The 142,399-nt window shown below is 47.8% G+C and overlaps 5 protein-coding genes across 5 annotated transcripts; 2 read left to right on the top strand and 3 right to left on the bottom strand.

Moving 5' to 3' along the window:
• The first annotated feature begins 32,937 nt into the window (after nt 1-32,937).
• Nucleotides 32,938-48,092, top strand: TMPRSS5 (transmembrane serine protease 5). Its single transcript, XM_056860842.1, has 13 exons — nt 32,938-33,114; nt 33,972-34,095; nt 34,755-34,862; nt 36,264-36,413; nt 38,072-38,207; nt 40,027-40,140; nt 40,557-40,600; nt 41,892-42,039; nt 42,685-42,839; nt 44,862-44,960; nt 45,604-45,740; nt 46,761-46,913; nt 48,075-48,092. The coding sequence occupies exons 1-13, from the start codon at nt 32,938-32,940 to the stop codon at nt 48,090-48,092; spliced, it is 1,563 nt and encodes a 520-aa protein (XP_056716820.1).
• Nucleotides 48,093-57,374: 9,282 nt separating this feature from the next.
• Nucleotides 57,375-71,737, bottom strand: ZW10 (zw10 kinetochore protein). The gene is made up of 16 exons (XM_056860461.1): nt 71,600-71,737; nt 69,780-69,914; nt 69,197-69,298; nt 69,007-69,084; nt 67,559-67,718; nt 66,651-66,800; nt 65,093-65,284; nt 63,847-64,010; nt 62,842-63,024; nt 62,147-62,385; nt 61,813-61,884; nt 60,809-60,978; nt 60,450-60,580; nt 60,191-60,322; nt 58,470-58,672; nt 57,375-57,550 (listed from the first exon to the last, which is right to left on the bottom strand). The coding sequence occupies exons 1-16, from the start codon at nt 71,735-71,737 to the stop codon at nt 57,430-57,432; spliced, it is 2,370 nt and encodes a 789-aa protein (XP_056716439.1). The 3' UTR covers nt 57,375-57,429.
• Nucleotides 71,738-77,153: 5,416 nt separating this feature from the next.
• Nucleotides 77,154-82,066, bottom strand: LOC130487350 (G protein-activated inward rectifier potassium channel 4-like). Its single transcript, XM_056860841.1, has 3 exons — nt 81,848-82,066; nt 79,135-80,398; nt 77,154-77,527 (listed from the first exon to the last, which is right to left on the bottom strand). Exons 1-3 carry the CDS (start codon nt 82,064-82,066, stop codon nt 77,154-77,156), a joined length of 1,857 nt encoding a protein of 618 aa, XP_056716819.1.
• Nucleotides 82,067-98,840: 16,774 nt separating this feature from the next.
• On the top strand, nt 98,841-99,530 carry CLDN25 (claudin 25). Its single transcript, XM_056860815.1, has one exon. The coding sequence runs from the start codon at nt 98,841-98,843 to the stop codon at nt 99,528-99,530; it is 690 nt and encodes a 229-aa protein (XP_056716793.1).
• Nucleotides 99,531-103,553: 4,023 nt separating this feature from the next.
• On the bottom strand, nt 103,554-138,865 carry USP28 (ubiquitin specific peptidase 28). Its single transcript, XM_056860012.1, has 26 exons — nt 138,794-138,865; nt 134,558-134,635; nt 133,863-134,001; nt 133,039-133,156; nt 132,228-132,390; nt 131,056-131,142; nt 128,351-128,488; nt 127,580-127,653; nt 126,171-126,250; nt 124,444-124,592; nt 121,948-122,075; nt 121,627-121,722; nt 120,629-120,766; nt 120,113-120,318; nt 119,743-119,813; nt 117,764-117,992; nt 115,304-115,501; nt 115,018-115,156; nt 114,371-114,587; nt 113,757-113,852; nt 107,653-107,831; nt 106,406-106,484; nt 105,649-105,728; nt 105,253-105,376; nt 104,482-104,677; nt 103,554-103,726 (listed from the first exon to the last, which is right to left on the bottom strand). Exons 1-26 carry the CDS (start codon nt 138,863-138,865, stop codon nt 103,554-103,556), a joined length of 3,447 nt encoding a protein of 1,148 aa, XP_056715990.1.
• Nucleotides 138,866-142,399: the final 3,534 nt, after the last annotated feature.

Below are 142,399 nucleotides of genomic sequence, written 5' to 3'. Positions count from 1 at the left end.
AATCATTCTGTTGTGCGTGCACACGTTTGGTGTAGACCTTGCTTATGTAATTTCATGCCATAACCAAGAGCGCTTTGGAAAAATCGATGGGAAAAAAGTATTGACCCAGTTGTACTTGCAAGCCCCAGAGACTCCGTTCCCGCTTCTAAATTCAGTTGGCTGCATAGTGTTCGAAGCCAGCCAAGGGCATTGTCCTGACATAATCATGACTAATTGGATCTCAAACAACTTCAAGTGGCAAAAAAATTGGACTGAATATATGCTCATTAATACGGACTCGTTTGAGATGTGGACATTTCAGCGAGTCAAAAAATAGCTCTTTATTCCGATGAATAATTATCCCATTGGCTGGAAAATCAGACCAAGTAGATGAAACTTTGGGTCTCAGCTCTGGCGTATTTCAGTTCCCAAACACCTGAGGATATTCAGGAATCCAATGAATTTCTGTTCTTCGGGATATATCAAAATTCAAATACACACATACTCTCATTTCTAGAGGACATGATCCAAGTTAACTGCAGGATCTAGCAGAGACTAGATGGCCATCTGTCAGCAGTGTTGATTCTGTGAACTTAGGCAGATCATGAGAGGGAGGGCAGGAAGGGATGAGTCAGTGCTCGGCTCTCGTGGCCCTTTCTTACATGCCCAGGTAACGCCAATTGCCACTTGGGGTCAGGAAGCAATTTTCCTCCAGGCCAGATTTGCCAGGGGTCCTGGAGGATTTTTGTTGCCATCTTCTGGGCATGGAGTAGGGGGTCACTGGGGGGTGTGGCAGAAGGTAGTTGTTAATTTCCTGCATTGTGCAGGGGGTTGGACTAGATGACCCTGGTGGTCCCTTCCAACTCTATGATTCTATGAACACTTCTTCCCCTATGCTCCAACACAACAGCTTTGCTCATCTGAGCAGGGCCTTCTGCAAGTGGCACCCTTTCAACGGGCAAGAGCAACAACTGCTGGTATGCGGGCCTTCTCTTTTGCAGCCCCCACTGTGTGGAACAGCCTGCCTGAGGAGGTCAGGAAGGCTCCCCCTCTCCTGGCTTTCTGCAAACTATGTAGGGTTGCTAGCTCCCTTTTTGCCACTGGCGAGAGGTTTTTGGGGCGGAGCCTGAGAAGAAAGGGGTTTGGAGAGGGGAGGGACTTCAATGCCATAGAGTCCAATTGCCAAAACGGCCATTTTCTCCAGGGGAACTGATCTCCATCGGCTGGAGATCAGTTTTAATAGCGGGAGATCTCCAGCTAGTACCTGGAAGTTGGCAACCCTAAAACTATGCAAAAAAGCATTATTCAAGAGGGCTTTGTGCACAGGTAATAGGACTATGTAACAATGGTTCCGAAAATGGCGTTGCTAAAGGGACAGGAACTGTGGTCTATACTACTGTATCGCTGACCAGCATGCTCCAACTACACAGTTTTGACGCCATTTAACATGTCATGTTTCAATGCATTTGCCAGTTTCAGGTTTGTTTCAGGCTGCTTTTGATCTCGGCTTTCAGATTTCTTTCATCCAAACCCTCTTGCACTGATCACTGGATGTCCGATTGCATTTGACGTACACTATGTCATCCTCCTTGAGAAAGGAGGATGAGAAAGATCTCCGTGAGAAAGGTGGACTAAAAATAAGGTAAATAAATAAATAAACTGCATCAGATTTGCCAATGCCTTCACAATCCAGCCCACTGGAGGGGGAAAGAATGAACCCAACAACCTTCAACTGCCAGAAGGTCTTCTGCTTTCTCCAAAAAGTCTGTCCATTCTCCCATGGAAGACTGTCAGTTATTGAGGGTTTCCTGCCACGCTGGCCTTTTCCCTAGACAAGAGATGTTTTAATAGCTTCTTGTTTAAAAAACTGCCTGCATCTCCACAGTGACATTGATGTGACTCACATCACACTTTTTTGAATGTTGTCAATTTTTACGCTCTTAGAAATTATTACTCCCACCATCTCCTGGTTCAGGACAAAAACACTCCTCCAAATGTGGGACCCCACAGGCAATCTTTCTCTGCAGCATACAAGGCAACAACATCCTTCAGGGTTGCATCTAATCACTGGGAAAGGAAATGCGTCCATCAAATGTTTTGAATCGAAAAGATGAATTTAACAAACCACCACTCAGCATGACATTTTGCATGCTAACTTAGAAACATGGTTCCAAGGATGGCTCGAAAGGAACGGGAAAAGGAAACTGTGTGTGTGTGTTAAGTGCCTTCAAGTCGCTTCCGACTCATAGCGACCCTTATGAATGAAAGTCCTCCAAAATGTCCTATCTTTGACAGCCTAGCCATGGTTAAGAACATAAGGAAACTAGCCATGGTTAAGAACATACAAAATAAAAGAACGTAAGAAAAAGCCCTGCTGGATCACACCCAGGCCCATCAAGTCCAGCAGCCTGTTCACACAGCAGTCAACCAAGGGCCTCTAGGAAGCCCACAAACAAGACAGCTGCAGCAGCATTGCCCTGCCTGTGCTCCACACAACACCTCATATAATAGACATGCTCCTCTGATCCTGAAGAGAATAGGTGTGCATCATGATTTATTATGTGGTCTTTGGGCTCGCTTTTCTGAATTCCTCATACACGAAGGAGCATGTTTCCTGAACCAGCCACAGACCAAGTCAGAGCTTATCATGGTCTCTACTTATGGTTGCCAGCTCCGGGTTGGGAAATACCTGGAAATTTTGTGGGTAGAGCCTGAGGAAGGCAGGGTCTCTCTCTCTCTCTCTCTCTCTCTCTCTCTCTCTCTCTCTCTCTCTCTCTCTCTCCCCCCCCCCCTCTCCATTTGCACGCAGAGGCATCTGCAGGTTTATTACTGAATATGTTTTCCTTTGTTTCTTAATGAAACGACCCCTGGGATGGGTGAATTGTTTTTCATGTCTAACCAGCTGTGCCTGTTGTTTTTTTTTAAATGAACTCTGCAGTTCATAGTTAAAGAGACAGATGGGTCTTGAGTACAATTCCCCGCTCGTTTTAATGTCCATTAAGTGCATTGTCTCTGCATTCTCCCCACCCCCAGTTGCCTTTCCTTTAAGTTTTGTTTTGCATTTTGTTTCTCAGCATCTGCATGCAGCTCAGATCCACCCATAGCTGGGGCCCCAAGCTGAAGATATGGATGGCTGGAAAGGCTAATTTGATACCATGTAGGTTAGTAAACATTACTTGCTGTGTTTCTACCTTATTAGCCAGATAAGCTATCTACCTCTACCACATGCCGGATAAGTCTTCCTTCACACACCCATCTGCAGCAGCTTGGGATTCACTTCACCTTGACTTGATCCTGGTGTGGCTGCAGAATGTGTGAATATCGCAACCAGGTGGGCAGGGCCAACTAGGATTGCCAACCTCCAGGTGGGGGCAGGAGATCTCCTAGAATCACAACTCATCTCCAGACTACAGAGATTGGTAGTCACACCTGGAGTATTGTGTGCGGTTCTGGAGGCTTCAATTCAAAAAAGATGTGGACAGAATCGAGTGGGTGCAGAAGAGAGCGACGAGGATGATCAGGGGCCTGGAGACCAAGCCCTCCGAGGAAAGGCCGAGGGAGTTGGGATTGTTTAGTCTGGGGAAGAAGAGGTTGAGGGGGGGACAGGATTGCTCTCTTTAAGTATTTGAAAGGCTGCTCCTTAGAGGAGGTCAGGGAGCTGCTCCTGTTGGCAGCAGAGGATAGGACTCGCAATAATGAGTTTAAATTGAGGGCGGAAAGGTATCAACTGGATATTAGGAAAAAATGTTTTACAGTAAGAGTTGTTTAACAGTGGCTACCTAGGGAGGTGGTGAGCTCCCCCTCACTAGGTCTTTAAGCAGAGGCTGGACAAACACTTGTCAGGGATGCTGTAGCTGATCCTGCATTGAGCAGGTGGTTGGACTAGATGGCCTGTATGGCCCCTTCCAATTCTATATGGTTCCCCTAGAGGAAACAGCTGCTCCATAGGGTGGATTCTATGATATATTGTAGAGTCTAGGAAAGACAGAAGTCCTAGAATGGCATAATACCCTCACTGAGCTTCTTTGCCTCCCCAAATTTTGTCTGCTCCAGGCGCTGACCCAAATCTCCAAGAATTTCCCAAGCTGGTGTTGGCAACCCTACTTGTATTAAAATGACTGTCTAAGACAGCAGGGGACCCCTGTTGGGAGAGGAAACTTTGTTAGGTCAGTTCCATAACTATCATAGTTATGAGTAAGTAATTGCATTTTTGTAAGTGGTGCTGAATCTTGTTGCAGGAGAAAAGCAAGATAGAGATGGTTTTAACAGATAAAATTTCATTATGTACTATCAAAAGTGAATTTGACTTTAGAGAGCATTGCTAGATCAGACTGCATCAGGGTGTGTGTTATCTGAAGAATTCCTCAGCCACTTTATCACATTAATGATCCAAAAACAACAACAAGCAACTGGAAAGTTGTTCAGCTGCACAAACTGTTCAGACTTATATAGCCAGGAACCTCTTTGAAAATGCCTCTGGAAAGGAAGCCTGTCCTGCCTGCCTGATTGTATTGAAAGGATTCACTCCAGGCCATTTCTTGAATGTGCAGCGTGTATGCTTCTGAAGAAGGGAGTTCTGGCTCATGAAAGCTCACGATGGAATAAATGTTGGTTAGTTTGTAAGGTGCCACCAGACGTCCGTTTTATCATGCAAGAGTAAACGTTCCATGGCCTTAAGGAGCATGTACAGTACTAAGAACATAAGAAAAGCCGTGCTGGATCAGACCCAGGCCCATCAAGTCCAGCAGTGTGCTCACACAGTGGCCAACCAGGTGCCTCTAAGAAGCCCACAAGCAAGATGACTGAAGCAGCATTTATCCTGCCTGTGTTCCATAGCACCTGATATAATAGGCCTGCTCCTCTGATCCTGGAGAGAATAGGGAAGCATCATGACTAGTATCCATTTTGACTAGTAGCTGTGGGATAGCCCTCTCCTCCATGAACATGTCCACTCCCCTCTTAAAGCCTTTCCTTGGTGGTCTCCCATTCAAGTACTAACCAGGGCCAACCCTGCTTAGCTTTTGAGATCTGGCGACCCTGCTTAGCTTCTACTTAGCTCTGTGCCACAACCCTGGACTCCCTTGGTGTTGTCCTACCCAAGTACTAACTAGGGCAGACCCTGCTTAGTTTCCAAGATCTAATGAGATTGGGCTAGCCAGGGCCATCTAGGTCAGGGCAGGTATTCTTAGGGGCCTGTTTGCTGGCTCAAGTCGCCCCTCCTCCGGGTTGGGGATGCCAAGGAGGAAGAGCTGTTAAAAGCAACAGTAAATGATGGCTGTTTGAAAACCTGGAAGTAAGCTGGGGCTGCCAACCTCTAGTTGGTGCCTGGCGATCTCCTGGAATTGCAACTAATCTCCAGACTACAGAGATCAGTTCCTTTGGAGGAAATGGCAGTTTTGAAGGGTGGAGTCTATGGCATTATACCCCACTGAGGTCCATCCCCTCCCCAAACTCCATCCTCTCTAGGCTCCACCCCCAAATCTCAAGGAATTTCCCCACCTGGAGTTGGCAACCCTGACTATGCTAGACATGCCTTTGCCCTGATATTATGCTCTGTGGTTTGCTGAGCCCTGGGGATGAAGTGCTTATGCACACCCAAGAAATGCTAACGTGGGAACTCAAATGCACTCAGCTAGAGTTTTGAGAGGTGTGGAACAGGAGCAGAAGCCCCTGCAAGAGCAAACTGGTCTTTTTGTTTTTAATTTTCCAACCAACTGATCCCAGTCAAATGAAAGCTGTCTTCTGAGAGTCTGTCTGCCTCTGAAAGGTTGGAAGGGCAGCTGGGAATCTCGCCGATCTCTCCAATGCCATTGTGCAATGGTTCATTTTCAGTTCTGGCACTAGAGAGGGGTGTTTGCAGCAGCTGGTCTGCTACGGGCACTGATGCAAAATGATTTCTTGGGAATGTGCTGTGAAGTGATTCCCTGGGTGGCCAGATGGCACCTCCAATGAAGTTCCAGGAAGTTTGAGACCAGGACCACTCAAAATGCATAGAGTGTCTTGATCATTTTATTGTTACCTTAAATTCCAGAACATTTGGGGGGGGGGTGTGGAGCCTTGGGAGGTAGGGTTGCCAACCTCCAGGTACTAGCTGGAGATCTCCTGCTATTACAACTGATCTCCAGCCGATAGAGGTCAGTTCCCCCAGAGAAGATGGCCACTTTGGCAATTGGACTCTATGGCATTGAAGTCCCTCCCCTCCTCAAACCCCGCCCTCCTCAGGCTCCACCCCGAAAACCTCTTGCCGAGGGACCTGGCAACCCTATTGGGAGGGCAGCGTTTTGGAAGGGGCGGAACCTCATCAGGGTAGAATGCCACAGGAACCGATCTCTGTTGCCTGGAGATCAGTTGTGATTCTAGGAAATCTCCAGGCTCATCCTGGAGTTTGGCAACTGTACTCTGAACTAGTGCAAAGAAGGACACCTCTAGTGTAACTGGGACAACTTTCACTAGGAAATAATCTGGTTTGCTTGCCATCACTTGTCCTTGGAACGTTTGTGTGATTTTATACTCCATCTAGTTACTCATAGCCCAGTAATTCCCCAAAATCAGGATTTTATATTGCCATTTCAGTCAACCTGCGATTGCCAGCTTTGCCTTCTGTTAATTTTATATCTTCATTAAAATTAAAATTCCAGTACTGTCTCTGTCACTGTCTACTGTTCCGAGACCTTCCATGAGATATCACCCAAGTGAACATAAAGACGTCAGAAAGGCCCTGCTGGATCAGACCGAGGCCCATCAAGTCCAGCAGTCTGTTTCCCACAGTGGCTGACCAGGTGCCTCCAGGAAGCCCACAAGCAAGACGACTGCAGCAGCATTTATCTGCCTGTGTTTCAACGTAATAGGCATACTATAGTAGAAGAAGAAGAGTTGGTTTTTATATGCTGACTTTCTCTACCTCTTAAGGGAGAATCAAACCGGCTTACAATCATCTTCCCTCCCCCTCCCCACAACATGCACCTTGTGAGGTAGGTGAGGCTGAGAGAGCTGTGACTAGCCCAAGGTCACCCAGCTGGCTTCGTGTATAGGAGTGGGGAAACCAATGCAGTTCACCAGATTAGCCTCCGCCGCTCATGTGGAGAAGTGGGGAATCAAACCCGGTTCTCCAGATTAGAGTCCACCGCTCCAAACCACCGCTCTTAACCACTACACCAAGCTGGCTAGTGTGGGTTCATTTCAAGGCCAAACAGAAAATCCCTTGACACAGAGGTCTGTGTGAATCCCCTTTACGAGTGTGCTCTGAGCATATCTGGTAACAACCATCTGCTGGCCATTGATGCTGTGGGGGGGGCATTGCCTCCTGGCCCAGCGCCAATAGTGTCTCCCATGGCTTTGCATTACTGCAGGGGGAGGGGGGCTCAGCTCCAACCTTGTTAGGGGAGGGTGTGGGAGGAAGCAGTGGGTGTGACTTGCTTAGGATGATTACTAGGCAGACTCTGTTTATGGGGTGGTTTGCCATTGCCTTTCCCAGTCATCTACACTGGGTACACATTTTACCAACTCTGAAGGATGGAAGGCTGAGTCAATCTTGAGCTGGCTACCTGAAACCGACTTCCATTGGGATCGAACTCAGGTCATGAGCAGAGCTTCGACTGCACTACTGCAGTTTACCACTCTGCACCATGGGGTTCCTTAAAAAACCCAAAGTAGCGAGAACTGTTAATGGGGTGACCAGTAGAGGGCATAAGAATATAAGAAAGGCCCTGCTGGATCAGACCAAGGCCCATCAAGTCCAGCAGTCTGTTCACACAGTGGCCAAGCAGGTGCCTCTAGGAAGCCACAAACAAGACAACTGCAGCAGCATTGTCCTGCCTGCATTCCACAGCACCTAATATAATGGGCATGCTCCTCTGATACTAGAGAGAATAGGTATGCATCATGACTAGTATCCATTCTAACTAATAGCCATGAATACCCCTCTCCTCCATGAATATGTCCACTCCCCTCTTAAAGCCCTCCAAGCTGGCAGCCATCACCACATCCTGGGGCAGCTATACCATATACTATACCTGGGGCAGCTATACCATATGCTATACCATATACACCAATGCTATAGCCACCTACTCAAAAACCATCACCCAAAAGCACCACTAAATAGCAGTTAACATCTCTTTTGAAAGCTCATCTGTGAAGAAGACCGGATCCTCTCCCCCAGTGCCCCATTTCACAGTTGAGAAGACACAATGCACAGGTAGAGGAGGATCATATCCACTGGGCGACGGGGGGAAGGGGGACAACAATATCTGGTTGGAGCAACTTATTTCTAGTACATACAGGGAGAAATGGTCCTTCCACTGCTTTCACACCAGCTGTACAGTTTCTCAGTGTTCCATGATTGGCTTTTCCCTCTCTGAAATGCCATGACATCACAGCAGCTCAGCGAATGGCCAGTGACATTCACAGCAGGTACAGGGATATGGGGAAACAATTTGTCTCCCTGATCCAGCCAAAGAGAAAGACAGGCTCAAGTTTTCACTGTCTTTCTTCAGGACTTCTATCTCTTGGCACATGTGACCAAATGTGGGAGGGGCAGGAGCTACCTTCCATCTGCTTCGATTTAATCTTAGTTTTGCAATTTCATTTCATAATTGTGTAATTGCAGCCAGTGGGTTTATTTAGAGAAATGGGGCCTTTAATTACATTCTAATTAAAAGGTGTAATTAGATCATTAGGACAGGGGAATGTATGGCAGAGGATTCTCTTTCTTTAAATGCAGCACGCTCAGCTCCATGATAACGTTCCACCACAGTGGAGTTTTCCACTCAAATGGGTCTCACAACTGTCCCCCCATCCCGATTCTTATGCTTTTCAGCAGAACCAGAAGAACTTTTGCAGAATCAATACTTATATGTTTTAATTAATAAATGAGTTACATAGTCATCAGTATATGGGCCGGGACCAAGAAGCAAGAAACTGAGGTATCCCAAAGAACCAGGAACATCTGCACAGAAAGCTCCCACAGGGGGTGGATTTTCAAGGTACAAAAGGGTTTTATGTCCAGGGCTGGGTTTGTCATTTAGAGCAAAATTCAAAGCAAACCGGGAAGTTACTTCTCAGGAGAGGAGCCACCTGAGAAATATTGTAGTAAACCACAGGAGTTCTGATAGGCTCCCAGATTTCTCAAGGAGGTTCCGTACATCGTGAGTTAGTTCTCAGACTCTGCCTGAAATGAGGGGCTGTTGATATTTCTTCATGAGAACATAAGAACATAAGAAAGGCCCTGCTGGATCAGACCAAGACACATCAAGTCCAGCAGTCTGTTCACACAGTGGCCAACCAGGTGCCTCTAGGAAGCCCACAAACAAGACGACTGCAGCAGCACCATCCTGCCCGTGTTCCACAGCACCCAAAATAATAGGCATGCTCCTCTGATACTAGAGAGAATAGGTATGCAGCATGACCAGCATCCATTCCATCTAATAGCCATGAATACCCCTTTCCTCCATGAACATGTCCACTTCCCTCTTAAAGCCCTCCAAGCTGGCAGCCATCACCACGTCCTGGGTCAGGGAGTTCCACAATTTAACTATGCATTGTGTCAAAAAAAATACTTCCTTTTATCTGTTTTGAATCTCTCACCCTCCAGCTTTAGCAGATGACCCCGTGTTCTTGTATTATGGGAGAGGGAGAAAAACTTCTCCCTGTCCACTCTCTCCAAACCATGTATAATTTTATAGACCTCTATCATGTCTTCCCTCAGCCGCCTTCTTTCCAAGCTAAACAGCCCTAAGTGTCTTAACCGCTCCCCATAGGACAGTTGCTCTAGTCCCCTAATCATTTTGGTTGCTCTTTTCTGCACCTTCTCAAGCTCTGTAATATCCTTTTTTAGGTGTGGTGACCAGAACTGTACACAGTATTCCAAGTGTGGTCTCACCATAGATTTGTACAAGGGCAGTATGATATCAGCAGTTTTATTCTCTATTCCTCATCTAATTATGGCCAGCATGGAAATTGCCTTTTTTACAGCAGCAGCACACTGGGTTGACATCTTCATTGAGCTATCCACTACCACCCCAAGATCCCTTTCTTGGTCTGTCGCTGCCAGCACAGATCCCATCACTGTATATGTGAAGTTGGGATTTTTTGTCCCAATATGCATCACTTTACACTTACTCACATTGAATCTCATTTGCCATTTTAATGCCCATTCTTCCAGTATGCAGAGATCCTTCTGGAGCTCTTCACAGTCCGATTTTGTTTTAACCACCCTAAATAATTTGGTGTCATCTGCAAACTTGGCTACTTCACTGTTTAACCCCAACTCCAGGTCATTGATAAACAGGTTGAAAAGTACCGGTCCCAACACAGATCCCTGAGGCACCCCACTGCTCACATCCCACCATTGTGAGAACTGACCATTGATTCCTACTCTCTGCTTCCTATTTTTCAGCCAGCTCTCAATCCATAAGATTGATTTGACTGAGGTCAAACATCGAAAGAATTCTGAGGGAAACTAGAAAAGAGCTTTGATAAGGGAAAGCCAATCTGCCTCCCTATTCTGGGTTTAATGTCATTCAAAACATGACATGCAGTTGGTCCAATAACAGCTTTATGGTGCCAGCTTATGCAATTTTCAGGGTGATAGGAAAAGTCTAAATGATTCCGACACATACACATTCTTCACTGGATTAACATGAATGGATTCATTTTTGTTTGGGTTTTTTAGTGAATAGAAGATGGAAAATGAACACATTTCTGGTGACTGTTACGCCAAGCACAGAGGGTCTCCTTTTATTGGGGAAATTAGCTAGAGACTGATAGAGCTTTGCAAGAGGCTGGCGTGGGGATCTTTCTAAACCAATTCTGCCCCTAGGTGAGCAGACAGATGGAGAGCAACCCAATAATGAGGAGGCTTTTATTAATTTTAAGGGTTTTATTAAAAGTAATCAAATAGGGTAAAAACACACACACACAAACAAAACAATTCCCAACACACACAGAGCTAAGAAAGTAAAGGGTTGAGATTCCCAAGAGGTTCATAGTCACCCCTGCAGAACGAGGTTCCAGAATAGCAGCTGCACGAGGGAAGGGGGAAAAGGACTACATGCCAGGTGTAGGACTCACATCTTGTGTTCTGGATCCAAAATGAGAAGCCCCTGACATGTGCCAGGGCTCTCTGTTTTATAGTCAAATTTTGCTCCTGGGGCAGACTGACTCACAGGGCACGTGAGGAGTGGGGCACAAAGGTAAGATTGCTCGAGATTGGATTAGGAGGGTGCAGTGAGTAAGGTCATCAGAGATGATGGCTGAACACTTAAGAATTCAGTGTTTGAGCCTTGAGTAACAGAATTGGAAATCGAAGTGGGGTCTGGAAGGAGGAAGTCAGAGAGGGCTTGCCTGGCTCTGGGATGAGATTAGAAGTTAGTTAGAATGAGATTTGGCAGGGTGCTTGCCATCTATTGCCAGAAAAGTTTAGAAATGCTAAATGCTTATCCATTATCTCTTTGACTACTTCAGAAGGCTGCAACATTTCTTTCCTGGGCGGGTATGGCTCACCTTTTGCTGTTATCAACCCCTGTCAGCTTGCTTCAGCCTTGCACAAACAAGATGGATTCCAGGAGACCCCTTTTGTCTCTGGCTACACAGCAGTGTTTCCAAATGTCAAATGTCAAAGACCTTTAATGGCATAAAAAGAGCATAGAAAGAGCATGTTAAAATAGTACAATACTTCTCAAGTTCAATATAATACAATAGTAGAGTTCTACTATAGGCACCAAAGAACACAAGTAATTGGCACAGCTATTACTTGTCAGTGTTAAAATCAGTAGCTAAAATTTTTGCCAAATATTCGGCAACTGCTTCTGTAGAGTTGGGGGACTTATCGGCTAGTAATAGTTGGGTAGTCCTATTCGTTGGGCCAGGGAGATTCATAATGATTGGATCTATGAAACGATTTCTTAAACCGGAGAAAAAAGGGCAAATCAGTAAGATGTGATTTATGGAATCAGGTTTGAGGTGGCAACATTTACATAATCTGTCTCTAAATGGGATATTGTGAAATCTCCCAGAGAGAACTGCTGAGGGAAAGATGTTAAATATGGCAAGCATAAAAGCCCGCCGATGAAGGGGGTTAGTGAGGTTTTGTATGTAGGGGGCACCTCCGGGCATATAAGTCGTCAGTCCGTAGAAACAGGGGGAACATGTCATAGTGGGGCCTGCATTTATGATCTGTTTTTCAATGTCCCTAATTATTTGCCGGATGGTGAAGAAAATTTGAGACTCACCACAATTATTTAGTGAGTCTAAATTAATTCCTAAGGAATTAATTTTTTGCCGAATGAATTGGTATCATGAGGAGACGTAGGAATCCCTTAGCATGTCATGCATTAATGTGGAAAGATCAAAACGGAAGTGAATACAGAGCCACAGCTTAACGGTGGCAGTCCAGGCTCTTGTAGACAGAAGGTGGAGGCCAAACTCTTTGCAAAGAGTGCAGAGATAATCATGTTGGGCAACCCCAATGTTCGTCGTAGGAAAGAAGCCAAACTACGGTCGACATCCAAGGTAAGAGCCTAGATCCAAACGGGGATACCGTATAGTAATTGATTAGAAACTTTCGATGAGTAGATCTGAATAGCTGCAGGGATAAACTGATGTCTTTCTTGGTAGTGGAATCGTGTCACCGCTTGAGATTGGCTTCTTGCTGCAGTAATAGCTGCTTTCCGGTGGTGCAACCAATTGAGATTGTGGTGAAAAAAAGGCCCAAGTATCTAAAGGACTTAACTTGTTTGACTGGGTTGCCATCAATTTTCCATGTTTGGCCCTTCCAGGTTTTAGAAAAGATTTCTAAGAAAAGATTTCTTAGATTTCTCAGAGTTAATGATTTAGTCATTCTGGGAGGGTTTCAGAAGCCATCCTGGCCAAACCTCTGCTCCCCTTGGTAAGGCCTTCCGAGCTCCGGTAGTGTAACTTGAGTGGTCCCTGGTACATCCTGAAATTGGGTTTCAGAAGATGGGCAGTATGGTCCTTGTAATATATTAACTATATAAGGGAAAGAACATATGACAAGTTGCTTGCACAACAGCCAAGCCTAACTGATGGCTTCCCCTTAAATCCCTTCCCCTGCTGCTGTAGCAGAGCCAGCTGATGCTGATGAGGCTGAGTTCACAGGTGGTGCTTCAGCCCTGCTCTTCCTCATCACTGCTACTGGGGAGGTTCTTGTGTAAAGCCTTCAGTCTAGCACTCTGCCGTCTCTGCTGCATTGCCAGATGAACCTGTTTTCTTTTCTGCTCCCGTGGCCTTGGCGAGGCCTCTGGAGACACTGCATGTTGCAAGGTGTCAGGTCCAACTGGAGTCCTTGAGCTGGCAGGCTGCAGGCAAGGCGAGTCATCTCCTGACTTTGGCTTAGGGCTGTTGAATTAAAAAAAAATTCGGTATAGTTCGGATTCGGCTGAATTCGGCCCGTTTAGATTCGGGATATGCCGAAGTCTGAACTCCCCCGCTTCGGGTCCATGCAATTCGGCGGGAATTCAAAGTTCGGGAAAAAAATTCGGCCGAATAAAGCCATTAAAAACACAACCGCGCCTTTCCATGGCTCTGGGGGGGCATTTTTGGGGGTAAAGGTCCCAAACTTTCAGAGGAGCTTCAAAGGACGCTTCTTGAAAGACCCCCCAAGTTTTGTAAAGATTGGGTCAGGGGGGGCTGGGATATGGGCCCCGAAAGGGGTCCCCCCACCCTTAATGTGCATCTCCGAGCAGAGCTTGCCACCCACGCACAAAGCTCCCAGCCCCGACAAACAGCTGAGAGCAAGGGCAGGGCAGGTGTGAAAAAATTTGCAAAGCAACACAAGCATGCAATGCAACACCTTTGCAACAGTGCAAAGCAACACCTGACACCTGGGAGTTTGCAAACCATGGAAAGGGACAGAGGCAGCTAGCTATGCATAATGAGCAGGAAGGGGTGGAATTTCTCCTTTTGCATTGGACTTGGGACCAGGCAGATGCATTCTTTAAGTCACCATTTGAAAACCAGTTTTGAGCAAGCATCAAAATAACCTAACTGATCTTATGAATGAGGGAAAACCTGAAGACACAAAACTGAAGCCCCCCCTCAAACCAGGGAGAGAGAGACTGGAGAGGGAACACACACCCCAGGCAGAACCGGCAAAAGCCCCCTTTGGCTCCCCCCCACCCAAAGAAACTGCTCCCTCCCCACACACACACAGACTCTGCTTCCCCCCACACACACACACACAGAAAGGAAAAATTACAGATTAAAGCCCCCAAAGGGGTCTTACTGTGGCTGTCTTCTGTTCCATCAGGAGGGGCTGGGAGGCTGGGTAATCCAATATGATTCCATTTGTATCCAATATGAGATCCATATGTATGCATCTCTCGAGGGTGATCCATTCATCCCAATAGGGGAAAGGGGAAAGCCCATATCTCGGGGGGCCCTGACCCAATGTTTACAAAACTTGGGTGGTCTCTTAAGAAGCCTTGTCTGAAGCTCTGCTGAAAGTTTGGGGTCGGCACACCCAAAAATGAGCCCCCTGCAGCCACGGAAAGAGAAAAGGGGGGAGCCGATATTTCTGCCCCCACTGAACCCATCTTTACAAAACTTGGGTGGTCTCTTAAGAAGGATTGTCTGAAGCTATGCTGAAAGTTTGGGGGTTGCACCCCCAAAAAAGCGCCCCCTGCAGCCACGGAAATGGAAAAGGGGGGAGAGGAAAAAGGGGTGGAGCCCATATCTCAGGGCCCCCTGACCCAGGGTTTACAAAACTTGGGGGGTCTCTTAAGAAGGCTCATCTGAAGCTCCGTTGAAAGTTTGGGGTCTGTACCACCAAAAATGCGCCCCCTGCAGCCATGGAAAGAAAAAAGGGGGGAGCCCATATCTCGGGACCCCCTGACCCAATGTTTACAAAACTTGGGTGGTCTCTTAAGAAGGCTTGTCTGAATATCCGCTGAAAGTTTGGGGCCTGTACCCTCAAAAATGCACCCCCTGCAGCCACGGAAAGGAGCAAATGTGCACAAGCACCCCCACACACACACAGGAGGATTTCCCCCTCTCCCTCTCCCCCTCTCTCCCTCTCTCCCTCTCTCTCTCTCTCTCTCTCTCCCCCTCTCTCTCCCTCCCTCCCTCCCTCCCTCTCTCCCTCCCTCCCTCTCCCTCCCTCTCTCCCTCTCTCCCTCCCTCCCTCCCTCCCTCGCCGGGCTGCACATCAGCTGATTCCTCCAGTATTCAATCCTGACTGAATGGCCAGAAGGAGACCCAGCTTGGCCACCGATTGGCCGGGGGAGGAGAATGCTGCTTACTGACGGTTATGCTGCTTACTGACGCCCCGAATTTGCCGGATTTATTCGTGAACTCCCGAACTCGCTGAATTCGGCTCCCCGGTTGCCCGCCAGTTTTGAGTTCGGTTCGTCCCGAACTAAAAACCGCCGAATCAAGGGAAATTCGGCTGATGTTCAGTTCGGGCCGAACCGAATCAACAGCCCTACTTTGGCTGATCCTCTATTCTGGCCTCTACGTCCTCTTCGTCTCTGCAGGCTGACTCTCTGCAGGCTGACTCATGACAGGTTTCCTTTTGTGCAAGGAGGAGAAAGAAGGACTTTCCGGAGAGGGCTTTGGAGGCAGCATCTGCCGCTGGTTTTCAGCCACCCAAAAGGAATGCTGTGGCAACATACGGCTAAAGTGTGCTGCTGAACAGTTTCCTGAGGGAGCTCTGAAATCCCCCAATGCGTCAGCATCCACAGCAGCTTGTTGGCAGATGCCTGGGGCGAGAGACACACAAGCAGAGAAGTTGATCAAATTGTTCTCATTCCCCAAGATGGATGGCGCACTGCCAGCCTGTCAGTGAAACTGACGGGTTTTGACTCGGAGCAACTGAAACACATCGCGCCGAGCAGAGAAGAAGCGTTTAATAGAAACACATGTCTCAAAGAATAAAATTCCCAGGAGATGCTGCACAAACAAGATGCTTTTCTCCACACAGAAGCTCATCCTCTCGGCAGGTGGAATCCACCGGCTCATAGATCTGGGAGAGTTTTAGAAGCCATCCTGGCCAAACCTCTGCTCCCCTTGGTAAGGCCTTCTGAGCTCCGGTAGTGTAACTTGAGTGGTCCCTGGTACATCCTGAAATTGGGTTTCAGAAGATGGGCATTATGGTCCTTGTAATATATTAACTATATAAGGGAAAGAAAATGGGATCATGCTTCCCTTGTGTGAGAGAGCCAGCGTGGTATAGTAGTTAAGAGTGGTGGTTAGGAGCTGTGGACTCTAATCTGGAGAGCTGGGTTTGATTCCCCTCCACATGAGAGGCAGACGCTAATCTGGTGAACCAGGTTGGTTTCCCCACTCCTCCCCATGAAGCTAGTTGGGTGACCTTGGGCTAGTCATAGCTCTCTTAGAGCTCTCTCAGCCCCACCTACCTCACAGGGTGTCTGTTGTGGGGAGGGGAAGGGAAGGTGATTGTAACCGTTAAGTGGTTGAGAAAGTCAGCATATAAAAACCAACTCTTCTTCTTCCTCCTCTTCTTCCCAAGTTGCTTAGTGAGGACAGTCAGAGCTCCTCATTTGCTCTGTGCCTTCAACATAACACAATCAAACTTGTTCAGCCTTGAATACAGTTAGAAGAAGAAGAGAAGATAACTGCAGGCCGATTCCTGTTGTTTGCAAAAGAAACCTAACTGAACCTTAAGGATTTGGCATTTCAGCAGCATCACTCTTACTGTTGAGAAATATCAACTGGCTGGTCTTATCCCCATCGAAAAGGCAAACCAACTGTGCCCCCAGCCCCTCCTCCGTCTACAGCAATTCTTACACCTTGCTTGTTGGTTCATTTTTCTTTGACAATAACCCCATCATGTGAGCAAGAGGGAAGCACTTGACTGTTGCCCAGCAACCACTGGACACTCCATCCAAGAAAATTGCACCCCTGAACACCAAGATGCATTCTCAGTGACAAGCCACAGCAAGAGGGAGGATGGGTACCCGCCAAGATGCCAGTCACTCTGTGCTTCCTGCCAGTCGCTCTGCCCCAAGGTCACCCGTTCCAGCTCTGCTTTGTATTTCTGCCCTTACACTGAGCTGCAGTAGTAACATTGCAGAAGCCTGTGTCTTAAAAAACACACACACACACACACAACCTCTGCTAGTTAATGTTCCTCCACTAAAATGGTGATAACGGATGTCCCAAAGAGTGGTAAAAATGGTTTTTAATTAGAAGAATGTGCAGCACATTATGCAAAATGAGTCTTTAACAGCCCATTGCTCGGCCAACTGCAATTCTTCACCACGGCCAGCCCCTTTCCGTTTGGCACTGGGAGCATCGGCAGCTTACAGCTAGGAAAGGTAACTTGGGGGGGCTGACCAGGGCTCATTCAAATGTCACCTGTCCGAGGGCTAGACTCTCCTTCCTTCCCACTTCCGCCTTTCAGTCTCTCATTCACTTGGCCCTTTGGTTTGATCTTGCACAAGAACTTTGATGTTCCTCTGTGCTGGCAAAGGGGGGGGGTATTGCTCTGAACCAGCAATCATGCAGGAACTCAGGTGAATGTGCTCCTCTGCCGATGCGTGCCAAGAAGGGCCCAGGTATCAGAGGTAGAGCACCTGTTTTGCATGTCCAAGATCCCAGGTTCTCTCACAGGCATCTTTAGCTTAGGGATCCCAGGCGTGTGAAAACACCTCTCTTTGCAGGAGATCCTGGAGAACAGCTGCCAGCCGAAGAAGAAGAGTTGGTTTTTATATGCCGACTTTCTCTACCACTTAAGGAAGAATTAAACCAGCTTACACGCTCCTTCCCTCCCCCTCCCCATAACAGACACCTTGTGAGGTAGGTGGGGCTGAGAGAATTCGGAGACAACTGTGACTAGCCCAGATGGCTTCATGTGTAGGAATGGGGAAACAAATCTAGTTCACCAGATTAGCATCCGCCACTCATGTGGAGAAGTGGGGAGTCAAACCCAGTTCTCCAGATCAGAGTACACTGCTTTACAACTCCACTCTTAACAATACACCATGCTGACTTTATTTATTCACTTCATTTATATCCCATTTTTCTCCCCAACGGGGACCCAAGGCGGCTTACAACATTCTCCCCTCCTCACAACAACCCTGTGAGGTAGGCTAGGCTAAGAGTCTGTGACTGGCCCAAGATCACCCAACAAGCTTCCATGGCAGTATGGGGAATCAAACCTGGGTCTCCCAGATCCTAGTCTGACATGCTAACCAGTGCACCAACCTGGCTCTCCAGTGACCTGGAGAACTGTGACCTGACTTGGACAAAGACAGTTCCAGAGGTCCCATCTCCTTTGTTGCATCCTCTCAATTTATTGCCCAGGCTCGTCCCATCTTGCCATATCTTGGAAGCTAAGCAGCATCGGCTCTGGTTACTGCTTGGATGGGAGACCGCCAAGGAAGTCCGGGGTCACTACACAGAGCCAGGCAACAAAGAAACATCTCTGCTCACCTCTTGCCTTGAAAGCCCCAAGGGGTTACTCGCCATTAAGACAACCGTGACTTGCTGGCACTTTCTACCACCAGGCACAAAGCACCAGACCATTTTATGCAAAGTTCTGAAGTGGGGTGTATATACGTGGAGTGAAATGGGTCTTCTTTTTCCTGGGCAGACTCCAAAGCCTAATGGCGTCTCTTGGCATCGCTGCCTTTCTGATCAGGTCTTTTTGGGAGTGATTTTGCCAGACAGAGGGAGAGGCGGAAACCTTACATGGGTCTGAGGTTTTGTGTTTTTGCAAAACAACAATATTCATTAACTATGCAGTTCATTTTGTGGGCAATTAAAATGTGCAGCAGCAGGATTTAATTTCCATCTTTAATGATTTCTAAGGCGCTTCGTAGAGCAAACTGCAGGATGACATTTTCTAAAGGAGACTTCCCCTGCTCCCTGGCATGAGAGGGTTCTTTCCCCACAGTTTGAAGGACACATGATAATAAAAAGAATGCACATCTTCAAAGCATGCACTTTGTGAGCATCTGTTAATGGGAAGAAAGCTCTGCTGGCAGGAAAATATTTCTGGAAACAAGATAATGGCATTTTCAAAAGTTAAGGGGCTTTGCTTATCTTTTGATAACTTGGAAAGCTGCTGACTTTTGTGACAACTGGCTGCTTTTAATGGTATCTTAGTGCAAATGTAAATATACACAGATTGTGGAAGTTTTGGACACAAATAGACTGCATGTTCTGTTATTTTTGTTTGCATTTCTCTGTAAAGTTTTACGTCTATACAGATAGGACTTACAGAAACTGCTACAATAACATGCCAGCTATCTCTGACTGTGCCTGAGAGTCTGTCTATATCCCTTCCCTCAGAACCGCTTTCTTGGGGCAGGCAGGAGAGTAGGGCATCAAAGGTGCATCAATGCCCTGCCAATATGGTGCCAGGATAGTGTTGTGGGTAAGAGTGGTGCTCTAATCTGGTGAACCGGGTTTGATTCCCCACTCCTCCTCCACATGAAGCCTGCTGTGTGACCTTGAGCTAGTCACAGTTCTCTCTGAACTCTCTCAGCCTCACCTACTTCACAAGATGTCTGTTGTGGGGAGAGGAAGGGAAGGAGATGATAAGCAGGTTTGATTCTCCTTAAAGATAAAGTCAGCATATAAAAACCAACCTTCTTCTTCTCAAAAAGTGCACCAGCAAATGGGGCCAGCCTACCTGCCTGTGCTGGCATAGGCCAAGGGCCGGGCGATGTCCGCAGTCCTCAGACGTGCGGGAGGTATCTAGCCCCTTTCGGAGTAGGCGACAAAGATTATGCTGTCTACCGAGGTCAGAAGTCGGAGGCGTTGTCAAAGCAGGCAGGAGTCAACGGCCAGAGAGATCAATCATGAGCGGTAGCGGGAACACAGAGAAACTGCACGGTTGCTTCCGCAAAGTGAAAGCACACCTGCACTGCCTTTATCAGTCAGTGCACTTCCAAGCTAGGCTTCATCCTGAAATGACTCAGCACCAGTTCTCTGTCTCCTTAGCCTCTCCAAGCGAGCACTTCTCCTTCTACCTTGCAGAACCACACGCTGCCGAGTCCTGATACACCTATCAGGTTCAGGTGAGCTAGGAGGGCTGCCATTCTCAGCTTCCACTGCAGGGGTTGGGGGAAGAGTAGCTTCTGACTGCCCTTGTTCCATCTCTCTGCCTAGCTGTGGTTCCTGCTGAGTTGTTTCAGGCTCCTGTGCTACTGACTGCAATGGAGGTATTGAGGGCCCAGAGGCAACCTGTTCCTCCACTTCAGCTTCAGAGTCCTCCGAGTCCTCAGCTCCCGAGGCAGGGCCCATGACACTGCCATACTGGGTTTTCCTTTCCAGGGTCAGCCCTAGGGTTGCCAACCTCCAGGTACTAGCTGGAGCTCTCCTGCTATTATAACTGATCTCCAGCTGATAGAGATCAGTTCACCTGGAGAAAATGGCTGCTTGGGCAATTGGACTCTATGGCATTGAAGTCCCTCCCCTCCCCAAACCCCACCCTCCTCAGGCTCCACCCCAAAACCTCCCGCTGGTGGCAAAGAGGGACCCGGCAGACCCTAGTCAGCCCCACTCAGCAGGCAGATATCAAAACTTTTGCCCCACTTTGACTCTACTACCAAGGTAGAGAACATGGGAGAGAATCTCTTTTCCCTCGGCCTCTCTCGGCAATTGTTCTTGTGCCACTGGTGTCTGTACAGGAGGGATATTGTGCTGCAGACAGTCCCAGGGGATTGTGCCCGAATTCTATTCCTGGCCTGCCTTCACCCCCATTCAAATCCATTCCTGCCACTTTCACACAGTAACACTTTGAAGGATGCCGTTCTAAGTCCCCATTTCCACATCCATTCTCACAGGAGAACTGTCAGTCATGTGTGAAAAATGTACTTACTCAAGGAAGTCCCCTGGGGTGAATGGCTGAAAGTCCAGGAAGATGAGCTACTCATGTTCAGCAAATTGCCCTGACCTTCTGCATGTGATATACTCAAGAGAAACGCCTCTGTGTGGCTGCCACCAGTACCCCAGGTGCTCCGCTCAGATGCACCCATGACTGGATTAGAAATTGGCTAGCAAACAATGAGGGTGATTGACCTGGCTGGGATTGGGAGGGTTTGTCCTCTTGAGACTCCTCAATAATTAGGGGAGGGGCCATGGCTCATTGGTAGAGCATCTGCTTGGCATGCAGAAGGTCCCAGGTTCAATCCCCGGCATCTCCAGTTAAAGGGACTAGGCAGGTAGGTGATGTGAAAGACCTCTGCCTGAAATCATGGAGAGTCGCTGCCGGTCTGAGTAGACAGTACTGACTTTGATGGACCAATGGTCTGATTCAGTATAAGGCAGTTTCAAATGTTCAATAATCAGTACAAAAGATGCTGGAATATCTTAGCTGGGCTCTTTGTGTTGACTTGGCAAGGAACTGTGGAAGCTGAGGTCCTTGTAAGGTGCGGGAGATCACCCTATGAACCCTATGGTCAAGAAGATCCAGCTCTTTCCTATTTTTGTGCTCTTCCATTCCAGATATTCTGTGGAACATCAATGAAGCCAACAACCAGGAGATGTGTGCAGATTTTTTGAATGAAGATTGTTCATTTGAAATTAAAGTGATCCCCATCTCCAGTAGAAGTCTAACTTAGCTCTAGTAGTTACCTGGAGAAACTATGGACAGCTGTTCAAATCAGGGATACATGAAGGGTTGGTGTTGAAGACCCTTTAATGACAGCAGCTTCTGAAAGATAAATGGAAGGAGACAAAAAGTTCTTGTTGGGAGACCTTGTTGGGAGCCTGTCTGCCAGTTTTCCTAGAAGCTGGCTGGGAAGGAGAGCGAGAGGACAGATGACACCAGTGGGGTGGTAGACAGTGGGGTGGTAGAACTCCCTGCCCCAAGATGTGGCGACGGCTGCCAACTTGGAAGGCTTGAAGAGGGGAGTGGACATGTTCATGGGGGAGAGGGCTATTCAGGGCTACTAGTCAAAATGGATTCTAGTCATGATGCATACCCATTCTCGCTAGTATCAGAGGAGCATGCCTATTGTATTAGGTGCTGTGGAACACAGGCAGGATGGTGCTGCTGCAGTCGTCTTGTTTGTGGGCTTCCTAGAAGCCCCTGGTTGGCCACTGTGTGAACAGACTGCTAGACTTGCTGGGCCTGGGTGTGATCCAGCATGGCTTTTCTTATGTTCTTATGCCAAGTCCCCTGGCATCTCAGCATCTATGTAAAGCCGCTGGGAAAGGACATCTGGAGAGTTGCCATTAATAAGCAGATGACCCTCAGGTCTATCTTGCTCTTCCAATGGTGTGACTCAATATAAGGCAGCTTCATTCAGGAGAGGATTGTGGCTCACTGGAAGAGCACCTGCTTGGCATGCAGAAGATCCCTGATTCAAATCCCCACATATCTAGTGAAAAGGATCAGTGGGTGATATGAAAGACCTTTGAGACCCTGGAAAGCTGCTGCCAGTTACAGTGGGCAATAATGACCATGATAGGTCACCAAAGGTCTGCCTCAGTATGGCAGTTTTATGTGTTCATATGTCCACCCTTGCCTTACTCTGAACACGCAGCTGTTGGAGAGGGAAATGTGTAATAGACGGCGGGTGCAAGAAGCAAGTCCTGTCTTCCAGCTGATCTTCCTTCAAAACCAGCAATTCCATAAGGACATCCAGGGATGGAGGAAACATTCTTGGTTGGCTGAGATAATCATGACTGGAAAAGACATTTTGCCAATATTTTCATTTTCTCAAGCAAAGCAAGCCCCCCTCCCCCGGTGTAAGTTGCTCTAGTTTTTATTTTATTGAGAACTGTCTTTATTTATTTATTTAACTCTTTATTTTATTGAGTTAATGGTCTACGCTTTTTCTGAGAAATGTGCTTCTGCAGGACTAATTTAAAAGATTGGGGGGAACAAGCGGGGGGGGGGGTGTTTGAAGCTGTTTTGGAGTCTGGGGGTCAGTTTCCTCTTTCTGCACACAGAAGTACATTATATTCCTTGGAGAACTGCTGGATTCCACGTAATGCTGATTCCATCCTAGCTTTCTTTCTAACCAGGCTGCCTCATGAGGCAAGGAAAAGTAGGTGACCCAAGTGTGTATTTTTTTAAATCCCTCAATTCTTCTTTCTGCCATTTGCCAAGAACTTTTTATGCGTATAGGCTCCTTACTAAGCATGCTTTAGTGCAAGAGTTGTGCATTACTGCATTTTCCAGTTGTGTGCTGTATGGCAATTTTACTGCCATTTGTAGCACTGCTACTCATAAAACATGCCTTGCTTTTCAGCACCGCTGGCAGTTGCTGTTTGTTCTAAAGGACCCAGGAGGATCTATTTACACCATTTTCTGCCAGAGCTTCCAGACAACTTTTGCAAATAAGTAGTTAAGTTCAGAAGTGTTATTTCTCACAACCCTAGAGCTACCTCAGCAGATAACCCCCTCATGAACTTCCCTTGCCTTGAAAACCCTACGGGGTAGAGCTGCCAGCCTCCAGGTGAGACCTGGGGATCTCCTGGAATTACAGCTCATCTGCAGACTACAGAGATCAGTTCCCCTGGAGAAAATGAATGCTTGGGAGGGTGGACTCTATGGCATTGTACCCCACTGAGGTCCCTGTCCTCCCCAGGCTCCATCCCCAAATCTCCAGGAGTTTCCCAACCTGGATCTGTCAACTCTACCCCCCATCCCCCTGGCAAACCTACTTTGGGGTCATTGTAAGTTGGCTGTGACCTGACGGCATTTCCCACCCTTTTTTTGGACGCTGGGTCCACATGAGCTCCTTTCCTCCTGATCCCTAGCCTCCCACCCCAACCCTTTGCTTCAGTCCTCTCTAGCCTCAGCCCCTCTCTCTCGCTTCTCAGTTAGGAAACAACAGCATTAAAACACACTTTTAACTACACTGAAAGAAAGAATGTTTTAACAACTCCAAAGAATGGGTGGGGGAGTGTCGGTGTTCCAAATAAAGCCGGGTCTAGCAGTTTGCATTCCCAGGCAGGGGCTTTCTAATCCTGGCTCCCCACCTTCAGGAAGTCAATAGCTGAGGCCCTGGCAGGAGCCATCCAAAGCTCCTCTGGTTGGAGGAGGGTTAGGGTTGCCAGGTCCCTCTTCGCCACTGGTGGGAGGTTTTTGGGTGAAGCCTGAGGAGGGCAGGATTTGGGGAGGGGAGGGACTAGGGTTGCCAGGTCCCTCTTCGCCACTGGCAGGAGATTTTTGGGGTGGAGCCTGAGGAGGGAGGGGAGGGACTTCAATGCCATAGAGTCCAATTGCCAAAGCAACCATTTTTCTCCAGGTGATCGGATCTCTATCGGCTGGAGAGCAGTTGAATTAGCAGATCTCCTGCTACTACCTGGCAGTTGGCAACCCTAGGAGGGACTTCAGTGCCAGAGAGTCGAATTGCCAAAGCAACCATTTTTCTCCAGGTGATCGGATCTCCATCGGCTGGAGATCAGTTGAAATAGCAGGAGATCTCCAGCTAGTACCTGGAGGTTGGCAACCCTAAGGAGGATGGTCACACTTGGGGCATCTCTGTGGCCTTGAATCCTTTGCGAGCAAGGCCTGTGTTCCCTCAGCACTGCATGCAAGGCACCTGGTTGCTAATGCTCTTGGCACAGATGTCTCAGCTGCCTTAGACCGTGTCAGAACCTTAGTCCACCTAGCTGCCATCATTACCTGCTGTGACTGGCAGCATTTCTACAGGGCCTCCGGCAGAGAAAGCTGTCCTTCCCAACTTGTGAGAGTTAGTCATTGATTCATGGTATTTTTAGCTCACTTTTCTCCAAAAGGGAGTACAGGCATAGGGTTGCCAACTTGCAGGTGGGGCCTGGAGATCTCCTGCTATTACAACTGATCTCCAGATTACATAGATCCCCTGGAGAACATGGCAGCTTTGGAGGGTGGAGTCTATGGCATTATACCCCACTGAGATCCCTCCCCAGACCCACCCCCAAATCTCCAGCGTTTTCCCAAGCTGGAGCTGGTTCAGCATGCCAAGCAAGGGGCTTCAGCACTGAGTCACTGGCGGCCCCTCCCATCCCAAACGTCTTCTTGAGTTGGACCTAGCGTTGATAACCTCCAGGTACTAGCTGGAGATCTCCTGCTATTACAACTGATCTCCAGCCAATAGAGATCAGTTCCCCTGCAGAAAATGGCCACTTTGGCAATTGGACTCTATGGCACTGAAGTCCCTCCCCAAACCCTGCCCTCCTCAGGCTCCGCCCAAAAAATCTCCAGGTTTTTCCCAACCTGGAGCTGACAACCCTAGTTGGACCCTTAAATCTCTAGGAATTTCCCAAGGCGGAGCTGGCAGCAACCCTGTTTGATGCAGCCGACAGGGACAGAGCAATGAACCCCTAAGAATCTGGGATTCTTAAGAACCTTCCATTTGAATTTAAAAGAACACACACAAGCAAGCTTCTAGACCGTAAGGTTGTAAAAGAATCCATTAAAACCTATGGGTGAAACCTCATGAATGAGGAGAGATGCTGAGTTAGAACATCTGGGGGTCAGATGCAGGAGCTTCAAAAATCTCCACAGTTTCTTACTCAACCCCAGCCACAAACACCAGAAGTAGAATAAATTGTGCAAACCTGATAAATTCATACCACCTTCCTTTTCTGCAGAATTTTGCACAAGTCCAGGTTTTCAGTTTGGATGTACAATGCGCACGGGGGGTGGGTGGAGGGGTGCTCTTCTTCTGGCGTTGATGCCGAACTATTTTGGGACTATTCAGACCAAGAGTCAGCTCACATGCAAAAATCTCCACTGCCTGCGGCCCCCTTTGTCACTGCATGACATTAATGTGATTTTTAATACATTTTAAAAAAACAACTCTTCCCAGTGATTCTGCTACAGTAATGTGCTAATGGTCCCTTAGGCTCTGGGCTGTGCAGCAAATGGGGAAGAGAGAACTGTGTTCCTGAGATACTCTTTCATTTATTGAGATACAAGCTTTCATTTATTGGCAGGGGAGGACACGACCCCCAGCATGTTTCTTTCTAGCTCTCTGGGTTTTAGAGATACTTGTGTAAACACACCGGCCACATTTGTGCTCGGCCATTGGGGAACATGACTGTGTGCCTTTCTTTTCCTGATGCAGGAACTTTGACTTAGCAGTCACTTTCTCTAGGCAAAGGCAGTGCAGAGATGCGTATAAAAAGAGCTGGTTCTTGCAACTGAGTACAAAGGGCAGATTTCTTTCAGTCACATCATCTGGGGGTGGCATGAAGAATGGGGGCAAAGGACACGCCATGCGGAGAGCACAGCGCATGGAAGACCTGCAGCCTGATGCAGTCACATGCCTGGAGCCTGTGGTAAAAGGAAAAGGCTCACAAGATTCAGGGGCAATCAGGTTGCTGGTGGTGGAAAGTGCCGTCAAGTGGCAGCCAACTTACGGTGACCCTGTAGGGTTTGCAAAGCAAGAGGGGAACAGAGGGGCTTTGCTATTGCCCACCTCCACTTAGCAACCCTGGACTTCCTTGGTGGTCTCCCATGCAAGTATTAACCAGGGTCGACCCTGATAGCTTCTGAGATCTGACAGGATCGAGTTTAGGGCTGCCAGATCCCCTAGCCACCATCAGGGGATGGGGAGCCTGGATCATCCAGGTCAGGGCAAACAACATACAGAGGTGTCCAAATTGTACTGACATTCCCAGGCTGCTGGTCCCCAAATCTCAAGATGACTAATGCAAACAGAAAAACATTTAAAAATGTAAAGTGGGAAGAGAGGGTCTGGGTTAAACTAACAGATTCCTGAACCAGCCAACTCCAGTTGGCTTTTTGAAAGCAAGCATCAGCACTCCTAGGAAATCTGTTCCATGGAAATCTGTTCCGTGGTGTCGCTCTTGGGTTTACTTGGCTGCTTGGAAGTCCTATTAAAACATCTTGTGAAACTAAGACGAAGAACTTGGAGGAGCCTGGGGAAGTTGCACAGCAGTCAAAGACTTCAGCTTACAAATGGCAACATGCAGACCGTTGCCTAGTATAACCTCCTGATCCCTGACAGGCCCGGGAAAGAAAGTCAGCCAAGTAATTACAGGGAGGAATAACCCTCTGGCTCCTCACCAGGGCTGCGTCTGGACAAATCTGGACAAAGCTCTCCAACCCCCTGAAGGCTCTGACAGTATCTGAAATCCAGGGGAGGGATTCGGCAGCGGAGGCAGGCGAGATCTCTGTGTGCCAATCAAGGAGCTGTGGAAGCCACAACAGAGAACACTAAAGAGCCACTGAAAGGTAGGCAAACTGTAGACTAGGAGAGGTGAAAGCTGCTTGAAATGCCGGCCTCATACATGGAGGGGAACGTGCCCAAGACTGAGACACAGGAGAAAATAGTTTATAGGGTTGCCAACTCTGGGTTGGGAAATTCCAGGAAATTTGGGGGTGGAGCCTGGGAAGGGCAGAGTTTGGGGAGGGGAGGGATTTCAGCAGGGAAGTGATCTCATAGAGCCCACAATCCAAGCAGCCACTTTCTCCAGGGGAAGTAATCTCTGTAGTACGGTTCAGTTGCAATCCTGGGAGAACTTCAGGCCCCACCTGAAGGTTGGCAAACCCAGACACTGGAGTTTCTGGGGCTTCCACTGGCACAGCCAGAAGCTGGGTCCTTACTGAGGGAGATACCCAACAAAATATGTGATTTGCTTGCATGTGATGGTCTGAGTGGCATGGGGTGGGCAGAAGGTACCTTTGTCTGGCAGGTGGCAATTCTCTTGCTGTGCAACATTGGCCCCTGGCCCGGGATGAACACTCAGAGCATGGCCTTCTGTTCCAGCTTGGACCAGCTGTGGGTTGGGAAATACCTGGACATTTTGCACATGGAGCCTGGGGAGGGCAGGGTTTGGGGAGGGACCTCATCAGGGTATAATGCCATAGAGTCAACCCTCCAAAGCAGCCATTTTCTCCTGGGGGACTAATCTTGGTCATCTGGAGATCAATCATAATAGCAGAAAATCTCCAGGTGTCACCTGGTGGTTGGCAACTCTACCTTAAGCAATGGGATGAGGTCAGCTGCCTACAACCCTTGGCCAATTTCCCAAATTGGATCAAAGTTCTAGGTCACATTGTGTGTTATTTTGGACCTAACGAATCTTGCACACCACTAGCTCTTCTGAAGAACTGGAACTCCACAGAAGAGCATTTCCCTGCAAAGCTTGTCTGAATAACAACCAATTTAGGAGACCCAAGGACCCTGACAGGGTGCTTGGCCAAGCCGTCAAAAAGCTCTTGATTTGCTATTAGACAAGAAGACCAATTTGCAGCAAAGGGGAACAGAGGGCATTTGGTGTTTTGCCTTCTGTCGCGAAAAGGGTTTCTGATTTAAGTCCTTTCATCGGGTTCCTTCCGCTGCCAACCTCGCCACAGGAGGAAGGAGTCCCACTCATAAGTGCATAGTAAAGAAGCCACCGGGCGGCAGCTTCGGTGGAAACCGACGGCAGAGAAGGATCAAAGCCGCTGAGACAGATTTGTCTTTGATTGACCTGCTTAATTTGGGCTTCACTTTGATACTAGCAGTTAAGGATTACAGCTGTTGTATTTTCCAGGATTTTTCTTGGAAACAAACTGAGAGACGAATCTCTGCAACCGACGACTTCATCAACAGCAGCGGTGGGCTATATTACAGTCCAGCAATTTACTCCAAAACGCAGCCTGCGTCAGGCCTCTGGCGCAGAAGTTAATTCTGGCAGTTTGTGAGGAAGGGGCCTGACAATGTGTGGAGAGAGAAAATGGACTCCCGGAGGCGGCTGTTGACGGCCCGCGAGATGAACCTTAATAGTGTAAAAGAGCCACATTTGGCGATAGTGAAAGAATGCAACCGGCTCCATCTACTAACTTGGCCAAAAACATTTTAATGATCAAATGTTTTTATGTTTTTATGTCTGCTGCCTTGGGGACCCAATTTGGCGGAAAGGTGGCAATTTTTTTTTTTAAGGAAATGAAATAAAAGGAAATCCAAGCAAACAGCTGGCTGTAGCCACAGATACCAGCATGATGTCCCCATCAAAGTTACTCCGAGTCTTCTGCCAGGGAGGCTGGCTGGACGGATACTAAGTGGGTTCTGCCCAGTGCAGGAGAGACTGCGAAATCATTCATTTCAGGGAGCTCGGGGTGGTATAGGGTATATTATTGAGATTTAAAAAATTCCACCCCCCTATACCTAGCCAGGCAGTTATGGGCTTGGCCTCAAGCTAGCTGGATGGAAAACTGCCCCCCCCATATACACACACCCCTCACACAAAGAATCATAGAGTTGGAAGGGACCACCAGGGTCATCGAGTCCAGCCCCCTGCACAATGCAGGAAATTCACAATTTCCTACCCCCACACACCCCAGTGACCCCTACTCCATGCCCATAAGATGGCCAAGATGCCCTCCTTCTCATCATCTGCCTAAGGTCACAGAATCAGCACTGCTGACAGATGGCCATCTAGCCTCTTCTTAAAAACCTCCAGGGAAGGAGAGCTCACCACCTCCAGAGGAAGCCTGTTCCACTGAGGAACCGCTCTTTTAGAAATTTCTTCCTAAGGTCTAGACGGAAACTCTTTTGATTTAATTCCAACCCGTTGGTTCTGGTCCGACCTTCTGGGGCGGAAGAAAAAAGAGGGGAATGAAACCCATCCTAAAAACAAAAGCTGGGTACCCGAGGTTGGGTGAGAGGAAAATGTATGTAAGTTATGTAAAAATATTGCAGGTATAATTTATTAGAAGCGCTATACAAAATTTAAAACTCGTTAAAAGCATTAAAATAGCACAATGGCAAATCTTGAAGTTGATATCTGTAACCACAAACCAAACGCGTTTCAGCCTCTAGGGCCTTCATCAGTGGTTAGTTAAAACCTTTTCTTAAGTCTGCACACATATACAGAAATACAATGATGTAAACAAATGCAAATACAAACAAGTTGAAAACCCAACCAGGCAAGTGAATATGTTGTAAAGTTTATTCTCAATTATTCAAACAACTGGTACATTGGGTTCTTGTTGGAATACTGGTTAGTATAAGTCTCTCATATATTTTGTGTGCAGGTATCAACCTGGTGAAGCAGGCAACAGAAAACAACTCGGCACCCTCCTCCATATGACAGCCCTTCAAGTACTTGAAGATGGTCATCATATCACCTCTCAGTCTTCTCCTCTTCAGGGTAAACATACCCAGCTTCACCAGCTTTGACCTGCTCAGTTTCAAAAGAAAGATTCTTTTATTCAACGCTGCTTGGGGGCTTTTAAATTTTTAAATTCAAACTGAGACATTGGTCTACAATGATCGTTTGACATGCTGCATTCGCATCACTGTGCTACTTTCCTACTTCTGGGGGGGGCAGATATCCTTTGGGAGGGCCGTCGACTGCTCCCCCCCCCCCCGCCCCCACTTCCTGAGTTGCCTCTGGGCCACTGGCCCCGCCCCAGGCAGCCAAATGTAGGAGGATGGGTTGTTTTTTCCAAGGCTGGCACACTGAGGCATTTCTATGGGATGCCAAAAGGGTTGCCAGCTCCAGGTTGGGCAGTATCTGCAGATTTGGGGGTGGAGCTTGCAGAGGCAGGCTTTGGGGAGGGAGGGGAGGAGGGACTTCAATGGGGTATAATGCCATAGAGCCCACCTTTGAAAGTGGCCGTTTTCTCCAAGTGAACTGATCTCTGTTGCCTGGAGATCATTTGTAGAAGTGAGTGATCCCCAGCCACCACCTGGAGGTTGGAAACCCTAGATGGCAACTCTGGGTTGGGAAATTCCTGGAGATTTGGAGAGGCTGTTGAAGGCAAGGTTTGGGGAGGACAGTGACCTCAGTGGGTATAATGCCCTAGAGTCCAGCCTCCAGAATAGCCATTTTCTCCAGGGGAACTGATCTAGGTCATCTGGAGATGTTGTAATTCCAGTAGATCTCCAGGCCACACCTGGAGGTTAGCAACCCTTGGTCAAGCTGATAATTTACCATGTTCTTGATAAAACTATCTTGTATTGTTGCAAAACTGAAACCACCTTGCCAGCATAGATGGGAGATGTATTTTTGGAAAGGGAAGAGGAAAAGGGGAAATCATGGGCTGCTGTGGGATCATTTGGCTTATTTCTATTGTATCTGAAGAAAGGAACTGTTTCACAACAGCTTGTATTGAACACATGAACACATGAAGCTGCCTTATACTGAATCAGACCCTTGGTCCATCAGAGTCAGTACTGTCTTCTCAGACTGGCAGCGGCTCTACCAGGTCTCAGGCAGGGGTCTTTCACATCACCTACTTGCCCAGTCCTTTTAACTGGAGGTGCCAGGGATTGAACTTGGGACCTTCTGCATGCCAAGCAGATGCTCTGCCACTGAGCCATGCCCCCCCAATATGCTGTGAGTCTTTAAGGTGCCCCTGTGCTTCTGTTTTGTTTGATAAACCTGAAGCCTTTCCCCCTGGGACTCTGCACTCCAAATGCCCCAGCAATGGCACCGGGGAGCCAGTATGAAAAAGCCAGCATGGTATACTGGGGGCGGAGGGGGGAGATGTCAGATTAGTGCTGAGGAGACATAGGTTAAAATCCCCACTGAGCCAATCTCTCACTCTCTCCTCTTTCTCTCAGGCTAGCCTACCTCACAGGGTTGTTGTGAAGGTCAAAGGGAGAGCACGCTGGAGAAAAGGAGCCTTGGAGGCATCTGTGGCAATTCTAGCATTTCCCTTGCCAATCTCAAGATCTCTTTGCAGGCCTGGCAACCTCCTCACACTAAAGAAAACGGGCAAAGACGCCTGGGCTGAAGAGGCCGGGAAGCAATGCCTGCTCTCCTTCCTAAGCAACCCTTCAGCCTGCAAACAGACTGGGGGGGGGGGTGGAATCCCTGGAAGATCAACTCCTAAACTAAAGGGAAACTGAGGAGCAAATGTCCACAATACTTCCACCAAGAACTGAAGCTCTCTCGCCCCATCTACTGGCCACCTTGGAGAGGGACAAGGAAAGAGATCCTACCAATAAAATCATACTTTTAATGGATGGCAAAGTTTGTGTCAAGTGGGATTAAAAAGGTCAGCGGCAAAACCCGAGGAAGTTGTGACATCAGCATAAAGTTTTCTACTTAAAAATATAGTTTGCATTAAAAGCAGATCTCCGTACTCGGTACAGAAGGCCAAGGTTAACAGAATCAAATTAGTAGAAAAGAGCAAGAGTCCAGTAGCACCTTAAAGACTAACAAAAATATTTTCTGGCAGGGTATGAGCTTTCGTGAGCCTGTGGCTCACGAAAGCTCATACCCTGCCAGAAAATATTTTTGTTAGTCTTTAAGGTGCTACTGGACTCTTGCTCTTGTCTACTACTGCAGACAGACTAAGCTACCCACTGTGAAGAATCAAATTATGCTTTCTAAGTGACGTTGCGTTCGTTGCTGACTTGAAGGGTGGTTTTAAGAGTAAGCTGACTTGAATAATTAAAACCAAGGAAAAACAGGGGGGTCAGCTAGACTGTATTACCTGTTGAACCAACAATTCACTCCAATAGGACTACGTCATTTGTTAATTCCAAACTTACACCAATAGACCTGTTAACACAACCTGTTGGAAAACTACCTGGTGAAGACTACCTGTTGAACCAGCAATTTGAATTCATATTGAATTGTACCACCTGTTGAATATATTATTTCATATGCTGCTATATAAGTGGATTTTGTATGTTACATCCACTATGTATATTTTTGTATATTAGTTGTATTGCAATATTTTGATGAATATCTCATGGCGAGTTTTAACCTACTTATGTTGAACTTATTTAAAAGATTATATGTTTATAATCTATCAATGTTGTAATATTTTATTTTAGGAGGTACTGTCTGACTATAGTGAGTTTAATAATTAAAAGACAAGAAAGTCAACAGGTGCAGTTCTCCTTAGCATGGAAAGGCCAACATGGTTTCCCAGCCAAGCGCCAGACAAGGAGCCTGATTATTTTGCAAACTTCGACTGCATACCACAACACAGACACCCTTTTCACCTTACTAGAGGTGCCTCTTTTTCCTCTGTCAAGCACTGGATGGTTTGGCACGCAGACAAAGGAAACTCTTGGCAGGTGCATTCCTTTTGAGATGGCATTTGGTGTGACCTTTGGCGAGATGGCCAAGATGGAGCAGAGGGTCATTTCCTTTAATGGGTATCATGATCACCTGCTCATTAATTCTGGGACTCTGAGGCAAAGAGAAAAATTCCCCGGCTTCTGCAGCAACATTTCAATAACCGCAAATGTCACTTGGCTTTCCTATCTCAGCAGACTCCAGGAGTGTGGCCTGATGGTGTGAGTGGCATCTTTTTTGGGGAGGGGGGGAGGGAGTCAACAAGAGGGAGGGGTTGCTAAGCTACCACATACCTCTCCCTCTCGGGCATCCAATCGGCAGGCTGGAGATAAAGGGGAGGGGGAGGCCAGCAGATCTGGAAACAAGGGAGCCCCTGTCCTGCAGGCGCTCCAGAGGGGTGGAAGGTGGAGCCGACCCAGAGACCTATTTAATGAGGGGTCACCCTCTGTCCCATTCAGCCCTTGCTGCTTCTCCTGGGGACTATGAGCAAAGTCTACCTCCCCCCAAGCATCCTTCAGCCTGCTGGCATTTCCCATGATGGTAAGAGAGTAGGAACATCCTCTCTAGTGTGGCTCTCTGGGGTTGCCAGTTCCAGCTTGAGAAATCCCTGGAGAAAATGGCAGCTTTGGCAATTGGACTCTGTGCCATAAAAGTCCCTCCCCAAACCCTGCCCTCTTCAGGCTCCACCCCAAAAACCTCCTGCCGGTGGAGATGAGGGACCTGGCAACCCAAAGGTGAACTAATCTCTGTCACAAGGAGATCAGTAATAATAGAGGGAGATCTCCAGCCACCACCCTAGCATGGCTATATTTGAATCAGCGTGCAAAAAAGGCCCTCTGTAATTGCAACTGATTGCCAGATGTGATGTGGTGTGGTGTGGAGGAGAACACGCTAGGCTTGAGGAATAGACGCAGAGTCAAACCTCTGGTCAGACAGGAACTCTGAGAGGCCTTGGGTCAAACCTCCCCATCCGTAAAACATAAATTTCTTATACTCCTCAAGCTTTCAGGAGGGGTTTTTGTTTGCGGGGGCGGGGGAGAAAGAGAATTTATATTGATTATTGCTTTCCTTTACAGAATCTTGGATCAGCTTCACAATTCATTGTGGATTTCCCTGCTCCTGTGATTCAGGTTCAAACCCATGAGCTTGGCCCAATAGATTCAAAGGGCGGAGAGAGGTTACAGGAATCTGCAGGGCCAGGTAAGGAATTTAATGGGTTCCAGGGTTGCCTGCTTCCAAGTGGGGCCCGGACTTGTCCTGGAATTAAAACTTCTCTCCAGACAACGGAGATCAGTTCCCCTGGAGAAAATGGCAGCCTTGGAGGGTGAACCCTCTGGCCTCACATCCCTGCTGAGGTCCTTCCCCTCCCCTCCCGGGCTCCACCCCCAAATCTCCAGTAATTTCCTAAACCAGAGTTGGCAGTTCTAAAATCTGGGTTCCTTAAAAAAGGAGGAAAGAAATACAACATTCAACATAAGTCTTGCTATTTTTTTTTACCTTTCTCCCATTTGTTTCCCCTACTTCTTGTTCCCTGCGTGCACAAACTAGACTAGCACTTTTCAGAATCTGGGCTGAATCCCAGAGGACTACCATGACCATCATTTAGGGGTGCCTGCCTCCAGGTGGTGGCTGGAGAGATCTCCTGCTATTACAACTGATCTCCAGGCATCAGAGATCAGCTCACCTGGAGAAAATGGCAGCTTTGGAAGGGGACTCTATGGCATTATACTCTATTGAAGTCCCTCCCCTCCTCAAACCCTACCCTTCCCAGGTTCCACCCCCCAAATCTCCAGGTATTTTCCAACCCAGAGCTGGCAACCCTAACCATCATCCAACTCCTCTCTCCTTTTTGCACTCAGGGCCTCCCAAAAGAGTTCACACAAACCCCTGCACGGTCCAGAGGGGCCTCATGCTCCTTGCCACCTTCGGATTGCTGATCGGAACAGCTGTTGGGGTCTGGTTTCTAGGTAAGGACACCCTCCTGAAGGCGGAACTGCTATAGAAGCTGCCTTATTGATTTCTATTGGCTGGAGATCAGTTGTAATAGCAGGAGATCTCAAGCTAGTACCTGGAGGTTGGCAACCCTACCTTCCCCACCTGTTAGGGTTGCCAGGTTCCTCTTCGCCACCGGCGGGAGACTTTTGGGGTAGAGTCTGAGGCGGGCGAGGTTTGGGGAGTGGAGGGACTTCAATGCCATAGAGTCCAATTGCCAGTGCAGCCATTTTTCTCCAGGGGAACTGATCTCTGTCGGCTGGAGATCAGTTGTAATAGTGGGAGATCTCCAGCTAGTACCTTGAGGTGGGCAACATTAAGTACTGGGAAAGATCCTCCTTGGCCTAAGGCCTGGTTTATAGATGCAGCTGAGGGAGGTGATAGAATGAGAGACACATTGCTGGTGGGGAGAACCTCATTTTTAATGCTCCCCCAAGTAAAAACTTCTTGCTGAGAGAGAGAGAGAGAGGGGAGAGAGAGAGAGAGAGAGAGAGAGAGAGAGAGAGAGAGAGAGAGAGATTCCAACCCAGCCTTTGGGGTTCCCAGCCTCCAGATGGGGCTTGGAGATCTCCCAGAATTATAAATGATCCCCAGATGATCAGTTCCCCTAGAGAAAATGGCTGCTCTGGAGGGTGGACTCTCTGGCATTATACTCAGTGAGGTCCCTGCCCTCCCCAAACACCAGCCTTTCCAGGAATCTCCAGGAATCTCCCAACTCAGAGTTGGCAGCCCTACTTCACACACTGTACTTGTTTCCCATTTACTGATCTAGAGGAGCTTTGACAACGGTTATCTCTGACGTGAAACTCTCCATTCCACCCTCTCAGCACTGGGCCACCATTTGCCCACCTTGCCCTGTTGCATGTCTAGGGCAGGCCTAAGACACTAGAAAGCTGCTGCCTGTCAGAGTAGACAATACCCAGCTCTATGCATCACAAGACTGACTCAGTCAGCAGTTTGATGTGAAGCACCTCACCAGGCTCCAGAAGTGGTTATCCAGGCAGGCTTTACCAGCTCTGCAAGCTAAGGATCTTTTTGAGATCAAGTGCCAAAGACTGAGTATGGCACCTTCTATGCATTCTGCCACTGAGCAATGACTAACTCAGCTTAACAAACTTGCACATGGTTTAGGTTGGGTAAGCATAGTGGAGGTGCATCCACACACACACAAGAAAGCTCCTCCTTAGAAACCCAGATACTGACAATTGTGCATGGCTGCAGTGCACAGGCCCCTGTAGAATAGCAATATCGTAGCTGTGCTTACAAGCATATGGACTGGGTGTGACCTGGAGTCAGCCAGAAAACAACCCCACAAGCTTCACCTTTGGAACACTGCTGGATTTCTACACCCACACACACCATTCTTTCTCCCTTAGTGAAGCAACTGCTGAAGCCCCTTCCCCTTCCAGAGACACCCCCCTTCCAAGACACAGAGGCACTTCTAACCAGGTGCAGAGACGTTATGGAAGAGAAAGAGGAGGACGAAGAAGATGGAGCACCCTTTGGCACGGCTGGTGGCAAGAAAGGTTTGGGATCTCCACATTCTCTCCTCCAGTGTGGTGTAGTGGTTAAGAGCGGTGGTTTGGAGCAGTGGATTCTGATCTGGAGAACCGGGTTTGATTCCCCATTCCTCCACATGAGCTGCAGACACTACTCTGGTGAACCGGGTTGGTTTCCCCACTCCCCCACATGAAGCAGTGGTTTGGAGCAGTGGATGCTGATCTGGAGAACCGGGTTTGATTCCCCATTCCTCCACATGAGCTGCAGACACTACTCTGGTGAACCGGGTTGGTTTCCCCACTCCCCCACATGAAGCCAGCTGGGTGACCTTGGGTTAGTCACAGTTCTCTCCGAACTCTCTCAGCCCCCACCTTCCTCACAAGGTGTCTGTTGTGGGGAGGGGAAGGGAAGCCAACTGTAAACCGGTTCCTTAAATGGTAGAGAAAGTCGGCATATAAAAACTAACTCTTCATCATCATCTCTGGAGACTTTTCCTCATGTGTTATTTTCATCACTAGTGTACCCATACTGCATTGGAGTTTCTTCCCCTTTTCTGCGCATTTTGCTTCCTCTAGCAGTCACATCAATATTTCATTGCTATATTTTTAACTTATTTGCAAGCACTTTAATTGTGCTCATAAATAAGCTGGATATACAGCAATGAAATGCCAAAGTGACCACTAGAAGGAGCAAAACACATGTGGAAAAGGGAGGGAAGATGCATTGGTGCTTGCAGGCAAGGAAATAACATGTGGGGGAAAGCCCCTGGTCTCGAAGGTGCTGCTGCACTCGAATCTAACAGATTTGGAGATTCTCAAAGCCAGTGAATGCTGAGCTTCCATTTAACCCAAGGCATTTGGGAACAAGTACTCCAATGAGCAAGTGAAGCTGCCTTCTCCTGAGTCAGACCATCTGTTTTGTCTCCTGTGGCCCCTCCCCTAATATACAACCTTGGGAATACCACCGAATGGCTCACAGAGAGGGTCCCAAAGAAAATCCCTGGCAATTGGTAAGGCAAATACTTAGTAGGCCAACCTACTGGCAGACAGCCTTGGGAACCTTATTTCCCACACACACCTCTTGCTGTGTGTGTGTGTTAAGTGCCGTCACGTCGTTTCCGAATCATGGCGACCCTATGAATCAATGTCCTCCAAAATGTCCTGTCTTTAACAGCCTTGCTCAGGTCTTGCATATTGAGCACCATGGCTTCCTTTATAGAGTCCATTCATCTCTTGTTGGGTCTTCCTCTTTTCTAGCTTCCTTCAACTTTCCCTAGCATGATTGTCTTTTCCAGTGACTCGTCTTCTCACAATGTGACCAAAGTACGATAGCCTCGGTTTAGTCATTTTAGCTTCTAGGGTCAGTTCAGGCTTGATTTGATCTATAACCCACTGATTTGATTTTTTTTGGCAGTCCACAGTATCCGTAACACTCTCTTCCAACACTGCATTTCAAAGGAATCTACTTTCTTCCTTTCTGCTTTCTTCAATGTCCAGCTCTCACACCCATACATAGTAACAGGGAGTACAATGGCACATGCATTAAAGTGGAGAACCAGCAGATGGAATTGAAGGTTGTCCCAAACTGTTTAAACAGGAAAGTTACATAGGCCCCCCTACAATCGCAGAAGTAAAACAAGAACAGTCAGATCCCATAGGCTGAGTTCTTAACCCAATGGTTTCAGTCTCTTTCAGAGTAAACAGAGATACCTTCCTACTGGAAGTGCAGGCAGGGGACCTACCCAGCTGGCTCCCGGTGTGTCACGATGGTTGGGACTTGGCATTGGGGACGTGGATCTGCAGGCGGCTGGGTCATGTGCGGTAAGCTCGCCTGTCCCACTAGATGCTCGGACTTTGCACCAATCTTGGTTTTCTCCCAGAACATCAATAGTGCAAATCAGATTGTCCCACTCACACAAGGGAGCCACTGAAATCCAAATTGACATAGTTTGAGGGGCCCGCTTAAAACTCACCCCCCACCCAGGTGTTTCATTGATTTTTATGACTACTCCGTCTGACCAGTCTAGGTCTTATGTCATCTCCAGTTACTGCTGGTTTTTATGATCTTTGCAGCCTGATTTTTAGGCTGTTTTCTTTTAATTAATTTATTGTATTACTATACATTGTATTACTACGGTTGGCAACCTCAGGGGGTGGCTGGAGATCTCCCGCTATTACAGATGACAGAGATCAGTTCCCCCGGAGAAAATGGCCGCTTTAGCAATTGGATTCTATGGCACTGAATTCCCCCCCTCCCCAAACCTTGTCCTCCTCAGGCTCCGCCCCCAAAATCTCCAGTTATTTCCCAACCTGGAGCTGGCAATCCTATGTATTACTATAGTTTTCTCTTGATTCAGGTAGGTGTCTTGAGTGTTTTCTAAATTGAGAGTTGTGGAGTATAAATGTTTAAAATGAATGAATACCCCCCCCCCAAAAAGGGGATTTTGGTGAGAGAGCCAGCGAGGTGTAGTGGTTAAGAGCGGCAGACTCTAATCTGGAGAATCAGGTTTGATTCCCCATTCCTTCACATGAGCAATGGTTAGGGTTGCCAGGTCCCTCTTTGCCACTGGTGGGAGGTTTTTTGGTGAAGCCTGTGGAGGGCGGGATTTGGGGAGGGGAGGGACATCAGTGTCATAGTCTAATTGCCAAAGCAGCCATTTTCTCCAGGTGAACTGACCTCTATCGACTGAAGATCAGTTGTAATCCCAAGAGATCTCCAGCTAGTACCTGGAGGATGGGCAAGAAAAAAACAGTGCAGGCAATCGTATCAAAAACATATATTCAATAGTGCAAAATTACAAAAAACAGTGCTGGTACATTTTACAATGACAATTATATACAAAACTATTCACAGTGTGACAGCAATATCCGGGATAGCGTTCCCTCTGTCACCTATTTTGGAACAGCAAGAGGTGTTCCGATTTTGAAGCTTGGTACTTTATCACCCATCTTGGAACTGCAAGAGGTGTTCCAGTAGACGTTGTTTCTGCAGTTTGATATTGGATTTCGTTGGAAGAGAGCCATTGTGCTTTGTTTAATATTGCTGTCACATTGTGAATAGCTTTGTATATAATTGTCATTGTGATATGCACCAGCACTGTTTTTTGTAATTTTGCACTATTGAATATATGTTTTTGATACGATTGCCTGCACTGTTTTTTTCTTGCCAGTACTAATTAACAGTGATATTTTTTGATTAGTACCTGGAGGATGGCAACCCTAGCGATGGTCTCTAATCTGGTGAACCAGGTTGATTTCCCCGCTCCTCCACATGAAGCTTGCTGGGTGACCTTGAGCTAGTCACAGTTCTCTCCGAACTCTCTCAGCCCCCACCTTCCTCATAAGGTGTCTGTTGTGGGGAACGATTGTAAGCCGATTTGAGACTCCTTAAAGGTAGCAAAAAAGTGGGGTATAAAAACCAACTCTTCTTCTTCTAAGTGAAGCAAGAAGCAGCACTGGAGAGGCTTTTGGGGAAGGAGTTCCAGGCACAAGGGGCAGCTAGGGGAAGGGGGTAGAAGGGCTGGTTGGCATGGTTATGGCATTGTCTGGCTGGCGCGACTCACTCTGTGGGTCATTCTGGCCCCTCCATTTTGCTGAGCTAAAAAGAGGCCCTCTTGAACTGTGTCCATCACTCCCACAGGCTCACCCACCACAAAGGTGTGAACCTGACAGATGTGAAGGTGAACAACGCCCAGGCCTTTGCTCAGCTCACACCCAACTGGAAAGGAAATGTTGAGGATATGTTACAAATCAGGTGGGTGGCCGATGGAGCGGAAGGCGAGATCTCACAGGCTATGGGCTTCCCCCCAAAAAAGGATTCATTTCCCCGTTAGCTCTGGCCTTTTCCAGGTGGGTATCTTTAAGATACCATAAGTCCGAAGTGACTTGTTGGCACTTAACACACACATACCTTTAACGATGCATGTGTGAAAAAGGAGGTAGAAGACAAAAGTACATAAGCAGAGCCCTGCTGGATTAGGCCAAAGGTCCGTCTAGCCAAGCAGTCTGTTCACACAGTGGCCAACCAGGGGCCTCTAGGAAGCCCACAGACAGGAAGACTCCAGCAGTATCCTCCCCGTCATCCCCAGCAACTGATTTAAAGAGGCCTGCTGCCTCTAGATATCCTTTGTGCTTGGGGGTCTCTAACTGCAGGGTTTTGTTTTTCTTTAGGAACAGATGCCCTTCAGGACGAATTGTGGCCCTGAAATGTTCAGGTAAGAGCCCCGCCTCAGACTGCTCCAGAAACCGCCGTGCATTTTGCTTTCTGTGCTCACGTTTCCTCTTCTTTGGCTTCTGATGGTCCGCGCAGAGGGATTTTGCTTAATAGACAGGGATCTCTAGATATGACAGTTGCTGTTGACATCCCCCCATAACAAAATCTAAGGAAATGCAAAGTCCATGATTCCGCAATCTTCTGCAGAAATGGCTTCATGGCAGGAAGGCACACACATCATTCCCGATCAGGTATTGAGCATTAGTGGCCGTTTTGGGGCAAGGAACGGTGTGGAGCGGGGAGGGGGGAGAAGGAAGGCAAGAGACAGTTGAGGGGGGGTGCAGTGGAATGTGCTGGTGCATGGAGGAGAGAGGAGGCACAGAGTTGGCTCCTCTCGGGCCACTGCAGCCTGCAGCAGGCATTTCCTGCGTCTTGTTCAGAGGCTTTGCTACATCACATAGCTCTAGAAACTGGAACTTTCCAACAAGAAAGAACTTTGCCAGAATCTAAAACATCTCCACTGGATGGTCAGATTCTGAGTAATTCCGTGCTTGGTAGGAAGATGCATAGAATATCATGCTAAAGATTTTGATTGTAAGTTAGGACAAACAACCCCAAATTGGCTTCACCAGGAACAACTCAGAGGATACCAGGCGGTTGACAAAAGTCCCTGCTGGAAAGGTCTCTTTTGCTTTTGGATCAAGATTGTCCTGCTGGGGGGGAAGGGAGGTTGTTCTTCTGGATACGATTATTTTTAGGGGCAGCAGTGCGATTTGAGGGGAGAGCCCCCCAATGGCCACCCTTAACGGTGGTGGAAAGCGCTGTCCAGACACAGCCGATGATCCCAAAAGGCTTTCAAGGCAAGAGATGATAGGGTTGCCAACCTCCAGGTGTGGGTGTGTGTGGGGGGAGGTTGGAGATCTCCCGGAATTCCAACTGACCTCTGGACTACACAGACCAGTTCCCTTAGAGAAAAAGGCTGCTTTGGATGGTGGACTCAATTATTCTCTGTTGAGATCCCTTCCCTCCTCTATAAACCCCACCCCACCCCAGTCTTCACCCATTAATTTCCAGGAATTTCCCAGACTGGAGTTGGCAACTTTTGGTCCAGAGGGCGTTGTGGCAGTGCCTGCCTCTGCGTAGCAACCCTGGACTTCCCCGGTGGTCTCCCATCCAAGTTCTAACCAGGGCTGGCCCTGCTTGGCTTCCAAGAGCCAGAGCAGGGCAGGCCCTTAGCTGACACCACCCTCCTTACTCCAAGCAAAGGCTGACGCTTCCTCTTGACCCCACAGAGTGTAGCGCCCTCTCCAAGGGACACAGGGATCACCCTTTGGACCATTGGCTCTGGCTGGTCAGTCTCCACCTCGGATCCAAGCGTATCTGTGCCGGCTCGGTGCTGTCCCACGAATGGATTGTGACCGCTGCCCACTGCGTGCACAAGTAAGTTGGAGCAGGTCTACGTCCAAGCATGGGGGGGGGGCTGTTACTTGTGGCTGAGGAGATCTTTGCTGTCTTTTCTGATGATTTAATGAGGGTTTAGAGCAAAGTGCAATTGGTCCCTTAGTAGTAAGGTTGCCAACTCCAGGTTGGGAAACTCCTGGAGATTTGGGGGTGAAGGGATATCTTTAGGGTTGTCAGGTCCCTCTTCACCACCAGCGGGTTTTTGGGGCGGAGCCTGAGGAGGGCGGGGTTTGGGGAGGGGAGGGACTTCAATGCCATACAGTCCAATGGCCAAAGCGGCCATTTTCCCCAGGTGAACTGATCTCTATCAGCTGGAGATCGGTTGTAATAGCAGGAGATCTCCAGCTAGTACCTGGAGGTTGGCAACCCTAAGCCCAGGGAGGCAAGGTAGCTCAGCAGGGATATGAGGCAGCCCTTCCAGGGCAGCCCTTCATTAGGAAGAGGTGGGGTAGGCCAACCAAGCATCTTCTCTCACTTTCTGAACATCTTGGGGGAGGGGGTCCTTTGCTAGCCTTGAGGTCTTGGACCCCCAACCCCTAGCTGGCCCTGGATGGATTCCTTTGGAAGCCAAGGGTCCAGAAGAGCTGAAAGGTTCAGGGGCTGAGGCTGCCTCTTTGATCCTAGGCAAGCAGTCGGTGGCAGGACTGTGCCCCATGTTGAGGTTAAGGACCAGGTGGCCCCTGCCGTGGAAAAGGTCCTTATCCACCCCCACTATGGCTCCCAGAGCAGGGACTACGACATTGCAATGCTGAAGCTGAATGAACCCTTGAATTTCTCAGGTAAGATTTGTCTGCTGTGAAGGATTTATCATTGGGCCTCTCAGTAGGGTTGCCAGCTCTGGGTTGAGGAATTCCTGGAGATTTGGGGGAGGATCTAATGCCATATAGTATATTCCTTTGAAATGTGGTGTTGGAGGAGAGTGTTATGGATACCATGGACTGCCAAAAAAACAAATCAGTGGGTTGTAGATCAAATCAACCCGGAACTGACCATAGAAGCTAAAATGACTAAACTGAGGCTGTCGTACTTTGGTCACATTACGAGAAGACAAGAGTCACTGGAAAAGACAAACATGCTAGGAAATGCTGAAGGCAGCAGGAAAAGAGGAAGACCCAACAAGAGATGGATTGACTCTATATAGGAAGCCATAGCCCTCACTTTGCAAGACCTGAGCAAGGCTGTTAAAGATTGGACATTTTGGAGGACTTTCATTCATAGGGTCACCATGAGTCAGAAGCGACTTGACGGCAGTTAACACACACACACACACACAATGCCATACAGTCCACCCTCAAAAGCAGCCATTTTCTCCAGGGGAACTGATCGCTGCCATCTGGAGAATAGTAGTTTGAGCTAGCTGGGAAGATATACTGTGCTGAACTCTGTGTGCAAAGAAGGGAAAGGGGAGAGGAACCAGAGCAGGTGACAGTATAGCTAAAGCTACATGTGCAGAGAGCCTAAATGACAACCAATTTAAACAGCCACGGCGAAAGGAAGGTACAGGGAGGGTCTTCAGCCCCCAGCAAGCCTCAGCACAATGATTCCCAAACAAGGGGCATTCTGGAACTATGAACACATCTGCAAAGTGAATGTTTTTTTCTGAAATCTATTGCCCTTTACTTTAGGGCATCCCAGGAAAGTAAGGGTATCCATTCAGATATTAACTAATCAAAACCCAGAATGAAAAGACTGATGATCTTTAACATTGTTATTATAACTAAACAAAACTAGAAAATTGACAAGGGTAACATAAGTAAACCTTTTTGGGCTTGGCTATTGTTTTGGTGCTTAGGCACTCAGCAGGAAGGAAACTGATAGGGATGTTTACCAATCAGCAGTCACTTGCAGATCTTGCCACCAAAGAGGATTGCACCGATAGGTCTGTCTTTCCCAAGTGCTGTTTACATCAATCACTGGTTTTTAGGAGAGGGTTCTGATTTTTATCAAACAGCTCCTGTCCTGTTTGCTTGATATCCTGTTCTTTGTCAGGCCAGGCACAAGTTTAAACCATCTGTTGCCCAATCTGGCAACCTGGACCCTGGGCATACAAACTTTCTTTCTTTGCAAAGTGACACAGCTAAGCCCTTTTGGTACAAATGTGGCTTCTGCACAAAAACTAAGGTGGGACTTCTAAAGAATTCTTGCATAAGCTGTTCAGTAGAAGGAATAATCTCTTTTTTGTGACTCCCTGCCCCAGGATGTGGTGATGGCTGCCAACTTGGAAGGACTTAAAGAGGGGAGTGAACATGTTCATGGAGGAGAGCGCTATCCATGGCTACTAGTCAAAATGAATACTAGGCATGATGCATCCCTATTCTCTCCAGGATCAGAGGAACATTCCTATTACATTAGGTGCACTAGAACGCAGGATGCTGCTGCAGTCGTCTTGCTTGTGGGCTTCCTAGAGGCACCTGGTTGGCCACTGTGTGAACAGACTGCTGGACTTGATGGGCCTGGGTCTGATCCAGTATGGCTTTTCTTGCATTCTTATGTGTTGATGGCTGCCAGCTTGGGAGGCTGGGAGTAGACAAGTTCATGGAGGAGAGGGCTATCCATGGCTCCTAGTCAAAATGGATACTAGTCATGATGCATACCTCCTCTCTCCAGCATCAGAGGAGCAGGCCTATTATTTTGGGTGCGGTGGAACACAGGCAGGATGGTGCTGCTGCAGTCGTCTTGTTTGGGGGCTTCCTAGAGGCATCTGGTTGGCTACTGTGTGAACAGACTGCTGGACTTGATGGGCCTGGGTCTGATCCAGCATGGCTTTTCTTATGTTCTTATGTTTCTTCCCCCACCCTTAGAGACAACCCAGGCAATTTGCTTACCCAGGTACCATCAAACCATCCCCATTGGCAGCAAGTGCTGGATCCCAGGATGGGACTTCACACAGCCAGAGAATGGTAAGCATCTGCCAGGATGGCAAGGACAGACCCCACAAGACATACCCTGAGCCCCGTTTTGACACCCAAGTCCCTGTTTCCATCCCATTTCTCCACTATTAAACAGAGTCCCCCCAAACCCCCGGGTTTTGCTTTGGCACCATTTTCTGTCCCTTTGCACCAGTGTTTCCCTGTAAAATAAATAGGTGCATGTTTGGACAGTTTTTGTACATCAATCAACACTAAATGTTGAACTATAACTGAAGAATAAATAGCATAAGGAAACCAAAGAACATGTACAGGATACTGACTGACGAGACCAACAGCAAAGAATTGAGAGCCAAATCTGTTGACAAAGGCAGGCCTTCACTCATCCCTGAGACTTAGGGTTGCCAGCTTTGGGTTGGGAAATATCTGGAGATTTGGGGGGGTGGAGCCTGAGGAGGTCGTGGTTTGGAGAGGGGAGGGACTTCAATGCCATAGAGTCCAATTGCCAAAGTGGCCATTTTCTCCATGGGAACTGATCTCTGTCTGCTGGAGATCAGTTGTAAAAGTGGGAGATATCCAACCACCCCCTGGAGGTTGGCAACCCTACCTGGGGGGTTACTTCCCAGCAGTTCATTCAACCCCAATGTATGAGAGGGTGCCGCTGCTTGTTTTTCAGCCCAAGCAGTTGAGATGAACGTGCCAGCAAAGTTGATGGGTACGCAGAAATGCAACCGCTCATGCGCCTACGCGGGTGAGCTCACCACCCGGATGCTGTGTGCCGACTACCTGGATGAAAGCACCGATGCCTGCCAGGTAAAAGGCGGGAGAGGCCTTGATCTTTCAGAGGCATGAGCAGGGGGCAACTGTTTTGGTGTATCGCCTGAGAACTACAGCCTTGCCTGTTTATTTTATTGATTTATTGATTTGATTCCCGCCCTTTCCCGGCATAGCCATTCTGCCCCTACGCTCGCAACTCATGCTCAATGTTTAACTAAAAGTTCTCATGGTTGGGTCTTCTCCCCCTTTGTGCCTGTCCATGTGAGCAAGACGACTTCCCCAGGTCAAGCAGAGCCCTTTCTGGCTTGTGCTCCCAAGTCAAGAGTAAGATGCAAGAATAAGAGCGAGAGCGCTTCTTCTCTGTGTCCATAGAATTTATAATTATCTTGGGGGTAATTATAAATAAGTATATATATATGACCTGGTGGGGTCATTCAGATCTTCCTGTCCCACAAAGAAGAGAATACATTTGGCAATTTGTTCCTGGGTGTCACCTTCCAGCAAGGTGTGGGATTGGTAAACCTTAGGGTTGCCAACCACCAGGTACTAGCTGGAGATCTCCTGCTATTACAACTGATCTCCAGCCGTTAGAGATCAGTTCACCTGGAGAAAATGGCCACTTTGGCCATTGGACTCTATGGCATTGAAGTCCCTACTCTCCCTAAACCTCAGCCCCAAAAACCTCCCACTGGTTGCAAAGAGGGACCTGGTAACCCTAGTAAACCTGCTTCAGCCAGTCATTTGCATAACCCAAAGCTTGAGTTCTTGGTGTTTGGAGCTTAATGACTCCATCCTTCAACCCCTTCTTTGCTGCTGGCTATGAGTTAGCCACTAGGTTCCTCTTCGTGAGCAAAGTGCAGTCACAGTAATTGAAATACTGGAGTGAATTCTAGGATGGAGAACATTTGTCCACAGTCAGTGATAAAGCAGCTTGACAGGAACATAAAGAACATCAACTTTGCAAGAGCTAAACTGCTAGGGTCCCAGGAGATCCTGAGCAAGAGCCTGGTTTAGCAAGCAGCAGGGCAGATTCTCACCGTGCCCTTCTTTTCACAGAGTAACAGTGCAGGACCACTCATTTGCCAGCATGAGCAGACGTGGCACTTGGTTGGAATTGGGAGCTGGGGCTCTAGGTGTGCGATGCCAAGACGCCCTGGCATTTTCACCAAGGTGACGGAATTCCTGGACTGGATCCATCATGTCATGGAGGTAAGCGGGTAGAGGGGAGAGGAAGCTGGACTCTGCTCGAGAATTAGTGGTGGTGGAAAGTGCAGTCAAGTTGCAGCTGACTTATGGCTCTTCTGTAGGCAATAGGTGTTCAGAGGTGGTTTGCCATTGCCTGCCTCTGCATAGCAACCCTAGACTTCCTTGATGGTCTCCCATCCAAGTACTAACCACGGCCCAACCTTGCTTAGCTTCCGAGATCTGACAAGATTGGGGTAGCCTGGGCAATCCAGGTCAGGGTAATAATTAAGTGCCTTCAAGTCACAGTCAACTTACAGTGACCCTGTAGAGTTTTCAAGGCAAGAAACAAACAGAGGTGGTTTGCCATTGTCTGCCTCTGCTTAGCAACCATGGACATCTTTGGTGGTCTCCCATCCAAGTATTAGTAGGCAGGGCTGACTCTGCTTAGCTTTCCAGATCTGATGAGATAAAAGTAGCCCAGGCAATCCAGATCAGGGTGTGCCCTAGAGTTACTTGTCTTTTAACAGATAGCTGGAGCCAATTCAAACACACCCACTCCAATATCCACCCCAGATTTTAAAAAAAATCCTCCTGCAGAAAGAAAACACTGGCAAATCATGAGATTTTCACATTTGTCGCTTCTGAGCACACAGTGGACTTACCTTGCCCTGTGACAGCCCCTTGGCCATATAGTTACTAGGATTGCCAGGTCCCTCTTCGCCTCTGGTGGGAGGTTTTTGGGGTGGAGCCTGAGGAGGATGGGGAGGAACTTCAATACCATAGAGTCTAATTGCCAAAGCTGCCGTTTTCTCCAGGGGAACTGATCTCTATCGGCTGGAGATCAGTTGTAATAGCAGGAGATCTCCAGCTAGTACCTGGAGGTTGGAAACCTTATGTTTGAGTCACTCCAGGGTCAACATTGGGAAAACTGTCCTGTTGTCTTCCAGAGCTATTAATGGCCAAAGGGCGATCCCAGAAAGAGAACCTCTCCCTCAAAGGCAGGTGGGGAACAGACAGACGCACAGCCGAGGCTGGGATCTGGAACTGTGAAGAAGCCAGAGCTCAAAGAGGGAAGGTCGCCCGCCTCAGCATCTCCAGAGCCTCTTTCTCTTTGGTTGTCTCTAAGGTGCTCCTGGACTTATGTCTAACTGTTCGTTCCCTCCTGCAGCTGTTCTCATTCTACAGACCTACATCATCCACTAGGGATTCAGCATCACTCCTTCCCCGACCTCGAAGTCAATCCTGGTTTGTTATTAAATACGTTTTTCAAGTTTGGTCAGTTAAGTGGAAGAGCTCCCCCTCTTTTTCAAGGACCCAAAGCCCTTCTCTGCTCCAGCTGCTGACCTGCATGCGTGAATGAGAAATTTCCTTTGGCCATCACTCCTGCAAATGCCTTCCCTGTTGAAAGGTTAAGCAAATCACCCAACAGGTAATCTGCCTGCAATTGGCCTTCACAGGTGAGGTCATCCTTGCAACTCGTTTGCATTAGTAAGTTTCAAAACCTGAGCTGATGCACATGTCTTGCCATTTTAGGATTTAACCATTTTGCTTATTAGCTAAGGACCAGCCGGGGCAAAAACTCCCGAATGCAATTTTTCAATCCCTCCTAAAGTTGGAAAGGTGAATCTTTTTAGCAGGGGTTTTTTTCCTGAGGCTTGGAGCTTGGAGGTGGTTTACCCAAAAGGCAGGGTGTCCTTCTTCTCACTGGCCTTTCTTCACAAGGAGCACGTGACCAGCTCCACTGGTAGAAATGGCGTGGGCAGAGAGACTCCACTAACACAAATCAGCTTTTGTGCCCTGCCTGGCATCAAGACCTGACAAGCGTCAGTGGAAGAATCTTGTGCTTTGTTACTTCTCAATACCTGTCAGCCACTTTAGAAAAGCTGCCTTGTTTTTTTACTTGTAAATGTCATGTAAACGCTGCTTTCTTTTTACAACTGTTTCCTCGTTTTGATTATAATACTGCCTCTTGGGGATCTTTCACACCCGGGTCATGTTATTGTCAGCTTTACTGTACAGATAATTTCCTTTCGGGCGGGGGGGGGGGGTGATGGTTGGTGGTATAGGGGCTTAATTAAAACACCGTTTGGGCAGCTAGCCAGAAGATGGGAACATTATTATTAAGGTGTTTATAGAATTGACCCTATCCTGGATCAGGGGTGGGGCCAGGAGGCAGTAGGACTTCAAGTCGGGAAAAACTGCTAGCTTCTTGCTGTCCACTCTGCACCCCTCTTCTTTGGGGGGGGGGCATTGCCAGGAGCTTGCTAGGAACATCTGGGGGGGGGGCTTTATGGCAGAGTAGGGCAACGGCACCACCTGGTGGCTGTTGCTGTGTCCCGCATCTCCAGCGCCAAGAGTGGGGGCTCTCTTCCATTTTAACTTACTTTATGTATTTACTCACTTCACTTATATCCCGCCTTTCTCTCCAACGGGGAGCCAAAGCAACTGACATCGTTTTCCTCTCCTCCATTTTACTCCCCAGCAACCCTGGGAGAGAGGTTAGGCTGAGGGAGTGTGACTTATCCAAGGTCACCTGGCAACCTTGCACGGCAGAGCGGAGATTTGAATCTGGTTCTCCCAGATCCTAGCTCCACATTCTAACTACTACACCACACTAGCTCAGGTTTTTTCAGGCAAAAGCACCCTGAAATGCTGGCGATGGTCTCTCCAAGGCAAGGTTGCCAGGGCGGGGAAATACCTGGAGGTTTTGGGGGTGGAGCCTGGGGAGGGCAGGGTTTGGGTAGGGTCTCAGCAGGGTATAGTGCCATAGAGACCACCCTCTGGCAGCTTTCACTGTAGATCTGGGGAGGAGAGTGGGGTACGCATTGCTTCTGAGACCGCTTTGGGAGGAAACGGCCCATGAGTTTTCTCCCTAAAAGCAGCCATTTTCTCCAGGGGAACTCATCTCTGTCATCTGGAAATCACTTGTAATAGCAGGAAATCTCCAGGCAGAATCTGGAGGTTGGCAACCCTACTCCAAGGGCGTCACCAGGCTTCTGCCACAATGCCCACAGGGACAGGTGAGACAGAAGCCGTCCAACCCATGCAGCATCAAGACGCTCTCCGTGCTTGGGAGCTTCAGAGCAGGCTGGGAGAGGCATGCTGTGAGGCCGGAGTTGGTTTGCAAGTGGCAGGGGGGTGGGGTGGGGTAGAGGGGGCATATTTGGGGTGGGTGGCATTTAAGAAGTTCCTGTATTTCATATTCTCTAGTTTGGCTGCAGCCAAATGTCTTTCAAGTTACTCCAGGAAGAGGTAAGACAGAAAAGAGGCAAGAAATGCTGTGGAAGCCATCCAAGAGCTTTCCTGTTGCGAACGCCTTCTCGTGTTTCAATCCCTGCCCCCGCTTTCCAAGCCAGTCTTTTCCAACCTGCATATTTTACATCAGCTATGTCTCACCTGCCAGGCCCCACCCAGCTCTGTTTCAGAAACAAAGGTTTATTGGAGCTATGGTTGTCCCTCTCAGCTCTGTTTTTTTACCTTCGGGCAAGGTCTCAGTCCCACTGCATCCTACAACTCATGAACACATGAAGCTGCCTTATACTGAATCAGACCCTTGGTCCATCAAAGTCAGTATTGTCTACTCAGACTGGCAGCAGCTCTCCAAGGTCTCATGCAGAGGTCTTTCACATCACCTACTGCCTGGTCCTTTCTAACTGGAGATGCCGGGGATTGAACCTGGGACCTTCTGCATGCCAAGCAGACACTCTGCTAGTGAGCCTCTCCCACAGCCTCTCCCATTATAACACATGAAGCTGCCTTATACTGGGTCAGACCCTTGGTCCATCAAAGTCAGTATTGTCTACTCAGACTGGCAGCAGCTCTCCAGGGTCTCAGGCAGGGGTCTTTCACATCACCTACTTGCCTAGTGCCTGTGTGAAGTTGGGTTTTGCCCCAATATGCATCACTTTACACTTACTCACATTGAATCTCATTTGCCATTTTAATGCCCATTCTTCCAGTATGCAGAGATCCTTCTGGAGCTCTTCACAGTCCGATTTTGTTTTAACCACCCTAAATAATTTGGTGTCATCTGCAAACTTGGCTACTTCACTGTTTAACCCCAACTCCAGGTCATTGATGAACAGGTTGAAAAGCACTGGTCCCAACACAGATCCCTGAGGCACCCCACTGCTCACATCCCACCATTGTGAGAACTGACCATTGATTCCCTCCTCTGCTTCCTATTTTTCAGCCAGCTCTCAATCCAATCTGGAGGCAATGCCACCAGAGCCCCAACAAAGCCGCTACAGCAGAGGCACAGGAGACTCAGGGCACAGCTACATGAGCGAAGGAGTGATAGGCTACAGGCCCAGCGAGAAGCACTCCCTGCTGACAGTGATAAGATTAATGAGCTCCACCAGGCAGGGAATGCTGAGATGGGATAACAAACAACAGCTGGTTCCCCCCAGGCCTACTTCAGTCATCATAGGCTTGCCTGTTGTGCAAGCAACTCACCAATCTCCTTGGGCATCGGCCTTGTCTCCCTGCTATACCTTGGATTCCTGGTATCCTAACTTCTTGGACTGACCCTAACTCACGCCTTGAACTGCCCTTGTGTGTACTGGTATCTTGGACTCTACCTGAATCGTGTATGACCTTGGACTGCTTTCCAGACTATGCTTTGAGCCTCTGGCCCTCAATCTCTGCCTGCAGCATGGCATGGGATTTGCCCATTTTCTCATCCAGCTGCAGCCCAAGAATTTTGTCTCTGTGGGTCAGCAGGAACTGCACCGGGGGCGAGCAGATAAATTGTCTGAGATAATCACCCCCTCTTCTGCAAACAGAAATGCTGTTTGGTCAGAGAATCTACACATTTGCTGACATCCTCCTGTGCATATACAGCAAATAAAGGAAAACAGGGTTAGGAGACAAAGCAGTGTTTTCTTTTTCGGATCTTGAGATGATCAAGGAACAAGGAAGTGCTCAAGAAATCCTACTGTACACATAAAATGGAAGAGGCGAAAAATACCTCATGGGAAACTCAACAAGTTGTTATTGCAGCAAAGAATACTGGTTTGACGTGCCAAAGATCATAGGCTGGGAATCAAAGAGCGCCATGGGTAGGCTGGGGTTTCACAGGCCTGGAACAGCAAGCACCTGCCCCTGTGAGACAAACCAAGCTGTTTGTGGTGAGCCACAGGAAGGAGTCAGTGGTTGAAACCGAGGCGCCATAAATCCCAGGGGTTGGTGCATCTCTCTCATTCTTCACCACGGTTACAGAGAGAGGTCAGCTAAAATTCGTTTCAGAGTTTTTATGAGGCTTGGTCACTGATTCAACCTGGCACCCCAACTTTGACACAGAAAAACTAAACTTGCATCTCCCTACTACGACAGCCAGTGCGCTGGTCTGAGGCTGGGGAGATCTTGGTTCAAATCCCCACTCAGTTATACAAATCCTTGGGTGACCTTGGCCAGGTACACTTTTAACCTAGCAGGTCTCATGGGGTGGCCATGAGAATCAAACGGTGGGGGGGGGGAGGGAATCATGCACAGTAGTTGCATTCCTGAAGATTGCTGCATTATAGAAAATTGCAATGGCAATGTGGCTGCCCCATGAGGAATAATGGAACAGAAGCAAGAAATGTTCCTGACCCCGTGGTGTGGCTGGTGTTGTGCTGTCCTACGGACTCAGGGATTTCCATTCCTACTTGTATCTGAGGAAAGGAACTTTGACTCTCGAAAACTTAGACCCCGTAAATCTTGCTGGTCTACAAGCTCCTCCTGGCCTTGACTCTAGCTGTTCTACCACGGACTACCTTCTGAGACTTGCTGCAACTGCTAGCTTAAGGCTGCCCGTGTTTCTATCAAGGTTTTACAGAACTGGTATCAATCATGGTGCCATCCACATCCCGTGACAAAAGAATCCCATTTTAACAAAACAGCTCGCATTTGGTACACAAAAACGTATGCGGAGCCGGCCCCAAATGCAAGGTCCTTTTCGCGAGCAGCGCTGTGGCCGCAGAAGATGGCTGCTCTTGCGCCACCTTCCCCAGGGTTCCGCCAGGGAGAAATCATTTGTTTTTCAGTGCGCTTTGGGTGGTAGAGGAGAGGCTGTGTTGAACGGCCAACTAGTCTTATTGACCCTTGATCGGATTGGTATTCTGTCCAGTGTTTCACTGTTGAATTTATTTATTTCTGGCTGGTGTTTATTGTTTTGCTGTTTGTGCTGCGAGCCACACTGGGTTGGAGAACATGTTTCAAGTGAGATGAAATAAAATGGCTCACCTCTCAGAACCAGATGTCGCCATCAAAGCCATCGCATGAAGCTGCCTTATTCTGAATTAGACCACTGGCCCATTAAAGTCAGTACTGTCTATTCAGACTAGCAGCAGCAGCAGCGCTGAGGGGTCTTAGCGAGAGGACTTTCACATCACCTGCCGCCTGATCCTTCCAGTTGCAGATGCCGGAGACTGAACCTGGGACCTTCTGCATGCCGAGCAGATCCTCCGCCATTGAGCCATGGCCCTTCCTGAAGACCTGGAGGCTCATCGGGAAAAGCAACCCCCATGCAACCAACAGAAAGGGATAACCAGGCTTCACCCTTCGGTGACCCACAAACATGTGTTTCCTGTGTCCTTCGTCAAGAAGGTGACTCAACAGAAACAGTGGATTTAAACCCAAGAGGAAGTGATGTCATTGAACAAATTAGACAGCTGAGATATTTGGGTATAAATTTGCAATATAATACCAGATGGGCAGCTCAAAGGAAACATACACTGTCCTTCAGTGTTACTCCTCTGAAGATGCCTGCCACAGCTGCTGGCGAAACGTCAGGAAAGAAAATTCCTAGACCACGGTTACACAGTCCGGATAACCTACAAGAACCAATAAACATACACTTAATTTGGCCAGTTGCAGCGGGTTCAGGGTGGCCAAAATGTGCCTGCAGACATTTGTGTACCAAATGCTTCAACCCGTAGCTCAGCTATTCCATGGGATCCACACAGGGGTTAGCGCATTTAAGCCGCTTGTTGAGAAGATCCAAGCTTGCTTCTTGCGTCGCCATTTGGCTTGTTCCAAATGGTGTCAGATACGCAGCTGTGCGTTTAGAGACTGGGCTGCGTCTCTTGGAAACAAGAGCCTGGCTTCAGACCTTGAGATTTTGACTGTGCCTCAACTTTATATCTGAATGCCCTACTTTTGTGCATATTATGTTGTCTGACTCTTTTTCAAGGAATTGGTCACCTTGAATTCTGAAGAAAACCAAGTGAATTGGCATTTCAATTGACTCGCTTTTCACATTGGACAAACAACAAGCTTTTAAGAGTGTTGCACAGAGTTTGTTGGATATGAAGACATGAAGCTGCATTATACTGAATCAGACCCTCGGTCCATCAAAGTCAGTATTGTCTACTCAGACGCAGCGGCTCTCCAGGTCTCAGGCAGAGGTCTTTCACATCACCTACTTGCCTGGTCCCTTTAACTGGAGATGCTGAGGATTGAACCTGGGGCCTTGTGCATGCCAAGCAGATGCTCTACCACTGAGCCACAGCCCCTCCCCAAACTCTGTACTCTTAAATAAATAGGGCACGTTCCCCACTTGTGTATGGTATAGTGACTGATTATGGCTGCTTATTTCTTGCACTGCAAATCCCCGGAGCTTCTGTGCTCACAAGGTTCAATGTTCTACCTTCAGCAGTCCTTTATGGCAGATTCTTGATAACTCCTCATCAGGAAAGACTTTGCCCCTGTAGAGCTAGAGCTCCTGAATTTTTATCTCATGTTTTGCTTTACTGTAATTTTTACACTGTGTTGAGGAACTCTTTTACACAAGTTTAAGGCCATTCATCAGAATGGTGTAGTGGTTAAGAGCGGTGGTTTGGAGCGGTGCACTCTAATCTGGAGAACCAGGTTTGATTCCCCACTCCTCCATATGAGCTGCGGGTGCTAATCTGGTGAACCAGGTTGGTTCTCCACTTCTACACATAAAGCCAGCTGGGTGATCTTGGGCTAGTCACAGTTCTCTCAGCCCCACCTACCTCACAGGGTGTCTGTTGCAGGGAGGGAAAGTGATGGTAAGCCGGTTTGATTCTCCCTTACGTGCTAGAGAAAGTCGGCATATAAAAACCAACTCTTCTTCGTCTTCTTGTTTATAACTTGTATCTGACTGAAACCCTCATATCACTAACCAAGTAGCTAGGTATCTCCTATCTACCGTGAGACTCCAGGAATTGATTGTCAATAACTTTGGATAATTTCCCTTTTTCTCCTTCTTTTAAAGTTTATGATAATTCATTTGTTATTTCTTGATGTTGTCTGATCCAGTTATGTAACTTGCAATAATAAAGGTTTCTGATCTGATCTGAACCCAAGAGGAAGTCTTACCTCCACCTTATAAACTATCCTAAAAAAATGAAAGCATTGGACAAGGAAATGTTAACAAAACACCTCTCCAGTGTAGATAAACATGGTGGCGAGCCAAACATTTCATGGGAAGATGATCGTCCACAAAGCCCCACAGTGATAATCCTGATGTCTAGGCCACAGTACAGAACTGTGCCCGCTTCTGTGCTACTGGTTCCCTTCTCTTTCCCTCACCCCAGCCACGCCTTTCAGTGCAAAAGGAGCAAACACCTGAGGTTAGGGCAAGGCCTCCTTGACCCTGGGTTCAGAGAAACTGGCATGAGTGTGTATCAGCCAACTACCTTTTAGGCAGCAGCTCGCACCATCGATGCTTAAAGCTCTCTCATGTGCACATTAAAATTGCCTCCCCAGAAAAGCAGCAATAAGGAGACCCAACACAAAATCATATGGCGCGCAAGTCTGGTTATAAAGCTGCGTTCCCACACACCACACTGGGCCCCTTTTACAAGTGGAAATAAGACCTTCTGTTTAACCAACATGCTCTCTATGCACAAGCTGGCACCTGATTTTCAGCTGCTAGGAACGGAGGTTTATTTTTAAACACTACAAAACAGACTCTCTTTCTCTTTTCTGGGTGTTATTTAGATATCAGGCTGCTCTTGACATGTTCTATCAGGCTATCACCTTGTACCAGTATCAGTTAATTGTCACTTATGCTATTTGCTAATCTGTTTGAGCCTCTGACCTCACTCACCAGACAGTACATGTGACTGCTGATTCTCCCCTTTCCACACTGGGTTGCCAACAGGCCTGGAGGAAAATATCCTATTTCTTTAAGAGAGCCTTAATGCGGGAAAAGCAGCAGCTGAAGCTTTTCATGGCATGTTGAGAAGTAACATCACCTGGTATTTGCTGCAGACCAAACTGATGTTAAAGGGGCAGAGGGGCCAATTCAGAAATTGGCAACTCACTTCTCTTTTTTCCTCTTACACTGAGAATTTACATTTTAAAGACTTAATGTTTGTAAAAAAAAAAATTTGCCGTCGTGTCACAGCTGACTTATGGTGATCCCCACCCCCACCCCGCAAGGTTTTCAAGGTAAGAGACATTCAGAGGTGGTTTGCCACTTCCTGCCTTTGCATCACAACCCTGGTATTCAGATATTCCTTGGAGGTCTCCCATCCAAATACTTGCCAGGGTCAGGGCCCAGGGTCACCCAGCATTTTTCCACGGCGCGAGTAGGGATTTGAACCTGGGTTTCCCAGATCCTAGTCCAACGCCTTAACCACTACACCACGCCGGCTCTCTTCATAATTCATACCAAGCCTTGATTCCCCCATAAGTTTGCCCAGTATGATTTTCCCTTCACATATCTATCTGAAGAAGCAAGCTGTGACTCACAAATGCTGAGAGTGAAATAAATGTTTAAGGTGCCCTGGGGCTTTTGTTTTTATTATATAAAAATTGCCACCCACATTCCCAAAGACAAAAGATTCCCATGTTAACAAAACAGCTCGCATTCGGTACACAAAAAGTATGTGGCTGGTTTGGGAAGAGGGGCAGGGAGGGGCGGCCTGCCCAACCCGGCAGGTGAAAGTGGAGGGCTGTGGCCACTTCTGATGAATGACCCCGCCCAGATGGGAGACAGAACTGCTGCCTGGAAGCAGCAGGTCAGCTCTGACCGCTTGGCACTTCAGAAGCCTTCGAAAGGTCATTCGAGGGATTTTTCAAGTCTTGGGGGCTTTAGAAGCCTGTTGCAAAAGAGAGAGATGAGGTACGGAATGCAAAGGGTGCATCCCCTCAAAAGAAACTGCATAGATGCTTGTCTATCAGGACTCCCACCCCCGGCAGAGGGAGTGCCAGAGCCTCCTGACCAAGAGTCCTCCTGGACCCAAAGAAGTTCTTAAAATACCCAGAGCAGGAAACAAAAAGTGTCGGGAAGATCTGCAAACACTTCTGGTGCAAGGAACTAAAACAGGAATTAAAATGCAACAAGTCAGATTTCCCTCCGAGTAGCAAATGGATCCGGACCCTGTATTGTCAGGCATTTATCTTTGGGGAGCTACGGGGCATGCTGCCCTGGTCATGGCATTCGACGATGACCCCCCCCCCACTTGCTTTGGGTCTCTGTTCTTCAAGTGGAGGGGGGGAGGTCCAGTCCACGGAGGAGGCTGGTGGCCGAGGCTGGCTGCTGGGCTTCCTGGAAGACGCGTCAGGTACAGAAGCGATGTTAAAGCTATTTGATTTTTGCCAGGGCAGCTGCCCTCCGCTCTGTGTTCTGGAACAAGGCTCGGATTAGGTTCTTCACCTCGCTAGGGGAGAATTCAGCAGCGAGGGGCCCTTTGCCATCAGCCCACCTTGGAAGTGAAATAGAGAAAGGCAGTTATTCCAAAACGGAAGGAGAAGCGAGAAGAGGGCAGGGCTTGGAGCATGGGACGAGGCTTCAGAATCGTTCTTGTCCCCAGTGGGAGGGGGTTTCAATCTCTTGTCGTCCCCCCCCCCCAGTCTTGATCCACCTACCCTGCCCCCACCTCCCGGTTCTTGCTTTTTTTTCTAACACCCTTCTAAGAAGGGCACACACAGAGAAGGAACACCCAGAATCTGTCTCTGAAAGGAGAAATAGCAGAAACACCAATTTGCACTGTTTACTCTGTGCCCCATTTCAAAAGTAGTATTTTCACAAAGGACATCCACGGTTTGAACATGATCTCAGATGTGGCAAAGCACCCCCCCCCAAAGTCCCGCCTCCTCCAGGGCTCTGAAGCAACCCTTATGAATTCAGCCTCACGCAAATCCAACTGATTCTGCAGGCCCTGTAAAACGGAGCTATTCCGCCAGGCCTATAACTGAGGACAGCCGCAAGAAGATCCATCTTTGCTGGCCTCCCCATCCCGCCCCCACTCTTGAAATCTGTGGGGGCGTGATCTGCCGACATTTATTTGCTGTGGCACCTAAGTATAGTTATGGCCATCTGATTAGGGTTTTAATGATTAGTGTTTTAAGGATGTACATGATTTATATATTGGATATATGTATGTTTTAATTATTGTTATCCGCCCTGAGCATCGCTCACTGGGGATGAGGGTGAGCTATAAATTTGAAAAATAAGAATAAAAAAATAAATCTGTCAGCCAACCAGAGCCTGGAAACTCCACTGGAGGGGAAGGGCTGAGCCGGCCTCAGCTTAAGAGAAAAGTTTTCGTAAATTATTTTCCAGGTTATTCCTGTGTATTCTCTCTATTCCCGTTTGGCCACCCCAAATAGCGAGCCACTCACCGGTCCGTTATTTCCTGGAGGCTGGCCTGCAACACCAACATGAGCTCCCTGAACATCACCCATTTGGGTACGTAGAGTGGGATTTCTTCTTGGAAGGGCCTGTTCTGGTCTTGTGCAGGCAGAGGCACAAACACCTGGGGCCCTTCGTCCACCAGCATCTGGCACAGCGTGTACAACCTGTCCGCGCTCTCGGCAGAGATATCCTGCAACGTGGCACAGAACGAGCAAGTGAGACAGAGATCTGGGTGACACGGTTACTTAGGAGTTTGTTGAGAAGCTCTTTTGAAATTCATGCATGATCGGGCCCGTCAGTGGCTATTAGCCAGGATGACTCTATGCGACCATGGGACCAGGTCCTGATTGTGAGTGTTAGGAGGCAGCATCGGGGGGAGGCCTTGGCCTCTACACCCCATCTGCATGGTCTGATACAGGAGGGCCCCTCTGATGCACTTAAGCTCCCCTCCCAATCAGCTTCCCAGGAATCCATGTGGCTTTCCCCTTCAACCTGTCAACAGAGCAGATGCAAACTATCACATGGTCACATGAAGCTGCCCTATACAGAATCAGACCCTTGATCCATCAAAGTCAGTATTGTCTACTCAGACCGGCAGCAGCTCTCCAGGGTCTCAGGCAGAGGTCTTAAACATCACCTACTTGCCTAGTCCCTTTAACTGGAGATGCCGGGGACTGAACCTGGGACCTTCTGCAGACCAAGCAGAGGCTCTACCACTGAGCCACAGCCCCAGGCAATCTCCCTTCAGCCATTTTCTCAAGCGATGCAGAAGCTGAGCTGCAGCTGCATCTCACCAAGTGCCTGGACAACGTTTCCATATTCTTCATCTCTGCTACCAATATGTCTTATTTGGGGAGGTGTTACAGCCTGGAGAGTCTGCATGTGATCATGTACCTGTACCGAACGAGGCCTTTTCTGGCCAGCTGAGAAATTCCTGTCCCTCAAGAAATCCAAACGCCTGGTTCAGGTTTTACCTTTCATTTTTTACAAAAGGGACCACTGCCCACATGCAAATCAAATTCATAAGCAGACATCCAAACCCCAAGTATGCAAACTCTGTTTCCAAATAAGCACACCTGGTCTTACGAGCATCAGGACGGCACGTGACATAATGGGAGGGCCTTTCCAAGTGCCCTGGGGTTTTGCTCTTGCGTGCAAGGCGGGACCAAGGTGGCGAAAGACAAGCTGCTTGCTCTGAGAGAAGGAGCTGCTCTTGCAGAAGGAGTGTGTGACACGTGAAGCCACCTTCCACTGAGTTAGACCATCGGTCCATCAAGATCAGTCTTGCCTACTCCCACTGGCAGCAGCTCTCTAGAGGTCTTTCCCATCACCTACTACCTGATCCTTTTAACTGGAGATGCCGGAGATTGAACCTGGGACTTTCTCCATGCCAAGCAGATGGTCTACCACTGACAGGGTTGCCAGGTCCCCCTCTCCATCAGTGGGAGGTTTTAGGGGGTGGGGCTGGGGCGATTCTTCAAAATTGGGGCAGGTTTTGGGGGTTTGAGTGATAAGCAGCTCCAGCGATGCAGTGCTTCCAGGGGTAAACCTGTGACGTCATCGCATTGCACAATCGCCGCTTCGGTGCAGCTGGGTGGACTGGCAGGCAACTGCCTGCCAAAACCGCCTGCCTGGCAACTCTAACTGCTGAGTCGCATCCCCCCCCCCGCCACACGGAGCAGCCTCCTGTGAGCCGTACACCCCTCACCTCCAAGGTGAGGATTCTGCTGATGATCTCTGCCAGGGCGGTGTTCAGCAGAGTCCCCATGGCTCTGCAGTAGACGTTCACAGGAAGGATGCCCTGCCAGATCTTGCCAAGCCTCCTTAACTGATGCACGACCTGGAAGGGAACAGCATTGCCTCACAGTGAAACACGCACAGGTGTCTTGTGAGATCCATCCGGGACATCTGCCTTATGGAGGCCCGCAAGACCAGGCCCTCCCCCGCCCAGCTCTGCCCCTGCTCACCTGCCGAACAGCTCTGTTTGCCACAGCGTAGCTGTCCTCGTCGTCCACAGTGGAGAAATCCCTGGCGCTCGAGAGTCTCTCCAAGAGTTCTCCCTTTTGCACTTGAATCTGGGCCAGGAAACATTCTGCCCCTGGAGGGACGGAGAGGGGAGAAGGTTACCCTGGGAGCTCTGCCAGGACCCACAATACCAAGGGGAAAATTTCGGATCTGCCCCAAATTTACTTTCTGCAATGCAGCATGTCCCTGCAAATTTCCCCCACCCTGTAAAGGATTTTTTGTGTGCTTCAAAGTGGTCCCTCCACCCTCTGGGCGAGCCCTGGACCAAGATGCCATCGAAGCAAGCGGGCTTCACACTTACCGAGCCTCCTGAAGACCGGCACCATGTCTACAAAAGTGGCGGTCCCATCCCGCAGGAGGCCTCCGAGGCGGCCCTGGAACTGGTGGCCCAGGGTCAAGAGGTGGTGCGCCAGGTACAAGCAGTTGTTGTGATGAATCGCGGCCAGCTGGGGAAGCTTCTGGAGTTTCTCCCTGGCCAGGAAAGAAGAGGAGGAGCGGCCATTCCAGCCCATTCAGAAGGTCACAAAAACAGTGTCTGCATTTCCCTTGGCATCAAACAAGCACAAAAAAGGACCCACGCACAGGCAGGTGGAGGCACATGGAAGGCACGCCAGCCAGATCTTTTAGAGGTGGTGGAGTCTAATTATTCTAGTTCATTTTCATCCTGCCCTCCAAGGACATCAAGGTGGAATGCATCGTTCTCCCCTCTGCCATTTTACCCTCACAACCACCCTCTGAGGTGGGATTATTTGATTTACTTCATTTATTTACTTCTCCTCTTCTCCAAGTCATCCTCACAACAACCCTGTGAGGTAGATTAGGCTGAGAATACGCGAATGGCCCAAAGTCACTGAACAAGTTTCCATGGCAGAGTGGGAATTTGACCCCGGTTCTCCCAGACCCTGGTCCGACACTCTTTAACTACGACACCACACTGGGACAGGCTGAAAGGCTGGCCCAGGGTAAACCAGTGAGCTTCATGGTGCTGTGGGAATGCCTTGACTCTCAAAAGCTCGTGCCCCACCAAATCTTGTTGTCCTCTAAGGTGCTACTGGACTGGAATCGGTCTCGTCTAGTGCAGACCAACCCGGCTACCCTTTGAAACCACCCCGTACTGGTTCAAATTTCACCTTGGCCATATGTTTAACCAGGGGCCTTTGGCAAGTCCCTCTCCCATGCCCCAAATGTTTTGCCCTGCTCCTGCAGTACACAGGAGAACCTGAGGAGGCCAAAGCAGACGAGGGAAGAAACTCAAGGCAGATAAAGGAACCCCAAACACCTGGAGCAGAAGCGCAATACACTCACTTATGGTACATCGGCACAACATCCCAGAACATATAGAAGATGTCCCGCACCAAGTAGAAGAGCTGAGCGCTGCTGCAAGAGGAAAGCAGAGAGAAGTCGTTGGCATCGTTCCTCGACAGAATTCACTGGCTGCACGTCAATCCTATCATCCAATGAGCTTCCATGGTAGAAGTGGAAATTCGAAGACAGGTTGCCCAGGGTTTTCGTCTGCCACTCCGCCCACCCACACCAGCTCTGCCTTCTGCATCTGTCTAAGTCCTCCCCCTTCAGGACTCGGCAGCCCCCAGAAATAAACCTTTTGCCCCCCACAGCCAAAAATATCCAGCGGCCTTACTACTGATCGGTGCTGGCCGAAGCCTCCTCGAGCGTCTGGTAAGCCAGCGCCACCAGCTTCTGTATGGACTCGCTGATGCAGCAGGCAGGAAAGGAAAGGGTGTGCGGGCTCAGCCTGGCCTTGGTCTCCAGGTCCCCCACCTGGACAGGAAGCACTTTGGATGATACCAGCGCCCCAGGGTGGTCGCCAGCTGCAGGGTCAGGCAGTTTGGGAAGGGCAACCGAGGACTCTGGGGTGACCTGAGAGGGTGAAGGGAAGGGACATTGTTGCACTATTCAGCACCTCCACACCAGAACAACAGAGAACAAGAGATTTCAGTATGTGCATATTCACCGTAGCAACAAATGCCAGAGGGGAGAAAAAGAATTTTCTTTGGTATTACAAAGACTAACAAACCACAGAATCATAGAGTTGGAAGGGGCTAGACAAGTCATCTAGTCCAACCCCCTGCTGAATGCAGGAACAGCCTGGAGCATCCCTGACAAGTGCTTGTCCACCCTCTGCTTAAAGACTGCCAGATGGACTCTCACTGGTCTGATCCAGCAGGGCTCTTCTGATGTACTTGTCACCTGCCGTTCAGCACTGACCCTCGCAGGCACGCAAAGCCTCCCTGCACAAAAGGACGCCACCTTTTGCCAGGGTGTCTGGGGAGACCGAGCATCTGGAAAGAGCGAGAAGTTCCACCGCTCACCCACCTTGACGGTGTCATGTATTTCCGCCATCATCAAATGCCTCGCTGTCGTTATCACGTCCTGGCACTTCTTATCGGCGAAGTGGCGGTTGACATTGCGAGCATACGTCAGCAGGTCGGTGGAATCCTCCTTTAAAAACTGCATTTCTCTCACGGCTTGCTCAAACTGCTCCGTGGCATTAATCACCTGGAGGAGGAGACACAGTCAGCCAAGGAGCACTGCTGACGGGGGTGGGGGTGAGTAATGGAGGGAGGGCTTAGAGGGGCTGGGGGCGACCTGAGCCTTTGGGTCTGGGATGCAGGTATGAGGTCTCTCAGCAACTTGGGACACACAAATGTGACGCTGAACATGCACATATGGAGCTGCGCCTTATCCCAAATCAGACCCTTGCTTCATTAAAGTCAATATTGCCTACTCTGACTGGAAGCAGCTCTCCAAAGTCTCAGGCAGAGGTCTTTAACATCACTTACTACCTGATCCTTTCAACTGGAGAAGCTAAGGATTGAACCCAGCGCCTTCTGAATGCAAAGCAGAGGCTCTTCCACTGAGCCACAACTCCTTCCCAACTTCAACCAAGGATTCCATTTCCTGGACTGTCAAAGGCTTGCCAATACCCTAATGCAGCTTTTGGAACTCCAGGATAGCAGGAATCCCTGCCCGAGACAGAAGCAGAGGGGCTCACCCCGCAACAGCCTTGACTGACTTTCAGCTCAGTGCATCTGCTTGGCATGCAGAAGGCCCCAGTTTCAATCCCTGGCTTCTCCAGTTAAAGGGACTAAGCAAGTAGTTGATGTGAAAGACCCCTGCCTCAGACCATGAAGAGCCACTGTAGGCATGTAGGTGATGGGAAAGACCTCTGCCAGAGATCCTGGAGAGCTGCTGCCAGCCTGAGTAGACAACACTGACTTTGATGGACCAAGGGTCTGATTCAGTACAAGGCAGCTTCATGTGTTCATGTGATCCAACCACCGAGCATGGGGCAATACGGGAAGAAGTCGCCGCACTCACCTCGATGTACTGCCCCAGTTTGCTGCTGCTGCTGGGAATCGAGTGCACCAAGCAGTCGGATGTGAGGCAGTCAGAAAGCTCCTTCCAAATCACTTCGCCCAGCGCCTCGGCCAAGATGGGCCCAGCCCTGCTCTCATCTTCGGCACAGTGGTCGAGAGGAACAGCTGGGTCCGGCAGAGAAGTACTCATGTCAGGCAAGGGAGAACACTCAGCCTCAAATCCCCTAGGCAGGAGGGAGGCCGCCATCCCCCAAAGATAACCAAAGATAACTACAGTCCACAATAGCCATGCGGATTAGCCTTGAATTCCACATGTTAACAGATCACTTCAGGATACAATGGTTCCACAATAACATACCGCACCCTCATTAGCACATTATCTTGATACTTACAGGACAATGATTTGCACATTACCTTTAATACTTTGCAGGACAATGACTCAGCTCAGACCCAACCCCCTTCTGACTATATATTACTCTTCCTACACACTTGACACTGAGAGACACTGTCCTTCAGTGTTACTCCTCTGAAGATGCCTGCCACAGCTGCTGGCGAAACGTCAGGAAAGAAAATACCAAGACCACGGTCACACAGCCTGGATAACCTACAAGAACCAATGAACTCTGACCGTGAAAGCCTTCGACAATATTTTTTATAACCCCCCCTCGTTTGTTAGGCAGAGGTGAAGGGGAATTACCCAGAATGCTATGCATGAACCAAAGTAGTTAGAGCAGCGATATTGTAACAACATCCTTGTTGAAATAAGAAACAATAGCTGGGTACCGTTGTGGGAAGTGAACTTTCCCTGTTACAGTGGTTTGCCAAAGGGTCAACTTGACATCTACGCCACTGACCAGCTATGTTTCTGACTATCTCTAATTATGCCACTAGGGAAATTCGGAATAGTTCTGGTTTGGGTTTTAAGGGTTTTTTTTTTACAACAATGGAAGCTGTTTACATACGTCTACAAAATGCCAAGTTGTCTACTAACGGATTGAGAGAGTCTCAAGTGATGACGTCTGGGTCACTGCCATCTCTCTCCCATCTGCGCAGATGCTTATTTGTTTATGAATACTGTTTCCCTGTTGTATGCATTGTTTTCCTAATTAAAGCTATACCTCAAGATTTCAAGGTTTCTCTGAGTCCAGACCACTCCGTTTTAGAAGCCTCCAGCGCATCTCCTGCACCGGCTGCTCTCACGGCCCGCCACCTACCGCCACAGCTCCAAGCCGCGTGATGCTCCGTACTCAACAGGTGTTTGTGGAGAACCTCCAGCACCAGCCGGAGCTTCGCGAACACCTCTATGGGGGACGGGGGGCCTGGCGGAGCGCCCACAGACTCCAACCGCAGCACGACAACATCAGACCGTTCCTCCAGCAAGGACTGCAACGACGGGTGGCAGATCAATGGCTTGAGGATGTAGCTCAGCAGGAGCTGTCCTGGCACAAGAAGGGGGAGGGGAGACAGTGGTCAGAACCCAGGGATAAGAAGGGCAGGCAGGAGGCCGGTGGACGGCATCGCCCCTCAGGCTGGCTGCTGCTGCTGCTGGGTGCTCTTCCTGGTGTTGTCCTGGCCTGGCTCGATTCCATTTGTATTGTCCTGGCCTGGCCCAGTGGTTGGACCTTTATTTATTTAAAACATTAGTTAGCCACTGTTCTACCTTGTGGAGCACAAGGCAGCTTATGAGGTGAATAAAAAAACAATTATAAAAAATACATAAAAAGCCACAACTTAAAAACTCCAATTAGGGCTGCCAAGAAATAAAAGTTCCATTAGTGAAAGGCAGCCCTAAATAAAACTATCTTCAACTGCTTCCTAAAGATCGAAAGTGAGGGGGCCAGGCGCACCTCCCTGGGGGGGTGTTTCATAATTGTGGGGCTGCCACCGAAAAGGCCCTCCCTCATGTGCCCACCAGATGAGCTTCTCCGACGAATGGGACAGTCAGGAGGGCCTCTCTCTGCGATCTTACTTCACAGGCAAGAACGGTTCCTCCGATTCCCTACTCCCACACATTGGCAGGATTTTCCCCAACTGAGGCAGCAGGGAATTCAGCCACCGGGTGGCCTCCATCCACCTTCCCACACCCTTCAGAGCAGAAAGGCCATGCAGAATTGGTTTCTCTCCCCTATCCAACCCGTTTATCTGGTTGATACTGGTAGGCACACTTTGTATGGAAGGCTAACACAGCCCAGAAAACAACAAAGCAGAAAGTATTTCAGGGCAGGGGGCTCTTTAATTTTATAAATTTTATAAAATATATTGGGCAGAAATAGGAATACGTCCCTACATACATACCTGGGTTGTGGTTATTATTCTGTTACAATACCATTATACATGTTGTAATATGTATTGGGGTGCATTATAAGTGATGTTATTAGACCAATGATGAAGGCCAGGGGGCTGAAACGCATCTGAATTGTGGTTTTAGTTTATCAACCTGTATTAATTGCTGTTGCGTTCTTTTAATATAATATTTTAATGTTTTTAACATAGAGATCAGCGCCTTAAAATAAATATATTTCTATACATAATTGAGTCTTTTTCCACCCAACCTTTGGGTACCCAACCAAAAAGCGTGGCGCCAGCCCTGACCAACAGGGCAAAAAGGGGAGGGGGCAATGCCCATCAGACACCTTGCAAGGAGGGCCCCCACCCGATACTTTCAGAGCTGGTCAAGAAATCGCCAACAGCTAAGCGAGGCACTGCTCTGCAGAAAACATTGCGGGTTTAAAGGTCCGGCCCTTTCCAAAAAACAGCCGCAAACCTACAGCCCAGAAGCCACCACCGAGACCAAAAACGACTTACCAAAGACCTTAAATCTGTGGTGGAGCTCGCCCAAGATTGCAAACCCCCGCAGCACCGATGTAGCGGAGGGGCTGGTCCCTGCGTCCTCCCCAGGGAGGGCTTTGCACAGCCGCAGCTCCGTCTGCAAGGCCGACTCCACGCTGCCAGGTTCTAAGCAAGGAAAGACACAAACCAGCTGTCACAGGAAGGCTTTCGAGAGAGTGAACACAGCTGAATCACAGCCGACTCCTCGGCCCCCGCGGGCCTCTGCAAGCACAAAGGCAACCCACACGCAGTTTCAAGGAAGAAACCTTCAGAGTCTGTCAAACAGCAGCAGACCGGAGGCAAGGTACATACCTCAACAGCTCTTCCCTGTCACCTGCTCTGACCTCTCAAGAAAGGCTGGATAAAATCAGCGTAAAATCTGAACCAGGCAAGGTAAAACCCCTCCTTCCTGAAACCAATTTGACAGTCTTCTTCCAAGTTATGCTCCGCTACTGTAGCGTTAAGACAGCTCAATGGCCTGCAAGGGCAGAAAACACCACTGGGGGGAGGGGAGAGGAGGAGAAGAAGACCTGGTTTTTATATATCGACTTTCTCTACCACTTAAGGAAGAATCAAATCAGCTGGTGTTCCAAAGCACCTAATAGAATGGCCATGCCCCTCTGATCCTGGAGAGAATGGGTATGCATCATGACTAGTAGCCATTTTGACTAGTAGCCATGAATAACCCTCTCCTCCATGAACATGCCCACTCCCCTCTTAAAGCCTTCCAAGTTGGCAGCATTGGGGACTTAATCCTGAAAAGATATACATGCCAAAATAGCAGTATGAAGAAATGGCATTCGCAATTCTACCATTTCCATTATGGAATCCAAAGTTTTCCCCCAAACTAGACACACACATTTAAGCACAAAAAGCCCCCAAACCTTTTGACTGAGGAAGCTTCCACACAGCCAGCTGCTGCCACTCCTGTCCCAAAACACCAAGAAGGTTCTCGGTCTGCGCTACAAGTTCAACATGGAGCGCTCTCAGAATCTTCAGCTCAAAGCCCCGACGGGACTCCATCAGCTTGAGACACCTCTGAGCCTGGCAGAAAGAGAGACAGCGAGAGCTCAATAACTCAGGGGGATACAAGACTCTACCTCACCAGAGCTTTTCCAGCAAACGCTGGACAACTGCCTGTTTATTATGCATTTACTTCACCTCTCTCCCCAGTGGGGACCCAAAAGCAGCCTTTGTTTTATCCTCACAACAACCCTGGGAGGTTGCTTAGGCTACCCGAAGGACTGTCTCCTCCTTCCATTTGTCCCTGGGTGCCAATGACAGTCATCAGGCAGCCATCTGTTGGCTAACCTGCCACCCAGGGTAGCCCTTCTGGCACCAACCAGAGCCTGGGCATTTTCCATCATGGATCCGACTCTGTGTAATGGGCTCTGTTTTCCAGGGCTTGGGGTGTGTGTGTGTGAATAGCATAGAATTATAGAGTTGGAAGGGACCATCAGGGTCATTTAGTCCAACCCCCTGCACAATGCAGGAAATTCACAACTACCTCCCCCCCCCACACACACACACACAGTGACCTCTACTCCATGCCCAGAAGATGGCCAAGATGCCCTCCCTCTCATGATATTTTTTAGGGAGGGAGGGATTTGGGGTCTGGTATTTTATCTTTGGTTTTAGCTGGGGGTATTTTAACTATTGCTGTCAGCCGCCTTGAACCAAGAATACAGGCAAGACATAAATGTTTGAATGAACAAATGAATATAAGAGTTTGTGACGGGCCCAAAGTACCCAGTGAATTTCCACGGCAGAGAGGGAACTGGAACCTGGGTCTCCCAGATGCTAGTCCGATGCTCTGACCACTACACCAGACCTGTGAGGAATGCTTTAAATTTGGATTCCCTGCACCAAGCAAGAGCTGGATGAGATGGTCCCTTCCAACTCTAGGATACTCTCTATGAAAACTCACATGGGATGTCAAGCAAACCCATTCCAAGAGTTGCCAGATCCCACCAGGAAAACACACAGAGGTCATTTATGCATGGGAGTTTTACCTGAGGTTCATTGCTGGCTGGACCCACACTTTCCTGTTGGGAATCTATGTACCAGCAGTCTCCAAGCTCAAATCAAGTCCCGCCCCTTTAAATGCTGCTTTGTAATTGGCTTACTTCGCAGGGCTTACTGTGAGAGAAAATTCTCCCTCCCCACCCCAAACCCAACTGCCGCATAAAAAAGCAATTTAAGAACAAAAACAAATAACGGAGCAATCTGAAATGCATAACTCCAAGGAGCAACCGAGACAGACTGGGGGCGAACGTGAGTGAAAGTACCCATGCCTAAATGACCACACAGACTCCAAGGATCCCAGACTTACCTTTTTCAAGTGGCAAGCTGCAGGGACGTACTTCTTCTCTGGCAACATGGCACTGGACTGCTTCAGGGCAGAATCAAACTTTTCAAAGGAAAAGAAAAGGTATTATGGACGAATAAAAAAGGAATTTATCTCAAAGTGGGCAGAAAGAACAAAGGAAAGAGGGAAAGAGGCAAGCGCCCGTTTCTCTCACCTCCTGAAGCTGCTTTAGCACACCCAGAATTAAGGAGTCTCTCTCCAGCTGTTGCTTCAGTTCTGTAAATTCTGCAATGGCCACATTAAGGTCCTGCTGAACCTGGGGAAGAGTCACAAAACCAAGTATGAACCACCATGGCAAGCAAACACTAGACTTTTAATACACAATTCAAACTCGGAGGGGGAAGGCACAGAAACCTGCCCACCCACTTCTAATTGCCACTTGTCAAACCAAGTCAGGGCAGCTGCTAGGTATCTTCTATTAAGTTCAAAGTTATTCAGTTATTTAATATTTCGAGCACATTTTGTGTTCATAAACATAGCAAATGAATAAGTGGACACCTGTGGATTTTTCTTGGAGACTAGGATTTTAAAAAGCAAAGCAAAAACATATTTTTTGGCAAAGAAACAAAAGTCACGTGGTGTGAAGCTTAGAAGCCAAGAGGACAAGTCTTGTTTTTGAAAATCTCATGATTTCCAAAGCCCATCTCATTATTTTACTGGGTCTATTTTGTTGAGTACTTCCGTAACCCATCTCAAATGTCCTATAGCCACTTCCACGTCTACGATAACGTTATCACCTCTGTTTCGATCACAGACTTCAACTGGCCCACGCTGCTGGACAGCTCCTCTGCTTTGGACTCTAACTCCTCGGCGTTCTGCATGCTGGGCAGGAACTCTACATATCGTTCGTTGATCATGCGGCAAACCTCATCCTGGAACAACAGGAAGGAGAGTCACCATAAACCCCCCTGGAATCCCACAGCTACCTCCAAAGTCACCTTGGCAGGGGAGAGACGCAGATTGGGCTAATGGTCTACCTCCAAATACCATCACAATCCCCTAGAAAGAAGAGTTGGTTTCTATATGCCAACTTTCTCTACCACTTAAGGGAGAATCAAACCGGCTTACAATCACCTTTCCCTCCCCACAACAGACACCCTGTGAGGTAGGAGAGGCGGAGAGAGCTCTAAGAGAGCTGTGACTAGACCAAGGTCACCCAGCTGGCTTCATGTGTAGGAGTGGGGAAACCAAGCCAGTTCATCAGATTAGAGTCTGCCGCTCATGTGGAGGAGTGGAGAATCAAACCCAGTTCTCCAGATTAGAGTCCACCGCTCTTAACCACTACACCACTCTGGCTGGAAGGACACGTGAGGCCACCCTGAACCCTCTCTCTCCTTCCCAGAGCCTCAGAGAAAGTGGGGAACAAACCATGGCCAGGGCTGAGAATATTCAGAGTTTCAGAATCTCAAATTGTCCTTCCACAGAGCTCAATCTCTACAGACAGATTGGGGAGAGGGTGCTGGAGAAGGCTGGGTGGCTGAAACGGCACCCGACCCCATCCCATTCCTCAGGTGCTCCTGCACTAAGCCAGTTGAGGACTTCAGCTCTCACCCAGGCAGCTCAGCCCAGTAACAATAGAGCTGGCCCCTGGGCACAGCACCCTCTGCACATGCTCAGAGGCAATCTTGCCTCCAGGGAGAACATGCTCTCTGATTTTGACAGCTGCCTTCCACCAAATGTGGGAACTTTGTACATGCTCAGAAGCACCATTAACTAACACATGTCCGAGCTCTGCTCTGCCCGCTAAACCCCACAGCTCTGGTTGCCAGCCTCCAGGTGTGGCCTGGAGATCTCCCAGAATTACAACTGATTTCCAGACAACAGGGATCAATTCTCCCTGGAGAATAATGGCTTGGAGGGTGGGCCCTATGGCTCTGCACCCTGCTGAGGTCCCTCCCCAAACTCCACCCCAGGAATTTGCCAAAGTGGAGATGGCAAAAAAAAAAAAAACACCCAGCCCCCAGGATGACACTCTGCACATACTCAGAAACACTTCTTTTAGAATTATGCTGTTCTTCGACCATAATAAAGGGTTTAGTTTGACTTCTTTCAGAATAAGGACAGGATTGGGAAACATTAAGGGATATGTTTTGATCTAATTCAAAATTTTTGAAGTAATTAAGATACTAATGTTAAAAAGTAGAGTTTAAGATAACGATAAAGGTGGTTTATTATTATGAATCAGACACTAAATACAAAGAGAGAAATAAGAATATCAAATGGACAGAGGGGGGAGAGAGGGGAAGTCAACTATGTATATTTGTTTAATGATAAGATATAAATTGTTTATGGTATATCTACTATATGAATGGAATGATATAATAGAATGTGAACTAGTTTGAAAAATTATAATATTTTTTTTTAAAAAAGAGAGAATAAGAGCAAGGCTGAAGGTCGCTGGGTGTGTGTGAGGGAGGGAGTTGTGAATTTCCTGCATTGTGCAGGGGGCTCGACTAGATGACCCCGGTGGTCCCTTCCGACTCTAGGATTCCAGGGGGAAAGGGGCGTGGCACGACTAAGCCCCGCCCACCCGCCCGAGGCCCCGCCCACCGGGCACCTTGAGCTCCTCCACGCGGTCGGAGAGGCGGGATATGTGTCCGCCGAGGCCCTCCTTCTCCAGGCGGCCCGAGGAGCCCTGCGCGGCCTCCAGCACGGACGCCACCAGCGAGGACCCGCCCGCCTCGGCCTGCGCCATGGCCGCCGCCGCGGAAGGCCCTCCGTCAACCGCGCAAGGCACCACGGGAAGAGAGCGTAGAGCGAGGAGACTGGCGGCAGGAACGCCCACCGCACTTCCGCTCTGAGGCGGAACTGGCTTCCCAGGGGGTTCCACTATCAGCCGTGCGGAGACCAGAGCGGCGACGCTCCGGAACTACAGCCCCCACAAGGCCTAGCGCGACAGGTCCGGCCGTGGGCGTGGATGGGAGGAGGAGGCTTTAGAGCGCGTGTTAACCCATGAAGAACCGGGCGGAATTAAGCGAGCTGCCTTCTCCCCGCTCCCTTTGCTAGACGTTAGAAGAAGTTTAGGCTATTCATGAAACGGAAGGGTTTCCAGTTGGCAAAGGTGTCAGACAAGGGTGCATTTTATCTCCCTATCTCTTCCATCTATATGCAGAACATATCATTAGGAAAGCTGGATTAGATTTGGATGAAGGTGGAGTGAAAATTGGAGGGAGGAACATTAATAATTTGAGATAGGCTGATGACACTACATTATTGGCAGAAAATAGTGAAGATTTGAAACGACTAGTGCTGAAAGTTAAAGGAGAAAGTGCCCAAGCAGGACTACAGCTGAACATCAAGAAAACAAAAGTAATGACTACAGGAGAATTACACAACTTTAAGGTTGACAATGAGGAAATTGAAATTGTTCAAGACTTTCTATTCCTTGGCTCAGTCATCAACCAAAAGGGAGACTGCAGCCAAGAAATCAGAAGGAGATTGAGACTGGGAAGGGCAGCCATGAAGGAGCTAGAAAATATTTTGAAGTGTAAGGATGTGACTCTGGCCACCAAGACTAGATTAATTCATGCCATCGTATTCCCTATTACCATGTACGGGTGTGAAAGCTGGACAGTGAAGAAAGCTGATAGGAAGAAAATAGATTCCTTTGAAATGTGGTGTTGGAGGAGAGCGTTACGGATTCCGCAGACTGCCAAAAAACAAATCAGTGGGTTCTAGATCAAATCGAGCCTGAACTGACCCTAGAAGCTAAAATGACTCAACTGAGGCTATCGTATTTTGGTCCTATCATGAGACAACAAGAGTCACTGGAAAAGGCAGTCATGCTAGGAAAAGTTGAGGGCAGCAGGAAAAGAGGAAGACCCAACAAGAGATGGATTGACTCAATAAAGGAAGCCACAGCCTTCAATTTGCAAGATCTGAGCAAGGCTGTCAAAGATAGGACATTTTGGAGGACTTTCATTCATAGGGTCGCCATGAGTCGGAAGCGACTTGACGGCACTTAACACATACACAACACACAGAGAGAGAAGTTTAGGAGCCCCCCTGTTTCAGAAGTGCCCTTAGGTAAACCACTCCCCTCTTCAGTTGCCCAAACTGCACTTTAAGTATAATACTGGACTACCTTACAAGGAAATGGGTGTGCCACAACATCTGATTGTTTTGCTGCGCAACCTGGCAAGAGGCCACATTTAGGACAGAATGAGGAGAAACGGAATGGTTTCCAATTGGCAAAGGTGTTAGACAAGGATGTATTTTACCTCCCTACCTCTTCAATCTGTATGCAGAACATATCATTAGGAAAGCTGGATTAGATTTAGGTGATGGTGGAGTGAAAATTGGGGGGAGGAACATTAAAAATTTGAGATAGGCTGATGATACTACATTACTGGCAGAAAATAGCGAAGACTTGAAACAACTACTGCTGAAAGTTAAAGGAGAAAGTGCCAAAGCAGGACTACAGCTGAACATCAAGAAGACAAAAGTAATGACTACAGGAGAATTACTCAACTTTACATTGACAATGAGGAAATTGAAATTGTTCAAAACTTTCTATCCCTTGGCTCCATCAAGCAAAAGGGAGACTGCAGCCAAGAAATCAGAAGGAGCTAGTAAAGGCAGCCATGAAGGAGCTAGAAAAGATTAAGTGTAACGATGTGTCACTGGCAACCAAGATCAAGTTAATTCATGCCATCGTATTCCCTGTTACTATGTATGGGTGAGAAAACTGGACAATGAAGAAACTGATAGGAAGTAGATTCCTTTGAAATGTGGTGTCGGAGGAGAGGGTTACGGGTACCGCGGACCGCCAAAAAAACAAAGTGGGTTATAGATCAAATTAAGCCTGAACAGACCCTAGAAGCTAAAATTACTAAACTGAGGCAGTCGTACTTTGGTCACGTTATGAGAAGACAAGAGTCACTGGAAAAGACAATCATGCTAGGAAAAGTTGAAGGCAGCAGGAAAAGAGGAAGACCCAGCAAGATTGATTCTATAAAGGAAGCCACGGCCTTCAGTTTGCAAGATCTGAGCAAGGCTGTTAAAGATAGGATGTTTTGGAGGACATTGATTCATAGGGTTTCCATGAGTCGGAAGCGACTTGACGGCACTTCACACACACCTTACAAGGCTGTTGTAAGGGCTGGTGGTGGAAAGTACAAAAGGTTGCTATCGTCTTTCCTATGAGGAAAGGTTGCAGCGTCTGGGACTTTTTAGCTTTGGGGGGGAAAAGAAGGCTAAAAGTGGACATGGCAGAGGCTTACGTCTGGGGTACAGAAAGTGGATGAGAGAGAGGTTTTTCTCCCTGTCCAGTAATGCAGGAGAAAAGAGAAAGGGTCTTAATAGCACCTTCAGGACTAACAAAATTTCTGGCAGGGGATGAGCTTTCGTGAGCCACAGCTTGCTTCTTCGGATGCTTCAGTAACACAGGGGTTCCCAGAGGTTCTTTTAAGAAATGCAAACTGTAAAAAACACACACCCAGATCTTATTTCCTTACAGTAGATAATTGCTCCAGTGCGACGCTTCTCAGATTTTCTTTTGTCTAGTGTGTTCAGGCCTTGTCCTGTACTTCCTAAAGCCAAGCCCTATGGCATTCTTTCCTTTAGCAGAGCTTTAGGTGGTTAGAACACATCTTCATGGGCTGGCAAAGGCTCTCTTCTGTCCAAGTCTGTTGTAAAATTAATTCTAAAAATAATTCACACTCAATCCAAGATGAGTGAATGAGGATTCTTAGGGGGTTGGCTGCACATCTGAGATCATCTTCCCGAGGAACCCAACAGTAGCTGCATTCCAGCCTTATAAATAACAGCTTCCCACCTGCTCCAACTTCTCGGTGCCTTCTTGCATCCCGCTGCGATGTCAGCTTCCCTGCCTTCTGGAACGGGGAACAATCTGAAAGAGCTGTGTGCAGAGCCTCCGTGGCACAACCATGAATTAAAATCAGGTGGCCATTTGGAGCCGGCGTGGAAAGATACCAGGGGCTTCTGGCAAGGCTTAGATTAACTGGCACACGCTAGATGGAAGCACTAACAATGTGTCTAGCTTTTGTAGGGCTTCTTATGGAAGAGCAGACCTGCAAAATCTGATGGGCTTAAGATGGCTTTAAAGCCCCCTCTGTTCGCACAGGCTGTAGGTATATGGATTAGGGAATGATAGATTAGCAGCCTGAATAGCCCAGACTAGCCGGAGCTCATCAGAGAATCATAGAGTTGGAAGGGACCACCAGAGCCATCTAGTCCAACTCGCTGCACAATGCAGGAAATTCACACCCCCAGTGACCCCTACTCCATGCCCAGAAGATGGCAACAAAAACTCTCCAGGGTCCCTAGCCAATCTGGCCTGGAGGAAAATTGCTTCCGGACCCAAAATGGCGATTGGCGTTACCCTGGGCATGTAAGAAAGGGTTATGAGAGCCAAGCACTGACACAACCCTTTCTCCCCTCCCTCTCATGATGTGCCTAAGTTCTCAGAAGCTAAGGAGGATTGGCCCTGGTTAGTACTTGGATGGGAGACCAAGGAAGTCCAGGGTTACTATTCAGAGCTGGGCGATTGCAAACCACCTCTGTTTGTCTCTTGCCTTGGAAACCCCATAAGGAGTTGCCATAAGTTGGTTGTGACTAGATGGCACTTAATTTAAACAATACCTTAAAAATCTTAAGATTTTAAACTGCAGATTTGCACTGTTATTGTTTAATGTGTGATTGTTTCAGTATCTTTCTTGTACCTCGCTTTGGAGATATTGGATTGGATACCAGAGATCCGTTCCACTTATGACAACAGAGGATCTTCTGCTAAAACTGCAAACCTATTCTGTGTATGCCTGTTAATAGAAAAATAATGGAAACAGTCCAGCTTTTCTCCATATTTCCAGTTTTTCTTCTCCTTCCTCCCATTCTAGGAAAAAATCCTACTGGCACCAGGCGAACACACGAAGCTGCCTCCTATTGAATCAGACCCTTGGTCTGTAAAACTCAGTATTGTTTGCTGTGACGGGCAGCAGCTCTTCAGGGTCTCAGGCAGAGGTCTACAACCTGAACCATTTATAACCAGAGATTAAGCCTGGGAACTTCTTCAGGCAAAGCAGGCACTCTACGACTGAGCCACCACCCCTCATCCACGCTTTCAAAAAGCTTTGTCTGGACAAAACTCAGTGCGTCTTTGGCCCCTTGCCAAAGTGAAATCCTTGCAAGAAAGCACACCTAGGGCTATTCCAGAAGAATCTTTATTTGCGTGTGGGTGCCCTCCCCTCCCCCCATGCCCTTGCTACATGGCTTTGTGTAGACATAATTCCACTTAGCTGCAACCACAGCACAGACACCAGAAGATGAATTCAGGAGCTAAAGGCAAACGGGAAGGACAGAGTCAGCTACACATGGAAGTGGGGGGGGGAGACAGGGAGCAACATTCACCCAGAGTTCTGTATGGCACTGTAAGAAGACGAGACACTTTCACGTTTGTGCCGGAATCTACGATGGGGGTGGGGGGCACAGAGGCTCCAGGCACCTACAGTAAATGGCAGAGTAACGGGGGCAGCCTGTGGACTCCAGAGTATTTCACATAATCTGCTACCTGATCCTATAAACCAGATATGCTGGGTATCGCCCATTTGGGCCGCCCATTTGTCTTCCACCAGCTTCTTGCAAAGCAAATGTCTCAGATCAATCCACAAGATCCCAGTCCTGGTACGCGCTTGGGAAACAGCGAAGGTTTTTGAATGGCGTGACAAATGGCATATCCAGCTCTTGTCTCCAGAAATCTGGGCATTTCGTCAGCCATCCACTTGTGTGGTTCCCGGTGAGGATTCCGCCCTCCAAAGACAGCTCTCTTACTAGAGCGGTGGCTGGCTTTTGTTTACAATGGACAGCATGTTAACTCAGCAAGCAAGGAAAGAGGTGATGTGATCTCCCAAAATCTTCAGTAGTAGGACAAGGGAATTTTTGTCCTTTGGTTTCCTGCGTCCCACGTGAACAACATAACTTGTTAGCCACCTTACCTTTCCACACAGCGCCAACAGGGAGCCTAATACACCCGCTGCCTGAAGGAGGAGGATGTTTCGAGAGGAGGTGCACCTTGTCACCAACCTCGCGGTTATCTGGCTCTTCCTTATTGCTGCTGAGTTGGGTAGAACCCTGCAGCCTTTGCTTGAGGTGGCTTAAATGTTGGACTCCTGGTTCTGGTACTCGTAGCTTCTCTCCTCCTCGGTTATGTTGGGGAAGTAGAGCTTGGAGAGGCCCTCCTCGCTGGGACCATCCCCGTGCCGGGTGTCATTGTTGAGTTCCGTCGAAAGGCAAGGGTGCATCAGATGGTCCCAGTACAAGCTGAGCGTCGATTGGTCCTGGGTCTCCATCGCCGTTATCTCGTGCATTTCTCGTGCACTGGCTGCCGGAGTTTGGACTTCGAAGGTCTTCTCAAATCGACTGTAATCTACACGGAAGGCGCCTTTCTCCAGAGACATGCAGGGCTCAAAGCGATGGCCCCAGAGGATCTCATCTTCGGTGTATGACGTACGGGCTTGACACGTCATCCCTGCAAGAAGAGAACATGGGTGGCTCACAGGAAATGGGACAAACACCAGACAGGCTTAAATCCACCTAGGATTCAGTGTTGACTCCTAGAGGAGCTCTGGTGGGTTTCTATTGTGGCCTGTTCACATTTCTTTTTTAACCTCTCTCATACTGTGAACTTCATCTCCCAGAGTGACATGTCTCAGAGAAATATGACGGACTGTGATTTATGTCATCTTGTGTTTATTTAGCTGGTCCTAATAAAAGATGTCCTGACCTGGATGGCCCAGGCCAACCCTATCTCATTGGATCTCAGAGGCTAAGCAGGGTCGGCCCTAGTTAATAGAATCACAGGACTCGCTATTCTATCCCCATTATTAGTTAATTTACCTGGCCGTTCCAACAAATATAAATTTGAAAAATTATTGACACACGAAAACCCTTTAATGACAAGACAGGTTGCTAAATACTGTGCCACGGTACAAAAATCATGGTGTTCCATCCCCAATACAAAGGCCCAGCAGAATCCAGCCCAATCTTCAGGTAGAGAACTGGCAAAGACCTGCATGGAACCCGGGTTTTAAGGATATGACAACAGCTTGTCTTTGGAATATTGTGGGCCATTCTGGAAACGGTTTCAGTGGTGTAGGCTCTGGGTTTTTTAAAAAGATGTTTAGACTCTCCAAGTTGCCCAAACCACCTGCAATGAATTAAGTCATTCAGGCTGCTGTGCAAGCAGATTAACTTTTCCCTCTTCCAACAATTTCAGACTGACAGAAGGTCTGGATCAGAGACCACCAGATGGCACCAAACCTCCTTGACTGGATTTGTTGTGGTCCCTGAGCATTTGCAATAAATATTCCCATCTTCCTCTTGGGGCTCTGGGTCATTTTTTCCATGCCAACAGATGAGCACAGGGATAGCTGTGAATACTCTCACACGCAGAGTACTTGGTTGTTGACTAGATTTGCTAGGGAAGCATTTATATTATGTTTTCCCACAGCAAATATATTATCTTTCCTTTAAAAAGGTCCTCTTTTATCAGGCAAAAAGATAAAAGAAGAAGAGTTGTTTTTTATATGCTGACTTTACCACTTAAGGAAGACTCAACCCGGCTTCCCTTCCCCTCCCCACAACAGCCTTCTCCCCACAAAAGCCTTCTCATGGCACTTGAAATGCGCAACATCCACAGGAACATAAGAGGAAAGATCTGCACAGTCATTCCTATTGGTTGTACCCAAATCGCCAAGACCCACATCCCCCTTGAATATAAGTAGTGGCCATGACTGGATTTGGGGCCCAGAGTTAAATCTGAGATCATTTGTGTTACAAAGACACTCCCAAGAGTGCTGGGGTTAAAGTTTCTGACTAGGATCTGGGAGACCCAGGTTTGAACTTCCACCATTCCATGGAAGCTTACTGGGTAACCTTGGGCTGATCACTAGGCTAGCCTGCCTGAATGGTGAGATTACAGTGGAAGACAGAAGAACATTGTGTGCCACCCAGAGCTTCTTGAAAGAACAGGATAAAAATGGACCAAATAAATAAGTAGGAAAATACTGCACAAACTGGTCTAACCCTGACAAAGGGTTGCTCCAGCCCCTCCCTGGCGCCGGACAGTTCACTCACCTGTGGCTTCCACAATGCCTTCAAGAATGACGATGATCTCAAACTGCTCCCTCTTCAGGGCTTCTGCGGACATCTCCCAGAAGGGGCTGAGGTCGTTGATGACATGGGAAATTATCTGTGGCTCCACGAGGAAGAGGCGGTCCTCTCCGGTGTCATAGCCCAGGTTCAGCTCCGACTGCTCCAGCGGGATGAATTCTCCTTCCTTGGTTTGCCTGGACTTAATCAGCTTGGCTCTTATTTTTGCATCCACCATGTGACTGTCCCGCAGGTCACCAATGCGGAACATCAGGCAGAGTTTCTCATCCCGGTGGGAGATGACGCATTTCTTGCTGAATATTAAGGTCTGGGCACGCTTCTTGGGTCTGGAGATCTTCACGAACATGCATCCCACCATGAGGGCATCGATCATGGAACCGATGATGGACTGCGCCATGAGCAAGAGGACCCCCTCTGTGCAATTGGGTGTCACGATCCGAGAGCCATAGCCAATAGTCCGTTGACTTTCCACAGAAAATAGTAAGGCAGAAATGAAGCTGTCGATGTTCTCGATGCATGCCTTCCACTCGGTGTCACCTATGTGGCTGACGTCGTCCCTTACCCAGGCATCAAAGTAATATATAATACCAAAGACCACCCAGGTGGTGATGTAGCACATGCTGAAGACAAAGAGGAACCAGCGGTACTTGAGATCCACAATGGTGGTGAAGATGTCCGACAGGAACCTCTTCTTTTCCTGGATATTGACCAAATTCACCTGGCACTTGCCCACTTTGGTTACATACCGCTGCCGCTGCTGCCTGTTACCCAAATTAAATTGCCGATCATCATCCATGAGTTTGCAGCGCCGGCTTGGCCCTTTGTCCGAGTTGGGTACCGAAACAACACTGCGGGTCGGGGTTTTGCTCCGTGCAGAGCTAATAATGTTGGGTGCGCTGAGAGCATGCTGTGGATAAAACCGGGTATTGAGGTCCCGCCACAGCGTAGATGGCGACGGTTCAGTTTTGGAGGCCCGGTGGTATTTGGGCAACTCGTCTGTATTGATGGAGACGCTGGGCCGGTGTTTGGATGGCAAGACTGTACCGTAAGTGGTTGGCTCCACTGTGCTGTGTGCCCTCTGGAAAAGCACTGACCTGTCATTGGGTATGTTTGAGCTGCAGGATACAGAAACGTAGTTGCATGTTAGGGCACTTTTCTTTGCAGTTGTGCTTTCTGTTTTCTGGTGGCTGTCATCTGGGGGGCCCACAGGAATGGCCACCATTTCAGGCTGCAAGTGAAAATAAATATATCAACCTGCGTGCAGTCCTCCTCCTGTTCCCCAAAAAACTGTTGAGTCATCTGAATGGAGACAATCATGTTTTATGCATGGTTGTTTCACTCGCCGTCACCCCACCAGCTACTCTGGGTCTTTGTTGGATTATGCATGCCGTTTCCAACCGTCAGAGGTCGCTTCACTCTCCCCCTGCATTTCCCCGCGTTTTGTGGGACCTGTTTTATTGAGAATTGGGAAATGCGGGGAAATGCAGGGGGAGAGCGAGGCCATCTCTGACGGTCGGAAACGGCATGCATAATCCAAACAAAGACCCAAAGTCGTCGGAGGGGTGACAGCGAGTGAAATGTTTAATGGGGGTGGGGGAACAGAAGGGCTCACCTTGGCCCCAGACTACCTTTGAGGTAAATACCCTTCAAGGAGGAGAGGAGAGGCAGGAACTTGGCTTAGCCAGAAGGAGACCAGAGCATGTGACAGCTCAGTGGGATTCCAGAAAGGAGACACGGAAGGAGAGGAAACTTCTACCATCGTTGCCTGAGAGCAGCATTTAATTCAGTGCATTTATTTGATTAGTGGGGGTTGCGGGGGTTGCTGTTGCATTCAAGGCAGTTTGCAGTTCACCCTAAGGAAGTAGATAGTGAGGCAAAGATGTGGACTAGACATGGAAGTTTCTCTGATGTCTGGGGCAGAAATTTGGCCCATTTAAAAACTTCTCTTGTTGAAATCTGCAGCAGATGGATAACATAACGCCTAGTGGTGATGGAAAGTGCCATCAAGTTGCAGCCAGCTTATGGCGACCCAGTACGGTTTTCAAGGCAAGAGATGTTCAGATGCGGTTTGCCTCCTTCTGCATTGCAAACTTGGACTTCCTTGGTGGTCTCCCATCCAAGTTCTAACCAGGGTAGACCCTGCTTGACTTCCAAGATCTGACGAGATCAGACTAGCCTGGGCCATCCGGGTCAGGGCAAGAGACGTTCAGAGGTGGTTGGCCAGTGCCTGCCTCTGCGTAGCAACCATGGACTTCCTTGGTGGTCTCCCATCCAAGTTCTAACCAGGCCTGACCCTGCTTAGCTTCCAAGATCTGACAAGATCAGGCTAGCCTGGGCCATCCAGGTCAGGGCAAGAGACGTTCAGAGGTGGTTGGCCAGTGCCTGCCTCTGCGTAGCAACCATAGACTTCTTTGGTGGTCTCCCATCCAAGTTCTAATCAGGGCTGACCCTGCTTAGCTTCCGAGATCTGATCAGACTGGGCTATCCTGAGCTATGTGGTTCAGGGCAACATACCGATAGCATAAGTATTTGATTTCTCCTGGAGAGGGGAACAGTTTTGATCCACTACAGCAAACAGATAAAACAGCTATTGTCTCCCCACCCCCCAAAAAAAGATATTCCTGCTCGGGCAGCCACAGCCACGAGGCAACCAGTCCAAATGGCCCAATGCACCCACCTTCTGAGGAAAGGTCCCGTATCTGCTTGTGTCCGTGGGGGGGCGAGGGAGGTAAGCCAGCATGTGCTTGGCTGTGGGAGTCTTTGCTGGGGGGATGGAGTTTCTACGGCTGCGCGAGTCTTCGCACATCAGCCACCAGTCGCCAGAGTTGTTGTGGGCACAGATCCCGTCGTCTGGCTGCGAGTCCTCCATGTCGCCGCTGGAGGCGGGCGATGCCATGGCTGCCGTAAGCCAGAGCAGGGCCTAGCTCCGAGCTTTACACCTCCTCCGGTGGGGGGACCTTCCATGGAAGACAACAAGAGAACATGGGATTATTTCACCAATGAACAAAAGGGTACTGTGAGAAAGCTGGTTGGATCTGAAATATCCCAAAATGTGCCAGTCTCTTTTCAGCCATGATAGGGTTGCCAACTCCAGGTTGGGAAATTCCTGGAAATGTGGAGGGGGGGAGCCTGAGGAGAGTGGGGTTTGTGGAGAGGAGGGAGCTCAGGGGGGTTATAATACCATAGAGACCACCCTCCAAAGCTGCTGTTTTCTCCAGGGTAACTGATCTCTGTCATCTGGAAACCAGCGGTAATTCTGGGAGATTTCCAGGCCCCACCTGGAGAATGTAATTAAGCTGACCTGGTGGTCTTCACCGTGCATGGTGGGGAGAAATTCAGATAAAAGGTCCATCTTTGCACTGACAGCCAGTGTGGTAGAGCGGGTAGAGTCTTTTACTAGGATCTGAGAGGGCAAGGTTCAAATCTTCACTCCTACCATGGAAACTTGCTGGGAGACCTTGGGCAGTGGTCACACCCTGTCAGCCTAACCTCACAGGGTCATTGTGAAGATAAAAGGGAGGAGAGGGGAATGATGCAAGTCATTTTGCATCTGCGCTATGGAGAAAGGCAGGGCTGTAAATGAAGAAATTAAATCATTTTTCTCCCACCCTTCCTGGAAGGCACATACAGGGATCTCCCTTCCTTGTTTTAAACTCACAACCACCCTGTGAGGGAGGTAACTTCAAGAGTGTGTGACCAGCCCTTGGTTACCTAGCAAGCTTCATGGTGGGGGACGGGAGGGGCACGGGTTTCCCAGATCCCAAACTACACTACACCACACCAGCTTTCAAGTTCTGACGCACTGCCAAGTTCAAAAGCTGTGGGTCTCCTGATGCCAGTTTCTGGGTGTGAAATAACCGGGAGGGATTTTTTAAGCGTGGTTTGGGGTGTTGGATTTTGCTTTGGACCCCTATAGCTACCTAGAGCCTCTTATAGCCAGCATGGTGTAGTGGTTAAGAGCGGTGGACTCTAATCTGAAGAACCGGGTTTGATTCTCCACTCCTCCACATGAGCAGCGGACTCTAATCTGATGAACCGGGTTCGTTTCCCCACTCCTCCACATAAAGCCAGCTGGGTGTCCTTGGGCTAGTCACAGTTCTCTCTGAACTCTCTCAGCCCCACCAACCTCACAAGGTGTCTGTTGTGGGGAGTGGAAGGGAAGGAGGTTGTAAGTGTGTTTGATTCTCCTTAAAAGGTAGAGAAATCGGCATATAAAAACCAACTCTTCTTTTTCTTGATTAACACTCTGATCCTGAACAAGGCAATGTTGTCAGATCGCCATTCAAAGCTAGTTGTAGCTGTACCCAGACCTCTAAGAACACAGGTTTTGTCGTGGCTTTTCCAGGGGAGGAGAGGAACTCGAATCTGGAGTTGAAAGCACCCAGTGGCAATCACAAAGGAACATATTGAAACCTAGAGGCAATCTGTGACTCAGTGGTACAGCATCTGTTTTGCATGCAAAAGGTCCCAGGTCCAATCCAGTCTTTAAAAGGCTCTGATAGTCAGTGAAGTGAAAGTCAACAGACCCTAAAAACCGCTGCTAGTCAGAGCAGATGGGACTGGCCAAGGGTCAGACATTAAGGCAGCAACACACATTCATTGTAGATTAATTTAAAATTAGCGCGCCCTGTATATTCTCAGCTCAAAGCTTCCAAGGCAATTTAACCAAGAGTTACAAAAATCAATAATAAAACCACAGTGCAATCAGGTGAAACATCAAAATTGTAATGGGCAGTTAAAATGATTAAAAGGATAATTAGCCACTGAATATCTCAGAAGAAACTCCAAGTACTGAATGTAAGATTATAAAAAAGTGTTCACTGGTGGGGGTGGGGGGAGGGTTGCCAGATCCAGGTTGGGAAACTCCTGGAGATTTGGGGGTGGAGCCTGGGGAGGACTAGTCCAACCCTCTGCACAATGCAGGAAATTCCCAACTATCTCCCCCCCCACTTCCCCTGTAACCCCTACTCCATGCCCAGAAGATGGCCAAAAAAACAACAACCCAGGATCCCTGGCCAAACTGGCCTGGAGGAAAATTGCTTCCTGACCCCAAAGTGGCAATCAGCATTTCCCTAGGCATGTAAGAAAGGACCAGGAGAGCCAAATCATTTATAAAGATGTTGAACAACACAGGGCCCAGGACAGATCCTGGAGGCACTCTACTTGTCATTCCTTTCCAAGAAGATGAGGAACCATGAACAAGCACTCTTTGGGTGCAATTGGTCAACCAGTGACAGATCTACCTAACAGTAATAGGATCCAAACCACATTTTATCAACTTATCAACAAGAATATTATGTGGAACCTTATCAAAAGCCTTACTGAAATCAAGATAAACTATTTCTACAGCGTTTCCCTGATCCAGCAAGGTAGTTTTCTCCCCCCACCCCACCCCAAAAAAAGATAAGGTCTGACATGACTTGTTCTTGAGAAACAATGGTATAAAGTCCACCTTCTAAAGCATCAGTTCTCCAGGGGGAACTGATCTCTGTAGTCTGGAAATGAGTTGTAATTCCAGGGGATCCCTGGAGGTCACACCTGGAGCTTGGCATCCCTACCAAGGCAGGTGAGCAGCCATGGTGGAGACAACTCCTTGCATGAGGTGCCACAACAGAGAAGGACAAACAAACACCTAACTTTTGTAGAGCAAGGCCTCTGTTGAAGATTGCAGCTGATGGGCAGCTACACACAGGTTTCCCCAATCCTTGCATCCATGTTCAAACTACACATGGAGGGTCTTGAACAAGCTTTCTCTATTAAAATGAACAGGTATACAGTTTTGCACATGCCAAGTTTCTGTGGGTTTCCTAATAAGACCCTATCAAATTGCCTGTAAATATGCCGTTCCTGTGTCGACAAACAGATCAGTCCCTACACAAAAGAATAAATGGACACAAAACTGACATTACAAACCGCAATATTCAGAAACCAGGGGGTGAACATTCTAAACTTCTGTGGTGTTCTGTTGCTGATCTGAAAGTCACTATTCCCCTACAGAAGAACTTCAGATCAAATGCAACATTTCTGAATTAGGATTCACCACTAAATTTGATGTGATCTCCCCACATGTAAATGAAGTCTTAGCAGGGAATTTGGATTTCTTGGTCACTGCAGGTGCTAATATCTCACATATCCCATCCCTTACAGATGTTTGTTCAACTACACTTCTGTAACTTCCGTTTGGATCTGCTTATCTTGTTTCATCCTGCACTTTCCTAGATTAGATTTTACGTTAATCCTACTTTGCCCATCTAACAACTGTCGGGGATGGCCGTTACCCACTCCGACTGAATTGATTACTCTTTGGATTGGATTTGGTTTTAAACCAGCCTCTCTTTGTAACTCTCTCTACACACACACACCGCACAACTTTCTGTGCTGTATGTAAATGCATTATCTAAATGAATGTCCACATCATGCATTTGACGAAGTCATCTTTGACTCACAAAAGATTCTGCTGAAATAAATTCTGTTAGTCTGTAAAGTGCCGCGGGGCTTCTGTATCCTATTGCCACTACCAACTAACACAGCTGCTGCTGGTGGAAAGTGAAAGAGATGATTCAGGGGTGGTTTGCCAGTGCCTGCTTCTGCATAGTAACCCTGGCCTTCCTTGGTGATCTCCCATCCAAATACTAACCAGGGCCGACCCTGCTTAGCTTCTGAGATATAATGAGATCGGACTAGCCTGGCCCAACCAGGCCTAGGCAAAAGACATACAGAGGTGGTTTGGCATTGCCTGCCTCTGCATAGCAGCCCTGGCCTTCCTTGGTGGTCTCCCATCCAAGTATTAACCAGGGCCGTCCCTGCTTAGCTTCTGAGATCTGATCAAGTCAGGCTAGCCTGGGCCATCCAGGTCAGGGCTCACACAGCCACCCACCTGGAATGAAAATAATGGATCTGCAGCCTTTGAACCTGTTGGAAGTGCAAATATGAATGCTAAGGACCATGATATTTATTTCTCAAAACGTTTCTACCCCACCGTTCCTCGTTGTTCAAGGCAGCTTACAATAATAGTTAAAAACCTTTCTAATTAAACCAGAATAAAATAACAAACCCCCAAATCTCCCCCTTTTAAAAGACATCTGCTGTGGCTCAGTGGTAGAGCATCTGCTTGGCATGCAGAAAGACCCAGGTTCAATCCCCGGCATCTCCATTTAAAGGGACTAGGCAAGTAGGTGATGTGAAAGACCCCTGCCTGAGACCCTGGAGAGCCACTGCCGGTCAGAGTAGACAATAATGACTTTGATGGACCAAGGGTCTAATTCAGTATAAGGCAGCTTCATGTGTTCATGCGTTTATGGGAACCCCAGTCGAGAAACTCTGCTGGTTCTTTAATAGGAAAAGAACAGAAGAAAATGGGAAGAATATTTGTGGTGCTGTCTAAAGCCACTTTATGATAGCAGATGTCCTGTGAGCGGTTCCCTCTGACTCTGCCTTTCCTACCACATGTCAATGGGGGAGGGGGCTGGGCCAAGTCGCAGGTCCCCCACCACGTGCAGAACAGGCAGGTTCAGGAAGTATGCAGCCAATTCTGCTGCAAAGGACTGCGACGTCAGCAGAACCATCCTTACATCTAGGAAACCTGTCACTCAAATTGGGAACGTTTGCAAGAGAAATGTGTTTCAGAGGATAGCCGTGTTGGTCTGCAGTAGAACAGCTAGGTCGGAGTCCAGGAGCACCTGAGAGACCAACAAGATTTTTTGGATATAGGTTTTTGAGACTCAAAGCTCCCTTCATCAGATACAAGTCAGAGTGGAGATTTTGGAGTCCTTATCTCCCAGTCAGAAGGTGGGAGGGGTGTTGCAAAGAAGGGACTCAGGATGCAGAGGTAGAATGCACATTGTAATCATCTGGATTACAGCAGAGGAGAAAGGCTTTGAGCCAGAAAATTATCATCTGCAGTGAGATAAGCTAGTTTCAACCAAGAGAGTCAAAGCTCCCTTCATCAGATATGAGCAGGAATGGAGACCTGAGTCCTTAAGTAGTGAGATAGCAAGATAAGACCCCAATGTCTCTGTTCAACCCTGGAGTCCCTTGTTCTGAATTCCTGAATGAAAAGGAAATGTGGACGCTGTTCTCAGCATTCACAGTTCTCAGCAGTTAGCAGCAAAGATCCCCATTTCCAGTCAAGGTGAACCAACTCTAGAGATCTGCTCTAGTAAGCTACCTCTATGCCTTGCCTTGACATCTAGGGCTGCCAACCTCCAGGTGGTGATTGGAGATCTCCTACTATTACAACTGATCTCCAGGTGACAGAGATCAGTTCCACTGGAGAAAATGGCTGCTTTGGACATTGGACTCTATGGCATTATACCCTGCTGGGGTCCCTCCCCTCACCAAACCCCGCCCTCCTCAGGCTCCACCCCCAATTGTCCAGGTCTTTCCCAACCCATAGCTGGCAACCCTAATGACGTCCCCTAAGAATTGTTAGCTTGATGAGGGTCTTCAGCATTCTGCTCCAGGTCTCGGGTGCTTCCTCCACATTGCAGTCAAAGAGAATGACCATTGAACCAGTTAAATTTGTTGCATGCCCCTACCTCTATTCTTATAGCTCCCTACTGGGAAACTGTTCTGTTGCCAGCTGGAACCAGCCAGGCCAGCAGAGGCTAAAAGCTAAGCAGACTGACGTCTGGGGAGGGCAAGAAAACAGTATTTTCCTGGTGTGGTTATTTCCCCCCACATTCATACCAGATGGAAGGCCGGGGGGCTTTTGCCTTTCCTGGTAGGAGATCTTGCATTCATCTAGACTATGTTTAAATAATGGGCTTACAGCCAAGCCCACGCATCCATGTTTGGTCAGGGTTTGTGCTTGTGTGGGGGTGTGTGACTGCGTAATAGCAGATGGCTAAGCTAATTGTGTGACAAAATAGCATTGCCCAGGTGTGAGGGCAAGAGAGATGTCTTTCGGCCCGTCCCTGCAGGTTCACGGCAGGCCAGGTGGATGTCTGCAGGCAGAGGGATGCATAGGAGGGTTGCCAACCTCCAGGTGGGTCCTGGAGTTCTCCTAGAATTGTGACTGATCGCCTGCAAATGTACACACAGTTCCAACTAGGGTTGCCAACCTCCAGGTGGTGGCTGGAGATCTCCCACTATTATACGTGATCTCCAGGTGACAGAGATAAATTCACCTGGAGAAAATGGCCACTTTGGAAGGTGGACCCTATGGCATTGAAACCCCTCCTCTCCCCAAATCACACCCTCTTTAGGCTCCAGGTATTTCCCAACCCAGAGCTAGCGGCCCTACCTAGACACCAGCCCTATAATTCTGGGGGATCTCCAGGCCCCACCTGGAGGCTGGCATCCCTAGTCTGCACAGGTGATATAAAAATAAAATAAACATGTTCCAGGCACCCCACTTTGGGGTAGGGGGCAGGCATGCTGGATCTGATCCGTGGTCCCTTTAGGCCAGCATCCAGTTTCCAAGAGTCCAGTGAGATGCTACAGGAAAGCCCACCAAGGGGGTCTTGCTGGCCACAGGCCTCTCACCGACTGTCCCTAACATCTGCTGTGAGCATGAAGGCCTCGTTTGATTGTCACGGCTCATAGTTAGCAATAGACCAAAAATCTGTCCATCCCCAAGATGGCAAGAAAGAGAGAGAGAGAGATGTCCCTTTCCCCAACTGCAGTTTGGATAGGGTTGCCAACCTCCGGGTAGTAGCTGGAGATCTCCTGCTATTACAACTGATCTCCAGCTGATAGAGATCAGTTCACCTGGAGAAAATGGCTGCTTTGGCAATTGGACTCTATGGCATTGAAGTCTCTCTCCTCCCCAAACCCTGCCCTCCTCAGACTCCACCCCAAAACCTCCCGCTGGTGGTGAAGAGGGACCTGGCAACCCTACAGCCAGGGCAAGTCTGGGCTGTGAAGGGAGCAGCCCAAAAGCCCCCAGGAGAATCCCCTTTTCACTCCTGTCTGCATCTCCCAAAGGACTTTTTTTCTTCCCTCCCCTCAACTCTGATTCTGGCAAAATACGAGCCACTTACCATAGTTTTCTACTTGCACAAAGGTGTATAATTTTTAATGTCAGGGGTGCACCTTCCAAGTTCTGTTTTGTTTTTTTAAAGGAGAGAATGAGAAGTATGCGCGCTGAAGATTTCCTTTCACTTTGCGGTTTCACAAGCTAGTAGAACACAATGAGTTCTCAGGCCACTTTAGCTCAGGAAACTCAGCACCCACCCACCCCACATACACACACACACACACACACACACCAGGGACACCATGTCGTGATTCCATCCAAAGGGAGAAAAGGACAGAACTCACAGCAAGCCGTTCCTTCGCCTCTCTCCGTGATTAAAATGAAAAAATGGCAGCTCATTCCCAGAGCGTTTGTGGCAGGGTTTTCTCATCCCTCATAAGAACAAGCGATAAGGAAAGCCTCAGGAATAACTTCACATGGGCTGAAATATGGAGGGAGGGAAGCCTGGCTCCTTAACCTTCCTCAGTGGTAGCAGGCAGGGGATCAGACCTGGGGATCCCCCCGAATTACAGTTCATCTCCAGACGAAAGAGATCGATTCCCTTGGAGAAAATGGATGGTTTGGAGGGTGGACTCTATGGCACTGTACCTAGAATTGCCAGGTCCCCCTTGGCCACCAGCAGGGGATGGGGGGCAGGGTTGCCAGATCCAGGTTGGGAAACTCCTGGTTATTTGGGGATGGAGCCTGAGGAGGACAGGGACCTCACTGGGGTACAATGCCACAGAGTTCACCCTCCAAAGCATTCATTTTCTCCAGGGGAACTGATCTCTGTAGTCTGCAGATGAGCTGTAATTCCAGGGGATCTCCAGGTCCCACTTGGAAGCTGGCATCCCTAATTGTGCCCCACTGAGGTCCCTGTCCTCCCCCAAATCTCCAGGAATCTCCCAACCTGGATCTGGCAACCCTACCCCCACCTGGGGGCCAAGAGGGATCTGGCAACACCAGGCATGCTAAGAGAATGGGGAGCTGGAAAACTCCACCTGTCCCGCAGTGTTCCCACGGCTGGACTTTTGCTTTGGATTGAGACCACTCCTCTGCTGGCTTCAGCCCAGGCCAAAGACTCCACGGCCAGCTTGGTGGTGGAAAGCGCCTTCAAGCTGTAGCCAACTCATGGAAACCCCATAGGGTTTTCAAGGTGAGAGACGTTCAGAGTTGGTTTTCCATTGCCTACCTCCGCATCAGGACCCTGGTATTCCTTGGCGGTCCCCCATCCAAATACTTGCCAGGGCCGACCCTGCTTAGCCTCCAAGACCTGATGAGACTGGGCTAGCCTGGGCCATCCAGGTCAGGGCATGGCCAACATAGCCTTGCATTTTTGGCAGAAAGAAGCATTGCGCTTACCTCATCTCTCCGATGGAGCGTGCTGCCAGGGCCAAACCCGGTGAGCAGCAGCAGCAAATCCCTCTCCTTCCCCCTGTGGTTGCTGCCTGCTGGCCTTCCACAGTGGCAATGGAGAGTCAGTCCCCTCGAAGGCTCAGGGCCGGGCCCACGGCTTGCAATTCATCGTGCTCCCAGGAAGGTTCCCATCCGTTTGGGAGGAGGCAAAATTCCCCTTTCCCAGGTTGCGCCTTCAAAGCCGGCGGGGGAGCCCCAGGGAGCTCGGCGGCTGCCTTCCAATCCTGCTCTGAGAGAAGAAGGTCACCCGTTAATCTGTCTCAATGACAGGCAGAATTACCTCAAGATGATTTAATCAGGCCCGGGCAAGGAGGAGAGAGGCCAGCCGGGAGACTCCGGGGCTCACAGGGTTAATCTGCCAGTTCCAGAGTTTCGGCTGCCCCAAATAGCACCTTGGTTGGGGAGGGGGTCCCTGGAAGCCCCCCCGCCCCTGCATCGGCCAGCATTCCCTATAAGCTTCCAAGAAATCCAGGGACACTGTATGCTGGGGGAGGGGGGTGTCACAGAAATGCCGACAGTCCAACTGAATCCTAAGGCAATAGAAATACTTGTGTGTGTGTGTGTGGGGGATGCTCTGGGGTTGCTGCTCCAAGGAAGGACCAAGAGCCGACTGCCCTCCTCGCTCGCCTTCATTTCCTCCATCCAGACAAGGGCTGAGGCTGCACCAGAAGCACCTGCCTGGCAGAGAGATTAAGAGGCTAAATTTACAGCTGCTTTATAACAAACCTGAAGAGAAGCCAGGCACATGGAACAGGTGAGGAGGAAGCGGAGGCAGGTTGCTTCCGGGAGGGGAGGCCCATGGCAAGGGGTCGCTTAGGGTTGCCGGCTCCAGGTTTGGAACTTCCTGGAGATTTGGGGACCTTGGGAGTGCAAGGGTTGGGGAAGGGATAGGGTTGCCAGGTGCCTCTTCACCACCGGCGGGAGGTTTTGGGGGTGGAGCCTGAGGAGGGTGGGGTTTGGGGAGGGGAAGGACTTCATTGCCATAGAGTCCAATTGCCAAAGCGGCCATTTTCTCCAGGGGAACTGATCTCTATCTGCTGGAAATCAGTTGTAATAGCAGGAGATCTCCAGCTAGTACCTGGAGGTTGGCAACCCTAGGAAGGGAGGGACCTAGGGTTGCCACCTCTGAGTTGGGAAATACCTGGAGATTTGGGGGATGGAGCCGGAGGAGGGCAGGGTTTGGGGAGGGACTTAAGTGGGGTATAATGCTATAGAGTCCACCCTCCAAAGCAGCTGTTTCTCCAGGTGAACTGATCTGTCGCCTGGAGATCAGTTGTAACAACAGGAGATCTCCAGCCACCACCTGGAGGTCGGCAACCTGAGAGGGACCTCATAATGCCATAGAGTCCCCCCGCCAAAGCAGCCATTTTCCAGGTGAATTGCTCTCTGTAGTCTGGAGATCAGCTGCATTTCTAGGAGATCTCCAGACCCCTCCTGGAAACTGGCAACCCCACAGTGGAGGTGGTAGAGAAAGCTGCGTGAACGGGGAGCATCGCCAGAAGACATCCTGCTCCCAGCAGTGCAGCAGGAGATTGGACCGTTGACACTTACCTACATTCTGGGCAGGTAGAGATTCAGGGCCTCTGTGCTCTCTGCATACGCATAAGGTTGCCAACCTCCAGGTGGTGACAGGCGATCTCCTGCTATTACAACTGATCTCCAGCCGACAGAGATCAGTTCACCTGGAGAAACTGGCCGCTTTGGAAATTGGACTCTATAGCATGGAAGTCCCTCCCCTCCCCAACCCCCGCCCTCCTCAGGCTCTGCCCCAAAAACCTCCTGCTGGTGGCAAGGAGGGACCTGGTAACCCTACTTATGAGTGGAAAAAAGCCTCTGAGCTTAAAAATCACCACTCTTATTCAGATGGTTTCTGGCATTAGACAATTTTTTTACTGAAAACATTTTATTAGCTACTTGTCTACCTTGTGAAACTCAAGGTGGCTTACAATGCAACGAACACAACAATAATAAAAAGGCATGAAACACCATTTAAAGTCACAGGACTGTCAATAATGTTTTAAAAATTAACTTAGCCAAATGCAGTCCTAAATAAAACTGTCTTCACCTGCCTCCTGAAGGTTGAATGTGAGGGGGCCAGAGGTTGTTCCAAAATTGTCGGGCAGTCACTAAAAAGGCCCTCTCTCGTGTGCCCACCAAACGAGCTTCTTTGAAGGCCTCTCCTTATGGTCATAATTCCTGGGCAGGCAATTCACAGACCTTTATATGTAGCAGAGGAGCTCTCCAGATTCCTCTGGGTTCTGCCCTTGTATACCTTTCTCAAAAGCCCCCGCTGGAAACGTTGCAGCCACACATTGCATCAAGGCCGGTTACAGCCTTAATCTGCTGGATATAAATCCCCGCGTGCGCGCGCACACACAAAATGCTGGAGGCAAGTGAACAGGACCGTCTCGAGGGTCCTCAGCTTGGGTCCTCCTCCCTCAACTGAGCTCCACTAGGGGGTTGGGGCCAGCCCTGCCATGAGGCAGGCTGAGGCCACACAGGGAAACATTTGTGGCACACCAATGCCAATTTAAATGTAGCACCAGGGTGCAGGAAAGGGGTGAAATTTTGTCACCTGTCTGGAAAAGGCACAGAGAAAGAAAGCAAGAGAGGGGGTCGATTGACCCAGACAGCCCCCTCCCAGGCTGAGAATGGAAGGGGCAGATGAAGTCTTGGCCCCGGTATCTTTTGGCACTGCAGCCCCCCCCCTGTGTCTGCCTCTTTTTCAGCCAATAGGATGCCATGAGAAAAGCAACACCCAATGCTCTTCTGCATGGCCAGGTGTCAAAAACAGCAGTGGTTGCCAACCTCCAGGTGAGGCCTGGAGATCTCCCAGAATCACAACCGATCACCAAACTACAGAGATCAGTTGTTCAGGAGAAAATGTCAGCTTTGGAGGGTGGAAGCTATGGCATTATACCCTGCTGAGGTCCCTTCCCTGCCCAAACCCTCCCCTCCGGCTCTGCCCTCAAAATCTCCAGGAATTTCCCAACCCTAAAGAACAGCCTAAGAGAGAATGCTTTCGACTTAACGCCACCCAGGGCCTTTCCTGGCCTGAGCAGGAGTTGAGCTGCCCCCCCCTCGATTGTGACACGTCAGTCCACCGGAACTCTACAGTGACCCTATGAAGACCCCACATTAAAGCCGTCCGGTAGCACACATGCTTACCTTCTGGACAGGGACTGGAAGGGATTTCCCAGCTCTAATTGGGATTTCCGTTGCCCGGGGATTTCCTCATCCCTAACAGCAGCCACTGGGGCTGCCCATCTCTTTCCAGAGAAGAGCATCTTTTATCGCTAGGAAGCTAACCGGCACCAGGACCCCGTATGTCAACGTCTGCCCAAACCCTGAGCATTCAGAACAGTGGTGCAAAATCCCCCACCTAGCCAGGAGATTCAGGTGGGTTTGGTGTGAACCTTCAAGGGCTTTGAGGGCTCAAAAGGTACAGCAATATCGGAGCACAGGCAGAGGATGGTGGCTGGGGAAAGTGGCATTTAACTGAGCTTCATACCAATGAAGGGGGGGGGAATGTAAAAATAGCCACAGTTAACCTGTGCTTTATAAATAGCTGCTCAGCCTGACTCTTAAACAGCTCGAGGTTTATTAATACACATAGGAGCCTTTAAGCGCTTAGACAAGTGTTGCTGCCAGAATTCAGGTAAACTGAAGGAGGGATATACACAAAGAGGTCCTTTTCCCTTTGTCACTGTGACACCCCCCCCCCCAATTTTTGTTGCAGAGTTCCCAGTTTGTTTGTTTCTTTCATTCTTTTTCTAAGCAATTGGGCTCCCCTCAAAATCAGCTTGGAAACGAGGAGGAGGAGTTGGATTTATATGCCAGCTTTCTCTACCACTTAAGGGAGAATCAAACCGGCTTATAATCACCTTCACCTCCACACAACAGACACCCTGAGAGGTAGGTGGGGTTGAGAGAGTTCAGAGCAAACTGTGACTAGCCCAAGATCACCCAGCTGGTTTCATGTGGAGGAGTGGGGAAACCTACCGGGTTCACCAGATTAGCGTCCGCTGCTCATGTGGAGGAGTGGGGAATCAAACCTGGTGCTGCAGATCAGAGTCCACCTCTCCAAGCCACCACTCTAAACCTCTACACCACTACACCAACTGGTCTAGAATGCCACAGAAAGGCAAGAATGGGCATTCAAACCTGGATCTCCCACACCCTAGTCCGACACAATTAACCACGACACCACACTGGCCACTCAATTAAAATGTGAATAAATTAATGTGAGCGTAGGGGATGCTTGACTCAAAAGAAAACAATAATTGTGAGCAGAGTTCTGATTTCGAACACATTATTTGCAAAGGCTGAAGCGCTACTGGGCTGTTGTTGTTTTTAAATCTCCCCAGGCCATTTCAGAGTTATCTCTCAGGGGTTTTAAGCCCAGTCAAATTGCTAACTCCTCCTTACCTCACTGTAGTTGAGCTGCAAATTCCATGGGCAATTGAAGAGCCCTCTCACTCCGACAACCAGAGGGTTCATTGCTGCAAATACAATAAATAGGGTTGCCAGTTCTGGGAAATACCTGGAGATTTTGGGCTGGAGCCTGAGGAGGGGTGGGAACTCATCAGGGTATAAGGTCCTAAAGTCCATCCATCAAAGCAGCAATTTTCTCCAGGGGAACTTATCTTCATTATCGGGAGATCAATTGTAATAGCTGGAGATCTCCACGTTCCACCTGGAGGTTGACAACTCTATTATTTGGCCCTTGAAGAAAAGTCTGGTGCCTTTGCCCCAAGTCCCCTCTGGACTACCAGGTCAGGACCCAAGCATACTAGGCAGGTGTGAGGGGTTAGGCCGATGCCCCAGGTAGAACACCTGCTTTGCATGCCAAAAGTACAAACCCGAGGATCTCTAGTGAAAGGATCTCAGGCATCTTCAGGTAAAGGGATCAGGTAACAGGCGATGTGAAAGACCCCCACTGGAGATTCCAGCGAGCCACTGCCTGTCAGAGCAGAAAAAACAGAGCTAGACTGATGGGGGGTTGACTCAGCAGAAGGCAGCTTTAGACCGACAACAGCAGAGAAGAAGATTTGGTACAGATGTGCTTGCCCATGTCTTTATGCAACACAGGGCAGAGCCCAGAAGCACACACTTGAACACACACATGAAGCTGCCTTATGCTGAAGCAGACCCTCGGTCCATCAAAGTCAGTCTTGTCTCCTCAGACCGGCAGCAGCTCTCTAGGGTCTCAGGCAGAGGTTTTTCACATCACCTGCTTGCCTGGTCCCTTTAACTGGAGATGCTGGGGATTGAACCTGGGACCTTCTGCATACCATACAGATGCTCTACCGCTGAGCTATGCAGCCCTTCCCCACATGGGAAAGACACTGGGAGATGCAGAGATGTGCCAACTGCTTGTGGGGGGGGGGAGTCACACACAAAGTGAGCTATTTTCTTCTTCTTGGCAAATCTGGGTAGGGGGGATAGAAAGGGGCCACTGAAGACCCATCCACTAGGAAGTCCATCATCCTTCTGCAGCAGTGCTAATTTGGGGGGGGGGGCAAAACATGTTAGTGGCTGCAAAGAAACGTTTCTCCTTTTTGCATTGGTGAGAGGACATCAGATTAGGATCTGAAAGACCCAAGCTGGAACCCGCCCCCCTCCCCCCCCCCCTCTGCCATGGAAGCTTGAAGGGACACCTGGGGCCAGTCACACACTCTCAGCCTAGCCAACCTCTTGGCTTGTTGTGAGGATAAAATGGAGGAGGGGAAAGCTATGTTTTTTCTGTTGGGGAGAAAAGCAGGTATAAGTAAATAAATAAATGAGCAAATTATACTGGTTTATGGCCCATCAAAAAGAAAGCAATCATGGGGGAGGGGAGAGAATTCTGTTATTTGGAAAAAAAAACATTCTGTAATTTTTTAATGTATTGCACAGAGTAACCTTTGTGATCTTCCTCCATTCACCACCACCACCCGGCCCCAAGTAAAGGCAGAAAGGCTATCAGGGCTAGATGGTGGCCCCTGCTAATAACCGGCTGCTCCCCACCTGGAGAACTCTCTCGCATTCCTTAACTACCACCAAGCTCTGAAAGCTACTTGAGAGGGTAGCATGCGACTCAGAGCCTTGGCATCGACCCACACATTATGCCAATTGCACAAGCCGACCTCCACTGAGCAGCCTCCACCAGCCACACCTTGAGCAAACTGGGCGCATCCCCTCTGATCTTCAAATGGTCGCCCGGACACTTGAGCAATAACAGCAGGTGAAGCAACTCTTTCTAGGCGACCTGGATAATGCAGTGCTTGGCTAACAGCCAGTAACTTGGAAGCCCTCTGGGAGCTGATAAAGACCAGTCCTGGGATCAGAGTGGGGGATGGAAACGTCTGGATGAAGTAAGTTACCCCTTGGTTGTATATTTAGAGAAAGCTCAATATACCATAGAATCTTGGGCCATTTATGCAGGGTCAATTTTGATGCTCGCTCAAAGCTCTTTTTTAAATTGTGACCATTAAAATGCTTATTCACAGTCCGACACAAAAGGAAAAATTCCACTCTCCCCCCACTCGTCTGCTCCTTTATTCCTTCCATTAGCCAATCACGATTTGCATAGCTAACACACGGCTGCCATTTTGCATGGTTCCTTGAGGGGATTCTTCGGTGTAGGGCTGGAGCAAACACAAAAGGTCGCGTTAAAGGGGCTCTTAAGAAATGCAAAGTAGGTATGCGCCGGCTTCACAGTCACTTTCTGAATGACGATTCAGCGTAAAAACTAAAAAATAAATAAATATGCGGGGCACTTCAGCCCGGAATGCGCTGCTAATTACCAAGCATAAATGGCCTTGCGCTTGATCATTACTCCAGACTTTCATAGCACGTCGTAACTGTGGGATTTAGACGTTTAGTTAAGGACAGGCTATAATTTTCATTTATAGGAAAGCCTGTAACAGATATAGAAGCTCTGCAGTTTTAGATTTATTGACACCCTGCTAATACTACATCCAGGAGTCACACAGATTTGTAGACATTTTATACATAATTTATAGTCTGGTGTGCTAATTTCTTTTAGACCACTGAAGAAGGCAAGTACTCTGAAATGCATTTGGTCTTTATATGATTGTATGTCTATGGTTTGCATATGATTGTATGTCTAAATGTATTAAAATAACACAATTGGCATCATATACATGTATTTGGAAGGCTTTTTGCAAGGCCTTATAGGAATCATCAGCATTATTTGGTTTTAACTTGTATTAAACTTATGCGCACTTAGATTACTTTTTAATGGTTTAGCTTTTAATTGTACCCTTCTTGGCCTTGTGTGTGTGTTTTTTTTTTTTAGGTACTTAAGTATGTTACAAGGGGCCTGATTATAAAAAGCATTTTCTTTGGTAGCCACCAGCTAGCATCTGGAAAAGAGTAGCGGATGGATGCAGGGACTCCTTAGGATGCACGTACCACAGCCTCAGATTTTGGCAACTACAGTTCACCTACAGTATTCCTCTTTCTGGGCATTTAGGACAGCATCAGCAGCACTTTGCTTCTGGTTTGTGCTCTCCATTCCCTTCATCTAGTTTTTTCATCCGTGCTCGTTTGTCTCCTTCCGCAAGGATCTTTGTTTCATGGTTGGTTACAGAGGATCTGAGCTTCTGGACTATTCAGTGCTTCAGCCTGCCAAGAACTGAATGGGAACTACAAAGAATGAGTGCAGAACACTTATTCACTGGTTAAAAAGGTCCACTTGCACAGCCGGAAAGGCCTAGAGAAGGCATTTTTTTGGAGGGAGTTTGATTCTCTTATCCAGCACTGGAGAAAGATGTGTGGCTGGAGTCTATAGAAAGACAGAGAGCAACTACCATCATCAGTGTATCGGAGTTTCACACTACACGTTCAAGTACATTATGAAACCTACACAAAGCATATAATCTGTGCTGTGGTTTAGTTGGATGTGTTTTGGCAGTTTCTCCATCTGCCACTTTCATGCCCAGTCATGTGCTAGAAAAGGGTGAGCCAACTGCCCCAATCTGATGAGCCCAGAAACCTGTGCCCTTTGTGCACATGAAGGATTTCCAGCCGCGCCAGGCATTGCAGTTTCCAAAGAAAAGCAAAACTAACACGGCATGAAAAAGGATCCTGGCCACGCCCAGGAATGAGTGTTATTAGCTCCAACTCCTCCCCCCTCCACTGCTCCTATGAAAGCGAGCGCTAAAACAGAGCAGCTTCACTGGTACCTTCAGCACATTCATGCTCCCCTGAAGAGGCTGCTGCCAGAGCTCAGCAAAGCTCCCTGGGCCACCTCCAGTGGTGAGGTGCGCAGGGGACATCCTCCAGGAGCATGGCTTGGCCTCCCCGCACCAGAGCGCAGCTGGGTGGAATCTTTCTCGCCTTCTTCGGGTGGGTCTCATCTTGTGTGACAACCATGGTGCCTTTCTGGAAGAAATTGAACTTGGACTTAAATGTGCTCGAAGAGTGGAACATGGGACTTTGGCTCGCTTGCGTCATTCAAGAAGAGGGCCCGTTGGAGTGTAAAGCCTACGACTCCCTGCTGGACTTGCCCCTGGTATTTGGACTCGCCAGGATTTTAATGATTGCTGCCAACGGCCTGGGATTTCTTGCATTCTTCCTTTCTCTTTGGGGGTTGAACTGTCTGAAGACAAGGAATAAAAACACAGAACTGAAACAAAAGCTCGGGGTGGCCGGGGGAATCCTCTTCTGCCTCTCTGGAGTAATCACCCTGGTTCCAGTCTCCTGGGTCGCCTACAACACTGTACAGGAATTCTGGGATGAAACAGTGCCTGAGATTGTTCCAAGGTGGGAATTTGGTGATGCTTTGTTCTTGGGTTGGTTTGCTGGGTTTTTCCTTATAGTCGGTGGGCTCCTTTTCATCTGCTCCACCGGTGTGCCGGAGACCCATGAGACACCCCAGCCGTTTGCAAGCCACCCTCACCCACAGGCACCAAAACCACCAAGGCTGCAAAACCGACATCAGTATACAGCAACCAAAAATGCTGACCTTGTCATCTGAGCTCTGTGCCCTCTTAGAACGGTGGTTTCTAACAAAGGTTTGAGACTGTGGGAATGGTTTCCATTTAACTCAGACTGAGCTATGCTGAAGCAAGAAGATGCCACTGTTACGTCGTGTTTTCAACCATTAACAAGATTGCCTGAAGCACCCAAAAGAACATAAACATGAACCCTAGAGAAAAAGCCTTTGTGTCAAAGAGCAATATAATAGGGTGATTAATGTTCACTGTTAGAAGAACGGATTCGTGCGGGTGTACAAATCAGTAATGGCAAGAGGGCATGACCACACACTGCAGAGAATTTCAAATGTGATTTGGGGCCGATGGCAGGTCGGATCCAGTGTCAATAGCCAGGTATCAAATTCAGCCGGTATTGTCAGAGCGTAAAAGGCGATTAAGTACTTTAAAAAACTGAACTCTGCTATGTTTGCTTTTCACGAGACATGGATGAAAACTTGTTGTTTAAGACTTGCTGGCAACAATTAAGGGATGCAAAAATAAAGTTGATTCCACACCAGCAATTCCATCTGAAACTGTCACCATTCACTCCCTTGCGCTGCATTCAGACATCACAATAAACCATGATTTGATAAAACCTCAGTTTGGTGTTAAGTCTGAATGCAGACCAGTCGACAAAGTAGGATTTGCTGGCCGATACCAAATTGTGGTTTGAAGCTAGATTTGTAGCTGGCTTGTCAACCACAGCTTGCTCTGACTTGTTTGTGGTGACATTTTAATTCAAACACGATCATCTACTGCAACCACCTGGCATAGAGTTAGAAGGATGTCCGCCCAACTGGGAAGCAAGAAGCAGACAAACTAGGATTTGTAAGTATCTGAATGCATATCAAGTTAATTTGGAATCAGATGTCATCAGCAAATGGCTGCATTCCAGTGTTTCCCAAGTTGTCCTCCCATCCTTTTCAAGGTCTGATTTGTGGCAGTTTTTTTAAAATCAACGAAAACAAAACTACCACTGGAGTGCCAGATTGTCCAGTATGGATAAAGTACCACTGAGATTTCTCAGGGCTAGTGTCCCTTTAAAACATATCTTCCTTTCCTTGTGCTTCACACCTAATTATTTCCTATTCTTTCCCACAGGTGACCAGGGCATCCATGACATTAACTTTTAGTACAGTTATTAAACTATAACTGTCATAGTTAACAACCTGAGTTTCATACTGTTATATGACCCTGAAATGGGAAATTGAACAGCCATGCAAAGTCTGTTACAAGTCAGCAAATTCCAGATGTTAATATTAGCATGATTATCATTAATCCCTCACCCCCTGCAAAGAATTAAATACTTCTTTTCATTTTGAATGCAAACTTGATCATTAAATTTAATAAAAATCTAGAAGTGAGCAAGTTTCACACACAAAGTGAACAGCAGTACTGAATCTCTCTCCCCACACCCACAATCAGGGCACCATACCGATAACTAATAGATTAATGAATGGCGTGTGTGGATACGAAGAGAACTAGTAGTAAACTGTTCCATAACTGTTCCATAAGCGAAAGGAATAAAAAGGAAACTTCTGTTAACTCAGAAGTAAACGAAGGTCCCATTTCATGCTGCAAGCCTTGCCCAGGAGGATAGTTGTGCTGAGATTTTTTACGGGGTCTCTAACATTATATTAAGTGCCGTGTGGAGCTCTAGTTTCAGTCCCACATTCGTCCCTTTGCAGACAAGTATGAGTGCAAAAGCACCCCACCGCAAAAGCAGCCCAAGGCATCCCGTCAGCATCAGCGTTCTAAGCCTGACTAAACAGAAGGCAGACCTCCCGCAGCCTGCAATCACAACTACACAGAGGGGTCTTTTCAACTGGCCACCGCGACTCAGTCAATAAGATTGTCTTGAATAGCAAAAGAGAGGATATCCTATTGTTCCCTAGATAGCATAAGCTTTTCTAAGAAAAAGCTCTGCTACATCAACAGCACATGTAAATGCTTTCCTTGGACAGATTTCCAGGAAAGATGGGATCATATTGTTCAGTCTGATAACATTTGGATACTCTGTTATATTAGGGTGGAGGCTGTTAAATGTTCTTCCAAGTAATGAATTCTAAGCCCATTCATGCAAAGCGTAGCACAAGTGCTTCCTCAGAGACACGCCCAAAGCAAAATCAGAGCACTAAGATCCCATTTTACACTTCTGGTTGGCAGCTGCAATACCCAGTGAGGACTGCAAAGTGTCCTGGGAAAGACAAATAATTCTGGCCCCCAAACATCCATCACCCCAGTTACTCTGCCATGAGAACAGCACAGTGCCCCCCCCACATACTGACCCATCAGCCCCACAGATGGGAAGACCACCCACACCCTGGCAGAAACATGAGGCTCATCTTCTCAAGCACAAGGGCTCAAAAGATTTATCTGTTCCTACAACAGCAAGGGCCCTCATCTGGATGCACCAGGCCAGCCCGATCTTGTCAATCTCAAATGCTAAGCAGGGTCAGCCTTGGTTAGTACTTGGACGGGAGACCTCCAGGGAAGTCCAGGATTGCTAGGCAGAGGCAGGCAGTGGCAAACCACCTCTGTTCATCTCTTGCCTCAAAAACCCTGCAGGGTCACCATAAGTCGAGTGCACCTTGACAGCACTTTCCACCACAATGGCTAGTAGGCCACACCAAATGCTTCTGTGTAGGAATCTGACTGGTAATCTTTGTGAAACAAAGAGTTTAAATCAAGTCTGAGACCACAACGGCTCTTCCCCCACCCCACATGCCATCATCTGGGCTTAAGACCTTAGAATCAAAGCAAACTACTTCCGTGTTTAAATAGGGCAAAAAAATATTGCACTTTAATTACTGAAAAGGCTTATCAAATACAAAGACTCCATTTACACCCTGATTTGTCAGTATTCCATTAAAACGAAGGCCATTTAAAAAGACGGGCAGATGCTTTCCTTCAGAATGTGCGTTTTTCTTTAAAAAAGGTTTCATCTTGGACTTCAGCACACCGTGCGTCTCAGATGCTGCACTGGTCATTAAATGCTGTGACTGACATTGAGGGAAATATTTTGGGATGTCAGAAAAAGACCATTTCCTTTTGAGAGGTGGTTTCCACCTTGACCCCTGCACTGGAATGACTTCAATGCTCTTGCCAGCGCATCATCTTGGCAGCATCCCCAATTTGCCTGGGGCAACGGCCACCATGTTTGACGGACTGCATCTGGCTTAAACACACACACACACACACACACTGACATGCCTGAACGCCTGTACTGCTCACCACGCAGACCACCAGTTCCTTCTCCCTGCTGCCCAAGTTCTGCCAAAGGAAACACCGGCAGCACTTCCATCTATAATCGACAGTGTTTGAACCATCTTAAAAAGAAATGTTAGCAAATGTCCCCCCCCCCCATGACTTTTACAGAAAATAAGGGACCACCCGGTCCTGCGCTGATGTCACTGAGCACCCATATGTATGCAAGGCAGGTCACGAGTAGAGCACTTGCCCACATTCTCCATGTGCCCCATCTCACTGATGATGCCCTCACCACACGCACGGGCCCATCTGCATGCAGCGTTCGCAGGCCACCCGCCAGTGTTAATGTTCCAACGCTGCATGCAAAAGCAACCAGTGCACGTGCCAAGTTCACTGAAATGTGGTGGAGTATGTGAGTGGAATGCTTACCCGGGGGGGGGGGGGGGTAAGTACTTATGCTTTACATCTTGTACAAATGAAATAAAAATTGGGCAGATGGTGTAGTGTGTTCAGCGTTTCATTTAAAATTTGCACAGCACCTATGTGTTCTTGTAGGAATAAAAAAGGCAAACGCTGTTCTAGGCAAACACATGCTGTGAAATATTAATGCATGCCCTCACTGAGTGCACATTTAAAAGAAAAAGCACCATCGTCTTTTCAGCCCTTTCCTAGGCAAATTATCAGTTCAGTGCAGATATGAGCTGTCCCAACTAGAGTCGTCTCTTCCCTCCCTGCACAATCCTGAAGGGAAGCAGCTGAATTCCACACACTGGTGATCTGCAGCCTCCAGTGCTCTATGGAGACAAGTCTGCAGCTTAGCTGACAATCACGGTGGAGGCCCTGTGGATGGACTCCATCACTGCTGCAAATCGGCTGCAGAGGTCATAGGTGTTGGGACGGATCGTGGGCGGCTCTTTCAGAATGACACCCTCTGCAGAGCAGTCCAGCAGACGGGGCAGCAGTTCACCCAGCTTCAACTGCAAGTCCTCTGGAAAGGAAAGAAAGGGACCAACAATTAAAAAGAAGGGGGGGAAAGGCCTGAACTGACTGGCTTCAAAGCCTATGCTTTGATCACTGGCTGAGACCCACTCCTCTGAAATACAAGCAGCAGACAACACAACACACACACACAAAACCTGTCACAGCTGACAGAAGATATGAGAAATGCCACGAGTTCACGTGCTTTAAGACCGAGGGAGGGTTTGTCTACTCCCTTTACTCAATGCTGTTCACCCTCTGCTGGCTGAAATGAGCAGCACGCATCAGCTCCACTTACAACACACACACAAGAACATAAAGACAGCCCTGCTAAATTAGATCCGCACTCCATTTAGTCTGGTGTCTGCTTCATACAGCGGTCGACAAGTTGCCCTGGAGGAAGGGCTACTGGCTGGCATCGTGAGCTGAAGATCCATGATCAAAGGAATGCAGAAGCAAGCAATATTGGAAGGAGGGGGGAATATTAAGTCTAGAGGGAAAGGTTTTTAAGCAGAGGCTAGATCTGTCAGCAATGCTGATTCTATGATCTTAGGCAGATCATGAGAGGGAGGGCATCTTGGCCATCTTCTGGGCATGGGGTAGGGGCCACTGGGTGTATGTGGGGGAGGTAGTTGTGAATTTCCTGCATTGTGCAGGGGGTTGGACTAGATGACCCCGGTGATCCCTTCCAACTCTATGATTATATGAAAGAACACTCAGGCACACAACAGAAAGTCAGGCAACAGCAACAGAGAGGCTCCCTACCATCCATGTCTTTTCCCAGGTAGGAACACCAGCGACCTCTCATGATCTCAATGGCATCCAGATCATCCTTGGAGATGTCGTTGCTCATGATGAGGTGCATGCACGGTATGATCAGCTCATTCAAGTGGTTTATGCCTTCGGCCACATACATTTCATTGCAGCTATCAAAAAGCATCGCCGCAACATCATTCAACTTCTAAGGAAAAACAAGATGAGAAACAGTTGCCCAGTGTTTGGGACAATCTGTCACGCTCTTGCAGCTTTTTAGAGTAACTGAAAAATTTGGTTGGGGATGTTGTTGTTCAACTGCCTTGAAGAGGCACAGCCACCTTTTAAAAAGCATATTTATGCTATGAACTCTGAAGCCATGAGATTGAGAAAGCTATAAATCTAAGTAAATAGGACGGATGTATCCGATCTCTCGTGTTATAGGAAGGCGGTGCTGTTAGCAGAACAGGATATAATAAAGTCAAAAATACTCAAAAAATGATTAAAAAGCGATCAATCTTGTTTCTTAAAGAGAATAGTGGGAAATGACCAGCAGAAGCATTTGACTAGATGGGTGATATTTTTTGCAGGTATTTTTAAACCATTAAAAGGGAAAAGTCCTGTCTCCATGCATTGATCAGATCACTTCAGAATGGCCCGGAACACATAGATGCTGATGCAAAGAAAGGGAAACTGAAATGCAGGTGTAAGCAAGAAGCTGACTGCCTACCCACAAAGAGGGGAAAGAGGGCAGGGGAGGGCACCACTGCCACTGATACCAACCAAGAGACACTTCCTTCTGTAGAGAGCAATCAAAGCTTCATCCACTCCTCTGTTGGGTCCCTTCCTCAGCAGGGTCATGTTGCTCTGATAAGCGTATACTAGGTAGGTCAGGGCCTCACAGTACCTTACAACAAGAGGGAGAGAATGCCAGTTCTTCAGTCATCACTGCTTGTATGAACATCATATTCCTAACACCCAGACAGCCCGTCATATATAACTCTAAGGAACACCTCTTTGCCCCCAACTCCTCAAACTCTAGTCTGGTTGCCAGACTGAAGGCACACGTCCAATGCTCGATGGACCTTTTAAGAATACAGCCATCCAACAGGTTAAGCTCTCAGTTACTCCTGAACATCTTCAGCACCCCCATTTGGAAACAAGTTCACACCATCTTACTTTTTGTTCTGGTACAGCTCCAAGCCAGTCAGCAGGTAAACAGACACCTTGCGAAACAAACTGTAGTCTTCGTGCCATTTCTGTCCGGAAACAGCAACCAGTCAAAACCCACGATGCTGTATGTCTTCTCACAGCCTCCCCCCCACCCGACTGCTGTGTACTCATCTGGTTGTCTCCCTCATGTTTTCAGACAATGTAGCACTCTGACTCATTTCAAGACCTTTCTCAATCAAGACCACTATTTCTAGCACAGCCACTACTTCAAGCCAGTCCCAATTCCCGGCTGACTGTGGATGCCTGAGACCAGGCTGGACGATCTGCCCAAGCTCAGCCTTGCAGGACAAACACAGAGGCTGAGCACCGTGCAAAGCACCTGACTGCTCCCACCAAACAGCCCTATGCTACAGACAGAGAGCAGATGACCTGGGAAGAGGAAGCAGGCTCACTTCAGAGCTTCTGCACCAGTGGCACCCTCCCCCAGGTCTTCTGTTGCGCTTTGGATGCGGTGGAGAATGCATGCGCCTGCACACATACAGCCAAAACGGATCCATCACCCTCAAGAGCACAGGTCACACAGAACCTCTTCTCTTTCCGGAAAACGGGCACAGATCCCAACACCTCACAATGAGGCTGATTAGTCCCATTAGCAGCATCTGTTATGGTAATTGAAACTCCAAAACCCCAGGTGCAGTTTTAACATATCAGCATCTAAATATCAAGCCACAGAGCAGGTGGCCGGGGCCAGCAGGACTTCTACCTGGTACTCCTCCATGTCAATGTCCCCAGGACCAATGTCTTTCAGCTTGGCTCGGGCAACTTTCATAATACTTATTGATCTGTTCAAAGGACAGAAAAAAGGGGGGGGAGGGGAGAGAATACAGAAGCAAGTGACCAGAGAGCTAGAGGACCTAGCCAGGGACCGACCCTGACCTGGACAGCCCAGGGTAGCCTGAGATCTCAGAAGCTAAGCAGGTCGGCCCTGACTAGTATAAGAGTTGGTTTTTATATGTTGACTTACTCTACCACTTAAGGAAGGATCAAACTAACTTACAATCACCCTCCCTTCCCCTTTCCACAACAGACATCCTGTGAGGTAGGTGGGGCTGAGAGAGCTGTGACTAGCCCAAGGTCACCCAGCTGGCTTTATGTGGAGGAGTGGGGAAACAAATCCAGTTCACCAGATTAGCCTCCGTCACTCATGTGGAGGAGCGGGGAATCAAACCCGGTTCCCCAGATCAGAGTCCACCGTTCCAAACAACAGCTCTTAACCACTACACCAAAATGGCTCTCAGTACTCGGATGGGAGACTACCAAGGAAGTCCAGGGCTGTTATGCAGAGGTAGGCAATGGCAAAACATCTCTGCTCATCTCTGGCCTTGAAAATCCCATGGTCCTGAGGTCACCATGAGTCAGTTGCGACTTGACGGTACAAATGACTACACTTAAAGGCTGAAATACTTTATTGTCCTGACCTGAATGGCCCAGGCTGGCCTGAGCTCTGCTAAGCAGGATCAGCCCAGGTTACTATTTGGATGGAAGACCAGAGTCTCTATGCAGAGGCAGGCAATGGCAAACCACCTCTCCTCATCTCTTGCCTTGAAAACACTAAAGGTTGGCCATAAGTTGGCTGCAACTTGCCAGAAAAAAAAGAGACACCTAAAATCAGGCAAACATTAAGATGTTTAACTTGTTCTGCCCGTGAGCTCAAAGCACTGTAGTATCGTGACTTTACAATGTGTAATGCAAGACAACTATGCTTTACTGTTGTCAGGAAACATGGAAGTAGGGTTTGTTTAAACGTCCTTTCAGTATATTCACTGTACCTTACTGATTAAGTAAGTCTTAGAACTCCTGCTTCCTCCTCTTTAACTGCAGCAGCAGCCAAAATTAAGCCCAAACAAGTCTAAACAAGCCTCAAGAAAAAAAGGACCCCCTCTCTCTACACTTACACTACATGACCCCGATTAGGCTACTGCACACTTCAGAGATCTGAGATGAACAAACCTTTCATCGTAGCTGAGGTTTTTGTCTGCAAATTGCTCCAGAAGAGTCCGCTCCACCACTCGTTTGGGAGCATCGTTTTGCAAAAGGTAAACTAGAACATGCTGAAGCCGAGGGTCATTCTGAGGTGTGGGGGTCTCTTTGGAAAGCAGATACAGCCGGGAGTACTCTTCGTGGAATGCCTAGTAAGGCCAAGAAATTGACCCACAATTACTGACTCCGTCACTCATGCATTTACGAGAAAGCAGCTCTAACCCACTGAAGACATGCATGAAACACAATCCTATAAAGCCTAACTGAGGCTGCTTCCACATCGAAGTTTCGGCCTGGTTTTGTGCCTGAACTGAAGCACCCGCATGACATCATACCCTAGTATTCCACTTTCTGCAGTTCTCCCCACCTCTTTGTTGCAATCCTCCCTAAATCTAGTTTTGTATGGGAAAGATCACTGTCAAAGTGCCTTCTGCTGCGGGGATGGGAAAGTATGCCTCTTTGCAGGTTCCACCAACATCAGTGCCATTATTTTTGTGGCTGCCACTCCCCCATCCTGCACCACCAGAGGGCTTTAAAAACACACACTCACCAGTAACTGGCATATTGTTCTGGGTCAATTACCAATTTTAAGATACAACATTATGTCAATTACCAAATGCAATTGTCAGACCACTACAGGCAAATATTGCTATACACTGGAACTGCCTTTCCCAGTATGCCCCATTATGACAGATGTGTTCACAGCTTCTGCAAGGGTCACACTCCGAGTATTAAGATCAACAGCTTCTCAGACACAAGTATCCTCTGTGGTGGCTCCTGCCCAATGGAATGGCTACTTTTTGATGAGATCAAGAAGGCCTCCTACACTTTCCTCGTTCTGCAGAAACAGAACTGTTCAGGAAGGCATTTTATACACACAAAGTTGCCTTATACTGACTCGGACCCTTGGTCCATCCAGGTCCATCCGGTCTACTTGGTCTTGTCTACTCCAGGGTCTCATGTCCAGGGTCTTTCACATCACCCACTGCCTGGTCCTTTTAACTGGAGGTGCTGGGGACTGAACCTGGGACCTTCTGCATGCAAAACAGCCCCTTGGCATGAAAGAATTATTTAGCTTATTGTCTGTGGAAAATCTGCAGGCCGCTTTTTAGTGTATTTTAAAAAAATGCATCATCCTGTTCTTATTACATTGTTTCCTAATTTCTGTATCTAGTTTCACTATATTTGTTAAATATCATTCTGTTTTATTGCTTGCTTTCTAATTCTGCAATCCAGTCTCACCACACTGTCGTAATACATTATTGTAGTTTTTTTTAAAAAAAATTGTAATTCACTTTGAGTCTGTTAGAAAAAGGCTGGGAAAGCAGTAAATAAATATTTGATCTACAGGAGTAGGTCAATTTCCAGTCCTTTTTTAAAAGCCTGAAAAAGTCCTTCAATGGCATGAGGGGAGATGAAGGCAGGAAGGGACTGATCTAAGGAAAGCCAGGGTGATGACAACTCGCACCTGCACAGCAAATCACCCCTGTGTGGATGCAGCTTAAGCCACAAGGCCCTTGCTAGCAGGTTATCCTAACTGGGCCCGGCCCCTGCTGCATGAAGAACGGACTGGCCACAGCTGGCACTGTGACACCCTTCTGATGCACCACTGGAATTTTTGAATGCAGAACAGGGACAAACATCAGGAAGACCATCCGTTCAGTACAAGTTTTTGTTCTGATGGCACCTCTAATTGCAGTTGGGATGCAGAAGCTTGAGTTGCAAAGACGACAAATGACTTACCTGTAAGAGCTTTCCTTGGTCACGGAAAGGGGGGGGGGAGGGGACACTTGTCCATCTTCCAATGCAGGACTTAGAGGCCTGCAAAACTCCTGCACTGACATATGGGAATGTCCCACACAAACTCAACTATGCCAAATAAACTCTCTGAACTTAGCAACATCACCTGTATAAACCCCTGTACAAAGAAGGGTGGTGGCAGGAAAGCAACCCAAGGTTTTACTTTGTGAGGGGAGTTGGAAGGAAATTCCTCTTGCATACAGAAAGCCGGCCTGACTCCTAATCGTCAGGGTATCATCTTCATCACGAGCAGAAAGAAAGCCTAGCATTTTTGTGTCATGGTACGGCAGCATCCCATGAAAGGGGGGAAATGCATGGCACCAACACAAAGAGACACCAGGCAGGGGTAAGTGGAACTTTGGGCATTATGGTACTTGTTCTAAAACCTTCCATTCAAGGGATGCTTCAAGCTGAAGTAGCAGAACCATGGCTGGACACGTGAAGGCTTAGAACAATTGGGGGAAAACATGTTTTTTTCCCAGATGACCCCTTTTTAAATTTTTCTGATAGGAAAAATTGGGACATCTGGAGGAAACACCAAAAAACCCTAATTCCCCCCGTCCCCTTTGAAATGTTTAAGTGAAATGTTTAAGACTAGGCTTAACTCAAAATGTTCAGCATTCAATTTTTCCAAGGGAAAAACTGGTATATTTGGAGGAATGCTAAAAAAACCTATGAAATTTATTTCCCCCCCTTTTGGAATGAGTGACATGTGCTAAGAGGGCAGAGGGTGCAGCAGTTTGCAGCTATCTCTTGCTTTAATGTTAAGCGTATTTGCAAATTTGCTTGTATACTTTTTAATGCCATAAACATGGCAATTAACATATTTTAATGCTAATTTTATTATACATAGTGCATTTGTTAAAGCAGCAAAATGGGTTTTGATATGAAAGTATTGCATGAAGTGTAGATTCCCTTTAGAGAGTACTCCAGAGTCCCCTCTGGGGATTTAGACCTTGAGATCACTGGAATGCACTGCCTATCAGGGTTTGATCTCCTGCATCTGGGGTGACTTGGAGACATTCTTCGCCAAGGGAGGGACTAATTCAACAAGAACAGAGAAAATCTGCAAGCCTAGAGCTGTCTGTGCTAGGGAAGGCACCTTCAGCTTCCGTAAACATCTAATGCTCCTTTTCCTTTGAGTAGGAATGACTCTAGAACCAGAAGAAAGGACTAATTCCTGAACCCTATGAAACAGAATTAAGCTTTAGCAAGACATGTTGGATCTGTCTCTAAAATAATGTGGCCGCAGTTGAAAAGAAACTCCAACATCACAAGCAGGGCACTCAACTCTGAAACCTTTCCATCTAGACGGAGCATCCAATTGATGCAGGATTTAAAACTGCAGCGTGATCTTAGAAATCATATCTACATGTGAGTTGCCGGTGTTCAACACCAGATAGAAGTCCAGCATAGGGAAACTCAAGAACAGTGGAAAAGTTAAAAGCCATTCAATGTGCAGGTGTCTCAGCAGAGGAATCAAATCTGGCTTACCTAATCATGAAGAAATGGCTGTCACTTCCCTTTAAGAGGGGTAGTGCAGATGTCTTACGATAGACCTGACTGGGGAAAAAATCCCACAGAGGGACAAACTTTGGCCTTTGTAGCAACCATCTCTTACACTGCCCATTACAGAAACAAAACCAGAAAAATACAAAAACATCTGTGCTGACAAAGCTAAATGCAATTATAATGAACAGCATGATGCCTAGAACAGGTATTCATATGAAGACCCCCCCCAAAAAATGTGGACAACTTGTTGTAGGTTTTATCAATGATCTATGCTAATATAACAAACATTAATGAAAATTATATCAAATGCACGTGCAATAGAATTGTTTATCAACGCGATATACATTTGCAACTGAAGAGAATAATCGCTCAAAGTCCATAGTAGGAAAAAAATCCTTAATGAGGACAAACTTGGTGAACCCACACTTCTTAATGAGAAAGGAGTGCCTTAGTACAAAGCTCAGGTTGATAAGAATTTGAGTAGTATGTAACAAGCAACAGAGGAGTGGAAACGGTGGTGGTACGGAAGTTCGGATTCTTCTGCCATTTCATATAGAATCACTTCATCATCCTGAATGCAGGATTGCTATACTGTTGCTATAAATACAAGATACAAAAACAGATAATAATATTGATAAAAAGAATGTACTGTGACTCATCCAGAACAAAATACTATTTTGGGATCTTACCAGTAACAAAGAGATAAGTTCCTTAACAATCCTTCCTCTCGTAAAGATAAACGTATAATGACAGGTTGGATAAGAAAGTACAAAACACGTATAATAACAGCTTCAAGAAAGGGAAGTACAGGGGAAAGAAAATACATCCCCAATCAAGAACAGGTGGAAACTATTGAAGGGCAACAGCAGTTTAACGTCACAGACCCTAATAAAAACATGATAGAACAAGACAATATATGAGTCATGAATTGCTAATATGCCCTTGTAATGGTATCTATAGGTTCTTATCAAAATGAACTTGAATAGGAAAAATAGCAGGTACATGATATGTATACACTAATCCAGAATGGGTTGCTAACCATCAGCAATATCAAATCACTGGCCATAATTACCCATTACAAAAAACATGATAAATCAAACTCAGTATTAAGGCCATAAGGTACCATGGTGCTCAACAAATGAACAAATTTGGCTTCTTTCTGTAATAAGATGTGTTCTGTAATAGATCAACCTGATTATACGGACACTTTTGTAAATGCCAGAATACAAAGAACCTAATATCACTGTTAGTATGCCTTTTCCCCAAATAACAATTGACTAAAGGAGCATCAGTCGCTTGAGAACAAATCCTAGATCTGTGCTCAATAATGTGTGTACGTGCAGATCTACAACTGATGCTTATATACAGTAAATGACAGGGGCACTTAATAGCGTATTCAACATGTTTAGTAGCACAGGTCGTAAACTGGCATAAAACAAACGTAAATCCTGAAGCTTTAGTCTGAAATTACTTTACAGGAAGAGCCAATACAGATACTGAACAGTTAAACCACATCTGAAATCGCCTGCTGGATAATGACTGGACTCACAAGTAGAAATATCTGAATGGACAAGAATGTCCCTAAAAGAGGTGGTCCTACGTAATCCAAAAGTAGGTGGATTATGACAACCAGGAATATGGAGCAAATGCCAACGACATCGTATAATGCGTTGCACATCATATGTCAAATTAGTAAATTGGAATGATGCAACAATAGATTCACAGGTTATCTTGTTCTTATTCTGTATTAAGGAAGCTCTGCCTCGCATGTTGGCTTTCATTCTAGCTTCTTGTATGACTGTCCCCGGATATCTCCTACTTTGTAATGTGTCAGAAAAACAATCAGCTGCCTTTACAAAATCAATACGTAAGGTGGCATTTCTCAAGGCTGAGGAACTGTCCCAATGGAAGGTACGTCTTTAAATGAGGAGGCTGATGAGATGAGAAATGAAGAAGAGCATTTCTATCTGTGGGTTTTTTAAATGGTCGTACAGCAAGACTACCCTCATCGGTAATATACTCATCTAAATCAAGACTCCAGTCTACCAATTTGACATATGATGTGCATATGGATTATGTATACATATCATGTACCTGCTAGTTTGTCCTCATCAAGGATTTTTCCTACTATGGACTTTTTGCAATTATTTTCTTTAATTACAAATGTATATCGCGTTGTCGAACAATTCTATTGCACGTGCATTTGATATATTTTAATTAATGTTTGTTATATTAGTATATATAATTGATAAAAAAAATGAACAAGTTGTTCATATTTTGGGTTTTTTTCCCCGTATGAATACCTGTTCTAGCCATCGTGCTGTTCAGTATAACTGCATTACAGAAACAATGCTCATTTGCTGTCAGGGCTGCAGCTGCTACTTCTACATGCCTTGCTTGATACTTCTCCCAGACAACCCAAAACGGAACCCATACAGGAACCAGATAAAACAAATTAAGCAGGGCCAAAGGAAAGCAACACTGGTGCTTAGCGGACCCCTAAATGCCTTGTTACCTCTGTGCGGATGGGACAAAAACTTGAGAGGCCTCCTCCTCCCTCCAGAAACCTCTGAACTCCTGCCTCCTTGACGTCACCCATCACAGGACGCTGCCCTCCCATGAACAAAATGGACAAAATTCTGTGTAAGCAAAACATCCCAGGGCAGAAGACAGCTTGTTGGCATCTGGCACAAAAGCGCTAGAAGTTTCCCCACTGAGAAAGGCAAACGGACTTGCACGCCCAGGTTCAAAACAGAAGGTACCTTAACTAGCCCTGCTTCAGACCCATCCCGGTCAAAGGTCTGGCGAGCTTTAGCTATAGCCAGGATCACGCCCTGCATGGCGGGACTAAGCATCACCTGCCACAAAGAACAGAAAGAGGTGGATGGGGAGGGGGAAAATGGAAGTAACCACGGTACGGGGCAGGGAGTGGGGAGAGAAGGTCAAACAGGTTAAGAATACAAAGACAAGCTTTCCAGATCAGGCAGATGAGCCAAGGCCTATTTAGGGGACTCGTTTCCATGCTGCAGCACTTTTGGCTTCCACAAATGCAGATTTTAGAAACCACCACAGCACTACTGACCACGGCTGAACTGTGAGCACATGCACCACCAGAGGGTCTGTGATAAGGCAAGCAAGAAGCGCAATTCACTGCCACGCAAAGCTAGTGGGTAAAGCACTGCAGATCAGTGGCCTTCTAACCATACAGTTGGCTCCAATGTGGAAAGAGGATGCAGAAGTTCAGAGCAGCTCCAGGTGGTGAGGTGAGGCCCACATCTCCCCCCACCCCAATCCACACAGCACACAGCAGCCGGGCCTGAACACTCCACACACCGCACAACACATGCCGAGGCACCGGCTGCGCTCTGCCGCCTACCTCCTCATTATAGCCATCTGCGTCAGACCTAACTAGAATCTTGCCCACACTGGGGATCTCCACTTCAGAGACCTGAGAGCTAGGCAGGGCAGGGGAGGCCGCTGCTAGCCCCGCCGTGTCCTGCTGCTCTTCTGCCTGAGCCGCAAGGTTGGCTTCTTCCAGGAATTTCTTTGCTGGTTCTGCCTCCTCAGACTGCAGTAGCAGGGCGAGAAGGGATGGGGGAAGAACAGAATAAAAGACACAGACGAGCGAAACAGGAAGGTCAACTTGAGAAGTGACAGAAGCAGAGGCACGAGCAGGCGAGGAAGGGCAACGGCAACCAGGACTGGCCACGGGGAAAAGAAGAGTCGGTTTTTATATGCCGACTTTCTCTACTACTTAAGGGAGACTCAAACCGGCTTACAATCACCTTCCATTCCCCTCCCCACAAGACACCCTATGAGGTAGGTGTGGCTGAGAGAGAGCTCTAAGAGAGCTGTGACCCTGCTGGCTTCGTGTGTAGGAGTGGGGAAATCCAGTTCACCAGATTAGCCTCCACCGCTCATGTGGAGGAGTGGGGAATCAAACCTGGTTCTCCAGATTAGAGTCCACCGCTCCAAACCACCGCTCTTAACCACTATGCCATGCTGGAACAGGCGATTCTCACCTCTGCAAGAGCTGCCTCCACACCACTCTTCTCGTACACGTCGGCTGTGTTGGCAATGGCTTGAGCTGTCTGGTCCCTGGAGATCATGGCGTGCTCGAAAGACTGAGGACACGCCCTGTGTTCAGAGGGTGAAGAGAGGTCTAAGGAAAAGAGATGTGGTGTAACGTTAGCTTTCAGGAAGGTGGCAGCGGGCACATCAAAACTCGGAAGGTGGCGTCTGGCCAGCGGCCTGCAGCTCAAGTGGGGGGGGGTAGAAAGTACCATCCCCACGAGCGAGTGCCTCTCACCCTGCGTGGAGTCCGTGGACAGATCTTGAGAGTCAACAGACAACTCCAACGGCTCCATCTGCGCCACCTTGCAGGACTGCTCTTCCGCCCACTCCGCCATTTCCTGCTCGACCCGCCAGTTGCTCTCTTGGATGTACTGCTGCAGATCTGTGCTCAGAGCTTCCACTTCCCTCCGCAAGTGCCCACTGTAGCCCTTGTCTGCTGGGGAAACACAAGGAGCTAGAAGGTGCCCATCTGCCCTCACACCCTACTTCTGACAGCAGGGACCAAAGACACTGCCGGAAGGAGCAGTCAGGGACTCCTCCGTTATTGGCTCTTGGGGCTCTCTCCAGTTACTTGAACAGACTGGACAGCACTTACAAGCCACTCTGCAATTTTTATTTACACACATCACACGCCTGGAGAGACTACACATGTACTGCACACCAGGAAGGAGCCCACACAGTGCTTGTCCTAGGGCACCTCCAACTCTTGTCTGCCAATCCTAGACAGGCCCCTAGTTCAGCTGACCAGCCTTCAGACTCACACATCTTCTCCACTCCTTCCCAAATCTTACGAACACAACCCAGTTACATCCCACCCGCATACACACCACCAAGCCTGTAGAGAAACAAATTAAGCCCTGCCTTTTGATTTGGGAGCCCCAACCCCCAGGCAGATTACTGCTAGACAGTTTGGTTTTGCCACCACAGACTAACATTTTATTTATTTATTTAGTGATTTATGGCAGCTGCATTACAGCGTTGCGGCTGCTTCCATCCCTGTTCACCCCGTCTCACCACGCCAAGTGCTGGCCTGGTGGCACCTGTGCTACACTCCCCTCTGAAGCCAGCGTGAAGCCCCCCCTGGAGCCAGTGTGGTGTAGTGGTTAAGAGCAGTAGTTTAGAGCGGTGGACTCTGATCTGGAGAACCAGTTTTGATTCCCCACTCCTCCACATGAGCGGCAGACTCTGATCTGGTGAATTGGATTTGTTTCCCCACTCCTACAAATGAAGCTAGCGGAGTGGCCTTGGGCTAGTCACAGCTCTCTTAGAGCTCTCTCAGCCCTACCTACCTCACAGGGTGTCTGTTGTGAGGAAGAGAAGGAGATGGTAAGGTAGTTTGATTCTTCCTTAAGTGGTAGAGAAAGTCGGCATATAAAAACCAACTCTTCTTCTTTTCCTTACCCGGGGTGCAGGCCTTTTTGCTCCCAGGCCTAACGGCTGTGTGATGACTCATGGATGGCCAGGTTCCCTGGCTGCCTGCTTTTTACTTCCTTCCTTATCCCTTTTCACTAAGCTTTCTGGAGAGCTGCACAGCAGACTTAACTGAATTTACAATCAGCCCCCAAAACACTCCAGCCTAGGAAAACTGGATCAGCCGAGTACCCTGGCCCCATCTGGATCCCCCATGCTATTACAACACCCACTTGGGCTTTCTAGGACAGTGGATCCAGATGGGCCCGAGGTACTCGGCTGATTGCTCCAGTTTTCATTTTGTCTAATATAGTTACAGCTCTCCCTAGAAGGTAAAATGACTGAACTGAAGATTTTGTACTTTGGTCACGTTATGAGAAGGCAAGAGTCACTGGAAAAGACAATCATGCTAGGAAAAGTTGAAGGCAGCAGGAAAAGAGGAAGACCCAACATGAGATGGATTGACTCAGTAAAGGTAAAAGATAAAGGTAGTCCCCTGTGCAAGCACCGGGTCATTCCTGACCCATGGGGCGAAGTCATATCCTGTCGTTTACTAGGCAGACTATGTTTACAGGGTGGTTTGCCATTGCCTTCCCCAGTCATCTATACTTTACCCCCAGCAAGCTGGGTACTCGTTTTACCGACCTGGGAAGGATGGAAGGCTGAGTCAACCTTGAGCCGGCTACCTGAAACTGACTCCTGTCGGGATCGAACTCAGGTCATGAGCAGAGCTTTTGACTGCAGTACTGCAGCTTACCACTCTGCACCACAGGGCTCTTGATTGACTCAATACTGTATTTTAATTATGTTGTGAAATGCCCTGAGCCTGGCTTTGTTGGGGGAGGGCAGGATATAAAGTTTATTATTATTATTAAATGAAGAAGCTACAGCCCTTGGTTTGCAAGACATTAGCAAGACTGTTAATGATAGGATGTTTTGGAGGTCATAAATTTATAGGGTCGCCATAAGCTGAAAGCGAGCTGATGGCACTTAACACACATGCAGTCAGTTACAGCTACAACTAGCTGGTTGCTATTTTGAGCAGGGCTGAAGGAAGCCCAACACCTCAAACCTTGACCATGTAGCCTTATTATTTGGACCTGAGAACCAGAATCACAGAGTTCCAAGAGACCACCTTGTCCAGCCCTCTGCTAGGCAATCTATTGCCAGCCGAGATAGCCCTTCTACAAAGGAGGTCACCCTAAGCCGCCAGCCGAGACCAGGTACCTTGCCGAACTCCGCTGACCGAGCCACCAAGAGCCAGCAAGCATTTCAGAGCCATTACCTGCAGCAGAGCAGAAGAGTGCTTCGTTAATGTACATAAGGCAGTAGGCGCTTGCATTCTTCAGGCCTCCAAAGGAGTCCCTCTCCAGCTCTTCCCAGGAGGCTTCCATTACAGAGATGTCGTTATACTTGAGCCACCTCTTTCGGGCCTGGTTGTAGATGTAGGCCCAGTAGTGGCCAGCGTTGGCCTGGCCTTCGTGGACGAGGACAGCGTGCAAGTGGTAAGGGACCTGCAAAAGATGCAACACCCCCACCAGCCCAGACACACAAACAGGCTTTCAGGCTTGTTTTTAGCAGGTGAAGTAACCCGACCTCTGGAGAAATTCAACCAGAGGCATTCCCAGCTGTTAAGTTATGCCTATAACAGCTCCCCATTCATACAGTCCTGGCTCGACAAACAGATTCCTTCCCTGCTGCAGCAACAGCCTTGAGAGGCTGGCAAGCAGCACTTTGGAGCTGCCGCAACAGCACAAATGTGAGGATCAAAGCCAATCAATCGGGAGACGTTCAAGTGACTGGAATAAAACACGAGCCGCCAATCACTGGAAAGGAAGGAAGTTGCCGGACTTCACAAATATAACCAGACTTTTAAAACTTAAGCCTCACTGAGAACAGGAGCCGAGAGGCAGGCTCTGCACAGTCCAGAACATTCACAGCAGATGTCTCTGGATACTAGGGAGGAAAAGTTTATCCATCGTTGCTGGCATCCCTATCCTTCCCCCTCCTCCACTCTTGGTATCTGGGGGGGATGACCTGCTGAAATCTTTTTACATGGTGGCATCTGGGTTATTTTAAGGCCACTTTGTTTATGGTGTATAATATGATGTTTTTATAGTTTTATGTATTTTAGAGGTTGTTATCTGCCCTGAGCCCAGCCTGGCTGAGAATGAGGGCTGGCTATAATTTTGAACAAATAAAAATAAATAAAAGGGAAGACTCTCAGACCAAGACCAGGAGACTGTAGTTGTATGTCTTTCAGCTAACAGGCTGCAAGGCCCCAGGGGATTCATTCTGGGAAGAGTAACGGTACTAGCAGCAAGAACAGGAATTAGTGCAAGGCATAAAATAAGAAAGCCATAAGCAATCTTTTGCAAAGCAATAATTGTGTAATTTTCAGGGTATTAATTTGCAGACATGATAGAGGTCTATAAAATTATGCATGGTTTGGAGAGAATGGACAGGGAGACGTTTTTCTCCCTCTCCCATAATACTAGAACACGGCGTCATCTGCTAAAGCTGGCGGGCGAGAGATTCAAAACAGATAAAAGGAAGTATTTTTTCACACAATGCATAGTTAAATTGTGGAACTCCCTGCCCCAGGATGTGGTGATGGTTGCCAGCTTGGAGGGCTTTAAGAGGGGAGTGGGCATATTCACGGAGGAGAGGGGTATTCATGGCTATTAGTTAGAATGGAAACTACTCATGCTGCATACCTATTCTCTCTAGTATCAGAGGAGCATGCCTATTATTTTGGGTGCGGTGGAACACAGGCAGGATGGTGCTGCTGCAGTCGTCTTGTTTGTGGCTTCCTAGAGGCACCTGGTTGGCCACTGTGTGAACAGACTGCTGGACTTGATGGGCCTGGGTCTGATCCAGCAGGGCCTTTTTTGTTCTTATGTTTATGTTCTTATTATATAGAATCTTTGAAGGCACATGCACGTCTAACTTAGCCTGGAGAACAAAATGTGAATGGCTTTGGCACCAGCCTGATGAGATCCATCACAGGGAGATGTCATCCCAGAATACTGCTAGGTTGGAAAGCAGGGAAATTGAACTGTCATTCTACATAAGCTACTTTGGAGGTCCTTCTGGATTGGCATACAGGACATAAAAATCACACAAATAGATTTTGGCCCCCCCAAACTGCAGTTATCCCCCACCTCGTGCACAAACAGCAGAAATTTGTTTTCAAGAAGCCCATATGGGCCAGCAGAATGATACAGAAGATCCCTGCTCCCAGTGAGAAGTCAGACCACCTACCTGATCGAGAGAATGATCAGCGTACATCAATTCAACGGACTCCGCAAGCAGGGCAATTGAGTTCTGCAGGCCTAACAGCCAAAACACAGTTTTCAGTAATGTCTGATATTGCTGAACCTCACCCTTTCACACTTCTAATTCTACAGCCAACTGCAATCGGAACACGCGAATGGGTGCAGGCACGCATACTCTTCCTGCAAGAGGCATGTGGGCAACGCAGGGGTGGTGTATGTCCCTACACTTAAAACTTCATCTTGTGCTCAAGGACCAGAGCCTGATCTTGTCTGAGGAGTGAGGATGGTATACAAATTGAAACAATAAAATCATACCCTAAATCCACAAACAAATTCATTACGTGAATGACACCGACCTTGTATGTCTTGCTCAACTTCTTTCCTCCACCGGTGCAGGCAGGTCATAACAAGACTCATCTCATCCTCCGTGACCACACGTGGAGCTGGATACTCCGGCATCTCTACAGGATCCCAGGGGAACTGGAAGGATCTGTTCACTAGTTCTGGGTGAGAGGTGGCTACAGCATCTTCACCATTCTCAGTGATTTGTGTTACTTCCACCCTATGAAGCAGACAGGCAGGAGATTGTTGATTGATGTTACCATTTTCAACCACAGTAGCCAGCACTTTAAACTGTACTATACTAAGTAAGCAAAGTAAACAGTGAAAATTATGGCATCGCATTACTTTCTAAAAATATTTCAGATGTGGGGTGAGAGAGACAGCACTGACTAATTGAATTTTTTTAAATCATACTTGTTATCTGCCTTGGGTCCCAGTGAGAAAACCAGACTGTAAATGAAAATAAATATGGTATTGAAGACCTGATGAAATAAGCCTCGTGCCCTTCAAATGGACAACCCCATTTTTACCTGCTATGCATGGGAGGCACGCCTGAAGTGTGGCCTTTGACCTCTACCGCTGTAGGCTTTGTACTTGCAAATTCAAGAACATACACCAGCATGTCCCGCAAGGGGAAGCGGTCTTCACCGGATCCATATTTCATGTATCTAAAAAGAGCATGAGAGATTAGTTAAGGGAATCCCTATATTCTAGAAGTTACATTAACCCGAACAGAGAGATTTAATTAGTGACCAGTTTTCCTTCATACCTTTGGCATAACAGTGAGTTCACAGGCTTTGTTAGTCACGTGCCCAGTCACATGTATTGCTTTACAGCATGTCTGCATGATTTATTTTGTTCAGCACTAGAAGATTAGTTAAGTCACTCTTGCTTCCTGACTAAAATAATAAGACTTGGTTTGGCATGGTGGTTAGAATGATGGATCAGGACCTGTGAACACCAGGTTTGATTACCCACTCTGCCACAAAAAATTCATCACAATCCCTCACGTAATTTATATCACAAGGTTTCTGTTTTAGAAGACGAGTTGGTTTTTATATGCCAACTTTCTCTACCACTTAAGGGAGAATCAAACCGGCTTACAATCCCCTTCCCTTCTTCCCCACAACAGACACCCTGTGAGGTAGGTGAGGCTGAGAGAGTGTGACTAGCCCAAGGTCACATAGCTGGCTTCATGCGCAGGAGCAGGGAAACAAATCCAGATCACCAGATTAGCCTCCGCTGATCATGTGGAGGAGTGGGGAATCAAACCCGGTTCTCCAGATCAGAGTGACTGCTCTTAACCACTACACCACGCTAGCTCTCATGAGGATAAAGTGGAGAAGGGGGGAAAGATGTGATAAGCCATTTTCAGTCCGGATTAGGGAGAAAAGTTGGATATAATTTTTTAAAAAATAAGCATAAGAAAGGAACAAGGCATATTGACAGTCCAGGTCAATGGCTGCTCCCCACAGAAATAAAGACTGTGCTCTGTATGGAGACCACATCTCAAAAACCGGCTACCCACCTTTCCAACTTTTGCTGCAGAAGCGCTATCTGACCCTTCAGCTTCTTGAGTTCTTCTCTTCTGGCTTGAATACGTTCTTTGTTGCTATACAGGAACCTACGTAAGGAATCTCCACTGCATAAAGTGTGCATAGAGGAAGCCCCCCCCCCGCCCCCCGTGCCTCCATCACACCTCAGTTCTGCAGGACCAAACCGGTCATGTCACTGTTCCTCTAGCAGAACCAGAAGGAAGTCTGGAGCCCCAAGAAGAAGGTAATCCTTCATTCTCCGTGTTAAGAAAAAGCCCCTGAGGGGTCATTTTAGGTATTATACCACCACTTACCTGTCCATATAAATTACTTGTGAGAATGCTAACTTGCTGTGTATCTTCTCCGGCTGTCCAAGGGACTGATTGAACTCAAATCGGGAAAGTTCAAAGGTCAGCACTGGAGGGAGCTTTGTGAACCACCGCTGGAACACAAGCAGATACAGAAAGGCTTTGAGACAACAGGAAGAGGGAAGATTACCAGTCCTTGACACTGTACACATACACACATGCAGGTACAGGAAGCATTCACAGGTACAGAAAGCATTTACAATATAATCATTAGAAATATTCATCTCAGAAAGTAATGCCCAGTCCCCGGGGGAGGAAATCAATGTTATCATTCCTAGAGAGAGTATCAGCGAGTTCTTCCTTCAGAGCAGACTTGGGCTACCTTTGGAATGTGTGCACTGATGGGCTTAAAAGGGTTACTTTCCACAATCGCCATCTAAAAGGTTGATCATCCCCAGTAATCGCTGGCACCTATTTGGAAAGTCTTTCAACAGCTGCTCTAAAAGCCACATTGGAGAAACCTGGCCAACGCTTCTGACTCCTGGGCTTTTAATAGACTTCCACCATCAACTGCCAAGAAAGCCTTGCATGACGGCAGAACACACGCCCTCCTTCAGGAGCTATTTGTAGCCCATCATGCTTTAAAAATCCTAGAAAGAAAAATGGGGTCCAATTGATTTGGAAAAGGGGGCAGACTGCTTTGAGTCTTTTACTATCCCTCAACCAGTCTACTGCCCTGTGGTGTTTGACGCCCACTCTGCAGCTGGGTGTCACATGCTCAATGAAACTCCAAGAGGGGTTTTTATATTTCTGAGACTGACTTTGGGGTCTATTTGACCCCAACAATTAATCAGTGCTTTGTTTGTCTGAGAGCAGACTAAAAAAATCCTCGACACCAGAAATAGCCCTAGGTTTATCTCACTTTAAAAATGCATATTCTGAGAAAGGGCCAAGAGCCCAGACAGCCCTCTTACATACATCCTCTTAGGAAATCCTTAGCAAAACCGGTGATGTTCACCATACGGAGCCCTGACCTGGATGGCCCAGGCTAGCCTGATCTCGTCAGATCTCAGAAGCTAAGCAGGGTCAGCCCTGGTTAGTATTTGGATGGGAGACCACCAAGGAAGTCCAGGGTTGTTGTGCAGAGGCACTGGCAAACCACCTCAAACCACAAAAAAGTGGTCACCATAAGTCGGCTGCGACTTGACGGCACTTTACACACACACACACACCATATGGAAGAGGAGACAGCTAACTCTGATTAACTACAACAACATTCAAACTCCCATTTCACCATTTGCCTTCAAGTTCCCAACATTGTTGGGGTAACTTAAAATTCATCTTCCCTAGCCTGGGATTCTGGCAAGTTAGACAGATGCTCTCTTGCTAGCCCTATAGATATTTTCTGCAACAGTCTCAAAAGCAGAACTCTCCTATCTATATACACACAGGGACAGCTTCCAGAGGCCTATGAGAACCAATACAATATAGTGGTTAGTCTGACATTAGTGAAACTTAGATTCAAATTTCTGTTCTGCTATGAAGTTTGCCAGGTTACCTTCGGTCAGACACTCTCCTCCTAACCTACCTCACAGAGCTGTTGTGAGGTTAATTGGGGGGGATCTTTGTATACTACATTAAACTTCTTGGAGGAAGAGTGGGATTAAACCATGAGACAGATTAATCAGGACAACAACAAGGATATTCCCATTTCTTTAGCTACACAGTGTTTTCCAATACACAAAACCCAACCAACTCTAAGAACAATGCAGAAACAAGCTTTGGTACTGCACAGAAGGGCCATAGGAGCTGCAAAGAGGCCCGGAATCATTTCCTCCATTTCAAATTCCCTGTTCAAAGATCTCAACCTTTTGCTGGTTACATGACCAAGCAATGATTTGGGGAAGGACATGGAGAGAAGAGCATTTTCAGCCTTCCCAATGCACTCTTTAATGTGCATTTATAAAACCCAGTTTCACGCCCCTTGAAAAATGTCAGAGAAAAGTAGAATGAGATTGAGGAATGATTTAAAATTAGAAAGGCAGATCAGAGGAAGAACAAAAAAGCAAGAATGAAATTGAAGAATACACTAAGAGGGAAAAAATATAAATTATGAAAAAAGGCATACCATAAAGCTAAGCACTGTACTTTTACCCTCCGAAAATATGGAGGCAGTAGTTCTCCCCCTACTCGGGTACGGGTAGGCTTCAATAAAAAGAGAGAGACTTTATCACACTTAAAAACACAAGCAGACACCTTCACACAAGGTAAGCTTCCCAAGGCAGGTAACATTGGACATCAGCAATTTTACAACAGAAGCATGCTAGCTTTACGGATCACTCCAACATTGGATCTTATAGTAATGTACATTTAAAGGATTTCATGACACCTCAACTACATGGGCTTAACTGGACTCTTCATATGTTTTCACATTTGTGAAGTCCAAGTTTGCCTTCATACAACGGCTGCTAATCAAAAAAGCCAGAAATAGGCACAACTGACCTCTTGCCCGTATTTCACTGACTGATCAGAAGGTGGCGATTCAGTCTCCCCCTCTACCATGGCTCCTTCCAAACACTCGTTCAAGTTCTTATAACCGTTTACCTGCAGGGGATACTGGCCAAAGGTCTCGATTTTGGAAAAGGTCTTGCCTAAAGACAGGGTTGAGAAGACAAGAGTCACTGGAAAATAAAATAATGCTAGGAGAAACTGAAGGCAGCAGGAAAAGAGGAAGACCCAACATGAGGTGGATTGACTCAATAAACTCATGGCCCTCAGGTCTGCAACTCCTGAGCAACACTGTTAATGATAGGACGTTTTGGAGGGTATTAATTCAGAGTCGCCATAAGTCGGAAGCGACTTGACAGCACTTTACACAAACACACACAAAGGAGAAAACAGTCATAAGCCAGTTTGCTAAGAGTAGGTTTCTTTAAAGATGTTTAGATACTGCAACAGTCAATTCTATTATTTAAACCAAACAAGGCTTTTCCCAAGCAAACTGTGAAAAGGAGTATTTTTATGCAAATATTCAGGACTGTTTCCTGCTTCCTTGATTTAAATTCTTGCTCCTTATTTACCATGGAGTTGAGGCTAGAGTGACACCTCATGAGCTAATCAAGTGCCACTTAGGAGCACATGAAGCTGCAGCCAAAATAACCAAGTCTTAGTGAACCTTTGAGTTGGAAGAATGTATCGTGGCATCTGTTGTTGTGGGCCACAGCCCGCTTTACCAGATAAACGCTTAATGCCACAATATATTTGGGTTAGTCTTGAAGGTGCCTAAGGCTCTCGGCTGTAGCCAGAATAGCAGACTACGACAGCTGCTCCTCTGGAAGGTGCAGCTGTCTTACGGAACACTGATCCACACAGCTCAGCACAGCCTACTCTTGATCAGCAGTAGCCCTTTACAGTCTCAGACAGGGATTGTCCCCCCCACCCAAACTTGCTATCTATTTCAGCTACACATTAAATTACAAACACTGTTTGTTATAAGCCACCTGTTTGTATGAAGGTTAAGTCTGCAAAATTTTCATCCTGGTATGTACAGCACCCATACCAACTTTTAAATGAAGACATGTTTAACAGTGGAGATCCAATCAAAATGGAAGACGAGGTGGGAACTGTTAGAAGCCTGTTAAGAAGTCTCAAGATACAGTTAGGAAAACACCGCCCCCCAATGTTGTATTCATGAAATGCAAGGAAGCATTTTGCATATATTACAATGCTGTCAACATGAAATGATGTTAACTGTAATTTCAGTGACTTGCTTGAACAATTTGTTTTCAGAGGATCTACTGTTTTAAGATCTACAGCCTGCCCTGACCTGGATAGCCCAGGCTAGCCCAATCTCATTAGCCCTGGAAAGCTAGGTATGGTCAGCCCTGGATAGTGCTTGGATGGGAGACCAAGGAAGTCCGTGGCTGCTTGCAGAAGCAGGCAATGGCAAACCACCTTTGTATGTCTTTTGCCCTGACCTGGATGGCCCAGGCTAGCCCCATCTCACCAGATTTTGGCAGCTAAGCAAGGTGGGCCCTGGTCAGTGCTTGGCTGGGAGACCACCAGGAAAGGCCAGGGTCACAACACAGAGCCAGGCAATGGCAAACCACCTCTGAACATTTCTTGCTTTGAAAACCCCTATGAGGTCAGCATAAGACAGCTGCGACTTGACAGAAAAAAAAAAAGCTTTACGGTCATCAGTAAAACACTCAGAGGTGTTAGTTACTTACCTTCATGAATCCCTTCAGTTAAAAATGTCCCATAAAAAAGCTGAACCATTGGGTTGTCAGACTTGTCCTGGGGGTTACTGCTGAAGACACAACAGGTTCAATCTAATCAGGGATACAGACTGTACAATTAAGTTTCTGAAGGCTCGCTAAAAGACAGGTTAAAGAAAATAACATCTTCCACATCGAATATACGCTGGAGATGTAAAAGATGTATGAGCTCATTTATTCATATTTGGTGGCAGTACCCAATTATAAAAGTTTTTTGGAATAAGGTGTTTAAATTAGTGAGAGAAATTCTGCATATAGAAATACAAAAAGATCCTAATGTGGCTCTTTTGAACTTTATGCCTAGTGGGATCTCAGTTAACAAGATGTGGTTAATAGGAAATGTATTTACCTCAGCCAATAGGTTAACAGTTGTGGCATGGAGACAGGAGAAAGCACCACATATTGAGAAATGGCTAATGGAAAGTACGGTATACTATGTTAATGGGGAAAATATCTGCATTTACGAAGTTCTGGGATGGAGACTGATATACACAAGTTAAATTTGTACAAGTCTGGTCTCCTGTAATTACTTTTTGGAATAGAAAGAAATCTAAAGAATTAGTCAAAAAATAGATATTGAACATAGTTTAGATTGTCAAATCTGACCTCATGGATATTGTATTCTATGTTATGTATTATCAAGTCTCATTATTTGAGTATTATGAAATCAAAAGATTATTTTAAAAACCTCACAAAAATGGTCAAGCGCTCTAGTCAGAAATCATGACAGCACCGCATTTCCTGGATCCCAACTGAGCTGGATACCAAGGATCCGCTCCACCCACAGTGCCACTTTCCCCACAGTGAGGGTAAGAAGTTATCATTTTAAATGTTGCTTTAAATTGTTCAAATGTTTCTTATGCGCACCATCTTGGGGATCCTGATTGAGTGGAAAAGCGGCATAGAAATGTTTTATATCAATAAAAATAAGCCTTGTGCTGGAAGAAGGCACCACCATTAGCGGAACAGGCATGTGGACCCAACCCGATACCACACTTGGTAACTTAGGTGAACAGGACGCATTCAAACAAGCATGTTATTAAATTTTGAAAATGCCCACATTCCCCTGGAAAATAAGCTTTATTGTGCTTGTAACATAAGCTAGAACTTTTTATTCAAAGGTTTTATCACTGAAACTCTTCTCCCCTCCCCCAACCAAGTAATGGCCATGAGCAGATTGCTAGGAAGGCAGCCAATAAGTGGTCCAAACAAGAAACTGGTTATAGCACTGAAGGCAGACACTTTCCTAATGAGAAATAACTAGCATAACCTCACAATTGCCCAGCCCAATGAAAAGACAAAGCAGGCAGTTCTGTGCCCTGCCATCCCGCAAATTGTGAAAGCAGTGTCTCGGGACTCACTTGACGTTCACAGCCAACTGGAAAGCATCCTCCAGCCAGTCCAGGAGTTTGTGCGTGAACTCACTCACATCTTGCTAAAAAGAAGCAAGGATCAGAGAGAAAAACACCATCAAAAGGGGAGCAGAGAACTGGCAGGGAGAATACTGCCACATTTGTTAGTCAACGGGGAAAGAGCCTCCCCAATGTCTTAGCAGGGACCAATCAAAATACATCCACGTAAAGGTAAAGAAGGCTGGGAGACTTCACACAAACCCAGAAAGGTCCTATATAGTGGAAGTGCATTGGATCCTGCTGCTTTACAGCTTTTGCCTGCTCAAACTAATGACTGCTTCCCATTCAACAGTGTGCCAATTTCTATTGTATGGCGCTTAAGAGGTTTTCTGTACGAACACTGAAAGCCAAGCTAGACAGGATGGCAGCTGACTGGAGCACAAAAAGTACTGCACAAGCAGAAAGTGAAAGTTGAGCCCCCCCCCCACACACACACAAAACAACACACACCATTTTTCACTCCTAGCAGAGTTTGGAGACTGGAAGTAACCTCTGGGGAGAAAAAAACACCATCTGGTGTTATGTGGGAAAGTGCAAGAGAGTTCATTCCCCCCCCCCACTCCACCCATGCTAATCCCCCCTCCCCTGTGCTCGACGGAGACCTGGCACAGTCTGGATCCGACAGTTAGCCTTACCTAACTGAATCCAGAGGAAGCAGGGATGTGGGAGAGCTGCGGACAACACGGCAGCACACAAACAAGCAAAGGAGTGATAGTTTACCTGCTGCTCATCAGGAGATCTGAATGCACCCCTTAGGAGCTCTAGCGCTGCTGCGGGATCTACAAATTTACGGACCGTCCCCAACATTAAAGCAAAGAGACACTGCAGCTCCAGCATGAATGCGATGTTCCTCTTTTTCTGAAACAGAGAAAGCACAGTACATTTCAGAGAAAGGACAGGCAGAAGCAGGCCTGTGGTTACAAGCATCAGCAAAGTACCCATGATGGATGACAGGATGATTAGTTTACAAAATCGGTTATGGAAAATGCAGTTGAGAAGGCAAGTTTGCTGGCACCCGAGGAAGCCTCTGCAAGGTTTGTGGATTAGATCCATTGAGTGAGCACCTCACAGCAGATATTCCCATCAGGGCATCACCTCCAATACCTAGATGGTATTCATGATACCAACCACATATTTGGTATGTTTCAGTTCATGCGAGTCCCTAGTTCAAGTACCATGAGACCCCCAACCCTACCACCCAACACAGCCTGTTTCAGACTCAGAGGGGCAGGTGGGTTATACAGTCACAGGCTCACAACCCTTCTTGTCCCTATTTCTATGGGAGTCCTGACCTTTTTACACCCTAGGTCCCCATTCTCTTTCCCAACGGGCAACCCAGTTCCCTTTTCAACCGCCCCTCACCCAGATATTTCCCCGAGCTATTGGAACTAAGTACTGCTTCCTTTTCATGCTGCCTAACTGGTTTGTGTACGTAGTTTCTTCCCCTGAGACAATTCACCCTCAGTCAGCAGGGAAGAACAAAAAGGAGTTACCTTTTATTCAAAACTTAAACAATTCTGGAGTATTATAGGCAAATCAATGCAACAGTTCTCAACATGTTTCTCCAGTCCTCTCAATTACAAACCACCGTTCTTACAGGCAGCTTCTGACTCTTACTTACAGACTCAAACTCATTTTCCTCTCACATCGTTCTCTGCTCCAACTAACTGTCCACTGCCAAACCCCCCCCCCCCCAACATTCCACCAGTTCTCGTTGGCTGCACTCAGAGGCAGAATACTGGACCTGTCCATCACATACCTATTGTCTTTTTTCAGATCAATTTTTAAATATACCTCAGTAATACTGCATCTACAACTTTCAATAAGCTCGCATTCCATAAAGGAAGTCCAATATATTTATTGATTACATAGTCACAACATTCATAAATATCCCAGGCAAACACCACCAACCAAAGCGTGATTGAAGGCCAAATTTGTTTTTACCTCTGTTCCTGCCTCAGAGCAGAGCACTATTCCAATCAGTGGGGAAGGAACACTTAGCAGTTCCTCAGTCTCTCACTCCTCCCTCTTTACAACCTTATTCTACTTCCAGGGATGAGAAGCTGATAAACAAACTCTGCTGTAAGGCCTGTCTACTCTTCTGGGCATGGAGTATGGTTCACGGGGTGTGTGTGTGTGGGGGGTGGGTGGGGAGGTAGTTGTGAATTTCCTGCATTGTGCAAGGGGTTGGACTAGATGACCCTAGTGGTCCCATCCAACTCTACGATTCTATGATTCCTCGCCTACCCAATTCTACCCCATTCCTTTCCTGGGGAAAGCATGATGAGATATCTTCATGAGATCCTCCTTACTGCCATCATTTCTACCAAACAAGTGCCACGGGAACAAAACTGTCTCCCCTTCCAAGGACTGTCACAGCCCCAGTCCAGCACCTTGGCCTTGTTCGTCAGCTTTGTTATGTCTGGGCGCCCAGCTGCACTGCCAAAGAGATGCCATCTTCGTCTCCTGATTGGCCAGGTTCCCAGACACATGGCTCTCAACTGCTTCCACAGCATCTCTGAGCCACCACGGTCACAGCTTCGAGGAAGATTTTCCCCACTGAGCAGCATAGTTCAGTCTGGGGTCACTAAACAGAACTCTACAGGTTTTTTTTTTTAACAGGATCAGATTAGCAGCTAACAGATAGGATCAGGTAACCAATGTGGGCTGTCCAGGATACACAGCTAGCTTTGACCATGAAGAGGTTTCCCAGCGATGCCGCCCCCTCCTGGTCAGCCAGAGTGCAAGATCAAGACTGGAAAGCTCTTACATGAGAACATTTGGCATTCGCTGCAATATTAAGAAAAATCTGTGTACTTCTTAGACACAGAACAAGAGAGGTTATTCATGTATCACACTGACAAAATAAAAATAATACAAGATCCCTATTTGGATGGCAATTATAATCTAGTTATGGGGTAAGAATATGCATGAAGTTACAAGAACGTAAGAAAAGCCCTGCTGGATCAGACCAAGGTCCATCAAATCTAGCAGTCTGTTCACACAGTGGCCAACCAGGAAGCCCACAAACAAGATGACTGCAGCAGCATTGTCCTGCCTGTGTTCCACAGCACCTCATTGAATAGGCATGCTCCTCTGATCCTGGAGAGAATAGGAATGCATCATGACTAGGATCCATTTTTACTAGTAGCCATGGATAGCCCTCTCCTCCACGAACATGCCCACTCCCTTCTTAAAGCCTTCCAAGTTGGCAGCCATCACCACATCCTGGGGCAGGGAGTTCCACAATTTATCTTTGTTTCTAGGATTAAGTCTGAACCCAGATTCAACCATTTCTCTTTTCTGTAGTTACCGAGATACGCCACCAAAATCCGGTCACCTGCAAGCCAATTTTACACAAAGCCAACTGAACTGCAAGATCTAGGGGGGGAAAATCACCCTACCGTTACTCAGAGAGCACTTACGCTGCGGCTTTGACAATTTTCCAGTAGACTGTTTGGAAGAGAGTAGCCGAGGACCAGACGCCGGAATTCTGGCAGGTGGAAGAGAGACTGACCAAAAAATAAATAAAATTAAAACGAAACCGTTGCCTTTTCTAATCAAAGTAATCTGATCTCAGTTCAGCACACCCACCAACCTTTAAAAATTCTCAATTCTCATGGCAGCTCCAGAAGTTATGAATTTCCTAACCAGAAAGTACTCGGAGGAATGTGCTGCCTCATAGGGTGGTGGAGTCCCTGTCTTTGGAGGTCTTTAAGCAGAGGCTGGACGGCCATCTGTCAGGAGTGATTTGATTGTGGGATCCTGCATGGCAGGGGGTTGGACTGGATGGCCCTTGTGGTCTCTTCCAACCTTGTGCACTTGTGGGTAGGACAAGGATGGAAACTCAGAACTGAATCACTCAAACACTCCACTCTCCCACTAATATCAATGGGACTTTAGGGCGCCTTCATCTTAGCAGAGATCCCTTGTGACAAGGCCACACTCAACACTCCCCAATGCCTGTGTTCCCCTACTGGGGGGGGGGGGAATCTGCTCTCCTCCATCCCCATGAATGGGACCCCATGTTCCTGTCTCTCACTCCCCACCTCACGGAAGGCAACAAGATAGTACCAGTTTCAACAGAACTTTTTAGCGCTGGCTCTTGTTGATACGTCATATAATGGGTGACATATGAACCTCATACTCAAATTGCAAGTGGGGCCATAATGGCAGCTACACTTTTTGCATACATCTTCCACTCACTAGAAGAAGAAGAGTTGCTCTTTATATGCCCACTTTCTCTAACTTTTAAGGAGAATCAAACCGGCTTACAATCTCCTTCCCTTCCTCTCCTCACAACAGGCATTTTGTGAGGTAGGTGGGGCTGAGAGAGTATGGAGAGAACTGTGACTGGCCCCAGGTCACCCAGCAGGCATGACGTGGAGGAGTGGGGAATCAAACCCGGTTCTCCAGATTAGAGCCCGTTGCCCTTAACCACTACACTATGCTGGCTCTCATGCTGGTTTGCACACTATACCAAAGCACTCCAAAAGAAATTACATTCTACAAGAGCGACTTAAGCTGCACTTAAAAAGTACAGGCTGAGTATTGCTACAAACCCAAAATGCACTCAGAAATATTAATGCAAACGTACCTGTATGACCGCACTGAACCAGCAAGTATTTCCGATGTTTTTCATTCCTACAGGCCAGCCGTTTGTTCTCCTCCACCCATTCTGGCTGAGGGCCTCCCCCCAGACTTCGCATCGTTTTCTTTTGGAACGGTTTTTACTGTCTGCCACACTCGACTCATGAGCTCTGCAGGAAACACAGTGCACAAAACATGACGGAATCGTGCTGTATCAATCAATAAACCTTTAATGGCATATCCATTATTACAAAAAGGGGAAAAAACAGTATAAATACAACTATCAGCTAAAAAAGCTGTATTACCAAAAGATTCTAACTCATTTTGCTTCAGTCCAGTCCGCAATGTAACTTTCCTTGCTCCTGACGGGACATTTCCAAACATCTGGAAATGCAGAAGGGTCTCTGGTAAAGAGAGCTCTCCCTGCACTCCTGCACTTAAGAGCTGGAAACCAACTATGGTAAGTTCACAGACTGCCATGATCAGCTACATGGGGGCATGTGCGCAGAGAGAAGAGCACCGGTGTTTACTCAGCCTGGATCACCCACAGTATACACACATGGGAAAGTTTGCTGCAACAGATATATTCCGAGTTACCCGAAATTACTACATGGAAAGTGGTAGAGTGAATAGAGTTTTCTGTTCCAGGACCAGGCAAGGTAGGACAAGCATTAGAAGTGATCAGATTGGTGACACAAAACTTGGGTTAAAAAAAGGCAGATGATCTTTCAGAGAGTATATAAAACTGCTTTATAATTGAAGGTCCTTTACTGAAACACAGGGAGGTAACGCCAAAAAGAAAAAAATATATAGCATACGCATTCTCTGTTGCATTAGGATCCCTTAGTAGGCTGTGAAGAGTTGGAAACTCCTGGATTCTCAACGGGATAGCTTTCTGCAGATCAGCTTTGTCATGTGTTACTGAATCAACTGTACCTGGAAACAAATGCAACTATCAGTATCTAGGAGCGAGAAAGGTGCTCCCTCAAAGCAGACACACCCTTTCCCTAACATTGGTTCTTCTGGCAGTTATACACTGATTTGCTCTGCAGCTATTTCCAAGCTGCTCTCCTCTCCCACAGAACTAGCCAGGGGAAGCAGATGTTCCACAGGAAGCCTATGGGCATGACTGAAAGTCAGTGGAGTGTTGGATTGGGACCGTACATGCAGCCAGTAAAATAACTGGCTTGTAACCAAGCATATGAAAGCTCATTTTCCTCATTTAATACAACTGCTCTGCTCTCATCCACATAGTCAAACAGTTACAAAAGCATGGCAATTCTGAGGTTCCTTTCCAATATTTTATTTGTTTATGTCATTACTAGTCTGCCATTCTCACTGAGACTCAAGATGGATTACACAGCATAAGTCAATATGATCAACCCATTCATATCAGCAACAATTAACATATAGGCCTTTACTGTAAGCTGCCTCGAAACAAGAGGAAAGGCAGGATATAAATATTTTAATAAATCAATTTGTTTCCAATTCGTTCCCTCCAGAGCAGTCTCTTTGTATAACGTAACTGAGCTTCTGAGACTGGGTTTTTACATCCTGCATCTAACCTTCCAGAAAAAGTGCACCAATACTATGAGCCTCCCAGGTAAAGAATAACCCCCTCCCAGAAAAGATGGTCACCTACTGGTTGCCTGCTGTTTGCAAACAGCACTCCCTTCACAGTCAGATGGTTCTGCAGCGCAGTCAGATGGCTCTGGGCCTGACTCTTTCGCACGGCCCTCGGTGAGAATTTCAACAGCCTCCCTTAAGTCCCCATCGGCAGCCTCATGACAGAAAGAACAAATTCTCAGTGGCTTCAAAGTTTCTGGAAATTTTACATCTAACACTACCCCATCAGTCCAGAATTGACATCACAGCCAGGGTACATTGTTGCGAGCCTTGGGAGGGAAAATGAAAACTTTGAGGAGCAATCAGTAAGAAAGCCTTTCCACATTTCTTTGCTGTTCTAACACCAGAAGAATAATGTATCTGAAGATGCTCTTCAAGGCCAGGAGAGGCAGCATGCAAAGCTGTCAGAGTGCCGTCCCCTCTCCTCTCTGGAAACAGCACCTGTGGGTTAACCTGCCTGCCCTTATCAGCTTTAAAGAGCCGAAAACCAAAAAAGCCACAACTATGCTGACTGCAAAACTAGAAGCAGTGCAGAAAGGGGGGGAGTGAAGAGGGTTTGGGATGCAGCAATGCAAGGAGGCAGCCACTTAAGAGCTGTTAAACAGGCCCGATTCAAACACCTGCACTGTATATTTAATCTTGAACTAGCCGACCCAGCGGCAGGAATTTCTGCAAGACAACTAATGTCTACACCAGCAAAAGAATACTCACCTTCAGGGTTTCATGGAGAACTAGAGGATCCTGAATTCCTGTGATCTCTCTCAGCTGGTTGACCAGCACGCTGGAGCTCTACATTAAAACAGGCCCAAGAAAGAACACATCAAGATTAACTACACATCAACAGCAAAACAAGATCTAATAAAGATCATTTTACTATAGGGCCCCTTGGATAGTTAAAGAATTTAAAAAAGACATTTCAGAAGAACGGGTGAGTGGGCCCATACATTATGTACATTTTAAAAAGTTTTCAGTTATTACAAGTTCATCTTAAGGTTTCTAATTCAAAGTAAGTGGCACTCAGGTGAGTGTGCTTTATTTCTGTCCTGTTCAATCATTCTTGTACACAGGCACATCATCCCCTCTTCCAGTCAACAAGGAATATGTTCAGGTGAATTCCTACAAGGATGTACATATGAACATTTAAATTAAAGCTCCCTTCACTATTTTGAGTGTGGGAGCTCTACCAGCTCTGTACTCTACCTTTGATCTGGTGTGAACTTTGATCTGGTGTGAGAGCCGCCAAACACACTTCCGCACTATTATGCTGTCGGTAGTATCAAGGCTATAACCTGCTCTGGACCAAAGTAAAGAATTCTGCCCAACTCAAAAGTTTGGGTACTCCAGCACCTACAGGCATTAATAACAGGAAATCCCACCCCTCCCATTTTGCGCCTTGATGCTCATTTTAACCCAACTCACAGTTTTCTAACAGACTTGGGCACTCTTTAAAGAGGCGAGTTCAGCCAGGCCTGAGACAGAACATTCCAAATGCCACAGTACTAAATCTAAAGGGCGTATGGGCAGGAGGCTAGCGGACCGTGTGTTCATTTCCACCCAAAAGCAGCAGCACATGCGGTGGGACATATAAGGAGCCCATGGAATTTGCAGGGGTGTGAGGAAGAGCTATTTTAAGCGGACTGCACATGCCATTTCAGTTTGTCATTTATCACTCACAAGGTGCCAGATATGCACAGCACTCCAGCCCCGCTCTAGCAAACTGGCTGACAACCACCTGGTCAGTAGAGCTACCATTGTTTTTTCCTGACCATTTTACAGGTCCAAAGAGTAGGTTGATAAGGGCGTTTTACAGTACAGTAGAATCAAAAGCCATCCTGTGACAACCAAGAAGACTTATTTCAAGCAGCTGTCTTCAGGAGTTCATTCAGTCCAAGCATACAGCTTTCTTGGTCAGCAACCGGGTCCCATTATTACCCCAAGTTTTTAAAAAAGAACGGCCAACAGTAGTTTTTAGAAATATGAAGAAAGCACATGATTTAACGTCTCGTTCCAGAAATGAAGCTAAGCTTACTTGGCACAGATATTTATTAAAACGTAGATTTCCCACTTTCTCCTGTGGCTCAAGGCAGTTTACACAACATAACTTAAAATCAACAAAATAAAATAAACCCCTTCTCCCAAAATGATGCTTTCACTTGACACTCCGTTAAAATCCCTAGCAAACAAAATAGCCTCGCACCGCTTCTTGAACACTTCTAAAGGGAGCACCTCCCGCAACTGCACAGGGAACTTGCTCCACAAAGTGGGAGCTCCAGTGGAAAATGTCTGGGTTCTGGTTCATGCCCGGTGGGCTACCTTAAGTGAAGGAACAGCCATGAGGTGCCAGCTTGAACACAGTAGTTGGATGCACCCTAAATCAAAGGGGTCCCTCCCTTTCCCCTTCTCACTGTAGGAGACCACATCATCTCAGTGAAATTAACACACTGCCGCGCCTTCCCACCCTAATGTCTAAAGGGCAGAAACCATCAGAAGAACCCAAACCCAAAGGAGTTGCATTACCTTTGATCCCCACCCGGAACCCTCAGCACCCTTTTCCACAGTAGAAAACTGCACTGGCATTGGAGGGAGGGAAGCCATTCTTCATCCCCCAAGTTCTGGCACAGGTTCTGACAAAGCCAAGAGGCATGAAAGTACACCAGAAGCAATAGAATTCCCCCCACCACGCAGCTTCCTCAAACCAAGTGTAGACACGCACAACGTTAAAAATAAAAACAGTGTTCATCCTCTGAGTTCGACATCTCCTCCTCCTCTTGTCTTCTTGCTCCCTGGAAAGCACCGGCAGGTCAGGATCCACCCCTACAGCCTAGGACAGAAAAGTGAGAGTGCACTGCCAGGAAGGGGGGAGGAGCTTGCTTCAAGGTGTGGGGAGCAGAAAGGAGAATTAAAAAGAGATGCTTAACATGGGGAGGGGGAATTGCTATACAGGTTGAGTATCCGTTATCCAGACATCCGATATCCAGACTGATCCGAAAACCAGACCTTTTAAGCCAGAATGCAGGCATTGCTCACAAGCCCTCAACAGCGCCACTGATGGTTCAATGTACACAAAATTATTTAAAAATATTGTTTAAAATTACACTCAGGCTATGTGTATAAAGTACACATAAAATATAAATGAATTTCGTGTTTAGACTTGAGTCCCAGCCCCAAGGTATCTCATTATGTATATGCAAAAATTTAAAAAAATGGGAAGATCCAAAATACGGACCACTTCTGGTCCCAAGCATAAGGTCCCAAGGATAAGGGATATTCAACCTGTACCTTGTTTTTTAAAAAAAACCATACTCCATGAAGGCAGTCCCCTGCTGCAAAATGCTTGCAGAACTTGAAGGAAGAAGAGTTGGTTTTATATGCCAACTTTCTCTACCACTTAAGGAAGAATCAAACCGGTCTCCCCACAAAAGACACCCTGTGAGGTAGATGGGGCTGAGAAACCTCTAAGAGAGCCGTGACTAGCCCAAGGTCACCCAGATGGCTTCATGTGGAGGAGTGGGGAATAAAACCTGGTTCACCAGATTAGAGTCCACTGCTCCTAACCACCGCTCTTAACCATCACACAACGCTGGCTCTCCTGGATGGCTCAGGCTAGCCTGATCTCATCAGATCTCAGAAGTTGAGCAGGGTCAGCCCTGATTCATATACTTGGGTGGGAGACCACCAAGGAATTCCAGGGTTGCTATGCAGAGATGGGCAACGGCAAACACCTCTGAAGATCTCTTGCCTTGAAAACCCTATGGGGTGGCCATAAGTCAGCTGCCACTCAACACCACTTTCCACCACCATAAAGGAAGTAGGAAAGCAATGTCTGAGAGCTGCCTGCTACTGAGAAAAAGCGCTGGTTTTTATATGCCGACTTTCTCTACCTTTTAAGGGCCACTTATGCATGGGAAGTTTTGCCTTGGATTTGCTGCTCTCTAGATGCACATTTCCCCCATCCAAATGCTCAAAACTCAACAATAAGCCCCCCATGCAGAGTTCTGAGAATTCAGATGAGGAAAATGTGCATCTAAGAGAGCTGCAAATCCAAGGCAAAACCTCCCATGCATAAATGGCCAAGGAGAATCAAACCGACTTATAATCGCCTTCCCTTCCCCACAACACTCTGTGAGGTAGGTGGGGCTGAGAGAGCTCTAAGAGGACTGTGACTAGCCCAAGGTCCACTTCATGTGGAGGAGTGGCGAATCGAACCCACTTTCTCCAGATCAGAGCCCACCCCTCCAAACCACCGCTCTTAACCACTGCACCACACTGGAGTGGCTGTAATGGACCTGTTGGGACTTCCAAGGAGCCGAAAACGGGATTATCCCCCCCACCCACTTGCTCCCCCCCACCCTTGCCCCCCTCACCCTTGCCACACTCCCCCCTTGCCACCCCCTCTCCCCCCCACCCTTGTCCCCCTCTCCCCCCCACCATTGTCCCCCTCTTCCCCCTCACCCTTGCCACCCCCTCTCCCCCCCACCCTTGTCCCCCCTCTCCCCCCCACCCTTGTCCCCCCTCTCCCCCCCACCCTTGTCCCCCCTCTCCCCCCCACCCTTGCCACCCCCTCTCCCCCCCACCCTTGTCCCCCCTCTCCCCCCCACCCTTGTCCCCCTCTTCCCCCTCACCCTTGCCACACTCCCCCCTTGCCACCCCCTCTCCCCCCCCACCCTTGCCACCCCCTCTCCCCCCCACCCTTGCCAAACTTTAAAAGCAAAGAAAGTCTTTTGAGACTGTGGGAGGAGGATCCCCCCTCCCCAGTTTAAGGAGAACCCCCCCAAAAGGAGGCCAGGACCCCTTCTGAATGAGACTGGCAAGGGGGGGGAAGGGTCTCCCCTCTCCCCCCCGCCCCTCCCCCACAGCAAAAGTACGTGTAGTGGGGGGGCGAATTCAAACTACCGCCCCCCCCCTCCGAGGACATGGGGGAGTCCGGCCCCCTTTCAGGCTCCTCACCCTTGCCTGGCTTCCGGCGGCGGCGGCGGCGCCCCCCTCCCGGGCCTGCTGCGGCGGTTGCTCGGCCGTCATGGCCCCCCGACCCGCTGGGCGACCGACCCCCTCGACGAGCGGCCGCGGAAACCCCGCCCTTGCCACGCCCCCTTCTTATGCCTCGCCACGCCACGCCCCCGGCCGCGCCGCCTGCCAATCACGCGCGCGCCCGCTCGTTACGGCGACCGCGCGCGCTCCCGCCCCGGGGGGAGGGAGAGAGGGAGGAGGTGGGCGGGGCCTCCTTCGCGGGCGGAGCCTCCTCCCTCCGTCCCTCTCTTGGAGGGAAGGAGGGAGGAGGCTCCGCCCGCGAAGGAGGCCCCGCCCACCTCTCTCGCCCCCCCCCGGCGGCAAAGTCGCGCCTCAGTTTGCCGCCTTCCCCTCCCCCTCCCTCTCGAGTGGCCGTTTTTCTCCTCAGGATCAGCGCGAGGGAGGTGGGGGAGGGGAGATGGAAAACGGCCCCCCGCCTCACAGGAGATCGATCGCGATGGGCAGCCGGGTCTGTCTGTCTGCCTGTCTGCAGCAGTCGAAAAGAGCCAGAGTCCCCAAAGCTCACCCCCGGGCCTGAAATTCTGTTAGCCTTTAACATGCTATTAAGACCCTTGTTCTTTTCTACTTCCACCTCACAGGGTTGTTGTGGGGATACAACTGGAGGAGGAGAGAACAGTGCCAGCCGCTTTGGCTCCCCGTTGGAGAGAAATGTGGGCTATAAATGAAGTGAATAAATAAATCTGAATACCTAAAATGAAGTCAACAGCAAGGGTGTCGCACGGCCCCTTCAAGGCCCACAGGGTTATCGTAACACAAAGCAGCATCAAAACCACTTATCGAGACCCGCTCAAAGAACGCGAGAAGACGGTGGCTTGAACCTGACCCCCATCCTGGCACTCCACTGCACAAAACTTTATTTATGGATTCATTTGTTAAAACTTCCTCACCCCACCTTTCCTTCTGGCTCGAGTTCGAAGCCTTCCTCCCAATCCCGCGGCTTTTTTGGAGATTTTGGAGGCCTGAGATTTACTTTACTAGTCAAATATCCCCCCACCAAACCCTGAGCTCTGCTCTGCGGACTCCTTTCTTCCCCCTTTGGCAAAGAGATTTATCGTCACTTTCAAAGGGCCCAGCAGGAGTTTTGACTCCATGTGTTGTGGTGACTTTTATAGTCTGTAAGACATACAAACAAAAAGGAAGCTCCCTAGAGGAATGCAAAAACAAAGTACGAGGAGGTAAATCAAAAATTCGGGGTGTATTGCAAACTGCAAGTTGAAAACGTTGGCTGAACACACAATATGCACAAATGTGACCAGCATACTGTAGATGTAAACAAGATTTAACATACCAATAACAAATGTGTAAATACAAAGAAAACTAAACTAAACACTTAGGGCTGTTTAGCCTGGAAAGAAGGCAGTTAAGGGGAGACATGATAGAGTGTGTGAACAGACAGGTGGGCTTGGTGGGCCTTGGTTTAATCCAGCATGGCTTTTATTATGTTCTTATGTAAACAGCGTAAATGGGTAATTATACAATAGATCAAAAAGCTGCTGTTCTTTTGCATCTCATACAGCACTGGCAAGAGATCTTTTGGTGGTTTTTTTCATTGTGTGCCACTTTGGTAAGGAAATATAAAAACACTTCCAGTCATCTATTTGTTTCTCACCGCAACTTTGTGAAATTGTTCAGAAATAGGCTTGTGCATGAGTAGGGTTGCCATCCTCCAGGTACTAGCTGGAGAGCTCCTGCTATAACAACTGATCTCCAGCCTTTAGAGATCAGTTCACCCAGAGAAAAATGGCCGCTTTGGAAGGTGGACTCTATAGCATAATACCCCATTGAAGTCCCTCCCCTCCCCAAACCCCACCAACCTTAGGTTCTGCCCTGAAAATCACCAGGTATTTCCCAACCTGGAGCTGGCAACCCTAAGCATGAGGGAAGATGAGACTCAAAGAGAATTACTTGGTTTCTCCAATTTCTGAAAGATGGTTCGCAACAGGATTGCCAACCTCCAGGTGAGGCCTGGCGATCTCCTGGTATTACAACTGATCTCCAGGTGACAGAGATCAGTTCCCCCATAGAAAATGGCTTCTTTAGAGGGTAGACTGTGGCGTTTTACCCTACAGAGTCCCTCCTTTCCCCAAACCGTCTTGTCCAGGCTCGGCCTCCAGATCTCTAGAGCGGAGGGGCTGTGGCTCAGTGGTAGAGCATCTGCTTGGCATGCAGAAAGTCCCAGGTTCAATCCCCAGCATCTCCAGTTAAGGGGACCAGGCAAATAGGTGATGTGAAAGACCTCTGCCTGAGACCCTGGAGAGCCGCTGCGGGTCTGAGTAGACAATACGGACTTTGATTAACCAAGGGTCTGATTTACCTGATAAAATCTGTATCCAACGACTGCTGGAAGATAGTAACACACAAACTTCGAGATGTGTGGCCGAATCCTGTGCTGCTATCTATAAGGCCTGAAAGGATGTAATGTACAAATAGGTACAATTTGATAGATGAACGTTTTAGAAGCTAGTTTGCTTACCTTTTTAGATATGGGATTTTATTGATATATTTTATTCTGTGGACTTTTCGATTGTCTGATATTGTTTTATTACAAATTTATGTTGCTGTTGATTAGATGTTCTATTTTTGGTCAAATGACCTTAAAATAAAGATTGAATTGAATTGAAAGGATCTGATTCAGTATAAGGCAGCTTCATGTGCTCATCTTCAGGAATGTCCCTAACCTGCAGTTTGCAACCCTCGCATGCAACCTTTGAATTTTTGCAACTCCTGAGATCCTCAGCTGATCACATAATCAGTTTGGCTCAATTTGCCTAAGCTTGGCTCTCCTTAGAAAGGAGAATGTGACAGCCATCCAGTTTCTGCCTGCCAAGTTCAAGATGGGCCTTCATCTTGTCGAGCTTGCATTAACCTTCTCAGCATTCTCTTGCTGGGCACAGATGCCCCTTTGTCACCTCAGCCAATGCATGGAAATGTAGGCTGAAACTATATTGTCCCAACCCGACCGCTAACGAAGTTAAGTTAGGGGAACCTTCACAGTTTCCTCCAGCCTTGATCAGAATTCAAACTACCCCAGTCTGGAATACCTGCATTGGCCCCCAGGTGGCAGTCCAACTATATGAAAGGCATGCAATAGCAACAGCTCTGCAAAAACTTTTTGAGATCTTTCCCTTTACCAGATGCAAATTGATTTTGAACATGTTTTGAATGGAGCAAGTGCTACAAGTGGGTTATATGCAGGGAAAGGTCTTTTAACTTCCTCCTTGCCAGCATGAAGGGATATTTTAGTAAAGTTCTTGCCTTATACACCTCAGCTTCCACAGTATTAAATGGGAAGGAGCAAGTGATATGTAAAAAGGAAATAAGCCATTCACACAGTGGTGGAGGTGGGTCTTTCGGTCTCCTCTCAGATTTGATTTAAATATAAGAGTCATAACGAGATGAAACTTACCTGTGTGAGCTTGCATGGAGTGCTGTTTACACTGGGCTGGCACCTACACAAAGCAGTGACGTGTACTTATTTATTATTGTTTAGTACATTTTTACCCTGCCTTTCCTCCAAGGAGTTCA

The sequence above is a fragment of the Euleptes europaea genome, chromosome 14 (assembly GCF_029931775.1).
Source record: "Euleptes europaea isolate rEulEur1 chromosome 14, rEulEur1.hap1, whole genome shotgun sequence".
Classification (NCBI taxonomy): Eukaryota; Metazoa; Chordata; class Lepidosauria; order Squamata; family Sphaerodactylidae; genus Euleptes; species Euleptes europaea.
This window is presented reverse-complemented; position numbering and strand designations above follow the sequence as displayed.

Excerpts from the sequence above, each read along its gene's own strand:
- TMPRSS5 (XM_056860842.1), top strand. The coding sequence starts at position 32,938 with ATGGCCAAGATGGAGCAGAGGGTCATTTCCTTTAATGGGTATCATGAT. Across the intron at positions 33,115-33,971 it reads TCCAGGAGTGTGGCCTGATG|AATCTTGGATCAGCTTCACA; the intron begins GTGTGAGTGGCA and ends TTTCCTTTACAG. Across the intron at positions 34,096-34,754 it reads ACAGGAATCTGCAGGGCCAG|GGCCTCCCAAAAGAGTTCAC; the intron begins GTAAGGAATTTA and ends TTTTGCACTCAG.
- ZW10 (XM_056860461.1), bottom strand. The coding sequence starts at position 71,737 with ATGGCGCAGGCCGAGGCGGGCGGGTCCTCGCTGGTGGCGTCCGTGCTG. Across the intron at positions 66,801-67,558 it reads GAAGCTTCCTCAGTCAAAAG|AACCTGGCAGCGTGGAGTCG; the intron begins GTTTGGGGGCTT and ends TTCCTTGCTTAG. Across the intron at positions 61,885-62,146 it reads TCGGCCAGCACCGATCAGTA|CAGCGCTCAGCTCTTCTACT; the intron begins GTAAGGCCGCTG and ends TTCCTCTTGCAG.
- LOC130487350 (XM_056860841.1), bottom strand. The coding sequence starts at position 82,066 with ATGGCATCGCCCGCCTCCAGCGGCGACATGGAGGACTCGCAGCCAGAC. Across the intron at positions 80,399-81,847 it reads ACGGGACCTTTCCTCAGAAG|CCTGAAATGGTGGCCATTCC; the intron begins GTGGGTGCATTG and ends TTTCACTTGCAG. Across the intron at positions 77,528-79,134 it reads AGGCATTGTGGAAGCCACAG|GGATGACGTGTCAAGCCCGT; the intron begins GTGAGTGAACTG and ends CTCTTCTTGCAG.
- CLDN25 (XM_056860815.1), top strand. The coding sequence starts at position 98,841 with ATGGCTTGGCCTCCCCGCACCAGAGCGCAGCTGGGTGGAATCTTTCTC.
- USP28 (XM_056860012.1), bottom strand. The coding sequence starts at position 138,865 with ATGACGGCCGAGCAACCGCCGCAGCAGGCCCGGGAGGGGGGCGCCGCC. Across the intron at positions 128,489-131,055 it reads AAAATTGTCAAAGCCGCAGC|AAAAAGAGGAACATCGCATT; the intron begins GTAAGTGCTCTC and ends TCTCTGTTTCAG. Across the intron at positions 115,502-117,763 it reads ACTCTTCTGCTCTGCTGCAG|ACAAGGGCTACAGTGGGCAC; the intron begins GTAATGGCTCTG and ends TTTCCCCAGCAG.